Source organism: Danio rerio, chromosome 1, assembly GCF_049306965.1.
Source record: "Danio rerio strain Tuebingen ecotype United States chromosome 1, GRCz12tu, whole genome shotgun sequence".
Taxonomy (NCBI): Eukaryota; Metazoa; Chordata; class Actinopteri; order Cypriniformes; family Danionidae; genus Danio; species Danio rerio.
The window spans coordinates 9,021,501-9,157,500 of NC_133176.1; the positions used below are offsets into that span (position 1 = coordinate 9,021,501).

At 35.4% G+C, this 136,000-nt stretch overlaps 3 protein-coding genes and 1 long non-coding RNA gene across 5 annotated transcripts; 1 reads left to right on the forward strand and 3 right to left on the reverse strand.

Moving 5' to 3' along the window:
* Nucleotides 1–32,615: 32,615 nt before the first annotated feature.
* efnb2b (ephrin-B2b) lies at nt 32,616–57,797 on the reverse strand. The gene is made up of 5 exons (NM_131808.1): nt 57,685–57,797; nt 48,274–48,563; nt 35,424–35,516; nt 34,966–35,076; nt 32,616–33,013 (listed from the first exon to the last, which is right to left on the reverse strand). The coding sequence occupies exons 1-5, from the start codon at nt 57,795–57,797 to the stop codon at nt 32,616–32,618; spliced, it is 1,005 nt and encodes a 334-aa protein (NP_571883.1).
* A 2,520-nt stretch (nt 57,798–60,317) lies between these two features.
* arglu1b (arginine and glutamate rich 1b) lies at nt 60,318–73,965 on the reverse strand. Its single transcript, NM_200162.1, is given in 4 exon segments — nt 60,318–61,266; nt 68,549–68,632; nt 70,959–71,184; nt 73,363–73,965. Coding segments are annotated over 4 exon segments (810 nt in total). The 5' UTR covers nt 73,698–73,965; the 3' UTR covers nt 60,318–61,101.
* Nucleotides 73,966–79,791: 5,826 nt separating this feature from the next.
* On the forward strand, nt 79,792–83,835 carry en1b (engrailed homeobox 1b). Its single transcript, NM_001013498.2, is given in 2 exon segments — nt 79,792–80,572; nt 83,040–83,835. Coding segments are annotated over 2 exon segments (825 nt in total). The 5' UTR covers nt 79,792–80,067; the 3' UTR covers nt 83,360–83,835.
* A 12,563-nt stretch (nt 83,836–96,398) lies between these two features.
* Nucleotides 96,399–102,209, reverse strand: LOC141384475 (uncharacterized). 2 transcript variants are annotated; one of them, XR_012405419.1, is made up of 3 exons: nt 102,124–102,209; nt 100,505–100,637; nt 96,399–96,922 (listed from the first exon to the last, which is right to left on the reverse strand). It is a non-coding gene; the product is annotated as an uncharacterized lncRNA (long non-coding RNA). The 2 variants fall into 2 exon arrangements; XR_012405418.1 differs by having other exon boundaries at nt 96,399–97,739.
* Nucleotides 102,210–136,000: the final 33,791 nt, after the last annotated feature.

Below are 136,000 nucleotides of genomic sequence, written 5' to 3' on the forward strand. Positions count from 1 at the left end.
CATCCATAACGCATGTTTATTTTTAATTTAAAGTTATTTTAAATATTAAAGTAGGAAAAAAATCTTTAAAAAAATATATATACGACAAACCCAACCAGTGGGATACTTTAAAATAATTTTTGAAAAATGAAACCACGTGCTTTGCATGTGTTGAGTTAAAACAGCCTAGCATTTCTGAGCTTTGCATGTTTATAATTGCTTTTGTATATGTAATTTGATGTGGACAACAAAAGGAGATGCCTCATATTTGACCTATACATATATGTAATATATAACTTTGCTTATTTCTGCTCATATATAAATATTGTGATACTATTACATTTTTGTATTTTTATGTTAATTTTTAATTCAGTTTAACAATGTTAACATACTTTTACTACATTTTAATCATAATTTTTGTGTTGGGTTTATATTTTAAATTAAGGTAAATGTTATTCATTCCCGCCACGGCTACATTACAGCTTCTTTAATTTAAGGCAAATGTGATTGTTAAAAACAAAAAAGCTGAAAAAATTTTTCAAGTACATATAATTTTATGTAAAATAAAAGCCTAATATTCTATCATATTTTTGGTTATAAATAATCAGTTTCATAAAGTGTATTTACCTAATAATTTTGTTTTACAATTTCAAAATGTATATCTTTATAAGTAGCTTGGTGAAGTAGAGTTTACTAAGCGCTCTACAGTGATGTGAATGCTGTATGCTTACAGTAAGAGCTGCCATGCTATGGCATGATGTCAGTTTTGGTGCCGCTCCGCTCTTCCCTTCCCCCATGCTGGAAAAGCCCGTCACAGGAAATTATGTTTTTTTTTTTAAACAAAATATTTTCCAGGCTCTTTTTCTTTTCGCTCTTTCCCTTTTTCTTTACTTCTCTAATTTCACTCTCTCTCTCTCCATCGCTCACATTCATTCACAAATGACTTGTTTTTTGCCGTTTTCAGGTGTTCGCAGGACGCATGTGTTGCATCTTCTCGAGCAGCAGGCAGATGTTTGTTTCTTTTAGCTTTGGGCTGCAGGCAAGCTCCTTCAGCACTGTTGATACAAAGTCTCTCCAGGACCAGAACTACTGCTGGCTCTCCACACATTAACTGTGTGTTTTGGAGCCTCAGGCAAACCTAACAGGGGATCCTGGAGAAGAATCAGGCTCCAGAAATGTACCCATGCAACTCCACTGTTGCGTGGACACACCCTGCCAGCAATCGACCTTTGCCCCACTGCCTTCTGGGTAAGTTTAGGAAGACAAAGATTATGAGAACACACACACACTGAAAACAACAACAGCAAATGTTGGAGATTCAATAGAACTTGTGGATGGCCATATTTCAGGAAAGCCTAAACGCTAAAGGAAAAATAAATGAATGTACAGTCAGATTGTGTCTTTCATAATATATATTCCCTTTGACAGTGTACACAAACACAGGCGTTCCACACATGCTCCCCAAAAAGATTCATGGTCGTCCAGTGTCTGTACTTTTTCTCTTCAGAAGTTATGAGCAATAAAAATGTCATTGTATTCTTTTGAAATAGTCTTGCGTGTATCTTTTACACATGGGTCAAGGCCTCCATCTGTCGCCATCTTCATCCATCTGTTTGTACCCTTATTTGTTTGTTTGTTTTTTCAGACAATGCTCAGTATTGACATCTTGTGGACAAACCAAGTAGTGCAAAAACAGAGTTTGTAGAAAAAGTAGCTTGTTTTATATTTATAGGTTCTTAAAAATGTTTAGGTTTGATGTTGACTATATTATATTTAAACTTATAAAATAAAAAAAAAAAATTTTTTTACCCAATAATAACAATAAAACTGGCGCAACATTTGTTTATTAATTTAATGATTATATATTGGAAGTACTATGTACACAAACAAAAACGGTCTAATGATAATCCTAACATTTACTTGTTTAAAAATGATCTTAAGCATTACATGGAAACCCAAAAAGACATTAAAAATAAAAAGCTATAAGGATGTATGCAATTTTGGAATCATTTTCTTATGCGGATTTCTTGTAATTTATATATTCCCTGAATTTTTTCTCTATTGATTTGTTCAATTAAGGTGAAAAAATTGTAAGTACTGTGTTCTTCAATAATATATATATATATATATATATATATATATATATATATATATATATATATATATATATATATATATATATATATATATACATATATATGGGTGCTCCAGTTTCCCCCACAAGTCCAAAGACAAGCGGTACAGGTGAATTAGGTAAGCTAAAATTGTCCTTAGTGTGTGTATGTGTGTGAATGAAAATATATGGGTGGTTCCAAGTGATGGGTTGCAGCTGGAAGGGTATCTGCTGCATAAAACAATTGCTGAATAAGTTGGTGGTTCATTCCGCTGTGGTGGCCCCAGACTAATAAAGGGACTAAGCCAAAAAGCAAATGAAATATATATATATATATATATATATATATATATATATATATATATATATATATATATATATATATATATATATATATATATATATATATTCTTACACATACACAAGGGTATTTGTGCAGTTGCACTGGAGATTTTGTCAGCAGAACAGGATCCATTTATTGTAAACGTGCAGCACAATTTTTTGTCATCATACAGAAAGAAAAAGAAATATATGGGGAGGCACAAGGGCTCAGTGGTTAGCACTGTCGCCTCACAGCAGTTCACTGGTTCAAGTCCTGGCAAGGTCAGTTGGCATTTCTGTGTGGAGTTTGCATGCTCTCCCTGTGTTTCCCCCACAGTCATGCGCTATAAGTGAATTGGATGAACTAAATTGCCCTTAGGCGAAGCAGTGGCGCAGTAGGTAGTGCTGTCGCCTCACAGCAAGAAGGTCGCTGGTTCGATCCTCCGCTCAGTTGGCGTTGCTGTGTGGAGTTTGCATGTTCTCCCTGCGTTCGCATGGGTTTCCTCCGGGTGCTCCGGTTTCCCTCACAGTCCAAAGACATGCGGTACAGGTGAATTGGGTAAGCTAAATTGTCCGTAGTGTATGAGTGTGTGTGTATGGATGTTTCCCAGAGATGGGTTGCGGCTGGAAGGGTATTCACTGCGTAAAAACTTGCTGGATAAGTTGCCGGTTCATTTCGCTGTGGCGACCCCGGATTAATAAAGGGACTAAGGCGACAAGAAACTGAATTAATTGAAATTGGCCTTAGTGTTTGAGTGTGAATGTGAGTGTGTATGATTGTTTTTCAGTACTGGGTTGCGTTTCTTAGGGCATCCGTCTTGTAAAACATACGCTGGAATAGTTGGAATAGTAGCTCAATGAACTGCGGCTGAAATGAATGCATGAATATTCATTCTTCCATAGCCGGGCGCAACACCAAAATTCATTCCCGCCACGGCTACATTACAGCTTCTCATTTATAACCTTCAGTTGTTGCTGTTTATTTATTTTGTACTAATTAAGCAAAAGCAAACAGGAAAACCAAAACTAAATTAACATCCGTGGCTCCCTGCTTTAAATCCACAGCCTCTACAAACTGTCCTATGTGCTTCCTGTAGCATATAAAGGTATCATACTGTTAAAAGTCAGTCTTTCCCATTGAAATGACACATGGGAATGTAATCTCACTTTTTATATAGGTTGCAGCATCCAAGATAAGCACAAGAACTATTTTAATGAACAATGCAGCATATGCATCCTCCCTCTCCATTGTCTGGAGCACAAGCTTCCTGTTGTATATAATGATGTATGTGAGGGCACAAACTCACAGTATGTTTACTGCAGAGGCCGAGGACGCTTATATTGCATGACTTCATGTGTGAGGGGAACAAGATATCTGTTACCGTTTATCAAGTGTGTTCAATGACATTTTTATTGTACATCAATTTGGAAGAGAAAAAGTGCAGACACTGGACATGGATGAATATGTCTGATGTTTATGTCAAACATCTATACTGAAAAATAAATATTTATTGGATATGCTAAATTATTTTAAGTTACAACTAAGTCAGAATTATTAGCCCCCCTTTGAATTTTCTTCTTTTTTAAATATTTCCCAAATTATGTTTAACAGGGCAAGGAAATGTTCACAGCATGTCTGATAATCTTTTATTTGTTTTATTTCGGCTAGAATAAAAGCAGTTTTTAGTTTTTTAAACACCATTTTAAGGTCAAACTTATTAGCCCCTTTAAACTATATTTTTTCTGGTAGTCTACAGAACAAAGCATTGTTATACAATAACTTGCCTAATTACCCTAACCTGTCTAGTTAACCTAATTAACCTAGTTAAGTTGGGGGGGAAATAAACTGGGGTAACTGTAAGTGGTTGCAAACAGTTTATATGGGCTGAATATAAACATAAACTTAAAAAGTTAAATATTACTACATTTAACATTTTTGTTAAATTCAGCCCATATAAATTCTTTCTTTCAAAAACAAAATTGTAAATCCAATGAATAATTTTTTCAGTGTATGTTTTGGTGGTACAGTACGATATGGTATGGGTCGTTACAGTTCACCTTTACCAGGCTTGTGTTTTCACTGCTAAGAGGGTACCGATGGTACTGTTTTGGTGGGCGTGGTGTACGACAGAAAATTTCAGTCAACGTCATTCTTGCTCGAGAAAATGTCAAAGTAAAGCTGTACTGGTCGTTCACGTATCATATGAGAAGCATTTCTCACAAAACAGATGCTTTATACACATAAATACTTGTTTACAAATGTTCATTACTAACCTTTCTATGAACATGATTTGATTATAACTGCAGATCGACGAAATAGCCTACTGTAACGTCTGAAATTATATAAAATAAATTAATAAATAAATGCAACATATATGAACACATTTCTTTTTTTTTACATCAGTCTCGCGTTTGTTTGTTTCTGAAAAGATCAGATGTCAGAAGCACTTCAATAATCAAGTGCACGTTATTATCATCAGCTCAAAAAGTTTTTATTTCAAATGTAGAAGCGCAGCAAGCGCAAGCGAGAAAGTGAAACTGCTCGCACTTTAGATAGGCTTGTAAAAAACTACAAGGTGTAGGGTACATTCTGCTCTTCTTCTTGGCTTTGTGGCTGTTTATTAAGACCACAAGATTTATTTAAGCTCAAGGCGACCATGGCTAGTTATTATACGTATATATTATTACAGTGTAATGTCTCATCTCGGCTGTGTATTTAAAACATGGCGGTTCCTTTGATTTCATTCTGGCTTGTTGCACAAGCCGATACGAGCGTATCTCTGTAAACCAATAGCGTTCAGTTGCGTCTCTCGCTCCGCCTTTTGGTACCCTTTTGTTGTGCTAGGTACCATTTGCAAAGGATACTCAAAAAGTGGTACAGTGTGGTTTGCTTTTAGGTACCGTTAGACAGTGGAAACAGCCATAAAAGCGTACCGAACCCAACCGTACCGTACCACTCAGTGGAAACCATACCACTCAGTGGAAGCTATTAGTGTGTTCGTCAACTGGCTGTGCATTTGACTGTATATGCATTTATAATAAATGAAGTGTACTTTGGGCTTCACTCACACTCCATGTATAATTACTGGAGTATACTTTGAGCTTAAGAGCTATCATAGAGCAAAAAAAAAAAAAAAAAGCTTTTCCATATTCTGACGAGCTCAAAGAATAAAGCCATCATAATTACTAATTAGCAGCCTTGTACATGAGTATCTGAGTTTGTATCTCAGTAACTAAAGCAGGATGGGCATGTAAAGTGGGCTATATGTGGCATGACTGTGGTTTTCTGTGATTCATGGGTTTTTTAGACACAACACCAGTGGTCTCTTTTTCTAAACAAACACAGAAGCTGTAGATTTAAACAAAGTAAAGACGGTGGTTGTGGCTAAGCTGGAAAAATACTGTGGCTTTAAATGTTTTCCCAAGCTTGATGGATCGAAAGTGAAGAGGAGTATTGACATGGCCAGAGCATTGCTTATTTTAGCATTTTTTGCAATATTGGCTTTGATTAATAATTACTGTCAGAGACAAAAATGAAAACAGCTTCTTCTTTTTTTTTAAAGCTTTGGCTTGGTTTGATTTAATATCCAACCTGTTTGATTTACTTTTTCTATGTGAAATCAAAAATGACTTTGTTTACTTTTTTAATACACATTCATGGCCATATTGTGAATGATTCATCAGCACATTTTTCCTGGAGAAAAATTGTTTGTCTTTGTAATTCTTCATCCACCAGCAACCTGTCATATAAAGTCAACTTTTCACTATTTAATCATGTCTCTGTATATAGGGGGAAAAAAACCCAGTGCTATTTTTTTCCCTGAATTTCCTCCTTCACTTAAAAGTATGTCATGTTGACATAATAAGGGCCTTCCAGTGAATTGTAATGGTTTAATAATTACCTTGCAATTTTAATGTGGTTTCATTGTGGTCTAAAGTTGCGGCAGAGTTCAGGACAATTCATTTACATTTACTTATGATTGACTTTAAAGCTTGCAAATCTGTACTACTCTATTCTGTGTTATTTATTATGCATTTTTAAATAGGCCTAATGCTGTATATTTATGGTTCTGCCAAATTAAGATGCCATTAAATTAACCAAATGTAACTTTTTCCTTGAGATTATGATTCAACTTGAATCAATGAATCAATTTGCAAATGGTTCATTGGGAATTCATTTGCTAAAGTAAATCTGACTTTCCAAAGACTTATGAACTGATGGGGGGGTGGGGGGGTTTCGCGCGTGTACTGAAGAGCGGTGTTGTCGCCCGAGTTCTAATCAGCTGTGTTGTCACGCGCGTACTCAAGAGCGGTGTTGTCGCGCGCCTACAAGGGCGGGACCGAGGGTGTGTTGCGTCGCGGGGGCACTTTTGATCTTTTTGGAAGGGCACTTTCTATCCAAGACTAAAAAGTGCATGTGCACTGCACAGGTTGAGCCCTATGTGTGCACGTGCCTGCTCAACACCCACGCAACTAATTATAAATGATGGTGATTTGCATATGTTTATTATTCCTTTGAATTGCTGCATTCAAATCTGTTTGAAAAACACAAAAATCAAGAAAGAGATTCAGTCTTTAGCCGTTTAAGTTAGTTAAGAAGTTATAAACAGTCAAGTAACACAGAAGTACTGGGATAACAGTTTATAGATTAGATAAAACCACTAATGTTTATGGTAAAATCACCATCATATGCAGTTAACTTGACACTCAAAAAGGAAAGTTGCAGGCAGCAAATACATTATTTAACCAACAGCCAGCAATCAAAAATATGCCATTGAATAATTCTTAAAAAACGATCATCTAGCAATGAAACATGAAAAAATGTAATAATAAATATACAACAAATTTTCCAAAATAAAAAGAATAATGTTCCTAAGGGCAATTTTTACTGGGGATCCTTACTTGATCTAATAGACTGAAAAAAAGCCTAGATATTACTGCATAAGTACTGCGTTCCCAATAAAACAAAAGAGGTTCATTTTTAAATTCTTCATAAAAATATATTCAGTGAATAGTACTTTGGCAAAGTATATGGAGGTTGGAATATTATTTAGAATAGAATATTTTTTTCAGTGTGAAAACAAAAAGCTTTTGAAATTATGTCTTATATCTTCATATAGGTAATTACATTGCTTCTTCCAGCCCCTTTCAACTTCAAGTTTAAAGTTTTTGTTACTATAAAGGTAAAACCAATTTACCAGAGAACTACACTTTTTTATTTTGTATGGAAAATATTTTATTTACAAGCAAAAATTCTCAAATTCGCAGCCTTCTTTTTCAAAAGTTGTAATTAAAATTAATGTTTTGATGAAATCTTTTAGATTGGTTGAAAACAAGAAAGTGATAGATTCTTGGAGCATTATGATAATTATTTTGGAAATATCACAGATACATACTATTAGTTACTATTGTCTTTTTTTGCGTAAAATCAGATTTTGTATGTTTGTTATTGAGGTCAATAAAAATGCAATGAAACATGAAGTTTAATAAGTGAAAAACTGAATCATTTAATAAAAATGAGACAAAAAATTAACATGGGTTATACAAATTATAATGTTTGGTCTATACATTTAGTGTTATCAACAAGTTGAAACTGAATATTTCACAGTACTGAACATTATACTATTTATTTTATTCAGCTGATTATTTCAATAGCCTAGTGGTTAGCGTGCCGACTTTTGGTGCAGTAGCATGTCAGGGCATCCCGAGTTCGAATCCTGGCTAGAGGACATTTCCCAACCCTACCCCCTCTCTCTCTCTCCCACTTCGCTTCCTGTCTCATTATTGTCCTGTCTGATAAAGGCAAAAAGGCCAAAAATAAAAAAAATAAAAAAATAAAAAAGTTTCTTGCAGTGCAATTTTTTGTAATAAATGGAAAGCAAATTACATTAGTCTCCTCCCCTTTTTGGCTGATCCGTGACTAAAAAGCCATAATCCGAACCGTGAGATTTGTGATCCATCACACCACTAACCAAAATATTTTCAAATAATCATCGATCCTTACACGGTAGAATGTCAAAAACCAGCTTTACCAACCTACAGTAGAATTAGCCCCCAAAGCTGCATTTTGTATTTGTATCGTGCCTATAAAGCTAAATAATCCAGACTAGCTAAATCCTGCTGTGGTCCAAATCCGTCATATTCCTTCTGAAACCCTGTAATCCCCACACGCAGTCCTCCTTCGCCAACTCGGGATGGATTGTGTCATTTGCTTAAATTATTCATCGTCGTGTCTTGCCGTGTTGAATCTCTGGAGATGGCAGGAGCTGGAATGATCGCTCTGGTGTCAAGCAAATGTGGAGCGGATGCTCTGATGTTTCCTGGAAGCCGCGTGTGTATCGTAGCGTTAACGTTTTCTCCTCTCTTCTCCAGCCCGCTTCCCAGGGTGCACACAGAGACTTCTTCAGACTGGAGCGTGTGGCAGATTGGGTGGACTAATTCAGGATTAATTGCATGCTTGTTACAACAGGGCGCCCATATGGCCTCAAGCTCACTGGAGTGGCACTTTTGTGTCAAATCGCACATTTGCTTGAGGAAAGGGAGGATGGGGAGGTTGGTTTGCCGGTGAAGTGACTTGCAGTTCTGTCGATTCTGCAGAAACATCCAAAATCCTGCTGGCACGATCTTCCTGAATTGCCAGCGGCAGTTTCCGCGAAACTGAAAAGGACGTGATTGAACATTATCCCAAGGCGAAAAACGGCTCACAATGGAGAGTGATAGGTTACACTGTGTATTCAATCAGAAATCGAAGACGCTGGAGATGAGGGAATTCATGAGCACGTGAAAGGCACGGTGGAAGCCATTTAAGCCTGTTTAGAGTCAATGTCACACAGATGTTCGGGATGGGATCCGTTCCTCGGCGGTAGAAAGCTATTAGAATCAAAAGCCCCCTAAACGCTTGTTAACTCCGTGGCCATAAATCCATGATCCGATTCAAATTTGAAGGAAGAATGCCGTCATGATCTATATTTCACTCAAGAGGCCACTTTTGTTTCAGAATGCTGCAATGATGATTAGTTTTGGCTTTTAGCAAGCGCACAAAATGAGAAAATGTACTCTGGTGATTGCTGTACCATTGCAGATCCTCTTTGCTTAAAGAGACGGTTCACCTAAAAATGAAACTGTAGTCATTATTTTATCACCCTGCTGTTTTTCCGATGCCATATGACCTTCACTTTTTTCACAAAAGGAGGATTTCAGAAAATGTCTTGCTTGTACTTTATCCATAAAACTAAATGGCAAGCATGAGGCCTTTAAAAAAAAAAGATGCAAAATAACAGTCTCAACTATAAAGACGACCTTAAGTGTTTGTCTTTGTGCACAATTATGAGGCTTTCTCAGTGCACGTCATGATTTGCCAAATTCAATGCGATCCTGGATTAACATCTGTGTTGAACCTGGAACAGCATTTTTGTTTGAAAATGTAATCCATCCCTATTCCCTACCCCTAAACCCAACCATAACTGTAAATTATTTCCAAAATCAGAGGGGAATAATAGTTAGATAATACTCATGTAGAAGTACATAAACTTATAAGTAGGACCAGACAGAATCTGCAGACATTTTTTCCTATTTCTGCTGAGAATTTTGATAAAAATCTGCAGATTTCTGCGGAATTATTTTGGGAGTAGCATAACTAAAATTTTTATTTGCAAAATAAAAAAAATAATCCCTTTTTACCTTCTATTTAATGTTTAAAATGCAAATCCAATCAGATCCACTTTATTTGGTAAAAAAAGCAAGTCTCTAATATATATATATATATATATATATATATATATATATATATATATATATATATATATATATATATATATATATATATATATATATATATACTGAAGTCAGGAAATATTACTTTACACACTGCATTGTACATAAATCAGATGAGCATTTTCATATTAGTTAATCATATTACTGTAATTAATTTAAAAACTGAATAAATATAGATTTACACACATTTACTTAAGTAAATAAGCAGAATCAAAAATGGGCTAAAAATCTGCAGAAATCTGTGGAAAATCTACGGAATTATGTGTGCGCAGATTCTGTGTGGGCCTACTTATAAGTCTAAACCTATTTGTAATAAACGTATTCTTAATTCTTATTGGCTGATTGGAATGTTGTTCCAGGATCAACATAGATGTCAATTCAGGAACATGTCCTACTTGGTAAAATCTGGTTAGGGTTAATCAGCACCAAAGTTCACTCCAATTTAAATCTTGATCAAGAGTAATAAAACATGACACGCAGTGCACCTACATACTTGAGTATCTCTAGAACAGGGGCCTGTTCTTCGTACCTCGTTTAAATGTTCTAAGATGATTTGGCAGATCCTAGATCTTTTATTCTTGATAACTGATCTCTGAAGTAAATTAATACAGTACAACTGGATTATGAGAACATATATCACTCCAGTCAGGGTAAATAAAATGAACCAAAGTATCCCAGACACATGCATCAAATGCTCAATTAAGAAAGGTAGACTTTGCACTATATCTGGGATTGTCCGAAGGTACAGGAATTTTGAAAAGAAGTGGCTATGTTCATTTTTAAAATAGTATCTATTATGAAACCAGAAATGTTTATAATGGGAATTACTTGTGAAAATATTGATTGCCACAGCATTATATCGATATAAGTATTCTCCATAATTCCCTAGAAATCATTCAGAACACACTTGGCAACAGAAAAGAACATTTCAGGGTTTTCTGTGCTACCTCTTCAGAATATGCTACCAGTAGCTTAATCTGTCATATTTCATCTAAAAAAACAGGGTTAGCACATCTTGTTAGCTTCAAATGTCCATGAGAATGAACTATCTTCTTAAAGAAGGGTGTAAAAACAGGGGTAGCACATTTTGTCAGCTTCAAATTTAAATCGGAATGAATTACCACTCTAATAAACACATTAAACTAATGAAATAAAAAAATGAAGGCAGTAGTTTACTCTGAGAGACATTTACATTTAGTCATTTAGCAGATGCTTTTATGCAAAGCGACTTACAAATGAGGAAAAGAAAACAACTTACACAACTATAAGAGCAACAATGAATAAGTGCTATAGGCAAGTTTCAGGTCTGTAAAGTCTAAGAAGGAAAGTATTAGTAGAATTAGTAAATTTTATTTAGTTTTATTTTTTTTTTTTTGGAGTACAAAAAAAAACATGAGACATTTGAAGCTGCTATGCCTTTTTCTACATTGTAAAAAAAAAAATCTGAAATTTTACGGTTTATTTTCGGGAGCTAGGGTGTTAAATTACAGAAATGTACTGTAAAATAAAGGATATTAAATAACAGAAATTTACTTAAATTGAAATTTCTGGTAAATTTTTGTAATTTAACCTCTGTTATTTTACAGTAAATTTCTGTAATTTAACGGTCGTTATTTTACGTTATATTATTTCCAGCAGCAGAGTAGTAGTTAATTTAGACATAGACATTTGAAGACATTTGAAGCTGACAAGATGTGCCAACCCTGTTTTTTTTTTTAGATGAAATATGACAAACTAAGCTACCGGTAGCACATTCTGATGAGGTAGCACAGATCGTCAGAACACCTGAAAATAATGCACTCCACTTTAAAAGCATGGCAGATAGCATATTCTGCACAAGAACGCATTAATTACACTCTTCACAAACAAAAACAAAAACCTTGATTAAATATAAACAGCCACAACACAAAGAACAACACCTCTAAATCAAACCTCAATAGAGAGACTAGCTTTGTATAGAAGTGTGAAATGTTTGCAGGGAAACAGGTGAGAGCCAAACACGCTGTGAGAGCCTTACGGCGCACCACAAACAGCCCGCCTGCCACCTCCAGCTCGGCCCTCACAGCCAACTGGTTTGTCTGCTGTCACTTGCTCGGTAAATCGCTCTTGCTAGCAGATTTCACACCCAGATATAAGCAGCTCTAATTGGAAGTGTGTGGACCACAAAAGAAGACGACACCTTTGAACATTTGCTCTTACAACACTGCAAACCTTTTGTTTGCCACTCTCTAATTGAATTAAGGCCGTCCCGCATGTTTTGATGATAAAAGTTAACAGATGGAAACCACTGTGCAAACATCTGCTGCCAATAATCGCCATTTCTTCAAGTGTTTTACCAGTTTCCATTCGAAGCTGATGGTGCTTCACTGTGACAGGTAAAGGATTGGAGGGGTTTTCTGGTGGAGCTCACTTACTCATATGTCACTGCCAAGTAAAGACTTGATTGTCTTTGTTGCGTGTGCCATTAACCAAGAAGGTTAAATGTCACATTTAATATTATCGGCCAAAATGTCAGCACGTAAATATAGAATTGTCAAAACAATGATTAAAATTAAACTTGGCAATTTTTTATGCTCATGATTTTTCATGCTTTGCAGATATATACGTAGGCATACCTGCCAATAGTCTCTCTCCTGTATTTCACACCCATCTTTAGCCACACCTCCGATTTGATATTTCTCCCAGGAAACTCTTGTAATTTTTATGGCCCAATCAATTTTTTTAACAATTCTTTTATTAAGTAATAAAAATATGACAATATAACATCGCAATCATATTTACATCTGTGTGAGATAAGTGTGAGTGGGCTGAATTGGGCCCAGGCATGGTTCCCTTGGCTGGCCCTGGACCGGTTGGAAGAGGTGTGGCTGAGTGTGGTTCACTTGGGCTTTGGCGCGGTACGCTTGTGTGTGAGTGCAAAATGCGCCAAAGCCCGAAACTGAAAGGGACTGTTTGATATGGATTTATTAATAATTCTTACTGTTCAGTGAATGCAAACTGCTGTAGTTTATTAAATACGCAAACCCCTAACTGCATGACAGCTTCAGCAAACCACCTAATTCCTGCAGCATGAGGGCTTTATGATTGTTTAAGAGTGTCAAAAGTGTCTGATTTGTTCAGCGAAATATCTGACTAAGTGTCACCGCATCCCTAAGTACTAAAGCGACATAAGAAATCTTGACTGTGCTGAGCCAGAGCGCTTACTAAACAGCGGCGCATAGATGATGTAAGTGTGCCCATGCACGATTGTAGTGTGAGTGCGGGCCGTCGGAGGATACGGGAGGGGGACAAGCGTGCTTCGGCCCGATTCGAGGCAACTGTACATAGTGTGAGTACACCCTTTGTTTTCAATTTAACATAAAGGGCCATGACACCCCCCACTTTTGGTTCAGGTCCACCTCAGAATTTTTTTCAAAACATGCATCATAATGGGCGTGGAGCTCTGCGAGCAAAAGGCAGGAGTGGGCGTGGCCAGCAGGGGAGAAGGAGGAGCGAAAACTTTTGTCAGTCGGCTCACAAAATGAGACACAAACCGTGAGGAGACGGATGAGTTTATTGTTTACAAAGTTAAAATGCAAAGAAATAAACAGTAATTTAATGCCCTGCAACATTTTTTATTCGTAGTTTCATACACACAGCCACAATTTATACAATTGTAAAGATAATTTATTTTATTAAATATTTTATTATTTTATTAAATTTGTTTATTTAAACACTAAAAAAGGACTTTTTTCTCAATCCCCGGGTCTGAATGCAGACTCTTGCCCTGTCTATTTTAACCATTAGCCCTGTTGGTTATCTAGAGGATTTAGGCAAACACAGCAACACGGCGATGTGTCAAAATAGGAACAGACTCCTGATCAAAGCCAACGTCCGCCATTCTCCAATTCTCGTACTGCAGGCCCGACAAAAATTTTTGCTACACAAACAGTTTTGCTGTATCGGCCCTGAAAACATCGTGGGGAAAACCATGCAACAAACCCCGTGGATCATGGAAACAAACACATACGATCCTTCATGAACGGCTAAATACTGTGTGCCATGGGTCAGTGTCTCACAGCTTGGCACTGGCAGGTCTGCCTCGCCTTCATGCTCTCTTGAATAATTAAGCAGCAGGCTCTACTCATAGGATAAGAAAACTCCGCTTTGAATAATAATGAGAAACCGACGCGTCATCTTTGCACTTGCCGTTCTGCGATACGTCGCCGATTTTGATCCCACCCTGAAATTTTGATCCCAAGCTGAAATGCTGTTAGCTGACAAAAGCTCAAAATTATCCAGTTTTCCCACAATTAAAGCTAACAGGTGCTAACATTGTCTTAGCTGATGCTTAACAGACACAAGTCTGTTAAAATCTCCAAAAAAAGTACTTGAGGGTTTTGTGAACCTTTACATGCAAATGAAAGCTTCTCCCCGCCCACCGTTCCGATGTGTGCGCCTGCTTCTCTTGTGTTATGTAAAATAAACAGACATCGGTAATTTATCTTTACAATCCCTCTCATTGGTTGGTGGTTGTTTCGCACACAGTGAGCAGCAAAAATAAATATTGCCATAGTGGTCTACCTAAATATAATTTGCATTTTAAAAATGGCAAAGACAGAGTCAAGTATATTTACATTTTTTAAAACCACGAGTAAATCTGATAATGAGCCTTGATCAAACGAGATCACGAGAAAATGAAACTGAGCAAGTGGATCAGGATAGCGGGAGACAGAAGCAAAGCAATCTCAAGTCAGCCAGAACACATGATAAAAGAGGTAGCTGTGGGCTCTTACCTTTTTATACTTGGCACATAATAATAAAGTGAATTGAATAGTGATCGTTCTTACGATTTATGTTCGTAGCTACATGTTTTCATTATCCATGGTTGACCTATAATGTTAGATGCCACCAAATAATTAAAGAACGTTCAGAAATGTGATGCTCTTTTTTGCTCTTTCACCGTTTAATAATGTCATGTTCCGGGAAAACTGAAATTTTTTGGTGGACGTCATTCATGGTAACTTTTATTTCTCGGTTTTCTTCCGGGAATTATTCATTTACGAGTAAACTCTATACACAATAAAATAACTTGTTAAAAAGTCGTTTTCCTCATTCAATCCACTTAAATTTGTAAAAAACTTAAAAGTTAACTTAATCAATTTGTGTTGGGACAACATGAAGGAACCCCGCATTATTTACAGTGTAGTAAGACAATTTTAAATGCGCTAAATTTTAGATATCGCCTATGTTGCACAAACAGTGTCATACAATATTCACAGCAAGTTTTGGGTAGCAAACTAGTAGCAAATTATGCAGCCGTCGCAGAAGCGGCAGCACTAAATTGTGGTGATGCTTGCTTTTGCATGCCCCACTAAACGTGGAACAAACCAGATTGATAGATTGATAGAGGAACAGATTGTCTCTTTGGCGATGTGATTAGATATTCATCCCCTCCCGCCTCTCATTCTCTATAACGATCTGTAACAAAATGCAATCAGATGGCTTTCTAATCCCTGTTTTGTGAAAGGCCTGAATGGGTTACGAGGTCAAGGTTCATCTGCGAGGGGTTGAACTCCTCTAATTGTTTCTCGAGAATGAGCTCTACGTCTCTTTCAGACCACATTCATTGAGTCACGTTTTGAATTCTGTGCTTTTCAAAGGCTAAATTACAGACACCGTGAATGAAAGCAGCAGATACTTAAAATGTAAAAAAAAGGGCCTCCAGACAGGGATGTCACATCACAGCTTTAACAGAAGGGGAACTCCACACCCTTGGGCCAAAGGCTTTCTAGCGCCAAATAAACGACAGACAGCACATCTGGCTGTCAATGTGCGTTCCTTTCAGCTGAATGTGGCTTTGCTTTTACTGGGTGGTGGAACAAATGTAGAAGCTTTGCAATTTTAACACTAGTTGCGGTGCAGTTGCATGCTGCGCTATAACCTGAACGCACAAGACTCCTTGAAGGAAAAACGATTTCTCATTCTCTTTATTCAACCAAATAAAAAACAGTTTAATTAAAAATAAATTAAAATCTCTTTTACGAGAGTGACCTGGCCAAGAAAGCAGCCATCAACAAACAACATAGTACAGCCGGGGATATAAGTATTGAACATGTCATGTTTTTTCCTGAGAATAATATTTCTAAAGAAGCTGTTGACATGGAATTGAACCTGATTTTGTTACAAACCCAAACAATACAATTTAAAACAAAACGAAAAAAGCTGAAATGTGTACTTACAATGAAATGACCCAAGGAGAAAGTGCTGAACTACTGAAACATATTCAATACTTTATATTAAAGGCTTTCTACAGCTTGACTTTCTTTCTCTGAAAGCATTTCCACACAATCTTTTCATGTCATCCCACAAAAAAAACTCAAGAATTGTGTTGTTTAAGCTCATTTTAGAAGAAGCAGCAAAAAATATTTTTGAGTGTTATTGTGGGAGGTGTCTAGCCGCATAAATAAAAATAAATTATAAAAAAGACTAACCAATGGATGAAGGCAGAGCAGAAACAAGACACATCCTGATAGTCCCGCCCCTTAAGGCCTTCCATGTGACCAGAAGTGCAGAAAAGTTGTTTCAAAGGGGGAGGGAAGGTTATGCTATTGGATTAATGATTCTGAGGGCAAATGATTTTTACTAAATAATCAAGTGCACAGATACACTGTATAAAATGCAGGCTTCCACACAAACTCTTCATGTCGTCCCAGTGCAAATTAACTTAATCGATTTTACAAATTTAAGTTTATGAACATTAAACAATTAAATAGTCCTAATTTTTTTTTCAATTTAAAGTTTCTTGAAGATAAAACACATCAGCTGTCCTACACACACACACACACAAAAAAAAAAATAAAAACTCAAGAATTGTGTTGTTAAAGCAAATTTTAAATCAGTAATTAGAACAAGCTACAAAAGTATATTTTTTCAGTATACATCTATTAAAAGATTACTTAAATTTCATTGGACTTTATGCAATACGCATTTCATTGTTTTACATCTTGTAAATAAAGTTAAAGTCTGAATTATTACCCCCCTTTGATTTTTTTTTTAATCTTTTTTTTTTTTTTTTTTCCAAATGATGTTTAACAGAGCAAGACATTTTTACAGTATGTCTGATAATATTTTTTTTCTTCTGGAGAAAGTCTTATTTGTTTTATTTTAGCTAGAATAAAAGCAGTTATTATTTTTTTAATAAACATTTTGAGGTCAAAATTATTAGCCCCCTTTAAGCTATAATTTGTTTTTGATAGTCTACAGAACAAACCATCATTATACAATAACTTGCCTAATTACCCTAACCTGCCTAGTTAACCTAATTAACCTAGTTAAGTCTTTAAATGTCACTTTAAGCTGTATAGAAGTATCTTGAAAAATATCTAGTCAAATATTATTTACTGTCATCATGACAAAGATAAAATAAATCAGTTATTAGAGATGAGTTATTAAAACTATTATGATTAGAAATGTGTTGAAAAATCTCTTCATTAAACAGAAACTGGGGGAAAAAAATAAACAGGGGGGCGAATAATTCTGACTTTAACTGTATCTCTTGTTAACCTTTTAAACCTAAGTGCTAATTTGTTTTCCGCCTGGTTTTTGCCCATCATTGAGTCTATTTATTTAGTTGTGTTTAAATGTGTATATATTTATATTTATTCAGTTTTTAAATTTATTTTAGTAATATTATTGACTAATATGAAAATGTTGATTTACTTACCATACAGTTTGTTACAATCTTGTCTTTTAGTAGATTTAGACTTGCTTTGTTTCCCAAATAAGTGGGTCTAATTGGATTTGCATTGTAAACATTAAATTAAAGTTAAAAGGTATTATTTTATTTTATTTTTTTATTTAATTTTTAGTTTATAAAAGAAGAAGAAATAAAAGAAATAGCTAAAAATGTCTGCAGATTCTGTCTGGCCCTACTCATCGCACATGTACATACAGTACTGTACATTGTGTATCTGTACACTAACAATAAAAGGCTTTCTATTCTATAACAAGGACTACTAAATACATACAAAAATCCTGATCATTTCATTCTGACTTTAAGTTTTCAGGTTAATTTATCAAAACATATCACTTTTCTGACCTTGAGTCTGATGGCGTGCTGATCCAAAACAGCGTTCAGATTTAATCAAGCTTTTAACCTTGAGCATTAAGTGTAGGTCTGCTTGTTAAATGGATGTATTACTAAATGTTTTTCTCACACTTTGTTAAAAACTTCTCATTGCGGGATGCGCCTAACCGTGCCAGAAATGACGCTAACACAAACAAGTGAGAAAAGAGATGAAGGCGCAGTCAGAAAAGGTGACAGTGGGGCTCGGTGGGACTGTTAGTCATCTGCTGGGTGAGGATGCTGGTGGTGGAGGGGGGGCGAAAGACAGAGGAGGCGTTCCTCTTTCTCCTTCTCCATTACTTTAATTGTTTCCAAACCATTTGGCCTTGAACGTGCGCTAGTCTATACTCAGCGCACATGCTTCAACCACACTTAACATTCCTCGGTGCGCAAGCCCTTAATCTTTCCTCCACTTTCCCTGTCACTTGAACGTAAGGAGGGTGATATATGGCGCTGAGAGACACACTGAAATTTGGGCGAACTTTGAAGGCTTCATCCGCAGGCACTTTGTCTGCGGGTCTGAGTGATTGCTTTTTGTCCTTTGTGTGCGCCGTTTTATTCGCGTCTTGCGTCGCACTTCATAAGTCTGCATGATTTTGTGTAGAATAAAAACATTGATTTGTGGTGGTGTTCTGTTCAGTTGTTTCCTCAGTTTTTAGGAAGTTTAACTGTGGCTGCACTTCTTTGTTTTTCAAATCAGTCGTGGCCTATTTGTGTTAGTTTGCTCCCTTTGTTGGTCACAATTGAATTAAGCATAAATTTCAAGAGTCTACAACTAGCTGGCATGCTGTTGCGGGAGAGAGCCCTGAGCTAATATGATCCTTGAGCCCAGGGCTCCCTCTCGTTTGCAAGGTGAGAGGGGAGTTTGAGCTCAGGTAGATCTTGAGAACTCCCCTGCTGTATTAGTTAATAAACAGATAGTGATTGCTCTTAAGAGATAACTACTTACTAGGAGCATGTCTATGGTGGCGGATTAGTCAATTAAACTTAAGTTGAATGTTTTTGGACGGTGGGAGGAAAACGGGGAACCCGGGGAAACCCACGTAAGCACAGGGAGAACATGTAAACTCCGCATAAAAACATCAGCTGGCTTGGTAAGGACTAGAACCAGTGATGTTCTTGCTGTGAGGCAACAGTGCTAACCACTGGGCCACCATGCCACCCATCTAGGAAAAGAGGAGGAGTAGGGGTGGAAGGGGGGATTCTTCAAATGTAGATGGAACTTAGGGTATTTATAGTGGCTTAGGAATCGTTTGATTGGTGAATCATGAATTGAATAATGCAGGACCGGCTGCAAGCAATCATAAGCACATGATCCTCTCGAAATTAGTTTATTAAAAAAACTTCACAAAGTAGTACAAAACTGAATTAAAGTTGTCCGAATTTTTTATGTTGGATGAGGATGTCTTCTTTTTCTGCTTTAATAACATTCTGTGCAGGAAGAATCTTGGTGTTATTCTGGAGTCAGATATGAGTTTCAGTAGTCATGTCAAAGCAGTTACTTAATCATCATACTATCATCTCGAAAAGATTGCAAGAATTAGATGCTTTGTTCCCAGTGAGAATCTTATTCATGCTTTTATCAGCAGCAGGGCAGATTACTGTAATGGACTTCTCACTGGCCTCCCCGAAAAGAAGGTCAGACAGTTGCAGCTCACCCAGAACGCTGCTTCCAGGATTCTGACCAGAAGCAGGAAACCAGAGCACATCACACCTGTCCTCAGGTCTTTACACTGGCTCCCAGTTACATTCAGAATAGATTTTAAAGTATTATTAATTTAAAATGGCCCAGGAACTCAATACATTGATATGCTCACTGAATACAAACCTAGCAGATCACTGTCTGGCTTGTGCGCTTCAACAACACATCTCATGATGTTTAAGAATGACATCAGTTTCATGCATTATGGCAATGTACAAAGATTCAACCCTTTTGGGAATCTGTGTGAAGACAGTTCGGTATATTTGGGATTTAATATCCCTCTCTCACCCAGGATATGCCTTTTAGGTGACAAAACTGAGGTTTCACATGTTACAAATGATGAGTTCACCTTTATAATTTTGGGCATTTCTACAGCAGCACATCAAATACTGAGGTTTTGGAAGGATATTCAATGCCCTACACTTAAATTATGGATGGAATCCATGATTGAGATGAGGCAGTGGCGCAGGAGGTAGTGCTGTTGCCTCACAGCAAGAAGGTCGCTGGTTCGAACCTCGGCTCAGTTGGTGTTTCTGTGTGGAGTTTGCATGTTCTCCCTGCCTTCGCGTGGGTTTCCTCCGGGTGCTCCGGTTTCCCCCACAGTCCAAAGACATGTGATACAGGTGAATTGGGTAAGCTAAATTGTCCGTAGTGTATGAGTGTGTGTGTGTGAATGAGTGTGTGGATGTTTCCCAGAGACGGGTTGCGGCTGGAAGGGCATCTGCTGCGTAAAAACTTGCTGGATAAGTTGGTGGTTTATTCTGCTGTGGTGACCCCGGATTAATAAAGGGACTAAGCCGACAAGAAAATTAATGAATGAATGAATCCATGATTGAGAATTCTTTACATGAGAAAATGTTGGCCAAAATGAATGGTGATTACAAGGAAATAGATATGTGGGAAATTTTCATGTCCTCACTTGAAATATAAATCTTTCCTGTTATGCTCTGTACTATTTTTTTTTGTATTTCTATACTTCTAAAACAAATTTCTAAAACAAAAGTTGGATCCAGGATGGCAGACTTCAAAATGGCCACCATGGTCACCACCCATCTTGAAAAGTTTGCTCCCTTGCATATACTAATGTGCCACAAACAGGACGTTAATACCACCAACCATTCCCATTTTATTAAGGTGTATCCATATAAATGGCCCACCCTGTATATTTATATTGTATGTTATATCAAGAAAAAAACATTAAAAAAAAGAATGACATCAGTAACAAAGTGTAGGTGCTGTTGTGTGGCAGTTCCAACACATTCAACTATATGACTGTTTACAGTATACGAAAGCAATCCAATCACATGCAATTTCATGAAAGTGTTCACATTTTAGACCTTGTTTACACTTGCATTAATCATCGTCCATTTGTGAGGAGATCAAAGAAAACACATCTTGATACCAGTTGTAACATAAGAGTATTTAACGTCTGCTCAGGCCTACTAAACATAGTATGATACAGGCTAAGCGACCTCATGCCGTTTAAGGAATTCAAACCTGTGTACAGTAGTGTATTCAAACAGGGCCTTTGTGACAGGTCTGAAATGATCTATGGCTCTCCTTCGGCGCAAAAACACACTTGAGGCCTTTTCCTCCCTTTTCTTTTCTCACCCTGCATGACAGATGTGTCTACCCTCCCCCTCCGACACCCCCATTTTTCCCTCACTGGCCTTTTATTTCATCCTACACGCCTTTGGTGGGGAGGAAATGTGCCTGCCACATGATGATATCTTGATTTTTTCCCTAAAACTTTCCCATTTCCTGCGAGTTCTGACTCATGGATGTTAACAAAAAAACGCGGCACAATCAACCACGTCTCCGAAAGTTATTCAACATGGCATAGAGCATTGTGGTCTCTGAGTAATTGTTCCCCATTTTTAAGCAGCTGTAAATGTTTGGGGCAACTAGAAAAAGGTCTTTTGTCATTTTCGAGTCCAGATGTGGGCTTTCTTCCGGACATGAGACTTCAGCTGTTCGCTCTGATTTAATGATCCATTGTGTGCTGCGGATGATGTATTTCAGTCATTGTAAGTCGTTTTTAGGTGAAGAGAGTGGAACAAAAACTCTCCCGAGTTATCCATACATTAGTCTAGGAGAGCACATGGCAGAGCGTTGGACTGTTCTGTGGAGTAAATTCAGGAAACTGTGTCTCAAATTAGGTCTTGATAAACGGATTTACCTTTACAAAAATCTCAAATACTCACTGTTGTGTTGCTCCAGAGCCATAAAACATTAGATTATTCGGTAACACTTTATGATAACTACACACTATAAATCATTTATTAAGCATAAGCAAAGAGTGAATTCATTATCTGTCAAGCATTAACTCTACATTAATAAGCGTTAGTCAGCAGTTCATCACTGCAGCTACAAATGCTGTATTCTTGACTTACAAACACATTTATACTGTGCTTAATAATTTTATTTTCATACTTTGTTAATGATTTATTTTTCATTACTAAATTAAGCATCGCATTATTTACAAACCATTTGTATTGAAGAGTAGTTGAGGGTTTTTAGGATCATTCAGAATGAGTTTGTAAACGATTATTAAACTATGGAAATCAACGTTTATATGTCCTATTATTCAGGCAATGGTTAATTTGTATGTTAATAAATGCTTTTTTAACTCAACTTTATGCAGTTTTGTGAACTGATCTAAAGTGAGGACTATTTATGCTTTATAAATCCCTTATAAATGACAAATAAAGGCTCAGTTAAATTCTAAACAGGAAAAATTACATAAACTATATTATTCAAATGAAACTGTACTTCAAATAAAAAATAAATCTTTGCAACCTTATCTAAAATCAGTGTAGAGTTTAAACATTGAATCTTATTATATTGTTAAATTATTATATTTTTGTTGTTGTTTTATCCAGTTGGATGTCGGATTTTGACACTCCTGTTATTCAGCAATGTTTAAACTTTACAGTAATTTTACTTTTTAGAAAGATTGCAAAGATTTTTGTTCGTTTGATTCTGAGCCTTTAATTGTCATTTATAAGGGATTTATAAAGCATAAATAGTCCTCACTTTAGATTAATCACAAAACTGCATGAAGTTGAGTTAATAAAGCATTAATTAACATATTAGTTAACTATTAATAAATGCCTGAATAATAAGATATATAAATGTTGATTTCAATAGTTTATTAATCATTTACTAACTCATTCCGAATTTTTTTCAAACCCCACTACTACTCTTAAATACAAATGGTTTGTAAATAATGCAATATTTAATTTAGTAATGAAAATAAATCACTAACATAGTATGAAAATACAACTAATAAGCATGTTATATAGGTGCTTATAAGTCAAGGATAGAGCATTTGTAGCTGCATTTATAAACTGCTTATTAACGTTTATTAAAGTAGAGTTTGCTTAACAAATAATGAATTCACTCGATGCTAATGCTTAGTAAATGATTTATAGTGTGTAGTTATTATAAAGTGTTACCGATTATTCTCTTATTAACTCTGCTGTCATGTTCCCATCTCACCCCTTACTTTAGTGTTGCCGGTCAAAATTGACCGGTCTGTTTTAACTGCTTTTAAATTAGCATGAAAACATTATTCTCCACCAAATTTCTAATCAACATTATTTAACTGTGAACTTAAAGTAACATTACTTAACATAAATTTATATAGTTAAACATAAAACTACTGCAGTAAAAATACAAATAGCCCATGAAAATGTATTATAAAAATGATGACAGTAATCAAAATACTTTGCTTCATTACCAATAAACAGCTCGCTAAAATAACTGTCACAGGGTCTGACCAAAGAAATTAACATTTTAATCTATTTGAATCATTTATCAACCGGCAAAGCACCAACAAACTGTATCCTTTGCTGTGTATTGAGTGCTCAAATTTTCATTCAGTCTTCAATTGCACTATATTAGCGGACTAATGTAGGGAATAGTGAATGAGGGTATAAACAGTGATTAAGGACTAGTTACACTTTGGCCATTTTTGAGCGAGATGCTAATGGTCTAATTTTTGACTTAAGCTAAGCTGAAAGTGCTCCTGCTAGACCCAGAGATTGGTATCAATTTGTACGGTCTGATGAGTGAATATAGTCTGGATACACCAGTCAGTTCCTATGGTGGTCATTTTTGACCGGGAACACCACAAGTGTAAGGTTTATTAAAACACTCAAAATTTAATGAAAGAGATGATCATCACTTCTATATGTTCAAGTGCATAGTGTGAAGGATATCATAAGGCCTTGAGGCAATCAGATATAAAACATTATATTTATGAGTGTTTTAACTTGTAAACTTAAATTTGACCCGAACACGACTGGAAGGTTAATGTAAATGTACTGATCAATCACGTCTCTTTGCTAAACGTTTTAACAGGATTACTTATACAAGCTCTATAACACTTTGAAACAGAAATCTCTCATGTTTTATTTATTCATTCCTTAACCTCTTAAGGCCCAAGCTGTTTTTTTTTTACATGCATTTTTATTTCTCTTTGCTATTTGGGCTTATTGGAACCTAATTAGAAAAAAATCTACGTATCATCTTTTAATATGATGTACTTTTAGAGAATAAATGATGTCCATATATGTGGACTTGTGGTCTGAATTTCCATAAAACACAATGAAGTGACCATTGTGTAATAGAATAAAAAACTCCTTATTTTCTGTCATGAATACAGCATTTATTTGCATTAATAACACATACACACATATTTTTTTGAACATGTTTTCAGTAAAAACAATTTTTCTTTTTTAATATTGTTTGGGACATTTCATATTCTGCAAAACAGTTGCAGGCTGATTGTATGTCTGTAACAAATGCATATTTATATATCGTAAATAATTATGATGTATTGGCATTGAACAAGTGAAGGTGCCGAGAAGGGGTGGGGACATTGACAGACTTTTATTACAGAGGGAAGCGTTTTACATTTACACACTAAACACTTTATCTCCGTATACTAAATATGTGTACACAATTGTTTTCCCCTAGCTCCACTGGCCTTGATTGATGTGATTATGTGCAGGTGTGATGCGCTATATTTATATATTGAATACTCTGTCTCCGAGGAAGTTAAAATTTTCGTAATGGTATGTATCCATCTCATATTGTCATATTTATATTATTGTATGTAAATGTTCTTGTATATTGGCTTGTTGGCTGATTGTGATGATTGACTGCCGGTGCAGCTGTTCCACTATTTCTTGAGTTCTCCCATTTGTAATGCTTTAACTGATGAAGACAATGTCGGTCGAAACATTGTGACATTAAAGACTTTTTGAGAGCTAAAGTGGCAGTGTGCTAATATTCTTTGGATCTTTTGTAACAAAATATAAAACATAAGAGCTAAAACATGCTGTCCACGTCTGTGGCCACTAAGCCCTAGGAGGATACGTGAAGTTTATTTATAAACTAATTTCGAGAGGATCACGTATTTATGATTGACACTGTTGGCCCCGCGTCAGCCAACGCATGATTTACCAATCAGATGATTCCTAACTTAGTATAAATAACCAAAGCATCTTACCTTAGTTATCTTCGTCCTGAAGAATCCCCCCTCCCCCATCCTCTCATTTCCTCTATAGGGAAGCACGGTGGCTCAGTGGCTAGCACTGTTGCCTCATAGCAAAAATGTCTCTGGTTCGGGTCTTTACCCGGCCAGTTGACATTTCTGTGCGGAGTTCTTGTTCTCTTCGTGTTCGTGTGGGCTTTCCCCGGGTTCTCTGGTTTCCTCCTACAGTCCAAAACATGAGACATAAGTAAATTGGCTGAACCAAATCAGCACCATAGATGAATTTCACCAGCAGCTCACCCTCATAGCAATCCTGAAGCAGCAGAAGGGGAGTTCTCGAAATCTACCTGAGCTCAAACTCCCTTCTCGCCCTGCAAATGGGAGGGAGCCCCGGGCTCAAAGATCTTCTGAGCTCAGGGCTCTTTCCCAGGACAGCATGCCAAACAAGCTTCATTATCAATCATTAGCTAAGTGTGAACTATTCCTCAGGTTTTTCCAAACGTTTAAATAAAAAACGTTCCTCCATTCCTACGGCTGTTGCAACTTCTAGCCAAGACCTCTTGATCATCTGGTTATCTATATGATCACGGATCATAAAGATGTCTGTATAGGGATACTGTTTCAGACAATATCTCTTCAGAGTGTTTCATATTCAACTCAAATCAGTTGCAGCGCCGAGCACTGTTTGCCCGAGTCTTAAAAAATAATCATGCGGTCTGCCAGCCCAAATCATGTCACAAACTCTGTGATGACGTCACATTCGCAGCACGCACTTAAACGAACTTGTGAACGCATCGAGTATAAACCAGGCTTTACTAGGAGCATGTCTATGGTGGTGATTTAAATTAGTCCATTAACTTGAGTTGCATATTTGTGGACAGTGGGAGGAAACCGGGGAACCCGAGGGAAACCCACGTGAGCATGAGGAGAACGTGTAAACTCCACACAGAAATGTCAGCTGGCTTGGTAAGGACTAGAATCAGTAATGTTCTTGCTGGCAGGCAACAGTGCTAACCACTGGGCCAACGTGAAAGGAGGAGGAGTTGGGATGGAAGGGGGGATTCTTCAAAACGAAGATGGCTGTTATATGGAACTTAGGCCCCCGTTTACACTAGTGGGTTTTAGTTTGAAAACGCATAAGTTGTGCTAAGGTTACGCCATCCATCCACACTACGCCGGAGTTCTCGAGCGCCGAAAACGGAGCTTTTTGAAAACGCTGGAGAGGCCGTTTTCATTCTAAAACGCTGCTGCTCCGTCTCAGTGTGGATGGGGAAAGACGGATACATCTGAAAACGGAGGCGGGGCTGCAAACGTTCGCCTATCTGATTGGGGCTTTTCCTGAATATTAAGTAGCCTACACACAGTTCAGTCTCGCATCCTCTTCTTGTAAGTTAAGACTACGCAAGTTTGATCAAGGCTGCAGTCTCCCCCTTCTCAGTTTGATATGGAAAACATACCGAGGACACGGGTAAATCTTCAAAGGGAACAGTGTACTTTATAACTTCATTCACATCACCTTGGCTACGTTGTTTCACTTTCTCAACAATAAAATGTAAACATGATTTAAGGAACTGCCTATTTTCTTTTTAATATTAGCAACTTAACAGACAGCAGAAATGTTGAGGCGCCATGCTGAATATATGCCTATAAGAACTGCCTCCTTTCAATTTCAGTGAAAATACGAAACGCACCTTCTCTTTTGCTGAATATCAGTATTAATAATCGATAATTATAAAAGTATAACATACAATAAGTTTATACATTGTAGGAAATAAAGGCAAGCGATCAGTCAATGTACCTGGATTAATCATTAACTTATCTTTGCGCTTAACCAAAACATGTTACCCGTGAACAAGTAACTTAATAAATTCCAATGATCAAAGTCAGGGAATTAGCCTATGTCGTTAGATAAAGACAACAACATGAATGAAATATCACGTTTAGCAAATATAGCGAGATCAGATCCAGCGGGAGATGCTTGATGAGCAGTCCGACAAGCAGAGCTCTCATCTGGGTAGAAATGCTGGAGCGCTTGCCCGAGAGTGTGTGTGTGGTCACGTGATGTGCGTTTTCAGCGTTTTGGTGTGGACGGAGAGCTGTTCAGAAACGCTGGGTAAAACGCGAGTGTGGACGCGGATCGTTTTCATTCTACGACGCCGTTTTAAAACTAAAACGCACTAGTGTAAACGGGGCCTTAGGGTGATTTATAGTGGCTTAGGAATCCTCTGATCAATGAACCATGAATTGAATGCAGCACCGGCTGCAAGCAATCATAAGCATGTGATCCTCTCGAAATTAGTTTATAAACACACTTCACATGTAAGCAGCAGAGAAACACACATAGGCACTAACATTTATAAGAGTAAGCAAATTGAGTTCATGGCTTCTAAGTGATTGTGGAAATGAGAAAAGTACATTTGACTTTTACGAAAAACACCAGAGATGAGCACATTCCAGGATGCAGGATTTAGCAAAAATGACAGAAGTGTTTCTTTTGGCCGTGTCTGACAGGCAGCTGGCTTGACTTGTAGATTTACCACCCCATTGTTCTGTCGCTCCATAACAAAAACACAGCGTTTCCTGCTCCGCTTTACCCATGCTTAGTATTAAGGGTGGAATATTGTTTGTGGCGTAAAAGGGGAGAGGAAGGGCCGCAGATAATGTGTTGTGGAAGGTTAGAGGTCTTTATCTGAGTCTGTAAGAAAAAGTGCAAACGCAGTGTGAGAGAACGCATGTGTGTGAGAGACAGTGGTGTGTGTGTGTGTGTGTGTGTGTGAGGTGTGAGTGCTTCTTTTGAAATGCATCACACACACTCCCCACCGTGGGAGAGGGCTGAGTGTCCTGTGACCCAATGCGTCATTTGGAAATCAAGCCAAATGGTATGTGCTTCCTACTCAGTCACCAGAGACGTGAAAAACCAAACGAGCGGACGAGACTTCTGAGCTCTTTTCGATTATTGCTCTCAGGTTGGAATTTGGGGATTATTGATGCATGCAGGAGTAAAGCTCAGAAAATATCATTGATTGTACAAATACCTACAGTTAAATTCAGAATTATTAAACCCCGGTTTATTTTTTTCCACAATTTTTGTTAAACGGAGAGCAGAGTTTTTCTGCAAATTTCGAAACATTATAGTTTTAAAACTCATTTCTAATAACTGATTTATTTTATCTTTGCCATGACGACTTCGTTTTTGACATGACATGATGTTTCAAGACACTTCTATACAGCTTAAAGTGACATTTAAAGGCTTAACTAGGTTAACTACACTACTAGGTTAGGGTAATTAGGCAAGTAATTGTATAAGGATGGTTTGTTCTATAGACAGTCAATAAAATCAATAAAATAATAAAGGTGCTAATAATTTTAACCATAAAATAGGGTTTACAAATAAAAAACTGCTTTTATTCAAGCCAAAATAAAACAAATAAAACTTTCTCCAGAAGAAAAAAATATTATCAGACGTACTGTGAAAATTTCCTTGCTCTGTTAAACATCATTTGGGAAATATTTTCATTCATTCATTCTTTTATTTTCTTGTCGGCTTAGTACCTTTATTAATCCGGGGCCGCCACAGCGGAATAAACCGCCAACTTATCCAGCAAGTTTTTACGCAGCAGATGCCCTTCCAGCTGCAACCCATCTCTGGGGGAGATCCACACACACATTCACACACACACTCATACACTATGGACAATTTAGCCTACCCAATTCACCTGTACCGCATGTCTTTGGAATGTGGGGGAAACCGGAGCACCCAGAAAAAACCCACGTGAAGGCAGGGAGAACATGCAAACTCCACACAGAAACGCCAACTGAGCCGAGGTTCGAACCAGCAACCTTCTTGCTGTGAGGCGAGAGCACTACCTACTGCGCCACTGCCTCGCCCAGAAATATTAAAAAAGAAAAAATAATCAAAAGGGGGCTAATACTGACATCAACTGTGTGTGTGTGTGTGTATGTGTGTGAGTGTTTGTGTGTGTGTGTGTGTATGTATATATATATATATATATATATATATATATATATATATATATATATATATGTATGTATGTATGTATGTATGTATGTATATATATTTAAAATAATGCATTACAATATTGAGTTACTTCCTAAAAAAAGTAACTAGCTTTGCATTACGTTACTTTTGAGTTACTTTTTCATCATCTGAAAAAAATATTCAAAGATGATTCCTTGGACTTACTAATTAGTTTTAAAGGTGCAGTAGATGATCTGACAAAACGCTTACCGGTTAGCATAATATCTTTGAAACAGTCCCACCCCTGTCGTCCAAAGCCACGTCTCTGGAAATTGTGAACGTGCGCACCTTAAAAATGGCAGCAGACAACCCACTAGATCATGTCATTCGCCAGTTGAAAAACTTTACAGTATTTAATAATACTACAATTCCGAATGAAAAACTGTATTATATCTAGCACGTTTTCAGTTGTGTAGCAAGCAAAACTTGTCATTATGTGCAATATGTCATGCTTAGTGGTTGGCCGGCGGGCTGCAGGAATCACACATGTTATTAAGCCATACTTACATGCTATTTCAGAGTGAATACTGGGCCCAAAGTGTGACCCTGTCATATTGTTACAGATTATTTCAAACCTATATCCCAATGATCTCTAAATGACACTTCATCAAGACTTTGTGTTTTGACAAGAGGCCGCTTATTTTATTGCAACAATACAAAACTTTTCATTCATTTATTCAAACATTAAAAAAATAAGAGAGCAGCACAGGCGTCTCGTTGAATCGATTCGTTTGACCTTGTCAGCCATCTGGAATGTGAAGTTTGCTCAACACACTATTGGCTAGAATCAACAAACAACTTTAACAAATGCAAGATTCTTAAAACCAAAATAAAGTCCTTTATGTCCAACATGCCGTTTCACGTCTGCTGAATAAAACTCGGGCTGGATTTCAACAAAACCCCACGATGAACAGACGAGCAATGTCCAGATCCATAACTTAAAGCACAATTGAAACGCTTGCTTATTGTATTTACATTTCCAAGTCAACGACGGATTGCTCTGCATGTTGATCTTTAGTTTTGTTTGTTTGCTGTTTGAATAAATGTTTGAGAAGTTATAAGCAAAATGGGGATAAAAGAACCACATGCGTTTTGGACCACACCGGCTCGCACGTCAACAGCATAAGGGCTACAAATGTCTGATATGCAATACGCATCCGTCAGGCCAGCTTTCGGGATGCAGATGTCCATATGATCAACCTGAAGTCACACGGTGCGGGAATCAAGGCCTCGTGCATAAACGTTCAATAATCAACAGACCTGGAAGTTGAGAAACGCAATAACACAAACAATAAATTAAAAAAACAGTCACTTGAGATGCTTATTCATCAAAACACTGCAGTTCTTCCCTGCAAGATTGCTCTCGGCTCCAGTTTTCACGTATTGACCTTATTCTTCATGTACGAGCGGGCGCAGACTGGAATCTTTTTAGGACTTCCACTCACATTCACTTCTTTTAATTTCTACACGTTAAAAACAGCTCAAAATGCTGCTTCAAGTCCCTTTTATCAGGGATCACCACAGCGGAATGCACCGACAACTATTCCAGCATGTGTTTTAGGCAGTGGATGCCCTTCCAGCTGCAATCCAGTACTGGGAAATCTGCTTCATTTTGCAAACTGATATTTTTATTCATTCATTCATTTTTTTTTCCGGCTTAGTTCAATTATTAATCAGGGGTCACCACCGCGGAATGAACCTCCAATTATTTCAGCGTAAGTTTTATGCAGTGGATATTCTTCCAGCCACAACCCAGTACTGGGAAAGCTGCTCCAATTTGCAAACTGATATTTTTATTCATCCATTCATTTTCTTTTCGGCTTAGTCTATTTATTAATCAGAGGTCACCACCACGGAATGAACCGTCAACTATTCCGGCATATGTTTTCATAGTGAATGCCCTTCCAGCCACAACCCAGTACTGGAAAAGCTGCTTCATGTTGCAAACTGATATTTTTATTCATTCATTAATTTTTTTTTTTTCGGCTTAGTCCAATTATTAATCAGGGGGTCACCACAGCGGAATGAGCCTCCAATTATTCCAGCGTAAGTTTTATGCAGTGGATATTCTTCCAGCCACAACCCAGTACTGGGAAAGCTGCTTCAATTTGCAAACTAACATTTTCATTTATTTATTAACTTTTTTTCGGCTCAGTCCCTTTATTAATTAGGGGTCGCCACAGCGGAATGAACCGACAACTAATCCAGAATATGTTTTACACAGTGGATGCCCTTCCAGCCGCAACCCAGTACTGGGAAAGTGGTTCATTTTGCAAACTCATATTTTCATTCATTTTCTTTTCGGCTTAGTCTCTTTATTTATCAGGGGTCCCCACTGCGGAAGGAACCCCTAACTATTCCAGCATAAGTTTTATAAAGTGGATGCCCTTCCAGCCGCAACCCAGTACTGGGAAAGCTGCGTCATTTTGCAAACTTGTATTTTCGTTCATTCATTTTCTTTTCGGCTTAGTCCCTTTATTAATCAAAGAGATCGCCACCGCGGAATGAACCGCCAACTAATCCAGCATGTTTTACGCAGTGGATGCCTCTCCAGCCACAACCCAGCACTGGGAAAGCTGCTTCATGTTGCAAACTCATATTTTCATTCATTCATTTTTTTTTCGGCTTAGTCCATTTATTAATCAGGGGTCGCCATCGCGGAATGAACCGACAACTAATCCGGCATATGTTTTACACAGTGGATGCCCTTCCAGCCGCAATCCAGTACTGGGAAAGTTGCTTCATGTTGCAAACTGATGTTTTCTTATTGTGTTATTTTACTTTTTTATGTATTGTCATGTTTTTAGAGGAAGTAGTTTGTCCGTTTATGCCATTTATTATTCCCAGTCATTTCTCCCATGGGCGACTAAATCGTAAAAACGATCTGCATCGCAGAATAAGGTCAATAAACACATGAGTAAACTCCCATGTGCGCCAACATCTAATCCAGAATCTGCTGTCAAGACCAACAGAGAACCAGACCAGACGCATCTCCAGCGGCATCAAAACACTGATGTCCATCATTTGGAGCAGCCTCTATTGGCTTTTCAGTGTCCGTGGTTTACTGTCCACGCTCCGTCAAACCTTGTAGTAAATATTTGCCGGATTCTGCGGTGGCATTTCTTGGACGATGTACACGGGGTGTCCGTAGTCTCCGCTAACCTTCTCGTAATGCGGGCAGTACATGCTTCCTGAGGTCCGGATAGGAAAGATGATGTCGCTGGGCTCGGAGCCGTTGTTGTTGCTGCCGCCGCTGGCGCCACTGCCACGTTTGGGCAGCGTGTTTAAGGGCAGCTGTCCGGAGCACTGCGCCGAGTGCTTCTGATGACGCCGATGCAGAAGTGCTACAAGTGCGATGATGATGAGGATGAAGATCACAGCCCCGGATGCGACGCCTGCAAACAGGGCCACATCAGACCCAGCAGATCCCACAGACTCGCCACTCTTCCCTCCGGATTCTCCGTTCTGCATGGAGTCTGAGGAACATGAAAGAGTTTAGGATCAGATGGAGTTTATACAGGAATTCATTCATTCATTATCATAGGTCGCCACAGCGGAATGAACCGCCAACTATCCCAGCATATGTTTTATGCAGCTGATGCTCTTCCAGCTGCAACCCAGTTCTGGGAAACACCTATAGACTCACATACGCACTTATACACTATGACCAATTTAGTTCAACCAATTCACCTATAGCGCATGTGTTTGGGCTGTGGGGGAAACCGGAGCACCCGGAGGAAACCGGAGCAAACACAGGAGGGCATGCCAACTCAGTACAGAAATGCCAACAGGACTCGAACCAGCGACCTTCTTGCTGTGAGGCGACAATGCTAACCACTGACCCACCATGCCAATCCAGACTTTAGATTACATTTTTTAATTACATGTTTATATTTCACCCCCAATTTTTGTTGTAATTTAGACATCTGGAATAAAACAGCATCATAATATATAATAGAGTCACAAAGTTGTTATACATATTCAATTTAGTAACGTTAATAAAAAGAAAATCAAAAGGTCACATTATTTTAAACCTCTTGCTATCAATAAACATTAATGTAGACTATTAGATCAATACATTACAAATGTTCAGCTTAGTAATTTAGTAAGGTAGTAGTTGGGTTGGTATTGGACCGGAATAAGGATGTAGAATAAGATTCTACTTTATACGTACTAGTACTACTACTAGCCAATATCTTACTATTGGACAGGTAATAATCCAGTAGTTAATGAAGGAATTTGGTGATTAGAGAAGTATAAAAAAGTGACTTTTATTAACTTTTTTAATAATATATATACACTCACTGGCCACTTTATTAGGTACACAGTACTAGTACCGGGTTGGCCCCCCTTTTGCCTTCAGAACTGCCTTAATCCTTCAAGGCATAGATTCAACAAGGTACTGGAAATATAACTCAGAGATTTTGGTTCATATTGACATGATAGTTGCTGCAGATTTGTTGGGTGCACATGCATGATGAGAATCTCCCGTTCCACCACATCCCAAAAGTGCTCTATTGGATTGAGATCTGATGACTGTGGAGGCCATTTGAGTACAGTGAACTCATTGTCATGTTCAAGAAACCAGTCTGAGATGATTCACGCTTTATGATGCGATATTCTGCTGGAAGTAGCCATCAGAAGACGGGTATGCTGTGGTCATAAAGGGATGGACATGATCAGCAACAATACTCAGGCTGTAGTCCATCCGCCTCAAGATTCGATGTGTTGAGCATTCAAAAATGCTCTTCTGCATACCCCAGTTTTAACGAGTGGCTATTTGAGTTACTGTTGCCTTTCTGTTAGCTCAAAACAGTCTGGCCATTCTCCTCTGACCTCTGGCATCAACAAGGCATTTGTGCCCACAGAACTGCAGCTCACTGGATATTTCCTTTTTTTTGGACCATTCTCTGTAAACCCTAGAGATAGTTGTGCGTGGAAATCCAAGTAGATCAGCAGTTTCTGAAAGACTCAGATCAGCCCGTCTGGCACAAAGAACCATTTAGTTCATGCTCAGTTTGAACTGCAATGGACCCTCTTGACCATGTCTACATGAATAAATGCATTGAGTTGCTGCCATGTGATTGGCTGATTAGAAATGAGCGATAACAAGCAGTTGGACAAGTGTACCTAATAAAGTGGCCGGTGAATATATATATATACATACATATATATATATATATATATATATATATATATATATATATATATATATATATATATATATATATATATATATATATACATATATATATATACATATATATATATATATATATATATATATATATATATATATATATATATATATATATATATATATATATATATATATACATACACACACACACACACACATTTATACACAATGTACTTGATGTGATTTATGATATTTAGTGTGATTTCCCCCATATGCAATAATACCTACCAATCTGACTGACATCATTTTCTTTGCTGAAGGTATTTTGGTCCTTATTTTCAGGGTATTTTGGAGGATTTCTTGTGGGATGGTTTTTCGCTGAGAATGAATCTGTAGGACCTAAACAAAAAAACAGAAGAGAGAGCTAACGTAACCTGTGGAGAAAAGCTGTACAAAATGTTCAGCGGACTGAAAAACTGATCTGAACACGATATCGGACCACCCTTACATCGTTCTGGCTCCTAGGCATTAAGCCCCAGGTTTTGAGAGAGAATTTAATGAATTGGCGTAAAGCTGCAAGTATCTCTCCATAAGCCCAAGGAAGGGACAGCTGGCATAGCCATAGGAAACAAGCTCACATGACATTTCAATTACACGCTGAGGCACACGAGCACGGACACCCACGACATGAAAGACTGATGGAGAGGCTGCTGTTCAGCGGTGCAGGTGGAGGTGTTGGTACTTACTCTGGCCAACCCGCAAAACCAGCTTCATGGATTTGCTCCTGCAAACGCCACCATGGTGGTTGTCCAGTCCTTCAAAAGTGCTGTTAGAGGTGGCTAAAAGATGGAAAGAAAAAATATTCAGCCATTTTCTTTACCGAAATAAAATGCAATAACATTTTTGAAAATATAAACATGCCTGCTCAATAAACACTTCAAAGCAAATTTATAAGAAATGGTAATTCTTTTTCCACATTTCTCCCCAGTGATGTTGAACAGAGCAGGGAGAATTTTAACAGTATTTCCTAAAACATTTTTTTTCTTCTGGAGAAAGTCTTATTTCTTTTAGTTTGGCTGGAATCAAAGTAGTTTATTTTTTTATATGTATATTTCAAGGTCAGTATTATTAGTTCCATTGAATATTCTTGATATACACTTGAATATAAAATATTGTCTAATAAACCAAACCTGCCTAATAGTTTTAAGTGTTTTTATTTAGTTCTCTTTGAAATGTCAATTTTGACTTAAATTTCCCGAATTTTGATTTTATAAACTTAATACGATAACAAGAATCTACTAAGAATTAACACAAACATGTGTATGTGTAACCAAAAACATGACAATTTTGTTAAAGAAACACTCCACTTTTTTTTTTTTTTTTTTTGGTATTAGGCTCATTTTACAACTCTATTAGGGTTAAACAGTTGATCTCCGGGTCTGGCGGGAACACTTTTAGCTTAGCTTAGCATAAATCATTAAATAAGATTAAACCATTAGCATCTTGCTCAGAAATTTCCAGAAAGAGTTTTGATAATTTTCCTATTTAAAGCCTGACTCTTGCATAGTTAAACTGTGTATTAAAACGGACAGAACATTTAAATTAGCTCATTTCTAGACCAATATCATTAGGAACTATACTCTCATTCCAGCTTAATAATCAAGAAACCTTTCTGCTGTACCATGGCTGCAGTAGGCACAATGCTATTACGCAGCGCAGTAACCAAGTTACCTAGCTAGGGACTGTTTTCAGGTGCTGCATAATTTCATATCAGATGCTAATGGTCTTATTTGGTAAAATGACTGATGCTAAGTTAAGCTAAAATGCTCCTGCCTAATTAGCCAAACCTGCCTAATTTCCTCAGTGCAGTTTATTTAGTTTTTTTTTAAATGCTGAACTTAATATTGCAAATTTGACTTTTATTTTCAGAATAGTGACTTTACATACTTGACAATACAACAACAAGAACTTGCTAAGAATCAACAGAAACATGTACATGCGTAACAGTAACAACATACCAATTTTGGGGGAGTAAATAATTTTGTTAAAGAAACACTGCACTTTTTTAATAGGCTCATTTTACAACTCCATTAAAGTTAAACAGTTGAGTTTTACAATTTTTGAATCCATTAAGTCAATCTCCAAGACTGACGAGAGCATTTGTAGCTTAGCTTAGCATAAATCACTGAATTAGATTAGACCAGGCATGTCCAAACTCAGTCCTGGAGGGCCGGTGTCCTGCAAAGTTTAGTTCCAACCCCAATCAGAAACACCTGGGCTAGCTAACCAAGCTTTTACTAGGCTTTCTAGAAACAACTTGCCTCAACACACCTGCAAGGATGAAGCTGAAATCTGCAGGACACTGGCCCTCCAGGACTGAGTTTGGACAAGGTTGATTAGCTAGCCCTGGTGTGCCTGACTGGGGTTGGAACTAAACTTTGCAAGACACCGGCCCTCCATGACTTAGTTTGGACATGCCTGGATTAGACCATCAGCATCTAGCTTAAAAAAAAAGTTATGATAATTTTCCTATTTAAAGCTTGACTCTTCTGTATATACATGTTAAACATTGGTATTTTCTAGATGTGAACTATACTCTTATTCCAGCATATTGAAGGAACTTTGCTGCTGTACCATGGCTGTAGTAGGCACAATGATTTTATGCAGTGCTGTAACTAATTTATCTAGCTGGGGACTTATTTCAGAAGCTGCATACTATCATATCAGATGCTAATGGTCTAATCTGATTCAATGATTTATGCTAAGCTAAGCTAAAAGTGATACGTCCAGACCTGATCGGATGAATGGATTAAAATTGTTAAACTCCACCACTAAACTCTTTCATTCATTCATTTATTCTCCTTGGGCTTAGTCCTTTATTTATCATGGGTCGCCACAGTGGAATGAACCGCCAACTATTCCAGCATATGTTTTACGCAGCGGATGCCCTTCCAGCTGCAACCCATCACTGGAAAACACCCATACACATCCACACAAACACACCAAGGCCAATTTAGTTTACCCAATTCACTTATACCACATCTTTGGATTGTGGAGGAAACAGGAGGACCCAGAGGAAACCCACGTGAACACGGGGAGAACATGCAAACTCCACAAAGAACTGCCAACTGGTCCAGCTGGGACTCAAACCAGCGATCTTCTTGCTGTGAGGTGACAGTGCTACCCACTAAGCCAGCATGCCGACCTCTCTGTTAAACTCTGTAGGACTTAATTTAGCCTATTTTTAAAAAGTGTAGTGTTCCTTTAAAAAAAGAAGAGCACATTTTAATTTTCTAATGAAATTTAAATTCTGGAGCTCATTTTTTTTGTATAAGATTCCTCCATCCAACATTTACTATCCCACATTTGTGATGCTGCATATTTAAAGGCCATCATCCATCTTCAAAACTCCTCCATGCCACCAAATTATTCTCCCCCCCTCGAGGCTCATTCCTCTTACAGTCGTCCTGATGTATTTGGCCATATAAGGTTTAGTAGCACCAAGTGAGCTCGTTTATGACCGGGTCAACTTTCCACATGTGCTCTCGCAGGTGCTTTAAAACCTCTAAAGTGTCCCTCGCGGACATTGGAGTCACATGTTCATCAGTCACTGCGTATGTGAATGCAGAAGGTGAAGGTTCAACTCGCTCACACAAAGAGAAAAATCTCACTTTTGCAGCACAGCAAAGCTCCTTAAAAGCTTGTGTTTGTTTGCTTGTAAATCCTTACGAAGAGAGAACACACACACATTCACGTGCGCGTTAATTTAGAAACCCCTCATACTGTGAGTAATAATCACACAGGTTTGAACTTTACAACATATTACCGAAGCCTTAGCACAGAATATCAAGGATTTGCTTTGGCTGTCAATCCCGGGTTAGTGGAGTGGCTTGCTGGAACAATTTAAATTCTATTGTGCTTTGGCACCCATGCTGTGTCCTCTGATAGCAGGGCTAAAGAATTCCATTGGGCCGTAATCTCTCTTTCACTGCGAGGATTAAGACCAATCCCACATGAACAAATGGACTTCCCATCCAAACTGCTTAGGGCACAGAAAGAGCCAATGACCAGCAAGTGAAAGGCAGAGAGATGTTGGGGGGTGGGCAGTAAAAAATGGATAAGACGCTAATTTTAGCTAGTACAAATGTAAATAAACTTTCATTAGAAATTTTAGGGTCACAAATTTTAGCTTACAATGTTTTAAAAGTTTTTTGCCTGTTTATTCAATGAAAAAGGTATACATTTAAAATATAATTTTATATCCGATTTTAAAAATACACTTAAAAAAATGGTAAATTGTTGCAAACAATTGATAAAGACTGATTTTAAGCAAACAAATAAACTTTAGTATGTTCAACTTTGTTTAAATTCAGCCCATATTTGCAACCACTTACCTAAAAAAAAAAAAAAAAAAAAAAAAATATATATATATATATATATATATATATATATATATATATATATATATATATATATATATATATATATATATATATATATAATTAAATAAATAAATAAATTAATTAATTAATTAATTAATTAAAAAATTTTAAATCATTTTATTCAGTGTACATAAAATTGTTTCCCGTTTTCCAGATGACATTGTTAGTTGTTGGACAATATCGCGCTCTTAGTAATGCGTTACCGGCATTACTATTGACAGTAACTAATACTGTAACACGTTACTTTTAAATATATTAACTATGTTATCCTTACAATATAATGTGTTTGTCCGTTACTTGGTAAATTAATTAATTTTGGCTGCAGTCTAGCCTACATCTTCCTGTTTACAACGGCAACACATTGTGGGATTGGTGGATGTCAACAAACTACCATAAAGAAGACACACTTATGAAGTGCCTTAGTCGTGTACGAGGCGCCAGACTGGAAAAAAAGTAAAGTGAAAGCAGAAAGACTGTGAGAGAGACCGAATGCAGGCGAGGTAGACCGATTTTGTGCGCGCGTGAGACCGAGACACTATTAACGTTACTATTATTAATTACTATTACTACTACTATGTTTGTTGTTTCACATAAATAAGCACACATTTGTTATCTGCATACAAAACTGATTAGTTTAGTAGACAGAACACACGTTATTTAAAATTTTTAGTGTTGTATTGCTCAGAAAAACGTTGTGATTTATGTTTTTATTGTTAAAATATTTGTATAGCTGTTATACAACTGCAGATTTTGCACTTTGAATATCCACAGCTTACTTTTTATAAGCTGCTGACATACCACGTTTAATTTGTGGTTAGTTTGAAAAGAAGCTAATTTAAAGCACATTTAATCAAGTTTTCATTCGAAATTTTAGGGTCGTACAATGTTTTTAAAGTTTCTGTTCACCTATTTCTTCTGTGAAAAAGTGATTTATCTAAATATTTTATTTTCTATTTTGAATATACACTGAAAAAAATGCTAAATTGTTACGGGCTAAAATTAAGCAAACAAATTAAATTTAGTAATGTTGAACTTAACTTGTTTGTTTAAATTCAGTCCATATTTACAACCTCTTACCTTAAAAAAAATAAAATAGAGAAATATTTGTAAATCCAATGAACAATTTTTTTAGAGTACATTGAAATGCTTCCCTTTCCCAGATTACATTGTTAGCAACAGTGTTAGGCAATAACGCATTACTAGTAATGCGTTACTGTAACAGCATTACTTCTAAATGTAACTAATGCTGTAACGCCTTACATTTTAAGTATATTAACTCTGTATTTGTTACAATATGATTGAGCCTAGCCAGACTGGACTAGGTAAAGCGAAAGCAGGAAGACTGCGAGAGAGGTCAAGTGTGCTCGCGAGAGAGACTGAATACGTGAGGTCGGTCAATTGTGCGTGCGAGAGAGACCAATAACGTTACTGTTAATAATTACTATTATTACTATGTTGGTTGTTTCAAATAAACAAGAACACATTTGTTATCTGTATAACAAAATTGATCAGTTTGGTAGACACAGACACATTTCTGTTATATTTCAGAACACGTTATTTAAATGTAAAGTGCTGTATTGATCAGATAAATGCTGTGATTTATTTTTAGTTGTTTTACATATTTTATAGCTGTTATGCAACAGCAGATTTTGCACTTTGAATATACACAGCTTACTTTCCATAAGCTGGTGATATACCATGTTTAATTTGTCTTTAGTTTGCAAATTGTTGATTGATTTCATATTTGAGCAGCTGTTATGTTTTTGTTTTGTTTAAAATGCATAACATTAATGGTTGTCTATAATAGCAGTTTATAGGTGCTGAGTTTCACCAAATTAATTGAAATTAATATGAAATCAATAAATAATAATACATTAATGGGAGCATTAAAAAAATGTTCTTTGGAAATTTACTTTAAAATTACTTTAAACTGTAATGCATTACTTTTTGGTGGAAGTAATTGATGAAGTAAATTAGTTACTTTTTGAATTAAGTAAGTTACTATTTTTCATCAACTACCACAACACTGTTTAGAAATCATTATACATGAGCCTTTGGCGTCTCGCAATCCTTCAGAAATCCTTCTAATAAGCACTTTAATATGCTGCTTAAACAACAACATGAAGAACAACAATGAAAAAACTCCTTAGAGCAGAGAAAGAACCGAGTGACCAGCGAGTCAAAGGCCAAGCGAGTGGGGGTGGGCAGAGAAAATGAACATGCCACTAAAAATTAATAAGGAGCTGATATTATCTAGTACAAAACACTTACTGACTCACTTTACTTTAGCTTATTCTCTTCTTGATCAGAGATAAAGCATTTGGGCATTTAAACCCACATAGGCGCATAACAAACGCGCTCTGCGCTGGACTTTAGTCCAGCTTTAAGTTGTCATTTCTGTTCTTTAAAATAGCAACGCTCCAACAATGCGCCTTAACACACCTCCTTTTTAGACCGGAATACCTATGAGTCCACAAAGTGTCGCAAATGGATTTGCTATTTAAACAACTTAAAGGAAAACGTGAAAATTAGGATTGCGCTGGTCTGAAATTAGCAAAAAAATAAATAAAAAATTGTCGCATACATGTCTTGCGCCTTATTGAGCTGGGTGTATGAGAGGGCCCATCTTGTTCATTTATGCTTGCAATTTCATCAATTCACTCTGCTATAATATTATTACAATCAATCTAAATTAATGATTTGATTCCAAATAGAGCTATTCAAGTTATTTGTTGAAATTGTATTTATATCACAATATACCCAGGTAGCAAAGAATTCTGGCCCAGATTTGGCATAAAGCTGGCACAGCAGGCATTCGTCCGGCACAGGCATACAACATGTATGCCAAACATAGCCCATGGCACAGAGGTGGCACCATCTTTAAGGTGGCACACAAGACTTTGGCCAAATAGCAAATATAGTATTTGGCTCAGATGATAAAAATTGTATATGTAGGCCACATAAGTTTGGCCAATCTTGACCCACTTTTATATTATTTTTGAGTAAAGAAAAAGATTCTACCAATCAGATTGCATAGAAAGAAAGTGTGGCCATAAAGCGAAATGCTTCATGGGTTTATCAAATTTGTTGCAATCGTGACACACCAACATATCTGGCCCAGTTCAGGCCCAGTTATGGGTTATTAACTTGGCTGAGACTTGGCCCAGATATGATCCATGTTTGGCCCTTGTGTGGAAGCCAGAATTGGTCCAATCAAGTACTGTAATTCACTGCAGCATTTGGGCCAAGCAAAAGCTGATTGTGTGGGCCAGATCTGGGCCAGAGACATTTTGCTATGTGGGTATTTCACAGAAAAATAAAATGTCAGATTTTTCCAATACTGTGCAGCCCTAATATATATATATATATATAGATTTTTTTGAGATATATTAAGAAATCTTTTTTTCAATTGGCTACAGAACAAACCAGTGAACCAATGACTTTAAACTGCACTTTAAGTTCAATACTAGTATCTTGCTAAATATTATGTACTGTCATCGTGACAAAATATATTTGTTATTAGAATATAATTATTGAAACTATTATGCAAACAACACTTGGGGAATATCTGAAAAACAATTTCAATTTCCCAGCAGGGCTAATAATTTTGCCTTTACCTTTTATATACAGATGACAGTTGTCTCCAATGTCACAATCCTTCAGAAATATTGATGTTTGGAATTTTTTTATTATAATCAGTACAGAAAATATTTGGGTAGCCATTTACTACTAGCTTATTGCTATCATTAAGATATTAACTGTTTATTAGCATTAATAAAGTATGGTCTGGCAGCAGAGTGCTCCGACTCGGCCCCCCCTGGTCCATAAAATATGATATTATTTTACAACCCAATACCCAAACTCAACTACTACCTAACTAACTATTAATAATCAGCCAATTAGTAGTTAATTGAGCTAAAAGTCTTAATTTATGGCTTGTTAATAGCGATTAAAAAATAGTGTGATCAACATCTGCGCTGCTTAGTATTTTCTAAGACCAATCCCACACGAGCAAATGGACTTCCCCTGCAAACTGCTTAAGGCAGAGAAAGGACTGAGTGACCAGCGAGTGAAAGGCCGAGAGATGTGGGGGTGGGCAGAGAAAACGAACAAGCCAACGAGAGAAAAAAAAAACAGAGGGGAAGAGAGAGAGAGTGATAGAGAGAGAGCTTTTACCCAACATGTCCCAGTTCCCTATAACCGTTCCCACATTCATCTAGATGTGACCCGACTCTTCGGCTTGAATGAAGGCCGCTCATTTCCTAACCACAACAAGCACATTCAGCGCCTCGGGCCAGCGCAGCTCAGCCAGTCGCGAAGTAAAGCCAGCAAAGACACAAAAAGTGGAGGTGGAAAAACTCAAGTTTGCGAGCACACAATAAAACAAGTGTATCTGAACAGATGTTGGCTATTTTTAGCAGACATTAAGAGATCCTGATATCCAAGTGATCGTACGTAACCACACGCTCGCTGTGATTACTACATATGATATATCCTGTCTGCATGTACGTCTGGAAGAAATGCTAATTATTTGTTGTAAACCGCTGAAGGCTGGGATATCTTGAATGGGTTGTGATGATATTAAAAATAAGTTTTAATGGGTTTGATTAGATATTATATAACTTGTATTCAAGTGCTATTCAACTGCCTGTAATATCCATAAATTAGCTTTTTTTGTGACTCATGATTTTATGTTTTTGATTTGCATTATGGGACTTTGATCTTTCTTCCAACAACAATTATTATTAAGTTAAAAAGTGACTTTTATTAACATTTTAAATTTTAATTTTAAAGTGGTATATTGAGTTGGTGTTGTATATTACACTACAAAAACCTTAATAAACTGTCAGTACATTTTCTGTTATTTAAAAGATGTATTTCTCTATAAATTTTATCATATACATTGTATTAGGGTTGCACAATATTGGAAAAATCTAACATTGCAATATTTTGTTTTTCTGCGATATACACTCACCGGCCACTTTATTAGGTACACCTTACTAGTACTGGGTTGGACCCCCCTTTTGCCTTCAGAACTGCCTTAATCCTTTGTGGCATAGATTCAACAAGATACTGGAAATATCCCTCAGAAATTTGGTCCATATTGACATGATTTGTCGGCTGCACATTTATGATCCAAATCTCCTGTTCCACCACATCCCAAAAGTGCTCTATTGGATTGAGCCCTGGTGACTGTGGAGGCCATTTGAGTACAGTGAACTCATTGTCATGTTCAAGAAGATGATGGGTACAACATGGTCCTAAAGAAATGGACATGGTCAGCAACAATACTCAGGTAGGCTGTGGCGTTGACACGATACTCAATTGGTACTTATGGGCCCAAAGTGTGCCAGGAAAATATCCCCCACTTACACCACCACCTCCAGCCTGAACCTTTGATACAAGGCAGGATGAATCCATGCTTTCATGTTGTTGATGCCAAATTCTGTCCCTACCAGCCGAATGTCGCAACCGAAATTCATCAGACTAGGCAACATTTTTCCAGTATTCTATTGTCAATTTTGGTGAGTCAGTGCCAATAGTAGTCTCAGTTTACTGTTCTTAGCTGACATGAGTGGCACCAGGTGTGGTCTTCTGCTGCTGTAGCCCATCCGCCTCAAGGTTAGACGTTGTTGTGCATGTGGAGATGCTCTTCTGCATACCTCTGTTGTATATTGCATATACTGTTATGTGACTATTACGAACACAGACATTGGTGGTGAAATTATATATTGTGCATTTTATAGTACTAAAATGTCATTAAAAGTCACTTTGTTAAACTGTAGAGTTAAATTTTCAACTTAAAAAATCCACAGATTAGAGATCAACATCCAATAATGCAATTCACAACCGGAAATAAAGCGAAAACACTTAGAAGATTTAACATTGAATGACTTTTACTAACTAACGTTATCAAAAAACAATATATACTGTAATAAATTTATTATTATTATTTTTTTAAATGTCTCAGCTTTGTTTCGAATCCTTTTTTATTTATTTAAAAATTTTTTGGCTACGTTGTTGTCGTGTTACAAATACAGAAACAGTTAATTAACAGATATTTTTACAGTGTGGTATATATTTCAGAACTGCAATTTGTAAATAATTTTAAGTAAAGAAGCATTTTCCTAGTTTTTTTTACAGTTATTTTAGAATGAATTGTTCTAAATGTTAAATTTAGAAGTAATTGTATCTATGACTCTCTCCATGTTATATAAACACGGCTAAATTACAATACTCGCATTGATTCATAGACATAAAATATACTCACGACTTGATAAAGAAATGATAAATTTGGAGAACATTAATATATATTAATTCTTTACTGTGGAAGTCATGGTATTTTATTTATTTTAGTGTCTTTACTGTCACTTTAGATCAAAATAATGGATCTTTACCGAATGAAAGTATTTATTTCTTTAAAAGTAAATCCAGACTTCTGAACAGTAAAGTACATCAAGACTTTCCAACAAGCCTAAAAAGAGGTTTTAAAAAAATGGTTCTGTTCCTCATTTTGTCAACTCTCCCACACATCACAGTTACATGCACACGTTCTGACATTTGCATGCGTACAAGACGAACACACGCACACATACACAGAGGTAAGTCTCTTTGCAATCATTTAGGTCAGATATCCGTGTGCCTCGGGCTACGGGCCAAGCTGCCTTAAAAAATCAAATCAAACCGATCCGTCTCATACCGGCAAAGGATTGAGGGATTTGGAGCGTGTAAATCTTAAAATCACATAAACGGCCATTAAGGAATGTGCCAGCTGAAAATGGGCTGAGATAAACACACGCTAAACTGAACAATAACCCCCTTTTTTTTAAGTGGTTCAATGATACTAATAACATCCATGTAAAGGGCCGTCAACAAGCCTTCCTTCACAGAAATGTTTCCCTTACTCACTGTAGAGGAAGAGTACAAATGTAGGCCTTGGAGAGACCACACTATGTGTTGAAAATGTATGTGCGCAGAATTATTAACTATTAAGGAGTATATTAACTAATATTTGTATATAGCATTTACTTATTTTTCCAGAGCTTTCTCGTTTACTGTTCCTAGGTGGTGGTTTAATGATTCAAACCCAATCTGAAGTACATAATCCTTAAATACTGTATTCAATAGAGTAATAGAGTACTCAGGAGTATTAAATAGAGTATTCAAGAGATGACTGAAAATTTTCTAAACTATGTCTGAGAATATATTTACATGACAAGAATTTAGCCCAAAAAATATTAAAGTTTTTCGCTTGCATTTTAAAAAAGGTTTTCTAAGACGCTATTCGTTTTCGGGTGTTTACAAAGACATGACAATGGCAGCATTTTCAAAGACATCCACTTTAAATAAAATTTTCAGATCTATGCATATACAGTCACTAAAAGGCTGTTGTCATGTAAACAAGCTGGCAAAACACAAAAAAGGTTCCCATTTTTGGCTAAAACAGTTGGCTCCTGGAACTTAGTTTATTCGCCAAACAACAAGAACGAGTATATAGCAATCAATAACTTTTCCAAAAACTTCTCGTTCACTGTTCCTTGGTGGTTGAAACCCACTCTGAAATGCATAATCCTTAAAAGTGTTCAAGAGATGGCAGAAAACTTTCTAAACAATGTCTGAGAATGGTTTTACAGGACAACAATATTGCCAAAAAAAAAAAGGAAAAATTTTTTTCTATTGCATTTAAAAAAGGTTTTCAAAGACGCCATCATTTTCAAACTTTCGGTTTTGGGTGTTTACACAGACATGGCAATGGCAGCATTTTCAACAACTGCCACTTTGAATCCTGTTTTCAGATCTATGCATTTACACTCACAAAAACACTGTTGTCATGTAAACGAACAGGCAAAACAAAGCTTGCAGTTTTTGACTGTAAATGTCATGTAAATGTCTCCTGAAACTTTGTTTTTTTTCGCATATCAACAAAAATGAATATATAGCGTTCAATTATTTTTCCAGAAACTCCTCATTCACTGTTTCTTGGTGGTTGAATGATTCAAACCCAATCTGAAATAAATAATCCTTGAAAGTTTTCAGGAAATGGCTGAAAACTTTCTAAACAACGTCTGAGGCTGTTTACACGTCAACCATGTTGGCAAAAACTGGCTTTCTCTTGTGTTTTAGAAAAAGCTCCTAAAGTTGCCATGGTTTTCAAAGACTTCCATTTTCGGGTGTTTACACACGAACTGGCAAAACACATCAAATTTTTTCCATTTTTGGCAGAAAATGTTGTCATGTAAATGGCCCCTGAAACAAGGTGTTTATTCGCCTAGCATCAAAAATTGGTATTTCAAGAGTTCACACTTAGCTGATGATTGATTATAAAGCGTGTATGGCATGCTGTCCCAGGAGAGAGCCCTGAGCTCATAAGATCCTTGAGCCTGGGGCTGGCTCCCGTTTGCAGCGTTTTGAGTTTGAGCTCAGGTAGGTCTGGGCTGTGTGTGTGTAAGATGCATATCTGCTGTTGGTAGTAATATGAAGTAAATCCACACTTTGATAATGAAACTTTAGCAATGACTTGAGGAACAACAACACTACCACATATTCTGCCGTTGTCGTGTATGTTGGTTCATGCTTGCCTTTAATCTAAACTTCCCTAAACACGTACTACACATGACGTCATCGCTTTCAAAGACTTTCGTTTTTTGGGTGTTTACATGGACATGACAACAGCATTTTAAATATCTTTATGCATTTTCAGTCATAAAAAATGTTGCTGTCAAGTAAAACGAATAGGCAAAACGCATAAAAAGTTTCCCGTTTTTGGCTGAAAATGTAGTATAAATGGCCCCTGTAACATTGTGTTTATTCGCCTCTTCATGACAAATCGATTTTATCGCTCATACGCGTCTGTTAAATGAGTAAGGACATCTTGTGTGGTAAACGCTCTTGCCAAAGCATTTAACACATTTCCATTCCCATCAACTTGATTTGTTCTTTATTTTTTGAGGGCTACATTATTCAGTCGCCTTCCCAGACGAAAACAAGGAAAAGATATCTTGGGAGACAATGCCGGAGGCTGCAATTCCCCCGGGTGGGATCAGTTGAGCATTTGGCTCCTTCTGCATAGTGTTACAGCTGGCAAGGGAGGTGAAAACTGATCATGAATCAGCACCTGAGGTAAATTCTTGAAAGAGAGTGGCAATAAACTTACAGATGATGTGATAGTCCTTCCCTCTTAAGAACTCCAGGCCCCACAGGTTGGGGCTGAACTCTTGAAACTTGAAGGTGAATTTGACGTCCTGGTCCGGCTTGTCACAGTTGAGCAGTAACATGTCGCTTTTAGTAACATGGCAGGTCTCGAGTTGTTCTTTGGGAACAAGATAGACCCGGAAGTATTCAATGTTCGTCTGCTCAGTGGAGCCTGGCTTGATTCTTGGACACACAATGTCCATTTTGTCTCCGATCTGAGGGTATAATACTACACCTCTTCCTGGGACAAACCTGTGGGGAACAAGGTGATGTTAAATATCTTATAGAGTTACAGAAATGGAATAAAACAAACTGATTAGCATGCATAATAATGAATTAACTCTCAATAGTGTATTCATGAGGCGTGAGAACTTTAAAGTTGTGTTTGGAGTAGTCGGTTTATCCCCACAGCAAAAGCGTTGGTGTCTGGAGGATCATTTTAAATAAGAAAACCAAGTTGTCGTTCTCTAAGAAACATAAAATATTTTAAATATTGCATCAATTTTGAAAATGTTGTCGTGTAAAAATTTTATTTTTAAATAAATAAAAAAGGATCCGAAGCAAAAAAAATAAAAAATAATATATTTATTACAGTATTCATTTTTGATGACGTTAGTTAGTAAACGTCATTCAATGTTAATTTGTCTGAACACACAATGAATAAGCTAAGGTTAACAAGCAAAACTTTGTGCTTTGTAAAGGCGCGTCATCAAGCCTTCCTTTACATAGATGTTTCCCTCACTCACTGTAGAGGAAGAGAACAAATGCAGGCCTCAGAGAGTCTTAATTAAAAAAAATTGTAAACATGTATGTGTGCAAGATCATTAATTAAATGTTTATAAACTAAACTTTGTATTTAGCATTCAATTGTTTTTCCAGAAACTTCTCGTTCACTGTTCCTTGGTGGTTGAATGATTCAAACCCAATCTGAAGTACATAATCCTTGACAGTATTCAAGAGATGGCTGAAAGCTTTCTAAACGGTGTCTGAGAATTTATTTACATGACAACAGTTTAGACAAAAAATTTCCCTTGAGTTTTAAAAAAAGTTTTCAAAGATGCTATTGTTTAAAGTGGTGTGTTTGGAGCAGTACGTTTATCCTCACAGCCAAAGCGTTGGTGTCTGGTGGTTTATTTAAATAAGAAAACCAAGTTGTTGTTTTTTTAAGAAACTATTATTTTTTATTTTAACTTTTCTATATATTATATTAGAAAAAATTATATTTTAAAGATCATATCAAATATCAATGTTGAAAATGTTGTCATGTAAATGGACCTGTTTTTATTCGCCTAACAACAAAAGAGTATTTAGCATTCAGTTATTTTTCCAGAAACTTCTCGTTCACTGTTCCACGGTGGTTGAATGATTCCAACCCAACCTGAAATACATAATCTTTAACAGTATTAAGAGATGGGTGAAAACTTTCTAAAACATGCCTGAGGCTATGTTTACACCAAAAAATGGAAAAGGTTTTTCTTTTTTTTAGGGGAATCTATAGTGGCCGAGAGAGCTAAACATGCTGCAATTTAAGAAAAGATGTGCAATTACAAAAAAAAAACACCAGCAAATTGAGAAAAGATCTTCATCAGTTTGACAGCACACATGCTGCAAATCGTCACAATGCAAACACATTTTTAAAAAACACGCTGCATTTTCACACCATGCAAACAATTAATAAAACGCTCTACATTTTCTCACAATGGAAATGTTTCAAGGAGACCCCAAAACGTGATTGACCATTTAGGTTAAGGTTATTTAGGCTTATAAATACTAAAAGACACAGGAATTGGAATATTAAAATAAATAAACAAAAACATCATGTTTCAAAGATCATCTACAACTTCACTAAGCAATAGGCTGTGTCCGAAATCACATACTTCCATACTATACAGTACGCTAAAAACAGTATGCGAGCTGAGTAGTAAGTCTAAATTCATAGAATTTGAAAAACAGTATGTGAGAAGTACCCGGATGACCTACTACTTCCGGCGAGATTCTGAAATGCGCATCAGATTGATGCTACACTATCCCATGATGCACTGTGAGAAATTCATGAATGGGAGTGAAGCAACTGAAGTGATCATGAAAAAATGGCAGATGTAGTTCATCCGAGTTCTATTCATACTGCTCACATTCATACTGTATAAAACGTACTTATCTAATGGCTGAGTAGTACATTTAAATTTAAATGCAGTACCTACTGAGTATTAGGCAATTTCAGACGCAACCATAGCCATAGCACAGCGGCGTCCGTCACATTTTTGGGTCTCCTTGAAACAATCCCTTGTGTTTCGTTCTTTTTGTTTTGTGAGAAAATGTAGCGCGTTTTATTAATGTTTGTGTTGTGGGAAAATGCAGCACTGTTTTTAATGTGTATGCATGTTGAGGATTTGCAGCATGTGTGCTGTCAAACGGATGAAAATCTTTTCTTAGTTCGTTGGTGTTTTTTGTAATTGCATGTTTTCTTTAATTGCAGCACGTTAAGCTCTCTCAACCACCGTAGCAATCCAAAACAGAGACATTTATTAATAATAATAATACATTTATTAAAGTATTTATTCATTTTTGTTAGCTAGTTCAATTTTCCAAGTAAAAGTTCAATATTCATTCTTCTTAACATTAGTCCATTAATGTCAACAGCACAACTTTGTGTTTTAATAACGCAGTAAATTATAACTAGGTGGAATCTGCGGACATTTTTTGCTATTTCTGTGCGGAATTTCGTTAAAAATCTGCAGATTTAGGCGGAATGATTTTAAGAGTACGATCACTAAAACCTTAATATTTATTATATGAAATAAAAAGTAATACCTTTATATATTTTATTTAATGTATACAATGCAAATCTAATTAGATCCACTTTATTTGATAAGCAAAAGCAAGTCTCTCATATAATATCTCTACTAAAAGACAGAAAATGTTACTTTACAAACTTTATTGTAAATATATCATATGAACATTTTCATATTAGTCAATAATATTACTGAAATTAATTTGAAAACTGAACAAAAATGAATTTACACAGGTAAATAAACAGAATCTGAAAATCTCAAAATGCTGTATGAGTATTGCTCATTCTTAGTTTGTGTTAGCAAATATATTAACTAAACTTAACTAATGGAAGCTCATTGTAACATGTGAGCACTATCTTTTAGTTAAACTACACAAAACAGCCACAATCGACCAGCCTCCATTTATTGCCACTTAAAGAAAAGTCTGTAAAAACAGCTTTAAAAAGTGAATTAATCAATTCATTAATTATGCATTGCATTGTGTTAAAGTTGTGTCAGTTAATGTCTGCCAATTCTCTGTCAGGACATTTTTCTACATTTTTTTTTCCTTTCCTTTACAGTGTAAAACAAGCAACGACTTAAATGAATTGAGACAAGCAATTTCCCTTTGGCTAATTTTCAGACTTCTGTCTCAAAGCAGAATGCAAATGCATCTAGAGCGCTTGGGGCTCACACACGCTTTTCTTTTTTCTTTGACTAATGTCTGCAACTTTGTAGTCTTCCTAATTTTTTTCCGCCATTACATACTTCCCTACTCTGTAATGCATTTGCGCAATTAACAATCACTCACTCCTGACCGCTCGCTGGCAGTCCTTTCGCTGCCCTCCATGTTTATTACAACCTCACCATGGCTTTTATTACGATGTAAAACAGCTCTGATATTGACCTTTGATTATTTGCAGATCCTCATTTTGAACTGACTACTCATTAAACACACTGATTCAATTGTAATCAGGCTTGTGGGCATTGGAATTACCCTTTTAAATCGTAAACCCACCATGACAAAGTTAGATGTGCTCTCATTCCCGCTCGCGCTTCCCTAAACGCCATAAGGCAGAATAAAAGAGTCACTTTCTAAGACCAGCTTCCATCCTCATAAAGTCATTAAGACCTGGAAAGAAAGGGACCCTCGAGGTTTTGCCAGGGGTCCTGAGAAGACAGGAAGCTTTAGTGCCCCTCCTTTCGCCCCCTGCCGCACCAACTTCTGTGTGGCTCTAGTGGAGAACAAACCCAGGATGGGGGTTGGATTGTGCCTTCATCCCTGTGCAGCTTTTGTCTGCGGAGCTCTGTGACAAAGATGACCCACTGAGCTACTGGAACTCATGAAAACCGATTACAACCTGCAGCAAAGCTCCACTACACTGCAGCTTAGCATCTTAAAAGAACGTTATCCTGCATCTAAACAAAACTGGGCTGATTTGAATACAGGTTCTCTACTGTGAAGCAACTGCCATGATGGTATTAAAGCAACCGGTTTCACTCGAGCGACCAAATTGAAGAATGTAAAAAAACATAAATAGACTTAACATTAAATGCACTTAATGACAGTACTGTAGTGTTTGGTAAAACTGTTAGCAAAGAAAATGTTTATCTATATAACTTATGCAAAACATTGCATTTTTTAGTTTAATCATAAAAAGTGTTCTCAAAAATGTCTAAATGCATTTTGTCTGAATAAGTTCAAACAGCCTCACAGCTGTGGGTTCACATGGGTTTCCTCTGGATGCTCCGGTTTCCCCCCACAGTCCAAAGACATGCGGTATATGTGAATTGGGAAAACAAAAACTGGTCTAAGTGTATGAGTGTGTGTGTGAATGTGAGATGTTATGGGTGTTTCCTGATCCTGGGTTGCAGCTGGAAGGGCATTCACTATATGCCGGAATAGTTGGCGGTTCATTCCTGATAAATTAGCAACTAAGTGCGTACTCACACTATGCTATATGAACCGTGCCAAAGGTAAACGCGTGTGTGTGTGTGTGTGTGTGTGTAAGACAAAGGAAAATGAATGAATAAATGAATGACTGAATGATGTTCAGTAAAATTGCTTGGCATAATCAAAAATTATGCAGTCAATAACGTTGAAATAAGTTTCGAAACATGCTTGGCGTAATAGAAATAGTGCTGTCACTAATGTTAAATAAAAGTGAAAATGCTGGCCTTATTCAGAAATAGTAATGTCAATAATGTCCAGATAAATTTGGTAAAAAAATCCTTGTCATAATCATGAATAGTGTTGTCAATAATGTTGAAATATTTTTTGTAAAACTTTTATTGATAATATTCAAATAAGTTCGGTGAAAATTCTTGTCATAATTATAAAAAGTAATGTCAATAGTGTCCAAATAAGCTTTGAAAAATGCTTAGCATAACAAAAAATAGTGCTGACAATAATGTTAAATAAAAGTGAACATGCTTGTCTTAATCATAAATAGTAATATTAATAATGTCCAAATAATCTTTGTAAAAATCTATGTAATTATGTAATTAATTTGTGTAATCATAATAACAATGAGAATGTCCAAATAATTTGGTCTGCCATCATAAATAGTCAAATAGTTTGGTGAAAATGTTCAACCATAATCATAAAATCGGTTGTCAATCTTTAGATACTTTTGGTGAAAATTCTTGCTATAATCATAAAAAATAATGTCAATAATGTCCAGACTTACTCAAAATGTTTGCCACAATCATAAACAGTGAATTAAATTTGTTGAAAATGATTTTCATAATCATAAATAGTGAAATTAATTTGCTGAAAATGATTGCAATAGTCATAATAAGCGATGAGATTGTCCAAATAATTTTGGTAAAAAATCAAGTGTGTCAAATAATTTGGCAAATATACTCGACCATAATCAAAAAATTAGTTTTCAATAATATTCAGATACTTTTGGTGAAAACTCTTGCCATAATCATTAAAAGCAAACTCAATAATGTCCAAATTTGGTCAAAATGTTTGTCGCAAATCATAAATTATAAATTTAATTTGTTGAAAATGGTTGTCATGATCATAGTGAAATTCATTTGATGGAAATGCTTTCCATAATCATAAATAGTAATGTCAATAGTAATGACAAATTTGTGCTGAACATGCAGTCTGTCTTCTTAAATAGTAGAAGTAATTTGCTAAAAATGCTCCACCATATTAAAAAAAAAAAAAACATGGTTGTCAATAATGTTCAGATACTTTTTTAGTGAAGATTCTTGCCATAATCATTAAAAGTCAATAATGTCCAGTTTTGGCCAAAATGTTAGCCGCAATCATAAACAGTAAATTCGATTTGTTGAAAATGGTTGTCAATCATAAATAGTGAAAATTATTTGTTGAAAATGATTGCCATAATCAAAAAGTGATAAGAATGTTCAAATAATTTTGGCAAAAATACAGTCTGTCATCATAAATAGTAAATTAATATGATAAAAAATGCTCCACCGTAATCTTAAAACAGATTGTTAGTAATGTTTAGATACTTTTGGTGAAAATTCTTGCCATAATCATAAAAAGTCAATAATGTCCAAATAAATTAGGTCAAATGTTTTCCGCAATCATAAACAGAAAATAAATTTGTTGAAAATGGTTGTCAAAAATCATAGTGAAATTAATTTGCTGAAAATGATTGCCATAGTCATAATTAGCGATGAGAATGTCCAAATAATTTTTACAAAAATGCAGTCTGTCTTCATAAATAGTCAAATAATTTAACGAAAATACTCGACCATAGTCAAAAATGGGTTGTCAATAATGTTCATATACTTTTGGTGAAAATTCTTGCCATAATAATAAAAAGTAAACTGAATAATATCCAAATTTGGTCAAAATGTTTGTCGGAAATCATAAATAGTGAATTAAATTTGTTGAAAATGATTGCCGTAATCATAAATAGCAACGAGAATGTGCAAATAGTTTTGCAGAAATACAGTAATGTAGTCATAAATATTAAAATAATTGGCTGAAAATGCTCGACCATAATTATAAATTGGGTTGTCAATAATGTTCAAATACTTTTGGTGAAAATTCTGTAATCAAAAATAGCATCGTCTCCAAACATGTTTGTTGAAAACGCAAGCCGTAATCATAAAGTTAATCACAGATGTTGTAAACATCCAAATTGTTGGTAAAAATGCTTGCCATACCCATACATAGTGGTTTCAATAATGTACAGTAAGTTTTGTTGAAACTGTTTGCCATCATCATAATGAAAAGTGACCAGTAGTATCCATAAAGCCCAAATAAGGTTTCCGTAAGTTCACCAAATAGCAGGAAGAGAGAATGTGGACCACTTTGGCAGCTGAGAAAACACTAGGATTTACGTTTTGGTCCCAGTTAAGAGCATTTCCCTTTCTTCCAGCATAGTACACTGAAACTATTTGTCCTGACCCTTGGGAACAGATGCATAATTGTCATAAGACTTTAGGAGACACACTTCACAGAGGAAAAAAAAGAAGCTCAGGCAAACGATCTCTCTATGGCAATCAGCGAGAGGCTGTAATCCACTCTTCAATTTAACATTTCTCAGCTTATAATCAGTCCTAAATTTAGGCTGTGGCTCAGCACTCTTACACGATATTAACCATGATGTAAGGTCTCCACAAGTTTGATTGCTCTAAGTGCAGATTCATCCTGCAGCTTTTCCTCAGAAAATACCAGGGTGCTTTGGGTTTGCAAGATATGACCGTATAATTTCTATAAATCATTGCGTTTACCTGCAATTTCTGACAGGGCGCGCACAGGATAATTAGCTAAATTGTGTAAATACACCTAAATTAACATTTACAAACGGTGGCAGTGTGGAAGCAAAGAATAAACCAACGGCTCTGTTTCGAGTTTGCATGGTGATCTTCTTGAAAATGAAATGATCTCACTGACTTGCATCTTAATGTTGCTGCCAATAAAGCATCATTGGAACTAATTCCCTGCTGTCTGAAAAGGTGGGTGGTCCTCCAACAAGATGCTACGGATTATGAATATATTTAGAGGGCTGAATTGTGTTTAGATGACTATGGCTTGGTATTAAAAATCAATGCAAGCATCAACAAAATAAAGGAAAAAGCAAATATACTTTTAAAATCAACAGTATTCTGTTGGTCTTTGCTACACGATAAGAACGCACAAGTAAGGTATTATTGGTTTTTGCTAATCTTGAGGGGTATTTCAGAGATCTTTTCTATCAATTGACATTATTTGAAGCTTCAATAGATATATTAATGAATATTAACTTATACAGGGTTGTTTGGTTAAGATGTTAAATGGAAAGTTCTCCCAAAACTGACAAATATGTCATCATTTTATCCCCCTTCACTTGATTGAGTTTCTTCTAAAACAAAACAAGTTATTCGGGAAAATGCTGGAAACCTGTACCCATTGACTTCCATAGTAGAACAAAAAAACAAATACTCTGGAAGTCAGTGGTTACAGGTTTCCTGCATTCTTCAAAATTCCTCCTTTAGCGCTCAACAGGAATAAAGAAACTCGTGAAGCTTTGGAACCACTTGAGAGTGAGCGCAATTTAATTTTTCATCACTCTGATTAAGTGGGAACTTATTTCCGTACATTTGAATTATTTCTCAGTTCTATCCCTGTTGAGTCTTAGAATCTTTTTAACAGCAGTGTGATGTACCAGCTACAATTTAATGGTAAAAAATATTTGAATTATTATAATTTAGCCATTTAAAGTCGTTAAAGCATATGACAAGAAAAAAGATACTGCGACTAGCAACAGCTGGATTACACACATCTGTCAAAAACAAGCATTAGTAAAGATTCCTATATTATTATTATTATTATTATTATTTTCATTAAGTTACGTGTCTCTATTGGGGCATTAATGAAACAGTATCTTGTGAAGAAACTGACCGGTTTAATAGTTATAGTTTAAAAGAAAAAGAAAATTTCTTTAAAAATTTAGCATTATTATCAGGCTCCTGTGTGCAGGTTCAGAAATTTCACTTTTACAGCAAAGGATAAGTCATTTTCATGGTCTATAAAGTGAAATAACTCAACATAAACAAAGGAGGCTGAGAAAAATGTTCATTAGAGGTTTTTGCATTTGAACGCTTTAAATATTTGCATAGAAACTAGTGTTAGATACTAATACTGTAATACTTTTAGAGTGTTTGAATAAAATAAATGCATTCTTTTTGTGTTAACTGTTTGATGCTTGTAGAAAAATCAAGATTAATGTTTGTACAAAAGTTTGTTTTTGAAGAATTTAAGAAACTTAATATAGGTACAACAATGTTAGCATTAAAACACAAGTTTCACTGAATAATTGTAACTTAAAATATTGTGTGGATTATTAGGATACGTAATTTTTTACTTAAAACAGGTTTGACGAACTGAAAACTACAAGTTGATCAAATTAAGTTGATGTTACTTGAAAGTGGCAGTCTATAGAACAAGCTAAAATGAGTTTGAAATACTGAACAGGCTGATGGAAATAGTTGCCTCAATTTTTCAAGTAAAACATACACAATATATTTTTAAAGTGTAGCAAGTAAAAAAACAGTACTGAGTAACATTGGTGTTGAAGAAATAATGTCAAAATTCTCCGTTTTCGGTTTACTCCTTTGAGTGTACTTACTTGGTGTTGGAAGTATTCCAATATATTGATTCTAAAACTGTTGATCGAGTCAGTTTTACCCGACAAGCGAACACGAAGAGACCAAATATATAACTCCAGACAGTCGCATCCATTGCGATGGAGAAACAGTTCAGCAGTCCGAATCTGATTAGAAGTGAGAGCTCCGCAGGCACTAAAACGAGCACAATCCGATGCTGTTAGTCGCTCTCATCTGCAGGATAAAACGTAATCATAAAATAAGAGCTCCTTCGCAACTGGCAATCTATAAAGTCAATTTAACACAACAGCCGGACAACGGGTGATAATCCATGTAAACAGGTTCTTTTGGCATTAATATGTCTCAACACGCATCCTTCATATGTAAACAGTTAAAAAGCGCAGGCTCCGCGGAATGGCAGCGTCGCTCTGAAACTCGGATGTTGAGGTCTAATCTAAAGGCAGGATCAGTGCTTCTCCTGTTCTTCGTCTTTGCATTCAACTCTGCCAGTCTTGGAGTGCCCTCAAGACGTGCTCGGAGACTTCTTAGGACAACCCCAGTGTTGGCTTTAGATCCCGCCCACCTTACTCACGATTGGATGACGGCAAATGATTGACATCTAGTCGAATCGTAACAGGAGTCTGGAAATAGTACGGCTACATTAAACAGACTACTACTACATGAGCACCAAGTTTACCTGAGCAGCAAAGGTCTAAATACAGTGTTTTATTTTAAACAGGAGACAGCATAGTGACACACTAGAGGGCATCCGAGAACTTAATAAACAAATATTAGGCTACAGTATTTTAGCAAATCGTCCCTTCAACAACTGTTAGTAGATCTATAAGGTTTGTATTCTATGGCTGGCCCGTAGCCAGCCTTTTTAAAAGGGTTGGACCTTTTTGCAGATATTCGAAGTCAATATTCTGCGTTTTAGCATTTACAACATTAATTTGTGCTGGATTAGTTTGTCGGATGGTTATCATCACACTTTTTTATGCTACAAAAATACTTTCTACAAGTGTTTATCATACTATTTATTTTGCTTACAAAACTTTTATTTACAAGATGTTACAATTTCATAAATGTAATCAGATTAGAATTTCAGAAATATGAAAAAAAATATTTATTTTTAAATGCTAATTTATTATCTTCAATCATAAAAAAATAAAACATGTTTTAAATTAAAAACTGCAACCTAAATATAGTCAAATAACAAACTGGCCAGCTCATTTCCTCTGTCAGAACTTGTCCATTTAAATAATATAAGCCTTCTTTTATTGGTTATTCTTCTTACAGCCTTATGATATTGGTTATTTTCACAATTTATGATGGCATACTGTCAAAAATGGAACAAATGAGCTCATATAGGGGCAAAGTCTTTCAAATGCCGGCTATGGGCCTGACAGTGTTTTTTTTTTTTTTTTTAATAACTAATTTAAGATGTTCAATAACGTTCCATTTACCTCCCTTTAAGAAAGAATAACCAAATGTTTGTTTAGTAAAAGTATAGTAACCATGAAAATTTATTATACCTTTTGTATAACCAGAGATTGACTAAAAATGCTGTGTTAAAAATAGGGTTATCATAAAAATGAGTTATTGCAGTTAAATCTGGGGCTTTACTATGCACCACTAACTTTATTCATAGTTTAGCCATGGTGTTTTGTATGAAAATATTAATAAATACGACAAAAACGGTTACTACAACAAAGCCATGGTTCGTTTTCGCAAACCATAATAATAAAGCAAACTTTTACGTTGATAATACAGTAGGAAAAGTTGCGATCTATTGCTAATATTTAGCCTGTAGTTAACTTTAATACTTTCCATTTCTGAAAGCATTGTTAATATCTTTGCTCGCTGTGATTTACACGAGCGCTAATTACAAATCAGAATTGCACTTAAACACTGTAAATAATCACGCGAATATGGTGGCGTGCGTTTGAAATGAATTAACTAATATTTTCTTTAATCTAAACCTGTATTAAAGCTTGTACTAAAGGCATTTCACACGAGCTTAATCCGCTTAGTCGTGTAAACCTCAAAAAGTCTTAATAATCTGTATTACTCATACGAGTGCGAGCCATTCCGTCATCCGTTTGATGCAGAGGGAAAAAAAAGCAAAAATAAAAGCCTGACATGAATATTTCGGGGAAGAAATCAATGAACCATTTGTTAGAACAACTTTTGTTTATTGTGCTTTGCGTGTTTGAACAGGAATCAATGGGGAAAACTAACAGGTAAGGGATAATTGAATGTCGAGGTGTAAAGGTGTGATGCGTTTGCACTTTCATCGTCTGGTCTGCGAAATCAATTGTGTATTGGTCAAAACAAGGGGTGTCAAACAAACTATTAATTAGGTTGAAGATTGAAAGAATTAGGTGATGGTGACATCCAAAAATCAAAATGTTAACACGCTTAGTTATTGTCGGTCACATGTCTTGCAGACTTCAGCTTTTGCTTGTCAGTTTTTGTGCCATTCATCGTCTCTAATTTCTATTTGTTTTAATACTTGAGCTTAATCAAACTAAAATTTGGTTTGTGTCAGGAAAAACACATTTTTCATTAATAATTAATTCCAATTTAATTTGGGTTTATCCAATCATGCAAACATATTTAATATTAAATATGCAAGCAAGTATCAGAAACAGGACACATTCATGGATTTATTGGAGATTCTTGACATATCCTTGATAACTGGGTCAAATATTTAACCACAAACACAAACTCCGGCCAATCAGCAATCTTTCACTCAATCGCCTCTATAAAAGCATTTCATCACTAACATAGAACGCAGCTCATTGACATGCAACAACCAGGTACCCTTTCTTACAGCATCTCTTTACCTCTCGAGTCTACATTACTTGAAAGTATGTATGAGTGTATTAAAGTGAAGGTAAAAATGGTAAAAGGAGGTTACTGTTGTTTTATGATGCTTCTTGCTCGGACTGGTTACCTTTAAATCAGATCTGTGCTAATCAAAATAGAGGGATGGACTTCAAGTTCAAGCTGTTTCCCTGCCAAATTCATTCTACTTCCATTATACTATGAATAAACTATTAAAAAAAATAAAAGTACTTCAAATTTTCGGTAAGGAAAATCAGTTGTGGTCTTAAATTAGTGAAACTGGAATTCATATTGTACACTTGGATGAAAGAACAGGCCAGGCCAGCTCTTTTTCACTCTACTCGTGTCGTGCACCAAACGTGGTTGCAGACGCTACATGGAGGACAAGTGGAGGTTATCTATACAAGAGTCAGCAATACAAAACAGACAGTTAAAACCTGGGAGAAAAAAACTTAAGGGTATTTGACAAAATGATTGTTCCCATTGTTCTGAGAATTTGAAATACCACATGAGACCTACGGAGAACTTATCGCCTCACACGGAGAGTGGTCTGGAGAAAGTCTGGAGAAATCCTGGCCACGTTGTTTTTGTCACTCAGAAGCCTTTAAAGAAAAAGAAAGTTTAGGCCTTGACTTCCCTTTCCCCAAAATCATCTTCTGTTCTTCTTTCTGCTGTTTCTGTCGCTCTTGCTCCAGCTTCATACGCTCCTCGTGTATTTTTCTTTGCTCTTCAACTATTCGTAGCTGGTCCTCTGCCTGTAAGACAGTGAAAAAAAGAGGAGTTTGTTAGTGTGGTAATCTAGAGGTACCGAAACCCAGTGTTGATACCTTTGCAAATAGAATGTACCCAATTATAATGCAGATTTCTGTGCGAATGAAATCAGAGGTCTGGGAAGTAGAAGATTGGAAACAAATCTTAATTAAAAAAAATAAATAGGCTACAAGCAGGGCACGACAGAATATGTGGACTTCTTTTTTGGGGGGGGAGGGATTATAGATTTAATCTGGATTTATGTGGAATGATTTTGAGAACATAGGAGCTGAAAACTTTAAAAGAAACAAAATACATCTTAGCTTTTATTTAAGGTATTACAATGTAAAGACAACCCTAAAGTAGGTCTCTCATACTGTATAATACTTCCACTAAAATAAAGAAAAACCCTACCTTAGCAAGGTATTATAATTATTTTAGTCAAAGAACATCTTTAGAAATGACAATTTCTTTATTTATTCCTTTTCTTTAGGAAGAAAATACATTTCATTTAACTCATGCTAAATATTGCAAACAAAAACTACAACCTACAACATTTCAACAAAACTGTATATATTTATATGATTTTTTTGCTATTTTTTAAAATTGTATTTAATATTTTTCATATAAATTAGAACATATAAATTTGGTCTACTAATTTTTGAACTATTAATATAAGTTATTTTGTTGGATTAGCTCCAGATTCGGCTTTAGTTCTGATTAATGTATATGCACAATTATAATATTGTAAAGCATCCAATAGAAAATATTAATTTAAATGAGAGATTGGTGGGGTGTGTACCTATATATGCTGAGCACTATATATATATATATATATATATATATATATATATACACACACACACTCAACAATCTGTTAAAATTAGCACATTTTTGCTGTTTTGGGCTTAAAACTATTCAGTCCTAATACATATTACAAATATTGCACTGTGTTCTCTATTTATTTCCTTTTTGACCAGTAATGTAAAAGCAAACAAAAATATATCTAAGGTCTCCAACAAATAATTTTACATCCATCCACAGTCTCTGAAATGGTTCTTTCAAGGATATGGTCTATCTAAACCCCACTTTTGTAAAATACTACACTGCTCTGATTGGTCTGAAAAGGTTAGGTTTGTTGTGACTGGTCCACCAATTACAGCATGTCGCCAATTACCATTTCTCAATTTCAGCAATGGCATCGGGTCGGTTTTACCAATATCACCTAAAGCCCAAGCCTTTATTCTATGCAAGAGCATTTAAGATGAAATTGCTTTAATAGCACAAAAGTGTGTTCTCATGTGAATGTCAATACCCCTAACAAGCAGACAGTTATGTACAGTAACTGTTTATAAAGCTTACAAGCATTGCAATGTTTTGGAATGCTAACAATTTTGCAGCAGAACAAATTAATACAAAAACCAAGACAATTTACGCAAGAATTCTCACAGGACATTGTCATAATATATTAAGAAATGCGTTTATAATCACTACTCCCACGCTTTGATTAAAAGCTTCAAGCTGTTCTCTGTGATGTTTAATATAACGTACATGAGCGTTTTACTTACAGTTCGTTTCATTTTGAATCTTGCATCATCTGTGATGTGTAGGACATTCATGACAAACCGAATTTTGTGAAAGCTGTCTAGAAGCGACCGCATCTGTCGGCTCACTTTCACATGTTGACAGGACAATCTTGACCTTTATAGCTCTGAATTGAGAAGATCTCCTATATAACGTCTGATTTGTAAGATTCATCAGGACCAGAAGTAAACACTGTTCTTCTTTTGGTTTAAAGTGCAATTGAGAAGGAAAAACTCCACAAAATAAAACATACTGGAAGTAGTCCATACAGTGCAGAGGCCATTCATTCTATATGAGAAGACTGTAAGATGCCAATGGAGTGCTAATTAAAAAGGCTTCAAGGTGCTTAAAACTTTTACAGTACTACTCACTTCATACAGGAATTCTTAAATCACATCCATGACACTAATTTGTGCTCAGTGCAGAGTAGATTATATGTAATCTGGATTACGTAGCCAGATTAACAAAAATAAATCTATACTTGTAATTAGATTATATTACATTTTAAAATAGATTTAATCAGATTAACTTTTTTGTGGAATAAATGATTACAAATTATATAATCGTGTAATATTGCAGATTTTTTGTTAAAATATCCACAATATTGAATGGTCCTTTAAAAGGATATGGAAAATTAACTCAATTCATTTCATGTCATGGTTTTATCTTATTTAACTTAAAAAAATTACATATACATACACAGAAACACATATATAATATATACAAACACTACACACTGTAAATGTCTATATATATATATATATATATATATATATATATATATATATATATATATATATATATATGTATATATATATACACGTATATATATACACGTATATACATGTATATATATATATATGTATATATATATATGTATATATATATATATATGTATATATATATATATATATATATATATATATATATATATATATATATATATATATGTATATATATATATATATATATATATATATATATATATATATATATATATATATATATATATATATATATAAATAAATATATAATATACTTTAAATGTAATAGAAGTATTATTATTTGCTAGTGGTTTTGATTATATTTGCTGCCATTTATCATTTTACAACTAAATTATTATCAAAAAATAAAATTAATTGTAATTGGAAAAATTTAATTAATGATTCAGTGGCCTATTTTTTTAATTATAAATTGCACTTATTTTATTATTAGATGTATAAACATGAATAAAGGAAGAAAAAATGTAGGATTAGGGGCAAATACATTTTAATGGTTGCTTGTCACCACCTACTGGGGATCTTTTGAATTAACAACTTACTCTTTTACTCCATTTTTGTATCACTATGGCAGACATTGGTGTTTAAATCTGAATTATAAACTTACACAGTTCAGTACAACACATCTGTGAACATGTCAAGGGTTTAATAAATATTTAGCAATAAGACAGTGTGGGTTTCTGAATCCAGTTTTTAATCAAATAAAGCAATGTGTTTAAATTCATTTTTCTATTAGTATTTAATTAAAACCTATAGATTTTTTAGCAACTCATGAACAGCTCCAAAATTTGTAGCGTGCAAAAATTTTCACTTATACTCACCAAGGCTAAAATTACAATGTAAAAAAAAAATGCATAATGCAAATAAAAAAAAAAAAGTAGTCAAATATAAAATACGATTTTCTATTTTACAGGGTTCATCCACATTTTTACTACAAACTTCCATGACTTTTCCAGGACTTGAATCAATTTTCATGACCTATTGTTTCATGTAATGTCTATGTATAGATGGCAAATCATAAGAAAAACAATGCACGTATAAATTTATTACAGCATATCATAAAATCTCTTTAGTTTCAATAATTTTTATCTATATAAAATAGATGACGCTTACACAGTAAAACTACTTCTATTGTAAAGCAGAGATTACACTGCACTTTTTGCTCCTTGGCCTTTATTCATAGGCATGCAAATGCAGCAGTCCAGAAACGCAAGCAAATTTCACTGCATTTGAAAGATCAAGCTTTGTGAATTCTTATCACGTGATTGCATTAGACCAATAGAAGATCATTTAAAATAAGAAATTTAAAATATGGAGCAATCGCTCACTATTATTAATGTCTAATCATATTGTTTAAAACCACCCCTTTTCACAGCGCCATACGACAGAATTCCGCAAGCACAAGCTGTAGTGTGACCGCAGCTCAAGTCGCTTAGGACAAAAAACGTCTGCTAAATGTCAATGTAAATGTAATTTTTATGATTTTTCCAAAATCTTGTGGGTTTTTCTGTTCCAAAAAAATGTCCAGGCCTGGAAAATGCCACGTCAAAGTTCCATGACTTTTCCAGGTTTTCCATGACTGTATGAACCCTGATTGTAAATAAAATTCAATCCAGTCACACCAAAGCAGAATTTCCAGCATCATTTTTAAGTTTCACATTCAGAAATCTTTCTATTATGATGATTTGGCACTTCATGTTATTGTGATTCTTAATAGTTTTGTGAAAATGATAACTTTTTTTTTAGGTGGTCAGTGTTTCCGCTAGGATTTTTTCTAGCTGTGGCGGCAGGTCTTTTTTTCACACAAATCTACCTGTAGCGTTATTTCAATGACAAATGTCGCGAGCGCATTATTAGAAGTCGAGATTGCATTATGTAATACAGGGCTGATAGTGGAAAAAATTCCTGAGCCTGAACTTTTTTTCCTTGCCCCTGAGGTGAGTAGGTGTGGGGGTACTATGTATGCAACGCACTTTTAACACATAACTTGTGGGCCCCTGGGCCCAAATATATTAACAGCCTATGTATAACCCTGATCATCATTATTGTCAAGTGGCTCTTTTTAGACATGCCAGTAATGTCAGTGACACATGCCAGTGTCAGTGATCTTGTGACATTTGCCAGTAGGTGTCAGTATAAGCACGTTATAAGCACATTAATCTTATAAGTCTCTTTGCTTTAATATTTAAAAATCATTAGGCAAATGACACCTGTTATCTTTCATGCATAAATGTTACGAGTTTTCAACATGCATTTTATTATAACTTTTTAAAGGATATTATTTAAAATACCTTAAAATGAAAATAAGTTAAACAATAAAATAAATGAATGAATTAAAAACATAGAGAAGTCCATATTGTAGGGAACAAAGGAACTGCCAGGATGCAATAATATACAGTACAACAGATAAGTGTAACCCCTCCCATACATAAGCATGCCACAATAAATTTGACTGACATGTACTGTCAAATGACTATATTACGTACGGAAGTATGACTACGAATACATCAAATAAATGCGTTTAAATTAAAACATCGTGGAGTAGCTCAGCAAATAAACTAACTTGCGACGCGATAAATTAGGTTAAAAGTCGCGTAATGATTAAATATAGTTTTGCTCGTGTTAATTAATGTCATAAGCTTCGCCGGGTGTCGATGTCACTGCAGTGACATGCAGCGCGACACTCTGAGTGACACAGGTCACTACACATGCCATTAGCGAGTGACACATGACAGTGGAAAACCTGACGTGCCACCGGAAGTGTCACTACACTCAGTGGCATGTGCCAGTGTCATCTGTACGTCAGATGTCGTGTCACTCCATGTTAAAACTGCTACTGTGAATCCGCGTTCAAGCGCACACAATAAGCTAAAACTCGCCCCAAGCACCGGCAAAAACAAATAACAATGAATGTGTCGAGGAAAGAGTAAGGACATATCTTAATTATTTATTAATAAACTTATTCTGAGTCAGTGTCGCAAAGATCCTGACTGGCAATCTCCTCTTGGACTCGCCTTTAGAAATTCATCTTTACGGATTACATGAAGGAGTTTTTTTGTTTTCGATTTGTTTTATTTCGTCAAGCAATAATTTAAAGCTTTCTATAAATATATTTATTATGTCTGTGAGGCATATACATTTTGCTTCATTTTGTTAAGCGCTCCTGTTCAAAAACCAGACGACAGAAAGCGCATAATTTTGGTTTTCTTTATTTTATAAAAACGCTGTAACGTTTTTTAATGTATTACTCGTACTTTGTGAGCAAAAATGACGGATAACTTTAAATTGCTCCCACTGAAAAAATGCAAGTTATTGCTCTGGTGCCTCGATGTCCAGCAAGCTTTTTATAAGCAAACTATGCGCCTAATAGCACACATTCTTTAACGTTTAAGCTACCATTGTTTTATACTTGAACTGTTTTATATCTTTTATTTTAGGCAAGTCGTGATGATCTGAGAAGGCAAACTGATCAAACAGACAATGATGGTCTTCCGCTGGGCGCTGTTCGTTAAAAAAAACAACTTATTTTTAAAATGCTCCAAACGTTTTTCTAAATAAGCTGAATAAAAAAACGAAACTAAATATAAACACTTTGACATTAGGCTACATACAAAACTGAACTATTTCATAGCTGAAACACTATTGTTTAAGGAGAAGGGGGAAATATATTTTTGTCCCGTCTATTAATTGCTTCACCGTTATTTCGAGAATAAACCCAGCGTAAATATGCAGATGTCATTCCCAAAACATATCAGCGTATATGTGCCGAAAACGAAAGTTTCATACAAATTCTGAATGGATTATAGCCTGGAAAGTGCAAAGCACGCTCCTCTTATTATCACTAAAAAGCGTCACTAATCTTAGTTCATAGAGATCTCACAAAGATCCGTTATAATTTATAAAGCTCTCTAAATTACACAATTAATCTTTTATTTACATGGCGTCTACACTCAAAAGATGATTCACGAGCACACAAAATGGCACTTAATAAAACCAATCCGGCGCTTTCAGCAGTGAGTGAATTCTGTGAATCTAGAGAAATGACAGATCAATATCCGTGAACCTGATTTTTTTCCCCCGCAGCCACAGTACGCCGGAAATCCGGCGTGGTGCCGGAACGCTATCACCCCTGGTAATAGTCTACAGCATGCAGATCTCTTTGCTTGCGTGCCAATTTCCTCTGCTCGTGCACAAAACTTCTTGCATGCCTCCTAAAATATAAGCCGCTTCAAGAGCATGCAGATCTTGTGCTCCTCTCAAATAATTGCTGCTGAAATGTGATTTAGTGCGTTTATGTAACGAGTATGTCTCCAGCATTTATTAGATTTGCTAGGAATATTTATGAATGTCTCCCTAATAAACCTACAGATCGATATTCATGCGTCGTGAAACGGCTATACATCGTGTTTGCTAGCCCCACGCATCACGCGCCTGTCAGCCAGTCAGCACGTCACCTTAAAGGGTTAAACAAATGACACACAGCACTACTACGTTTACAGAGAAGTTTGCGCTGTTACAATTCACTTAATCTTTAATACATTTTGGTGCGATCATTACCCGCTATATTAAAAATAAAATGTTTTGAATGAGAAGCTATAATGTATCCGTGGAGGGATGAATTTTGGCGTGATGCCGCGCCATGGAAGAATGAATGTAGCGGAAACCATGGTGTTGATTTTCCAAATAATAGCATTTACATGAAATATACATTGATTTCTTAATCTATACATTTTCACAGCCTCTTTAAATCATTCTACTAAGTAATAAATCTACTTTAACATCTTTAAAATGTATTGCTTCAACTATAATCTTTCTTTGGTTCAAACGAAAAATCTCACATGAATTTTACCAGTGATCATTTTCTCATTCTCTAGCACTACTCACAAATCTGACACCATTTGATCCTACTTTAAACAACACATACCAGTTTAGCTTGAGCGTCGGCTATCTTGCGATTGTTGTCCACCAGGATCTTCTCCAGTTCTTCGCGTTTGGATTTCTCTTCCTCCTGCAAACGCAAAACGCTTCAATGAAGTTGCAGTAACCGAAATACTAATCATCAACATGAGAAAACACATAAATGATAAAGAAGATACAATCAGCTCACCAGAAATGGGTAAACCTACAGTACACTTGTCCTTCACTCACCAATAAAATTCCTAGAGAAGTCAGTGTCAAATTGGGTATATGTTCTTGTTTTTTGTTGTTGTTTTATTGTGCAGTGTACCACCAATCAGCAATGGAGGGTCTTTAAAGCTACTGACCTGTGTTCTCGGTACTTCTCTACTTACATCTCACTCTCAGAAAAAAGGCCACACAGTGAAGTGCCGTCTGAGCAGCAGTCAGCTCAAATATAGGAGTATAGGAGGAACACAAGCGTGAACAACTTTCATCACTTATATTTAGAAGCAACTGAGACGAATAGTGAAGTTCAGGCGGATAGAAACAAAGACTTGTGGAACTCATGAGCTGTTTGTTAAAGAAAGCTGTCAAGGGTGAAAGATTCAATTTAGGGATACAATAGACAGTATATCTAATACAATATAAAGAGCAGGGCCTAAAATGAACACCATAAAAGCACCAAATATTCGTTTAAATTGTCATTAATTGTCAGTAATTGAATCAATTCAAACAATGATTGTGATATTATCGATATACAAATGATCAAACTGTTGTTGTTATACAAGTATGTAATCTGATACACTGTGTTTCACTGTAATGTTTTCACCACATTAAGTGTCTCTGAGCGGTTTGGATCACATTAAATGGAGAACCTCTTTCTTGCAGGTACTTTTGAGTCACTTACAACGAGTGTTGGAGAAAATTACTTGGAAAGTAATGCTTACAATATTGAGTTACTCCACAAAAAAAGTAACTAGTTTCGTAAATTTCTTTTTATGGAAAGTAATGCTTTACATTGCTTTTGAGTTGCTTTTTCTCAGGCTTGACCTCTTGCAGAACTTTTCCCTCTTAAATAAAGAAGCTCTGCATTCAACAACACACTTTATAACCTTCATTTACTTTTTTAAAATCACATAAAGTAATAAAAATTTATGATATTATCTTCTGAGAACTTCCAGACCCCAGAGCTACACAGACATAAATAAATAAATAAATAAATAAATAAATATATATATATATATATATATATATATATATATATATATATATATATATATATATATATATATATATACATATATATATATATATATATATATATATACATATATATATATATATATACATATATATATATATATACATATATATATATATATACATATATATATATATATATATATACATATATATATATATATATATATATATATATATATATATATATATTATTGAAGTTTAACACAGTGTTTTTGCTACATTTGCACTTTTTTTTTTAGTCAAGTAAAATCCCTGTCCACTGTCCATCCCTGTTTCATCAATGCATTTAAATTAATAAAAATACTTGCAGTATCTATCTTTGTTTCTGTCTTTTTCCAGGGAAGCACATTCTCTTATTGAGTGCATGATTCAATGTGATAACATCAATTTAAAGTTGCCGATTTATTTTTTAAAACCTAATTAATTAAACTAAAAACAAACTCACATTAAAAAACTCTAAATACTTTTTTTTTAAAGTGATGCATTATTTTACTCATTACTTAGAAAAGTAATATTAATATTGCTCTAATATTACTATTGCTCATAAAATGCATTTGAAAAAGCTGTAAATTGTACAAATAGTGACTAAAAATTACAACAAATGCAATAAAATCATTAAAAAAAAGTTTTTCATTTTAATTTTAACTTTATTTTAATAGAACAAGTAGTTCCTTTAAAAATAATAATATAAACATAATAAGAATAATTGTAACAATAATTAACAATATTAATTATTATAATGATATTTAATAACTTAAAATTTGTTGGCTTGATGAATCTTTTCAGTGAAAATGTAGGTTTATGAGCCATAAAGAAATTCTAAAAAAAAAAAAAAAAAAAAAAAAAGATATATATATATATATAATTTATTTTTATTATTGTGCATATACACCTACAGCATCATATGGGAACAAAATGTTAATTTTAGGCCCAGTTTAAAATTTAAAAATTATAGTAAAATAAAATCAGTTTCATGTTGAAAATGTCCTGTTTTACAACACGATTTCATGCAATGCATAAATTTAGAGTTTCCACTTGAACCACATATTTATAATGTTGAATACTTTCATGTTTGTGGTGTGAAACAGGAACAATTTTAACAAAACTCCAGCAAGACTGACCAATCGGATCACAACCAATAATTATGCATGTTTGCTGCCTTTTCACATTACCTCCCGAGCTTTCTGAGCTGCGAGCTCTGCGTGTCTCTGTCTCTCGAGCTCCTCCAGCAACTGCTTCTCCATGATGCGCTTGGCCTCCTCCACCCGTCGCAACACTTCTCTTTCAATCTCATCCTTTCGCTTTTCAAGTTCCTCCTCCACACGTTTGGCTACAAGTTCCTCAACACGCCGCGCTGTCTCCTCCTCAATCAGCCGCTCCTCGATCTCCTGCTGTCGACTAAGAATTAACACAGAGCTTTCACTCAGCATGCTATCAGAAACTGCCCACAGGATGGATCGCTTGTGTATAATTTTAGGGTATGTTCACACTTGGCAGTTTACATTTGATTAAAACAACTGCTCTGTTTGTATGGTTAATTTGAATAAGTATACACACTAATAACTGAATCCCAGTGCACAAAAAAAATCACATACTATCTTACAAGATTAAATCACATTTTTAATTATGCAAATTCTAATGCTTACCTTACAATGAACTTTATTGTATTTTATATACAGGCTTAATACACATTTTTACTTCTATAATTCGATGATTTTTTCAAGATTTTCAAGTAAATTTTCATGACCTAATGTTTCATGCAATGCCTTTATATATGTGGCAAAAGAAAAACAATGTGTGTTCAAATTTATTACAGCATATCGGAAAACACACAACAATCTATTTAGTTTAAATTTATATTTCACATATTTAATCGCTTTTCAGCTTAGTCTCTTTATTAATCTGGGGTCGCAAAAGTCGAATGAACCGCCAACTTATCCAGCATATGTTTTGCACAGCGGATGCCTTTCCAGCTGCAACCCATCACAGGGAAACATCCATACACATTCACTTACACAAAAACAAAACGGTCAGTTTATCTTACCAATGCACCCATAGCACATATCTTTGGACCGTGAGGGAAAACGAGCAACCAGAGGAAACCCACGCGAATATGGGGAGAACATGCAAAGTCCACACAGAAAAGCCAACTGACCCAGCCGAGGCTCGAACCAGCAACTTTCTTGTTGTGAGGCAATTATTCTACCCACTGCACTATATTCAAGTATACAGATATCTTTTTTACATTCATTTTCAAAAACTTTGTGGGGTTTGTTTTTTCATTTTTTCCAAAACTTTTCCAGGCCAGGAAAATGCCATGTCAAAATACCATGACTTGTCCAGGTTTCCCATGACTGTATGAGCCCTGTATATAGTTCTACAATCATAAATGCAAATAATTATATTGCAAACACATTTTTTTTGTATTTACATAAAATTATTAAAAAATATTTACTTTCAATTTCACATTCACTTATTAAAAAATAACTACTTGAAACAAAAATGAAGAAAGCAGAAGGAAATTATTTATTTGAATGGTTAAGCCTGACATGTTTACTCCTTCAAATCTTATACCGGTCCATGCCTATTTGACACGTGGACTGAAAATAGAGCCTCGTAAATATCCCTGTACTAAAATTCGTACATTAAAGGGACAATTCTCCCAAATTGTTATACTTATACATTATTCACTCCCAGTCAACAAAATAAAGATATTTTGGAAAAATCTAAAAAACACAGACATTTAAAGTAGGGTAAAACACTGAGGTTGGTTTTATATTCCCACACTCATAACTAATATAATTTCAAAAAAGTATTCTCTGCAAATGTTAAATAGAGAAATCATATTAGTAGCCAATGACTATCAAATTACAACCCTGTTTAAATAGTGCTAATGCTGACTTTATGTCATCCTTACACGCCATTTAGACCGAATATTCACAGTACAGTTATAGGGGCCACAAGTTGTCACTGTTCAGAATTTAACGAATGTCTGAATATAAAACCAAATTTACCTCAATTAAAAAACAAATACAATGGAAGCCAATGTTTAGTTTTACATCTTTCTTCAAAGTATCTTCTATTGTGTCCAACAGAAGTAAGAAACTCACAAAGGATTTGAAACGAGTGAAGGAGTAAATGATGACTGAATTTAGATCTTTGAGTGAACTATCTGACATGGATCGAAGAACAATTGATTAAGGTAAAGTTGGTTTTATATTCACACATTCATTCAGTGACAACTTTTAACATGCTCATATATTGTGTACTGTACTTTGAATATTTGGTCTGAAACCACATGCGTGTTCGACTTAAAAACATTAACACTATTGACTATGAACAATGTTACTTTGATAGCCATTAGCTGCTAATATGATTTCACTACTTGGAATTTGCAAAGCATACTTTTCTGAAATTATATTAAGGAAAACGTCCAAATGTTTGAATATGAAACGATTTTTACCCCAATGTGAAATGGTACTTAAACAGTAACTTTTAAAGGCTGTAAGACTGAGGTGTTGTTTACTGTACATTGGTAACAGATTTATTTGATGAGAGAGCAGGTCGGCTACTCACATTCTCCTCTGTCTTTCCATCTCGACTTTCTTCTCTTCCTCTTCTTTCTTCTGCTTTTCATCCACAGCGCTCCTCTTGCTCAGCGCCCTGCCGAAAATGTCGATCCTCTCTGGCGGAGATGCGGCTCTCTCTCGGTCCCGCCGAGACGTGGCCGTGTTTGATCTGGACCGGGAGCGCGACTCTCTCCTGCGGTTCCTTTTGGACTCTCGCGACTTGGAGCGCCTCTTCCTCTCCCTGTCCCGGGATCTCGATCGAGATCTGCTTCGCTTTTTGCTGTGCTTACTGGTTTTGGAGTGCTTGGAGCGGGAAGAGCTGCGGCTCCTCGAGCGACCCATTTCAGACGCCGGTTGAGTTGCAGAAGCCAGGAGACTGAACACCACTAAAGCATCGGACTGACGAACACACACACCTGCTAGACCTTCACGCTAACCCCAAATCGCACATTTAAGGAATCAGCGCAGACTGCATGACAATAATCTCGAAGGCGGAACTCTTATTTGGAAGTAAATGGTTTAATAACAATGGTATTTTATCTGCAGCATACAATTTATCTTGTATAGTTAAAAAGCAAGATGGAGGATGGCTGATCTCAGATCCCAGCATGCAATTCCTTGTTTTTCTTTTGTTGTGAGGATCGAGGCTTGGCCACATAGACGATTGCCATCATGTGGCGTGGAGAGCAAACGAGTGAATTGTTTGGAGTTCATTCAATGAACCGATTTGCAACCGAGTCATCACTCTTATTTCACTCTTGCATAACAAAGCTCTAATTTGAAAATGAAATGTAGCCACATTTTATCATTTTTGTAAATTAGCCTTTAATGTTTTTAGATTATTTTAAAATCTCATTAAAGTAACTGGTCATTAGCTAAAATGTACAAAAACATTTATGATGGATTTCTTATATTGTTCCCCTACATAATGTTAACGTTTACTATTAAATAGAATTAAAATGTGTCATATCATACAAAAATAACTTCATGTATTTTGAATATATATTCCCGAAAATGCACAAATCAAAAATCTGGAGCAAGTTGGCATCAATAGCCTAGTGGTTATAAGTGCGGCGACATATAGCACCATGGTGCTCATGGCAACCCTAGTTCGATTCCCAGCTTAAGGTCCTTTGCCAACCCTTCCCCTCTCTCTGCTCGAAATACTTTCCTGTCTGTAACCTCCACTGTCTTATATCAAATAAAGGTGAAAAACCTTTTTTTGGAGCAACCGCTTTTCCTGGGCTGGGTTGCAGGGGCAGCAGTTTTAGGAGAGAAACCCACACTTTCCTCTCCCCAGACAGCTCCTTCGGGGGGATCCCGAGGCGTTCCCAGGTCAGTCGAAATAGTCCCTCCAGCGTGTGCTGGGTCTTCCACGAGGCCTCTTCCCGGTGGGACATGCCTGGGACACTTCCCTAGGTAGGCGTCCAGGAGGCATCCGAAACAGATGCCCGAGCCACCTCAGCAGACTTCTCCCGATGTGGAGGAACAGTGGCTCTTCTCCGAGCTCCTCCTGGATGTCAGAGCTCCTGACCCTATCCATAAGATTGCACCATGCCACCCTTCGAAAGAAACTCATTTCGGCCACTTGTATCGAAGATCTTGTCCTTTTAGTCATGACCCAAAACTCATGGCCATAGGTGTCGTAGGAATGTATTGATCCGTAAATCGAGAGCCTTGCCTTCCGGCTCAGCTCCTTTAACACAACAGTCAGATGCAACGACCGCATTACTGCTGCTGCTATACCAGTCCGCCTGTCAATCTCACGTTCCATCCTTCCCTCACTCGTAAACAAAACCCCGAGATTCTTGAACTCATCCGCCTGGGGTAAGAACTTTCCTCCAACCTGGAGATGGCAAAGCACCTTTTTCCGGTGGAGCTCCATGGCCTCGGACTTGGAGATGCTGATTCTCATCCCAGCCGTGTCACACTCGGTAGCAAACCAATAATTACTGTTTCAAAGCAGCTTTACAAAAGGTGATGTCTATATGTACATATTTAATGAAGTGTATGAAATTAAGTGCAACATTGAAAAGCTTAGTCTTTGTCAATATTATATAAAACCACCACGACACCTGCTGGTAAAAAACATCTACAGCAACTCAATGCAAAATACTGCAAGGCCAGGTTTACGTCATCTAACTCCGCCTAAAAACTATACGTCAGCATGCGAAAATTTGTAAACTCAGCAGAAGTATAAGATTACTTCACAAAATTTACCCTTGCAAGGTAGCGTTATCTAAATTTATGGATGTTGACAATACTTGCGCATTTTGTAATATGTAGACTTATCTAATGTTTTCTTTTTTGTGATGGCTTTCTTAAATTTTGGTATGATGTTAGTGACATGTAATTCAGGCAAAAAAAAAAAAAAAAGAATTAATAACAGGCTCTCTTTAAAAGATGTCATTTGCTTTTTCAAACACACACACACACACACACACACACACACACACACACACACACACACACACACACACACACACACACACACACACATTCGAGTTTGTTTTACATCTTACAAGGTAAATATTTTATTTATAAACAGAAGTTCGCGAAGTGTATACCAAATTGCAATTTATTTTTTAGTAGAAATGGAAACTTTGAAAAAGTCTCTAATGCAAATTAATAACAAAAATAATGACATGATGTTACATTTCATGGAGGATTTGTTTCTGGTATAGGCCTACTGATCCTCTGCTGTAAAAAAAAATAAAAAACAGTAGTATAAGATGAAAGGATGGAGAAACCACGAAACCCAAACGTTAAGTTTCATCTGTAAAATACCAGTCCATGGTAAAAAAATAAAACTTGCAGCGACAAGTTTTGACAGCGTTAGAAATAGTAGGTATTGGCTTAATCTTTGGTTTAGTATGCTACTCTTATGTCTTATATGCCACTTTTTTCCCATTTCAATGTTGGCACGATGTGTAGTCTAGCCTACATGAAATATATATAAACAATTTCTAACGTTGTCAAAACTCGTGTGGACATAATTTATTTACCACAAGATGGCAGCCAAGGATCGCCAAATAGTTGAATGAGAGTTTTTGGTCATTTGGGAAATGGGTTGGAACCTTTCCACTGCTTTTTTTGTGTGTCCCAGCCTAAATTATTTTCTCATGATAATATTCATCGCCGTGGAGCGTTCACAAAAGCCGAAAACCATTTGCAGTAGCAAAAACGTCCGTTCTTGTATTAATATTCGCAAGTACGTTAAATACGTAGTTTTAATAGATTTCTCCTTGTTGTGCACAGAGCATCCACTGGGAGGCGTTCAGTAATCGATGAATATAAAAACCGCTTGATGGAAAAAAAAAAAAACTTTTAACTCACACAGCAGCCCTTCATGTGTTCAATGCGGTAGCTTTGGTTCACACCGGTTCACCCACACATAGTTTAAAAATTTATCTATTAGCACGTTACATATATAGCTAATAATAATAATAATAATAATAATAATAATTACAATAATAATAGGCTAATAATAATAACAACAATAGATTAAAAAGATGAAATTTAGCCCAAGGATGTAATGACTCTTTTTGTGACTAAGACAACACTATATTTAGTTTTTCAAATTTGCATTAATTCAATGTAATTTCACTGAAGTGCAACGTGTCAAAACTCGTTAATAGTAACATTAATAATAGCGACATATTTGCTGATGTGAGCTAAAAAGGCACAGTTAATATAGTTTACATTTATTTAGCTTTAAGTGAACCATTGCCAAATGCACATCTATAAACTACGCTTTTTACTTTAAAAATTAAAAGAACTGCAAAACTTGAAATTTAAATAAATGTATTATACAGTATAAATTATTAGCACCCATGCTGCGCAGAGATTGATGACGAAGGCTTAAAAAACAAGACGATCTTACAACTTTCAAGGAGCTCTCCTGAAGCTATTTCCATGAAAGTCTTATTATTAACCTATCCAGAACTGTTTACAAAGTTGCATGCAGTCAACATCTTATAACACACAGTTGTTTCCCCCAAATGAATAGGATAAGCTGTTTCGTTAAGGGGTGGTCTGATTTTGTTGCTTTGACTTGGCGGCAGGTGCAATGACCTTCTATGACTATTGTCTTCTGGCTTTAAAAAAATATGAGATAACGGGAAATGCTTCTCTTATTTTCTTCGAGAAATACACGTCCAAGTAGGCTACAGCATCCCCCTAAGTGGTTTCTACGCGTTAATTGAAATAGTAAATGCGACTGGCAGCGTTTCACATTGATTTATTTTTCACGACAAGGCTTAGTTATTCTTGTAGTTTCATACTTTAATGAAAGCAATTATGATATTAACTAATTGGCAGAAATAATTCTGAAAAGCACAACTAAGGCAATCCATAAAACACCTGGGACGAAAATTTGCTGACAAATTTTAAATATGAGCGTAATTTTAATAATAATTATTGATATTTTAACTTACCTGATATTGTGCTTTTTCATGTGCATTTTTATAATCAGTGTCGTAAGCGTTTCGTTTTTATACATTATCTAGCCTATTGTTTATGCACCAGCATCCAATTGTATTGTAAGATTAGTATGAGCGACTTTCATTGCAACAGAGCAATTCAAGACCAGACAATATTTCAACCTGTCCATAATGAAATTAAAATAGTTACAACTTCGATTTTTACATGATTTTTGAGACATTTAGAGAAGGGCGTGTGTATTACATTCAATAATACGAGGTACGGCCCGTTGGCACATTCATCATCCCATTACTGTACCCAATCCAGGTCCGATACGTGAAGGGTAAAATGAATTACCGACGTTAAGTCGTCAATAAAGTCATTTCAGTAAATGGTGTCTCAGATGACTCCGGCATTATTCAACGGGCTTTATCAGCACTGGGGAAATTACGTTGCCTCTACACCTCGTGTAATACGGCCCTGCTTACCTTGATAAAGCGCCCTGCCAGCGGGTAGTGACAGTGCTTTTGACCGGCTTTTATTCACTCGCTAGTGATGAACGCCAAGCTGATCAGGCGGAATGGGCGCTAATTAAAACCTATAAATTATCTTTTGCAGTCCCTCTCAAGACGTCGCATGCAGCCGAGATAAGAGCTGGAGTGCTAATTTACCGCCTGAAAAGGAGCGTGGCTCACAATGGCTACTTGGCTCAAATAGCATATTGATAGTGTCCTAATTAGAAATTTATTAAGTACCCACTCGAGCTTTTCGAATAAAGATTTCAACCCAACCTGTTTTATATGAATAAATGCTGCATGTACTAAAATTTCATGTTTGCACTAATTATTATTCTAAGTGTTTTGTGAGTGGTCCTTCTTCATTTTTGGCGTAACGTTAGAAAGTCTATTATTTTGCATAATTGGCGAAAAGGAGCTTGAATCCTTACTTAAGATTTCAAAGAATTTACTTGTTATTAACACGTCCCGCTTTGCTAATGGGATTTCTTTTGATGATGCCCATCCGTTTGTAAATCATTTTTCAGGTGTCCTTCCATGAAAGCATTCTGTTAAACGGTGTGTTGTCCTTTGTTTTACACATTGCACAAATGCAACCTGAATGAGGTTAAATTGATAACATCGAAATGCACATGCAATTAGCCTATATCCTTTCAAWWATATATATATATATATATATATATATATATATATATATATATATATATATATATATATATATATATATATATATATATTCAATGTGGATGAATGACCATCACCACATTAGGTTACTACGGCAAAATGGTGTTCAATTAATGACTATTTCAGGTAGAAATTTTTAATGTAACAAAGAAATACAAAAACAAGAAATACGCTCTTGTCTGTTGTTTTGCTGTTGTAATTTGAAGATATGAAACAATATAAAATTATTTCACTAAATCGGCTGCAAACATTATTAATTAAATGATAATAATAATAATAATAATAATAATAAAAATAATAATAATAAATATTCTAAATAATAATTTCGGTTTCTTAATAATTCCTTTCCTATGACAATAGAATAATAATTATTCTCACACAGAATAATAATCTTGCTCAGATGTGATGAAGCCTCACCCCTGTTTTCTTTAACTCCGTCAGCCGCCTATAAACCTACATTATAACGATCTCAGAAAAGAGCTATTTGCGATGTTATTAGGGTCTAGTTTTGGCAACACAAAATACAAAGGAGCACCTAAATACTGAATTATCTGTCTGCAATTTAGGATCTATCTGTCAAAGCCAGTGCCTATCCAGAAACATCCAGTCCTCATTAGAGTGGATTTAACATTCTCCGGCTTATTTGGTCTTGGAAATCCATCCATTCTTTATTTGCATAAGATCGTAAAATTCTATTGGACATTCTCTTCTTGTGACACCAAGGATGTTGGTACCCCATTGGTCCATCGCACGTGTGTCTCTCTCACGTGCTTCCGGTTAAGGAAAAAAAGTATGTGAGGGGCACAGTGATTTTAGAAAGAGTTTGTTAAGCGCGAGCTGTCACACGGGGCAGCGAGTCAGGGACTGCGGAGCATCGCGCGATGTATTGTCTGACATGAATAACGGGTGTGTTTTGACACTTGAAACGCCTTGATCGCGGAAAGCATTCCGATGCTATGACAGTCGCTTCTTTTAAGGTATTTCGTATACCTTTAATTTAACACTATAGACTGCATTCTTGTTTGTTGTTATCCGGATACTGTTCATTGCAACAAGTGGAATTTTGGTGTGCAGACCACGATCCAGCTGTCATGGACGAGCAAAAGGATCAAAATAGTCGTGATTCGACTGAGTCTGAGAGCGTCTCGCTCTCACCCAATATACCATCTCCTCCGATTTTACCTCACCAGGCTGCGCAGCAAGCCCACAGAACCACGAACTTTTTCATCGACAATATTTTAAGGCCAGATTTCGGCTGCAAGAAAGATCCTGGGAGTAGGGATCGGGCGCAAACGTCGGGTAGGGAGAATGTTAACCCAATGGTAATAAGGCCGTCGCATAATAGCAGTCTTTGCCAGGATTCAAACTGCAGTAGTGACAGCACTTCTTCGTCCTCGTCGTCTTCGCCATCCTCAAAGCAGTCCTCGGTAAAGCATTTCGAAGGAAATGGATCTACCGCAGCAAGGAACGGGGAGAATACGCCGTCGATAATGATGGTGAACGCCAACGGGGGAACTCCGCCAGCTAAAGAATCACAGCCTTTACTATGGCCTGCGTGGGTGTACTGCACCAGGTACTCGGACAGACCTTCATCTGGTAAGGCGCTAGTTTCTTAATTGCACAGTATGATTCACGAACAGCGATAGACTATGCACGCGTAAAACTTTGTTAATTTTTTTAGGCTCAGTGGATTGTGACTTTGTTCTATTTGTCGGACACTGTGTGTTATAGTAATTTCACTCGTTTTACGGAGAGTCCGAAGCTTTCACTTCTATTCAACACTCTTGTGTTGTTTTGCGGTATGAGCGAACAATTGCCACTTAGCCTAGGCCTTAAACCAAACTAGAAACACGTTTTGTTCACGTGTGTTGACGGCATAAACATGTAAAGCGAGTTGATGCATTCAAAACGTAAAAAAAACTATCTAATTTTGATTGCTGTACAACATTCTAGCATTTTCTAAACAAAATAGTGATACTTTAGGCTAAAACAAACAACCAAAATTAACAATAGCCGAGTAGTAGGGTATGCAGGCTGTAATAATTATAGGAATACAAATATTTGTTAATTTGTAAAATTATTGCTTAACACAATGTGCCTGCATATTATGGTCGTTATTGGTGCTATTATAAGTTATGATGAGTAACATCTTAAATAACATTTAATTATTCTTTGTCTGTGACCACATGGGTTTAATGTGTTAATGTGAAAGAATTTGAGTTTATTGTGTAAGTACATTATAGCCAAAAGAAAAAGCGGCAAAGTGCCAGGGCAAGTTTGTTTTGAAACGTTTGTTAAATCCACGATGACCTAATGCTGATAGCCTTATTTGTAGTTAACTTTTGATTTTAGGAAATTCGTTTACATGCACATAATAGTGTTCAAAGTGTGTTTAAAAAAACACTGGTTTTTGCCAAACCAGTTTAGGATCAGATAAAAAGATAAATTATCTGGTGTTTTGAATCTCCTTAATATGCTAGTCAGGCTGTACCTGAAACGTGTTCAGTTTCTATCTCTAGTTATTTTATTTCTACCTGCTCTTGACACTTAAGCCCAATGTAATAATTTGATATCAGAGATTTTAAATTATCTGTGTTATCTAAAAACCAGATCGTTTCGATGATAACACACGAATTAAAATTTGAGACTATCCGACGAAACATTTTACAGTGCATACCTGACACAAAGTCAACTGGGCTGTTGGAAAAGATGCTTTGATTGACTTCACTGATTGACTTACTGATTGAGCTATCAGACACTGGACTTTCACAGACGGCAAGCAGAATTTTGATCATCCCAGTGCAGTTTCCTGAAGGAAAGACTATGGGTTCTGTTCAGTAGTTGATTGCTAATGCAGGAAATTGTTTTCTTGACGTGCGTGTTATATCACATATGCGTGGTGATATTTACTTTGCATAATATCCTGTAAGCAGGTCTTTTATTTCTTTAAATTGCACTACTGTGCATGGATGAGCTTGCATATAGGCGCTGAATTTTTCATAAACATTAAAAGGAAATATGTAGAACAATAACACATCTTACAAATGCAATATTGTCTATGTAAAATATTTTTTTATAATACAAAAATACAATTATAATATAACTTCTTTTCAGTACATAGATATCTTATTTATTTTTAAGTATTATTTTGTGCATTATTGCATTATGTATCTTTCAAATCAAAACAAATAGTGGCTTGCATATTAAAACGTTTTATTTATTTAAAGCATAGAAATATGTTTATACCCAATAGTCAGTTTAAGAGAGGGACATCAGAACTTAAAAACTGATTACCTATCGATTAAATTTTCTGTGTGACCGACAATAACAACGCCATTTCGAATTCGATGTGCCATTGTTGTAATACACATGGAGAACTGCTAATGTGTCGACATGTTGTCGTTTAGTTTTATTAGGCTACAGTATTCCAAGAAAATAAGTAGTGTTATAAAAGAAAATTATGCTTAACGTTATTCTTTCTCCACTCCATTCATTTATTGCAACCTAAAAAATTATATGATGAATAGCTTTTGTAATAAGCAGACTTGCTCAAAGACTGCCTCGGCTTTACAGCTCTGATCTGCGGGTGAAAGCCTTTCTGACAACCGAGGACTGAGGCCTACATGCTAGCTTTATCGCATGCCTGCATATTGTTTATGATTAAATATCTGTTTAATTTACAACACATTTAAAGGTCACAAATAATGTAGTTTGCTGTTTAGAAACATGACTGACTCTATTAATTCAGCAACATTTTCCTTCCCCGCCTTTTTGGCAATTACACATGTACATGTCAGCCGAGGTCATTGCAAACACCTATTGTTTATTCAGCAATGAAATAGAGAGCGCTGCATAATGAACTGCAGTATGAATTTTTTATCGACGTTTCTAAAGAGAGTGCGGCTAAAATAGCTTGTCCTGAAATGTCAGGTAGGCCCTTATGTTAACACGGCATCAATCGTTTCACTCACCTACCGAGGTATTTTCTGTCAGGTATGGGTGTGTAGTGTTCATTCTGCTTTGTGATATTTATGTCTTCGTTTTATTGTTGTTTCTACACTAGGCCCAAGGACACGAAAATTGAAAAAGAAGAAAAGCGAAAAGGAAGACAAGCGACCGAGAACTGCTTTCACGGCTGAACAGCTGCAGAGACTTAAAGCCGAGTTTCAGGCGAATCGGTACATTACGGAGCAGCGAAGACAGTCTCTGGCCCAGGAACTCAACCTCAATGAGTCGCAAATAAAAATCTGGTTCCAGAATAAGAGGGCCAAAATCAAAAAGGCTTCTGGCTATAAGAACGGCCTTGCTCTTCAGCTCATGGCTCAAGGACTCTACAACCATTCCACAACCACAGTTCAAGACGAAAAAGAAGATAGCGAATAAAAATGGCCCGGCTCCTGTGTTTTAAGAAGGTCATGGACGCTGACCCCGACAGAAGTGATTTTTCATATTTTTTATGAATCAAATGAAAAGGAAATGTCTTCGAATTCTGCGAAACGAAGATGCGATATTTAAACAAATTTCTGTTTATCAAACACTATATGGACATGCATCTAAATACGAACACTATGAAAATTTATATATAGCCAAAACTGTAAGATGTGTATATTTAATTCCAGGTAAGGGGATGTCTATATTGCTCCTTACTTGCTGAATATTTCTAACGTTTCTTCTCCTTTCCCAATGTGGTTGCTCACCGTTCCAGTAGGCCTAAGTGTCAGGCTTGTTAGTTTTTGTGATAGCCCTGTCTCTTAAATCCCTTATCTCACAGTTCTTCAAATGCGTGACTGAACCAACGCTTCAAGCCAAAGATTTTAATATGTTCAGATTATGTTGTCTGAAATAAAAAGGTAGAATGTGCCATTGCTTTTTTTCTTTTTCTAGTCTACAGACCCACAATTACACAATCTGCAGCTTTTTAACATATAACAAATGACACATGACCGTAAGAGATTTTTTAAATAAATGCATCACAATTTATTACTTTTCTGCGCTACTCTATTTTTTTAAATAAGGTAGTGGAATACATTGCAACAATAATGTTTTACGTATAGTCCAATGTTAAGTAGTTTTATGATTTGAGATCCTTTCTAGGAGTCTATTTTAAGGCTAAGTTTGGCATTTAATATAAAGCAAGGGAAGTGTGCATTTTTTCCGAGTGTGTAACTTTTAAAAACGTTCTCATTATAATTGTTATCATTTCCAAAATGAATAAAGTAATATATAAATTCATGATGTATTAAGGACGAAAAGTTTAATTAACTATTTAATTAACAAATTTAATTGTAATATTTCCAAAATACTATCTTGGCCTGCAGTGTATTTTATTTTTCCACGCATGCACGCACACACGCGCGCACACACACACACACACACACACACACACACACACACACACACACACACACACACACTTTTAAAATGAAACTGTTTTGAAAAGTATTTTGTTGTCATAGGCAAGATGATCGGACACATTATGTATCTAAATTATGAAGCTAAATTCTGCGGTATTGCCAAACACATTGTGCTCTGCAAACATGCCAGGCTTATTGAAATATAAGACGATGCAATATCTACTAATTAAGATGAGTAATATTTAACCCTATGGAAAAACATCTTAGATAATATATTTTTCGCGCGCGTGTGTATGCGTGTTAAGGCCTAGTGTCACATGCATTAATCTCCATATTTGCAGGACTCGATTTTAGTCAACTATCAGAATTCGCATCGACGTATCTCATGTTTGACCGCAAATAATTTTTAATAAACTGTTTGGATGTCGATTGCAAACCATAAAAATATTTTTCTCATGTTGCCGTCACATATCTGAATTCTTGCGATCACATCAGCAGTGCAGCAAAGCAGCGCTCGATTGGCTGCGGATAGAAGTGTCTTTGCGTGGCGGTGTGCAGGAGTCTAGGGATCAAAGAACTGAATCGGGAAACTCGAGGTTAAAAGGTCAAGTTGAGCAGTCAAAACAAAATCATGCATGTTTCAAAACACTACATTCTCTCTGAACAATTTACGCATTGTGTTAACGCGAAGCAGCAGGGAAGCCATGCTTATCAAAATAGTAAACGTTTTGACAGCAATGAAGTATCTGTTGTGAAAATTTAGCGTAATAGAAGAAGCTGCCGGTCATTGAGCCGTCAATGCTGATATTTAATTATTTGCGTGAGTAATAATTATATATTTGTCTTTATGTAAAACATATGCGATTATTAAAATAAAGACCAATGCAAATCGTTAACAATTGCGGACAATCATTTAAACTAACAGAGGGAATAGAAAATATATATTACTGCAATGGTTTATAGCCTCTCTTATTTTTCGGATAATGCATTAAGTTCAATGTACACGCATTTTTATAAAGTTTAAAAATATATAAATAATTAGTCCTGACAGAAAATTGTTTTTAGGTTATTGTAACTTATTAAAGTAATTTAATCATGTTCTAACTTAATTTTATTTTAATTAAGTTACGCAAGCTGTTTTAAGTCAGTTTAACATGATATAAGTTCAATGGACTCATAAGGTTAATTTAATTCAGCTTAAAAATTAAAGGCAACCAGGATTTTTTTTACAGAATACAGCAATTTATCAAGGGACGAATTTCTACAAGCTTATCTTAAGATGTAATTCACAAAATCCTGAAGTAAAATTGACTAGTATACATGTATTATTGAGAAGAGACGTTAATGGGGCCCATTCCCTAGAATAAACAATAATACATTGTAAACGAAACAACTACAATAGGCCGTTTATAACGCTTTCTTCGCATTTATGAAAAAAACAACAACTATTTGCTAGTTCACCAGGCCTCGCAATTCTATAAAGACAATGTTTTGACTTAGAAATGTCTCTAAACAGGGCAAGTCAATTCAGATGCATCATTATTTATTGGTCAGAATAAATTATTTTAGAATGTTGTCAGTAGTTCGTAAAAGATGAATTGTTTTTGTCATATTTTTTTCGTTTGAGTTTATCTTTGTGTCATACCAAAAGCTTTTTGTACGCTTTTTGAACTGGTGTTCTGCTGGTGCTGCTTGGATTTAGTTTAGACGATGAGTCATTATGAGATGTTGCAGACGTACTGACACAAATCGTGTGGAATTCCCAATTTTCTGCATGAAATTGCTGGTCAATTGTTTTTGCACGACTGTAAACAGTTCTTTAATATGAAGCTGTTATTATAGGTCATTATAAAATACAAATGGAAACACACGCTTATTGACATTAATGTGTTTATGATGGTGACAAACTTAAAGGTCAGTGTGTGTGTGTGTTATAGCGGCATTAAAACTAAACTAAATTACAGAATATAAGGACGGATAAGTAGGCTAGTGTAAAGAAGCGCAATGACAGTAAATTTGCGTTGGTATTACATTTTAATTGTTATTACGCAGTGTTATTCCGTTTTAGGATACTACATTTTATAACTGCTATTATAACTATACAGAGAATAACAATAACTAAAAGACTTTCAATATAATAGACTACATAAAAATATCATCAAATCCTTATTTTAAGAAAGGAATTTGTTGATTTAATAAATATTTAGCCATCCACAGTGGAATACGAGGGGTTTTCCAAACACAGAAGCCCGCAGGCGGCTTATATTGGTTAATTATTCTGCTGTTAATGGAACTGCTGCATTTAGCGAATTTAATTAACGCACCCACAAATAACACAGAGAACCATTTCAAAAACACCTGTACATTAAATATTAATTGCCATAAACCGATTGACATTACTTATTAAACACAATAGAACGATGGAATTATTTCATTACATTTAGAGCAGCATTCATTATTTGAAATTAATTTGCTTCGTATGGACGAACCAATCCCTCGTGTTTTTTCTGTACATGTAGTAAGATGGTATGAAAGCGCTTTTATATTGAATTTAAAGAACAAACGAAGTCCATGTCTTTAAACGTAGGCTATGGCAAATGAAATCATAACATGCGAGATATTATGTGTAAAATTTGTTTTATTTCTCTCTCTCTCACACACACACACACACACACACACACAAAAACATGGCAAGGCCCAGCTACAGTCGCGTAGATATTACGCACAATAGACAGTTGTCTATTTTACTGTTAGGCTTTATTTTATTTATTTGTTTATTTACTTGTTTATTTTGAAGGCTTGGCATTTCATCAAATATTTTAAACGCATTAATTTGCTAAATGCTTTCGTATAATAAACTGGAGTTAAAGTCTTTGACACATCATTCAAATAGTATAATATTATGCAATTGTTTAAACAATAAACTTGCATCACTAGGTTTTTGTAAGAACTTTTAATGATATTTAAAATAAAGAGCCAATAGAGTAAAACGCATTTCAAGAGCAACAAAAGGCAGACTAAGCCATAAAAATAAATTGGTGTTCAAAATTTGTTATTATTACTAGTTATTAATAATAAAATTGTATTGCAATAAGTTATTATTTACAATCGTTTTTTTTTTTTTGTGGTTTAGGCGTCTAGGTTCGCAATGCTCATATTTTTTTCCCACATTTTGCTGATGTGGGCCAATTAGAAAAATTACCGTATATAACGAACCTACTCAATGTCGGTTTTTCATCACCTTGTAAATATATATAAATGCCGCATCAAAAAAGGGACAAAACCGCCGTGCTTCGTTCAGCAGGTGCTTAGCTAAAAACAAAAGGCAGCTGAGATCAGCGCGTGCTCAATAGCCCACACTCTGCCCTACAGCTAGCATGCACCATCATGTATTTAATATCTATGCAAATGAAAGCAATACAATATAAAACTACTGAGATTATTTAGCAGAGTAGTTGCAACTAGAAACTTAAGGTTCTCTAAGAGAACGACAGACTATTTTCAAAGTGAATTGAAAATGCGTTGCGAAATGGCAAGTGCACAGAGAAAGCAATAGAAAAGGCGAAGGCCATGGCACTAGGGTTGAAGACTGGAAAAGCTTGCTGCATCGCCGGCACAAATTTCACAGCCTCGCTTGGTTGTCTCGGTGTGTGCCCTCGCTGACCAGAGGCATCGTGCATCATTGATCAAAGAACAGCGGAAGAGGCCAGTGACCCTGAATAGGACTAAAGGATGCAAATATAGGAGCTAAGTGATTGGTAATCCTATTAGAACACGCTGTGGGTGGGGGCCAGCGGTTCAGGGGCTATTCGCGTCACAACACTACAGCCTCGACGCCACTGCAGTGTGCTTGTACACAGAGAACATGTGATTGTGTTGTGCGCACGCTGCAATCACAAACTGCGACTGCATCAATGCTTAACTTAAAAATAATCCCCCATGGAATTTAGCCATGCGTGAAGTAATCAGTTTGGTTTTCTGGGAAAGTATGATATCAGTGACACTTGCACTGGAAACTTATACAATTAAACACTTTAGAGATTGTACAATGCTTGAAGTTTTTTTTTTTTTTTTTTTAATGGGAAACTATTTCCCATTCAGTGTAAAAGGTGATTTAAGGTCAAGCAAATGCACAGTCCTATTCTAAACCTGTTCCCCCTTCCTTCAAGGTCCACATCACTTCAGTTTTTGCTGTTGAAATGTGTGACAAATGTATACAGAGGCAATACTGGTGGGGCGACTCAACAAAGAATGGTATTGAATGCTGAAACCTCCCAATGCGCCAGTGTAGGCATTAGGACCACTGGGAGAGCAGCCACAAATGTGGGAGCAGATAAATGAACATTACATGGTGGATACATCCAAGTACCTTCATTCCCCCCCACCCCAGTTGGTCAGCTGCACAAAGTCAGACATAAACGCACTGCTGGAGGCTTTGCAAAAGAGGAGTATGAGCATAAACCACAGCAATCGAAAAAGTTCTGGTTTTGGTACAACTTTGTATTTGTTGCATATGATTTTAAAGGGAGTTTTCACACGTCAATCATCAAGGATATCAAAACGATAAAATTTAGAAAAAATAATATTTGTACAAATAGCGGTCAAATTCACGTAGCTCGAGGCACAGCCAATCAGTCAAAAAAGTTTCAAAATTATTAGGCTTTTATTATTTTTTTTAAATTAGGCCTAATTGTTTAGTTATTAAAATGAATCAATTAAATAAATAATGTCTGACAAATACATGAAAGTAATTTAGGCCTAATCATAATGTTATTTCTTTAGTATACAGGCATTTTTAAACTTAAACAAATAAACAATACAAAACTTCAACAATCTGAGTTTAGCTAACTGCGTAGATTTGATGAAGTTACTAGACTCTAATTTCCAGTTTTCACACAGACAGACCCTTGAGTTATGAGGCAGTCACATTATGTTCTCAAAATTCGTATTGTTGTCTTGTTACATCGCTTTGCAATTAGAGGATTAAAACAGTTTTTAAAAAAATGATTTCTTAACACTCCATTGTTATTAGGATTAGTAGGTTAAAAAAATAATCAAATTAAAACAAGCAATGCTTAATGACAGTGCCAGTGTCATGTGACAATGACAAACTTAATTTTTTGCCATTGCAAATTAATATTGCTCGCCGGACAGTTATCTCTCCCCACAAAATCTTAATATAATCAATATCACCTGTAATTAATTGACTTTATTTCTTAGGCTATTTTTTAAGTAGCCTATTTTCGAAAGACTTAATATACTCGGACAAAGTGTCACGTCATTGACCCATATATGAAAAGAAGAAAAGTTGACGAGAATTCTAATTACAAACAGAAGGGGTCCTATCGTGGGACAACAGTGGGTGTTCACCCCGTTCACAATGGCATCTGCTGTGCAGATTTTCAGAGCCCATCCCTGTCAGGCCGCTTTTTTATATAACGAAGGTACACGCACAAAGAGAACAAAGCGCGGGACACCTGGTATCATCATATGCGATGGGTGGTCAAGAGGCTCTTCACTCCGCGTGCCTCTCACATGTGGTATTACTTTACCGTCTCCAGCAGACGCAGACAGACAGACAAGGCCTTCCACGATACGCGCTAGCATTAGCGGCTATGTTTTCACCGTCGGCCTTGCACTTCAAAAGGCGGAGAAATCGCGAAATCTCCTTCTCGGTCTCTCATCGCTGGCTCTGGAGTCCCGAGGTGGCGAGAGGTGAGCCGGAGAACAGTTCGTCATATTCAATTAGCACACGGCTGTCACAGCGGCTCTGCGCGGGCCGTGATGTCATTCCCCGCGAGAGAAAATGAACGATCGTCCCACCTTTGAGGAGACAGGATCCGAGAAGCGAGCATTACCGCAGAGCGTCAGTGAAGAAGCGGAATATTAGAACAAAACGCCTTTGAATAGGAGATTATACTAAAGGAGAATTTTTAAGATCAACTATTCTTAAAGAACAGATTATCAGAAATCGTATTGCTTTTATTACTTGAAAACATGTTTGGCCTAGTTAGCCAGGCCTATTCTTTACTCATTTAAGGTTATTTTAAACTTGTCTCTAACCCCAAAAACAAATGTCTTCTTTTTTTAGAACCAATGCGTTAAAAGTGTTAAAAATAGCAACTATATTGTTTATTAATCGAAAGCATGCCAAGGCCATGGTTAAACTATTTCCACGTTTTGATAAAAATAAATTGTTATAGAAAATCAAATTTTAATTCAATTAAACAAAGTTGTCAAAAGAAACAAATGGTTTAAGAATATAAATGCATGACTATTCTAATACTTTGATTGTATAATTTTATTGGTCATGTTTAAATTAAAAAGGAATCACTGATAATATTAATTCTACTTTACCCTGAGAATTAATCCGAAAAGGGCCTCCTTACAAAACTTATTTCACTAAACTAACCACAAATACAAGCCACAAAATTAAAACTGCTGTTTTCAGTTAAGAAGTATAACCCTTAAAACGATGTATGACTGAACAAATGTAATCAGATTGGTTTGTCATTAATTGTCATTTATGAATTGAATAATGGCAGTTTATAAGTGTTGCAACAAAAAGCATTTTTAGGATGATAAAATAAGACATTGCATCTCTGTTAATTTGAGCAATAAGAGCAAAACCACAACATTTTCCACTCTCTCTCTTCATACAGTATGTGATGGCTACAGATCAGTGACAAATTTGGCAGCCTATTGTTCTGTCTCAGCAAGGAAATTTCATTTCTATTCAAATAATGCAATTTAATAGTTGACATCATATAAAGGGTCATTTTAATTGCTTAAAAAAAGGATGTTTGCAATTTAAAATGGTAAAGTTTGTTATTTTTTTTTTAAACGGATATAAAGAGATAAGCCTGTTAATATATTATATATGTGTCAGTGCTGAAACATCCCTGTCAACGCATCTGCATGTGCCTGTATTATTACCAAATAAGGTCCAGTTCAGGAACTATACTTTAACCTCACCTAAAATCCATATGATAATCTGTTATGGCACCAGCCTGTTCCACAGCTCCATGATTTACGGTTTTGCGTCAGCCCCTAGCCCTCCTGCACTGCAAAGTTAAATGACCCGAAAATAACATTAATATGTACCAGGGACTGATGGAGTACTGTACAGGAGGGGTGGTCTGCAGCGTCGGCTTTCACCCGCAGGAATATAAACTGGAGGGTCGGTATGGGTCAGGGGGCGGCATCAACTTTACAGCTGAAGTGTAAAGCCGACAGAAGAGGAGAAAAGTGTGGAAATTCATCCTTAAGATGATTTCATTTAATTAGAACAAAAGTTTGAATTCTGAATGGTGATAACAATAAAATAACTTTTACAAACAGACCAACATGCAATTTTTGTTCATACAACTGTCTTATAAAAGTGATTTTACTTAGTAACAATGAAGTAACAATGTGTTACTTGATGTCTTTGCAAAACTACACAACCGGTCAAAAGTTTGGGGTCATTTTTTTTTTTTTTAAAGAAAATGATTTTGTTCATCAAGGCGGCATTTATTAAATTGAATGTTTATTAAATGTTTATTAAATTGTTAAATATTTATTACAATTTTAAACAACTGCTTTCTTATTGTATGTAGTTTCAAATTAAATTAATACTTTACTCCAGTCAGTCAATTTACTACTATTACCATTAATAATAATAATAATAATAATAATAATAATAATAATAATAATAGTAGTAGTAGTAGTAGTAGTAATATTAGAGTGATTTCTAAAGGATCAAGCCTGGACTAATGAAGCTGAAAATTCATCTTTAAAATCACTGGAATAAATTATTAAATTAAATTATAAACTACTTTTGAACATTACTTAAAAGTACAATAACATTTCACAATTTTACAATTTTTTACTGTATTTCTGATTAAATAAATGCAGCATTTGTAAGCAGGATGATCTTATTTTAAAACATTTAAAAATCCTACTGACCCCAAACTTTTGACCGGTACTGTGTGTTCATGTTATTTATTATGTATCAATGTATTTGTGTATAATTATTTTGAAAAGCATCCCTCCAGCATTAGAGCTGACAGATGTTTACTATTCACTGAATAAATGAATGAACGAACTAAAGGTAGACAAAGAGAAAAATAGCCAAATAATTAAATACATTAATGACACAAAATGAAGAGAACGCATTATGTGTATACGTTTCAAATATGCATGGCTACACTTTACCATATGGTTAATAATAGTTAGAAGTAATGCATTATGTATCAAAAGTTTGTAATTAGGGGCGACACTGTGGCTCAGTGGTTAGCACTGTCACCTCACAGCAAGAAGATCACTGGTTGAGTCCCAGCTGGGTTAATTTGCATTAATGTGGAGTTTGCATGTTCTCCCCGTATTTGTGTGGGTTTCCTCTGGGTGCTCCGGTTCCCCCCACAGAGTGTGTGAATGAGTATGTATGGGTGTTTCCCAGTACTGGGTTGCAGCTGGAAGGGCATCAGATGAGTAAAACATATGTTGGATAAGTTGGTGATTCATTCTGCTGTGGCGACCCCTGATTGTTTAAGGGACTAAGTCGAAGGAAAAGGAATGAATTAAATAATTTTTAAACCATTTTTGTTTATTTTGGAAGGAAATAAACTATTTTAATACAAAGATGCATCACATTCATTGGAAGTGAATGTAATTTTTTTTTTTTTAATATTAAAATATTTCAACTTTTAAAAAAGTCAAAGATTGTTCAACTGATTCGGCAATCTATTTCAGAACCAATAAACCACACCACCTCCACTTGACTCATTCACTTCCTCACACACACACACATACAACATAATAGATAACATTGTGTGGGGCTAACACGTACTTCGCAGCTAGTAAGGCTGCTGTCATATTCACCAATTATAAAGGACATCCTCTCAGTATCAGTAAAAGATGAGGAGGTTAGTGTTGCGAACGTGGGAACAAAAGCTTCACTCACTGAATCTCACATTCACTCACTAACTCACTCACTGACTCACTCACCGACTCTCACTCATTTATTCACTCATTGTCTCACTCTTTCAGACGTCAGGAGCAGCTCAAGACACTGAGTGATTTCTGCGGCAGCCGCACAGCATTGAGCATGAAGAAGGCCTTTTACACAGCCCCCGATATGTGTGGTCCGAAAGCTGCTCTCCCATTCCTCTTTTTTTGTCTTGTGTATAAGCTCTCTATGTGTCTGGCCAGAAAAACACACACACACTCACGCATTACAGCAACAACTGTTCCATGTGAGTAAATCATCTTATGGATGTTCAGGAAGTTTGTGTTGGGATCAGGGTGGGATGGCTGGACGAGCGTAAAGACGGTTAATGCGCTGGAATGCATCAGGGTTTATCGGAATCGCAGGCTGATCTGTCCCATGACAACAGGTGCTGCTGTTTGAGACACCTGTAGTCCTGACTAATTTTCAGAAGCGGATAAATTGTGCTGTGCTGGCAGTTTCTTCATTTGAAAGAGGCCTGTGGTTGATACTAGTTACAGACAATTTTCAGTCATGAAATTTTAGGAATGTTATCATATAATGGAAGTACACTCAAATATACACGGTAAGAAATATCATAGTAGTGTTCCGTATTTTCTGATTCATGTTTTTTTTGTTTTATTTATGCTTTTAAATTGTATTAATGGACCTTGACCTTTTCTCCAACAACTTTTAACCTTGAAAAGTTGTAAATAGTGACATTATGAACATTTTTTATAGTTAAGTGATGCATTGTCTGGGTTGTGTTGTGTATTACGTTACAAAAACCTTGTAATAAACTGCCAGTACATTTTCAGACATATTTCTTGAAATGCCAACTGTCCCAGCCAGGGCTCGAACCAGCGGCCTTCCTGTTGTGAGGCGATTTTGCTACCCACTGCGCCACCGTGACGCCACAATTTTTTCTCTATGCAATATTTCTTATTCATTAATTAATTTTCTTTTCAGCTAAGTCTCTTTATTAATCTGGGGTCGCCACAGCGGAATGAACTGCCAACTTATCCAGCATATGTTTTACGCAGTGGATGCCCTTCCAGCTGCAACCCATCACTGGGAAACACTCAAACACTCTCATTCAAACTCATACACTGCAGATACGTACAGTGCATGTCTTATGACTGTGGGCACCTAGAGGAAACACACACAAACACAGGGAAAAGACGCAAACTCCACAAAGAAATGCCAACTGACCCAGCCAACGCTTGAACCAGCGACCTTCTTTCTGTGAGGCGACAGCACTTCCTACTGCGCCATTGCGTCACCATTATTTCTTATAATTTCAAACTACTTACAAGTCACTGCTAAACTGTACAGTTAAATTTCAACATCAAAAGTCAATAGAGCAGAGATCAACATCCCATAATGCAATTCACAACCATAAATATATGGAAAACACCTGTGAATCACAAAATACTAAAACTGTTAATAAACAGATATTTTTGCTGTGTAATAAAAAGCTAGTGGCAGATACAAAACAGTTTTTATGTATATTGCATTTGTTTTCAGTTTTCAGTCACAAACCCATCTAAAATCAAATATTTCCTCAAATATTCATTTTGCCCTAATATAAAGTGCTCAGCATATATAAGTACACCCCTCACAATTCTATCTTTTAAATGAATAATCTAATAGAAAGACAATATTATATTTGTGCATATAAATTAGATCAGTCAGCGAAATCTGAAGCCAAATCTGGAGCTTATCTCTTATTTGCCAGCAGCTAGCTAGAGATCCCCCCTGTGCTTTTGAGTGTCTAGAAAAGCACTATATAAATGTAAGGAATTATTATTATTATTATTAATTATTATTATCTAACAAAATAACCTATGGTAACACCCAAATGTATGTTATAGAAAACTATTAATTACACATTTTAATAAGAGGAAAACTCAAGAAAAGCAAAAAAGAAATAAATAAATTTAGTTGAAATTTTGTAGGTTGTAATTTTTATTGCAACTCATTCTGCTGTGGCGACCCATGATTGATAAAGGGACTAAGCCGAAAAGAAATTGAATAAATGAATGCATTTTGCTTGAGTTCAATTGTGTTATCTTTCCATTTCTAAATTTTTTTGGTGACTAAAATATAATTTTGATAAATATATCTTTATTAAATCTGTGTTGTTTAAATGCACCAAAATACACTGCCTATATTTACTGAGAATTGGATCAAAATATTCATTTTCAAAATGGGGTGTACTCAATTATGATGTATTTGCATTTTTCCCCATTTCAAACGATGCATATTCTGCATTCTACTTACAAATAAAATATAAATACAAATCAATTTTAAGTTTACAAAAAAAAAAATAAAAAAATTCATTCTGTCCTGGTAAATAAACTGTCAAAACCTAAAAAAAAATTGTGCTGAATATTTAACATTATCTACAAATTCATTTTTAAATCACAAAGCAATGTCAAAATAAAGTAAACCAAATTTATTTTCATTCATTTACCTTTGGCTTAGTCACTTATTTATCAGGGGTCCCCACAGCGGAATGAACCGCCAACTATTCTGGCATATGTTTTACGCAGCGGATGCCCATCCAGCTGCAACCCATTACTGGGAAACACTCATACACTCTCACATTTAGACATAATCATACTCTCTGGCCAATTTAGTTCATCCAATTCGCCTACAGCGCATGTCTTTGGATTGTGGGTGAAAACTAGAGCACCCAGAGGAACTAACCCAGGCGGGACTCGAACCATGGACCTTCTTGCTGTGAGGTGACAGTGCTAACCACTGAGCCACGGTGCTGCCAAAATGATAGTTTATTTCTTTTTTAATCTTGTAAAATAGAAGTGAAAAAAGTGCTTGAATAATTTGTTTAATGAATAAACTGCCAATTTTTTGGTTCTTTTCACAATTAATTTTGTCACAGAGCAAGTGAAATGTTTTTAATGATTATCTGTAGTCCTGCGGATTTTAAGAAGTGGACATATTACGTTTTATCAGCAGTTACCTCCTATAAAAGAGGCCTGATAATATCATTTGATAATATTTACCATCAATTTTCTGTCATAAAGCAATGACTAAAATATTTACATTTTCTTTTTGTTTGTTTGGTTTTTTTTTTGCAATTGTATTTCCTGATTATTAATCAGAAGCTTGTGACACACTCATGGTGGTGAAGAATCAAGCGAAATCTACTGCGACGTGTTAAAGAAGCCGAGACGACTGGTTAAAAACACGTTTCCATCGAGCGGTCGCAGATGTCTATGAAAAAAAAGAGATCCTGACACACACAGCTGCTGCCCAAATCTGCCTTGAATCAACGGACGAACTGTGTCACACACTTCACACATTCCTTTCAAAGTCACTGTTATGCATGCAAACACTGTTTAATCATGACCAAATCCCCATTAGACAAGTACAATTTTTGCATAAAAAAAATGAATGAAAATATTTTATCTTATGATTTTGTAGCGTTGGAGGACATGGAAATACTTGTGCAGGAGGCCCGGATGTCAGTTCCCCCTTATGCCCTTCACTGAATGGACCTCCGAGTAGCGTGACATTACTCCATCAATCTGTGTTTAAAGAGCAGTGTGTCCAGTGCAGCATGTTAACAGGCATCTCTCTCTCTCTCTCTCTCGTTTCCTTCATGTTCAGGCACACACAAAAACACACTTTACATGCTCATCTACACTTACCGGCCACTTTATTAGGTACACCTTACTGGTACCGTGTTGGATCCCTTTTATCTTTAGAACAGCCTTAATCTTTCATGGCATAGATTCATCAAGGTACTAAAAATATTCATCAGAAATGTATTGATCATATTGACATGATAGCATCACACAGTTCCAGCAGATTTGTCGGCTGCACATCCATGATGCAAATCTCTCGTTCCACCACATTTCATAGGTGCTCTATTGGATTGAGCTCTGGTGACTGTGGAGGCTACTTGAGTACAGTGAACTCATGATCAAAAAACCATTGTGAGATGATTTGCACTTTATGACATGGTGCGTTATCATGTTGGAAGTAGCCATCAGAAGATGGGTACACTTTGGTCATAAAGGAATGGACATGGTCATCAACCATACTCAGGTAGGCTGTGGCGTTGGCATGAGGCTCAATTGGTACTAATGGGCCCAAAGTGTGCCAAGACAATCCCCCGCACTATTACACCACCAGCCTGAACTGTTGATACAAGGCAGGATGGATCCATGCTTTCATGTTGCTGATGCCAAGGTCTGACCATTCGTATGTTACAGCAGAAATCGAGACTCATCAGACCAGGCAAGGTTTTTCCAATCTTTTATTGTCCAATTCTGGTGAGCCTGTGCAAATTATGGCCTCAGTTTCCTGTTCTTAGTCGAAAGGAGAAGCACCCGGTGTGGTTTTCTGCTGCTGTAGCTCATCCGCCTCAAGGTTGGACATGTTGTGCATTCAGAGAAGCTCTTCTGCATACCTTGGTTGTAAGGAGTGGTTATTTTAGTTACTGTTGCCTTTCTATCAGCTCAAATCAGTCTGGCCATTCTCCTCTGACCTCAAATTAACCTCTGACCATAAACAAGGCATTTGCGCCCACAGAACTGCCACTCACTGGATGTTTTCTCCTTTTTCAGACAATTTTCTGTAATCCCTAGACATGGTTGTCCATGTAAATCCAAGTAGATCAGCAGTTTCTGAAATACTTAGACAAGGCCGTCTGGCACCAACAACCATGCTATGTTCAAAGTCACTTAAATCACCTTTATTCCCCATTCAGTTTCAACTGCAGCAGATCGTCTTTACCATGTCTACATGCCTAAATGCATAGAGTTGCTGCCATGTGATTGGCTGAAATTTGCATTAAAAAGCAGTTGGATCTAATAAACTAGCAGAATTTTGATGAATTGCAGTTTCAGTTACTTCCGCATTTGCTTCACGAGGGAGAGCGGGAGGTTGCCTCTTAGTTCGGACCAAAGCGATCAGTGTGGTGTGAAAAAAAAACCAAAATCGGCAGAAAAATGCTACAATGTATTATTTGTTTCCCTTGGTTCAGACCAAATGAATGGAACCACAGATGTGAAAGCACCCAACTTTCTTAACTTTCACCAGAAGCCTAATGAACCCAAGACCTCTTGCAAGATAGATTTTTCAGATTTTTTTGTTTTATTTTATTTTTATTTTTGGATGGTTTGGGTTTTTACAAATATCTGGTTCAATCCCATGTTACCAGCTCAATTTGGAATATTATTCCTAGCAAAAAGCATGAAGTATTTAATACTACACATACAGTGCGCTGATGAACTGAAACATCATTGTATATGCATAAAACGTGCACTCCTCCATTCTTCAAAAACTCGATATTTGTAAAAAGATCAATCAACAAAGTATTCCCTATTCCTCAGGTAATGAGCTGATCATATTAGGCTGCTCTTATTTATAAGCTCTAAATGCTTTAATGGGGTTGGCTGACCAACTGCTTTTCCATTAGTGTAAACATTAGGCAACAGGTCGATCCTCCACTCATTAGCCATTACCCTCAAGTCATTAACTCCAGCAGTCGATCACAATGGTGCAGAGTTCAAGTAAACACACACCATCTCACACTGAGGAATCTTAATTAGCGCACACCTACAGCGCACTAACAGGACAGTTACAGGATACTATTTCACACTCCTCGCAATAATCACATTGCATCCACAACAGATATTGTTTGTGAATGTGCAAAACATTTGATTTATTGTATATATAAGAGTGATAAAGTGTAACTATTTTTACTCCAAAGAGAGTATTTATGATTACAAATGAACAGTTTGTTTTAAACATGTTCAGGGTGCGAATTACAAGGGGGTTTAGGGGGGATTGACGCCTCTAAATAACACTTGATGCCCCTGATGGACATCAATACAAGATGTATGGAGAGTCAATAGTTTAATAGTGATAAATAGTTTTCTCTGATCAGTGTCTGTATCTTAAATAATAATATTAATAATTAAAATAATAGATAGTACAAATATGACCACTCCTATAATGGTTCATACCATTGTGAATGCATAATCTTGCCAATCAGTCTATGTGAGAAACAATTCATTAAACAGTCTGAAAGCCGCAGATCTAGAGCAGGGGTGGCCGACCTTGTTCCTGGAGAGCCACCTTCCTGCAGATTTCAGTTGCTACCCATATCAAACACACCTGAACCAATTAGTTAGGATCTGAAAACCACGTTATAATTACAGGCAGGTGTGTTTAATATGGGTTGCAACTGAAATCTGCAGGAAGGTAGCTCTCCAGGAACAGGGTTGGCCACCCCTGATCTAGAGCATCGACAGACATTGTAAATCACAGATAGAAAATGTAAAATAAACTTTTCTTGCAAACAGGTGTTTGTATCCACATATAGCCTACGAGTAAAGTAAAATTAGATGCAAAACGTTGAAATAGCTAATCAGTGGTCACTGAGGGTCAAAATACAATAAAAATCCCGTAAAACATTGAAAACTTAAATAAGTTTTACTAAGAAATGAGTTGTCATTTAAATAAATAACATACATTTGATTCACTGAAGCATGTATTACACAAACCAATGTTACCGCAATATTTTATCCCCATGATTACCAATGTATAATTCACACCCTGTACAAATTTATATAATTTTTTATATATATTGGCCACCAAATTAGATATATTCCACCAATTGTTGCTGGAATAACGTATATTTTCCATCAAACTAAATAAAAGCATTTGTTTGTTTTTTGACCTATTATTATTTTCTCCTTAAAAAAAGAAAAATAAAAGCTCTAAATTAGTTTTTTTATTTGAAATTTGGTAGAAATGATTAAATATTAGCATTCTACTCAAATCCACACATAATGAATCCAGAGAAACTGAGTGTTTTCAAGTGGTATCTTAGTTTTTTCTTTTCATAGCAGTGTGTAATTTGGATTATGAAAGTAATTAAGCACTAATAATTATACAATATTACATTACTTTAATTTAAAATGCTCATAATCAGATTACATATTCTTATAGAATAAAGGACTACATAATATTTACACAAACATAATTTACTGATTGTCCCTAATTATTTCCCCCCTTTCTAAAAATCCGGGGTGTCCTACTTGATTTGATCTGAATATTTCATTCTATATTATGGAACGGCTATGTAAATGTAATGTAAATAAGTGTGGAAAAAACACCTTAACCATGTGAGAAACAAATCATTATGCAAGTAAATATTACACTTACAGTACATGTTGATTTGTAGGTCAGGACAAAAAAAAAAGTCAAATCTGTAAGACTTTGGACATGCAACATCATTGATGCTCTCGTGTTTCTGAGTGCTGGTTCATGGAAATGATGTCAAACGTCAGCCAACCACCTGTGAAATATAAAAAAGTTAAACAAAAACGTCAGTTATTTTACAGCACTTTCAAATGTTGATTAATAGTCACTTACATTGACAAAACATTTCAAACATAAACTTAATACATTTTAAACATAATATTATTAGTTTTTCTTATATAATTTTTTTTTTTTTTTACATATGATTTATTTAATTACCATTTTTATCAACTCAAAAACCCTCCACACGTCATAGGTCAAAAAAATCAGACATTCTATATTTATGTGCTATAATCTATAATCTCCAAGAGTTGAACAATCTCCGGCTTGAAGAGTACATTTTGGGTTGACAAAACCAGACAAATCCAGAGTTTGCATGTTCTCCCCGTGTTGGCGCGGGTTTCCTTCAGGTGCTCCGGTTACCCCAACAGTCCAAAGACATGTGGTACAGATGAATTGGGTATGCTAAAATTGACCATAGTGTATGAATGTTTTCCAGGGATGGGTTGCAGCTGGAAGGGCATCCTCTGTGTAAAAACATGGATAAGTTGGCGGTTCATTCCGCAGTGGCAACCCCAGATTAAAAAAGGGACTAAGCTGAAAAGAAAATGAATGAGGCATTGCTGATGCAGCAAGTTTAAAAAAGTAACTTTAAGAAAATAAGTTATTATTATGTCTGCGCAATTCAATCAACTGATTTTATTAATGTGGGTTTACAAATAGCTCACAACAAAGTCATTTTAAAAGCAAATAGCTACTAATGTCTAAATTCTAAGATACTTGATTAATGTCAATTTTAAAATATTTGAATATATAAGTTAATATAATAAACTTTATTTAATTATTCATTCATTAACTTTTCGGCTTAGACCCTTTATTAATCTGGGGTCGCCACAGCCGAATGAATCGCAAACTTATCCAGCACGTTTTTACGTAGCAGATGCCCTTCCAGCCGCAACTCATCTCTGGGAAACATCCACACACAATCAATCACACTCATACAATACGAAAAATTTAGCCTACTTAATTTACCTGTACCGCAAGTCCTTGGACTGTGGTGTAAAAAAGAGCACCCGGAGAAAACCCACGTGAACGCAGGGAGAGCATGCAAAGTCCACACAGAAATGCCAACTGACCTAACCGAGGCCAAAAAGTCTATTTATATAAAATAAATATATTATTAACAAAAAAAAAACGACATTTTGCATCAGATATTGGTAAGTCACCATGGCAACAATGACAAACTAACACACATAACGTTACTAAACATAAACTTTACCAACTCAAACTCATTGCTCTGTTTATCGTTATTCAAAAACCCTCACACTGTGCATTATTCATGAACACATCTTTGTTATATAACCTTGTATCAATAGTTTATAAAAAGGGTGATGGCCTAACGCTGATTTGAAGAAGCAGCAAGTCTTTTACAACGGAGTAAAATTGTTAACATGCTAGCGTTTGTAAATAGCCAAATCAAACGTTACTCTCTACAACATCGCTAGCCCTGCTTATCCACTAACCGTAAACGTCATGGTTCAGAGTATAAGTTGTTAGTTCTTCCTCTCCATCATGATGTGACTCTAGTTTGAACGGCTAAGATACTGGTAACTACACTACTGACGGTTTTAGCTTTAAGAATTGTTTGTTGCTTCTGTCGATGATCGCCTAATGGCTCCGCCCAAGCCTGGAAAGCAGCAGCTCATTTCTGAAGACGTTACATTAAATTAATAACCTAGACTACATGTTATTAACTAAAATGTTCATAATGTAATCGGTAATTATTAGCAAACTACAGTTTCAGAAATAATTTACCCAGCACTGCAAACATCTGCACATGCAGTCAGTTTTCATTTTACACTTTTAAAAATGCTTGGTTGATGTTAACCTAACTATATTGGGTAAAAATCAGTTTAACGTCTATTAGACCTTTTTCACAGCGGAATTGAACACCGGAAGCGCCCTTCGAAGCAGTGTATCGATATTTCCGGGTTCGCTATGAGTCGCAGAGACATGACAGCCTCGGGACAGCGGATGACTTTCTCACGGTCAACTTTGCCATAATTTGGACAAGAAAATGTTGTTCGGTGAATGTGTAAAACTGCCTTAATAAAACAACTTTTAAAAGATGATACCGATTTGCAGAGTTTGTGCAGAAAACGTGTCTTACCGTTTGCGTTTGCAACGTCAGGTTCCAGTAAGGTGCACAGCCAACAGCATAAAATCTGCTCATTCAAGCCATTCGTAAACTAGATTAACCTGGCTATTTAACATCCAGCAGGATGAGTTTAATGTCAGTAGTCCCGTCTGTAAACTGTGCTAACCCCTTCCTTCCTTTTTATTCAGAGTCAGATATAGTGAATGGCGAGGTAAGTTAGCTATACAGGCGAGTTGCTATCGGTTAATACATTACAGGTTGTTTAATGCTCGTGAGGTTTTCTCAAGTCTGGAAACACATTAGCTCCTACTCGTGGATAATATTCATTTTTATTATTTATTTAAAGAACAGAAAATAACATTTTACAATACAAAAATGTACATACCAGGGGGTAATTATAAATAAAATACAAATAATCAAAATGTAATATAACATAATAATGAAATACATTGTAGAGGTCACACATTTTAAAGTGGGTCGAGTTTCTTGTTTAGAGAGTTGATACTGGTATTGTACAAGCATATTTCAGTCATCAATACCTTAAAATCTGGTTTCATATTAGTAAATTTATATTTATGAATGTACAATTTTGTTAACAACATAAGCAAATTAAATAAATAAAACTATTTTCCCTCTAGATTGGGATAATCAAGTAAAGCCCAAATGTACATTTATCCATAATGAAAGAGGTTTTGAACACAAAAGAATCGTTATTAATACATTTTGCAACTCACCCCATAAGCTGACTATGTACAATGCCAAAATAAGTGTAAAACTGTCTCCTCATATTCGTTACAAAAATACAATTTACATCAATCCCACTTTTAAATTTTTGCAAACAATGTTTTGCTGGATAAAACCTGTGGATGAGTTTATAGGATATTTTAATTCTATTTCTAACATGATATTTCTGTGGTAACAGCCACACTTTTCTTCAATTCACCCTTTAATAAAGACATATAATAAAATTTAATATAAGGTACAGTATTGATTTATTTTTGGAAAAGAGTATGAATAGCTCTATCATTACTCTTGGTATTTAGTGAAACAAAATTTGCCGACATAAGATTTAGTAATATCAAAAGACGATGCATCAGAAGGATGGTCTTATTAATACCTCTAAATAACATAAATGAATAACATGTCTCTGCAGGAATTGAACCAATAACAGTTGAAAACTTGCTGGGTTTTGTAATATTTTGATTTTGTAATAAAGGACTTCATTGTAAGAAAAGTTTACCATCTTTATTATATAACTGACTAAACAAATAATTTTACTGTCAAACCAATTAAAAAAAAAAGAGAGATTTGCATTTGTATGAACTGTCTATTATTCCAAAATAACAACAATGTAGGGATAAATCATGCTTATAGATTAATGACCATGATGAGCACTTGTTTGTGGAAGGCAGATAGCTTAACTGGAGTTTTGTCTATATTATAATTACTCATCAAAATAAACCATAGACCACCAGTCTTTAATGAAACATGATAATCTCCGCTTTGAAGTGCATACAGCATACGAGCGTACTCCCACATATAACTTGAAACGGCATTCAACCCCCTTTAATATTGTCATCCATGATTTTCCCTGTCCTTCGTCTTTCGGGAGATCGTGGTCATTAAAGTAAGAGTGTCGTTTTTGAGTTGGAGCAGCTGGGAACGCGGCAATCACAGCGATGAGATGACCCTGCCATTCTTTCTTGCTCCGTCGCATTGAAACCGGATGTTGTGGTACACTGCTTCGCTTACCGGAACCAGGAAGTGTGAAAAAGGCCTATATATCTGGCTCATTTACACTTAAAGAGACACACACTGTCTGAAGACGTTACATTAAATTAATAACCTAGACTACATGTTATTAACTAAAATGTTCATAATGTAATCGGTAATTATTAGCAAACTACAGTTTCAGAAATAATTTACCCAGCACTGCAAACATCTGCACATGCAGTCAGTTTCCATTTTACACTTTTAAAAATGCTTGGTTGATGTTAACCTAACCATATTGGGTAAAAATTAATGTAATTGTAAATGTAAAAAAAACATTTTTGAATCTGATTTACTCAAAATGTTATCAACTGAGTTATTTACGATAGTTATTTACAAAAACTGAAATTGATATAAAACTTTTTTTCCTTACAAATATTTAAACATAAAAATAATGCAAAATTTGTCAATTAAAAAAAAAAAAATCTGATTTTCTTATATCGTCACGTTGGAGTAAGCTTCTATCTGCATTCTAAATGATTTTGAGACATTGAGCTTTAAAATTCCAAGTAGCAAACAACATGTATGTAACAGTTCTCTCTTATTAACATGACAGAGACCCTAAATGTTCTCTAAACGTAAATTATCAAAGTTCTCTTATATTTGCAAATTGGAGTAAAAAAAAACACGGTAAACGCAAAAAGAACCTTCTGAAAAATAATTTTCCACTTAAAATTATAAGGTTCTATCTGGCAGATCATCCATTGAAGCATTACTTTACAGGAAATACTATCAAAAATATCAAATTTGGTGTTATAACAATATGTTGTTGCTTGAGAAAGTTACATTTTTCTTTTTTATAACATTTATTTCATGTTTTAGGATGATTTTTTTTTTGTTCAAATTAAACATACAAGACTGGGTTAAGTATTTTGTCCAGTACAGATGTTAATTTTGTCAAATTAATATCATATTTATAAGATTTTATGCTTTAAATGAATTATTGAATATTGTATTTATTGAATTATTTCCCCTTCAAGGCTTAATATGAAATTTAAAGATTTTGAAAGAAAACAGACAATGAGCAAATGAGTTTATTAAACTTATTGTGAAAAAAATGTTTCAGTGACTATATATATATATATATATATATATATATATATATATATATATATATATACAAATAAAATATTTTACACGTTCAAAGTCACTTAAATCCCCTTTCTTTCTCATTCTGATGCTCGGTTTGAACTGCAGCAGATTATCTTGATTATGTCTACATGCCTAAATGCGTTGAGTTGCTGCCACGTGATTGGCTGATTAAAAATATGTGTTAACAAGCAGTTGGACAGGTGTACCTAATAAAGTGGCCGGTGAGTGGGGCATATTTACTTTCTGCCCATGGCTCTCAATGATATTTGATTTTTGGTCCTTCATGAGAATAGGTTTGGGCACCCCTGCACTAATGGAAATATAATCAGCTATACAATAAAATAATGCAGATGATAATAATATTACAGTATATTAAGTTGATATACACTGCAGTTTTAAATTAGAAGTTGACTTTTGACAAAGTCACTTTGTGTGTACTTAGTCTCAGATCAGAGGCAGGAAAATAATGATGAAGTGTCAGTGTATATTTCATGTAACACTTATTTTGTCATTTACACCTTGTAGTGCACTGTTCTAACATCTGAAATGCCTGAACGCTTCAGCACATATTACGATCTGAAAAAACAAACAAACAAACACATAAATAGATTAAACAGAATCTGTCATACACCAGGGAACGTCCTGAGAGATGCTGGAAAGCTGCAAACCTGCTTGAGAATATTTGCAAAGGTAAACCCTGAGGAATAAGCGAGGCGACATGGGAGACGCTAGAAAAAAAGCAAAGTGAAGCAAAAAACAATGTGGGGTCTGGAAACACAGATGTTCGGAGACACTTATACAGACTCGAGGGCTGTGCAGAAACTCCCTGCCAGATGTGGATGCACACCACGTAATTTCACAAAAACTAACTCCACTCAGTCAACGTGAACCGATGAGTAGCCGCTCACTCATGTGCTTCAAACTACATAATATTCCCAAACAGTGGAACACACATTCAGGGATAATGTCACATCAGAAGCTGGTGACAGCGCCGAAGAGAAAAGCTATCATCTTATCTCAACTGCTTTCATGGTTTCTCTCATTTCATGTTTTCTCTAAAATATCCTGGAACATTATTCTTATGGTAAAAGGTCATTTACAAGTATGTGCACATATAGAAAGCTGATATATAAATGCAAATTACACATATATATTTTATTTACATTTTATGAACACATATTATACATATATAAACACACATATAACATAGCTGACATATAACTTTATTAGGTACACCTGTTCAACTGCTTGTTAAATTTCTACTCAGCCAATCACATGGCAGCAAATTAATGCATTTCGGCATGTAGACATGGTCAAGGCGATCTGCTGCAGTTCAAACTGAGCATCAGAATGGGGAAGAAAGGTCATTTAAGTGACTTGAATGTGGCATGGTTGTTAGTGCCAGATGAGCTGGTCTGAGTATTTCAGAAACTGCTGGGAGTTTCACGCACAACTATCTATCGAGTTTACAGAGAAAGGTCAGAATAAGGAAAAATATCCAGTGAGTGGCAGATCTGTGGGCGCAAATGCCTTGTTGATGCCCGAGGTCAGAGGAGAATAGTCAGACTGGTTTAAGCTGATAGAAAGGGAATAGTAACTCAAATAACTACTCGATACAACCGAGGTATGCAGAAGAGCATCTCTGAACGCACAACACGTCCAACCTTGAGTTGGATAGGCTAGAGCAGCAGAAAACCACTATGGGTGCCACTCCTGTCAGCCAAGAACAAGAAACTGAGGCTAAAATTCACACAGGCTCACCAAAATTGGACAATAAAAGATTGGAAAGTTCCCTGGTCTCATGTGTCTCGATTTCTGCTGCAATATTTGGATGGTAGTGTCTTGGTAGGGTCAGAATTTTAAGTAATGGCGAGGGAGATGTTTTCTTGGCACACTTTGGGCCCATTAGTACCAATTGAGGCTCATGTCAATGCCACAACCTATCTGAGTATTGTTGCTGACCATTTCCGTATCTTTATGACAACAGTGTACCCATCTTCTGATGGCTACCTCCAGCACGATAATGTGCAGCCAACAAATCTGCAGCAACTGCGTGATGCTATCATGTCAATATGAACCAAAATCTCTGAGGAATATTTCCAGTACCTTGTTCAATCTATACCATAAAGGATTAAGGCAGTTCTGTGGTCCAACCCGGTTCAAGTAAGGTGTACTTAATAAAATGGCCAGTGTACATATACATTATAGGAACACATATAAAACATTATAGCTAATACATTTGAACATATGCAGAAGATAAAATGAAAACAAACTTTTGTGATTTTCAGGGTAGAATCAAAAAATATTCAGGTACAGATTTTGAACATTAAAGTGTAAAATAACATTAAGCATTTACGTGGAGCGGAGTTGACTGTGATGACGGGTTCAAACCCAGCAAAAAAGTTTCCAGAAAGCAGGGTAGACAAAAGCAAAAAATAAAATAACACGTAAATAACGGTGAAAATGTGGTAGAATCTGAAAATGTGGTTAAAATTAAGCTGTCGTGATGGTGGGGGTGATCGGTCAGTCAGTCGATCAGTCAGTCAGTTAGTTGACAGCGGCTTCTGGTGGATTTATGCAAGAACAGCACACACAAATGGCACTCGCGAGAGAAATTTGAGATCTCATACACAGAAAAAAAAGCATACACAGCAGCTTCTGGCAGATTCGTGAAAACAAAAACTGCAAAAAACATATCTCCTGGGACGTATTTGGCGCTCTCCAGAAACATATATAGGGGTACATAATCAGAATTAGCCTGGGTTTCATAATCCTGCATATTTAGTGTATACCCATAATCTCATTAGTTTCCTTGCTTGTTTTAAATTTATGAGTCAATCAATCTATCTATCTATCTATCTATCTATCTATCTATCTATCTATCTATCTATCTATCTATCTATCTATCTATCTATCTATCTGTCTGTCTGTCTGTCTGTCTGTCTGTCTGTCTGTCTGTCTGTCTGTCTGTCTGTCTGTCTGTCTGTCTGTTTATCTATCTATCTATCTATCTATCTATCTATCTATCTATCTATCTATCTATCTATCTATCTATCTATCTATCTATCTATCTATCTATCTATCTATCTATCTATCTATCTATCTATCTATCTATCTATCTATCTATCTATCTATCTATCAATAAAGAAGATATTATGAAAATGCTGGTTGATTTCACCCATTGACCTCCATAGTAGGACAAAAAAATACAATGGGTACCATCAACCAGCATTCTTCAAAATATCTTCTTTTGTGTTTAACAGAAAAATAAGTTTTTAACAAGTGAAGGCTGAGTAAATGATGACAGATATATATTTTTAGGTGAACTATCGCTTGTAAAACAAATTAAACATCAATAACATATTATTAAATAAAAACAGCTGTCCGTAGGCCTGTGTCCTCTTCGATGACCACGTAAGATAAATATTTTCTTTGATAGGACTGATTGCTCCAGGAGCAGACAGCGTAATTATTCATCTGATGTGCACACATTCACCTGATGCAAAGTAATCGAGCGCTGTTTTCATGTCTAAGCCTGACTAAGTAAACAGGTCTTGATTGGATTGCTAAGGATTTGAACGGGCCGCAGAATCACTATTGATTTTTCTCTTAAACGATCAGCGAAGAGGTTTGATGAAAGTTGCCCAATTAAAAAAATAAATAAATAAAACATTTGATCACTTAGGAAGAAAGTTTGTCTGAAATGAGTCTGCACCATATATTGTTTCAGCATCAATATCTCATTGTGTGTATCCACAATAATCGCAGGATATGCAGTGTTAAGTTGAGATTATGGTTGACCAGAAGCCACAGTTTAAAACCTTTGAGGAGATACTGCAGAGTTTAAACATAATCATGTTAAAGTTTATCATTTGCACATGTTTTTAGGCATGAGAGAGAGTTTAAAGCATCCAGGAATTTGAAATGTTATCATTTGTAACTTTGATAATAATTAATTTAATTGAATCCTGTTATAGACTGTAAGAAACGCTGCGGTTTCACAAAATATTTTTCATGTTGTCCCAACACAAATCGATTAAGTTAACTGTTTTTACATATTTAAGTGGATTGAGCAAAGCAATTAAGTTGTCCCCAAAAAGATGTAAGAATTCCGTTGTTTCAACTCATTTTAAGTAGTTTGAACAAGCAACAAAAATATTTTTTTAGGTGTAGTAAATAATTTTTAGTGTTAGTGTTTCTGCGTGGAGTTTGCATGTTCTCCCCGCGTTCGTGTGGGTTTCCTTCAGGTGCTCCGGTTTCCCCCACAGTCCAAAGACATGCGGTACAGGTGAATTGGGTAAGCTAAATTGTCCGTAGTGTATGAGTGTGAATGAGTGTGTATGGATGTCTCCCAGTGATGGGTTGCAGCTAGAAGGGCACCCACTGCATAAAGAATATGCTGGATAAGTTGGCGGTTCATTCCGCTGTGGCGACCCCAGATTAATAAAGGGACTAAGCCGAAAAAAAATGTTTAAAGGAATGTTTTCAATTTCTGGGCGACACAGTGGCTCAGTTTTTAGCACTGTCACCTCACAGCATGAAGGTTACTGGTTGGTTCGAGCCTCCGCATTTCTGTGTGGAGTTTCTATATTATCCCTGTGTTGACATGGGTTTTCTCCGGGTACTCTGGTTTCCTCCTATGATCCAAAGACATGCGCTATAGGTGAACGGAATAAACTAAATTGGACGTAGTGTGTGTGTGTAAATTTGAGAGTGTATGGGTGTTTCCCAGTACTGGGTTGCGGCTGGAAGGGAGGTTTTTCCCTAAAAAGTCAATATTCAATCTCTCTACCTGTTAAATAATACTGTTTAAGTATAACGAAAACCAAAGCACAGATCTTTGCTTTACTTTTATCTTTCCTTTTTCAAATTTACATATGCTTGTCATTTTTTTAATAAAATTTTATGCATGATTCAAAATAATAAATTATTTTCAAAGAGCATTAATTTGTTTATTCTTTTTTAAAATATTTATTTCCCAAGTAATGTTTAACGAAGAAAGGACATTTTCACAATATTTCTATTATATATTTTTAATTTCTTAAAACAAATTGTTAAATTCTTGTAAAATTTTATTTCTTTTAATTTGGCTAAATGAAAGGCAGTTTTTAGTTTTTTTATATCAATTTTTTAAGGTCAATATAACTAGCCTCTCCTTTAAGGGCACATATTTTATCTCTTCTATAAGATGTAAAATAAGACTTTGGTGTCTCCAGAATGTGTCTGTAAAGTTGCAGCTCAAAACACCCATCAGATCATTTATTATATAATGCAAAATCTGCCCGTTTTGGTGTCTGAGTATAGTGTAACAGGGTTTTTTTAGCCAGTGGCTTTAAATGCAAATAAGCTGCTTCTTCCAGCCCACTGTTCCGACATGTGTGTCCACTTCTCATGCGTTATGTCAGATAAACAGCAGTCAGTTATAGACACAGACTCGGATGAAGCTGAAATCTATGCATATATTTATTACAAACATGCTCTGTTTTAAAAACGTTTTAAACTTAAATATGTCTTACGTCACATTGTGGTCAGCCTTAAAATCACTGGGATTTGGATCCTATTTTAAAGTAAAAAAAGGGGACTAATTGTGTTTATATCACTCCAATATGACCGTGGACACACTATACCTACACACAGAGATGTATAGTAACGAAGTAGAACTACTTCACTACTGTACTTAAGTACTAAAAGGCAGTATCTGTACTTTACTGGAGTATTATTTTTTTCTCCTACTTCCACTTTTACTTAAGTACATATTTTCCATGAGTTTAATACTTTTACTCCGATAGATTTTTTATGTGCTGCATCGTTACTCGTTACTAGGGGTGTCAAAATGATCGATATCAGTTCAGTAATAGATCATAAACGGTTATTACGTGATGACGTCATTTATCTCCTATGCGCGATGTCGCAATACTATGGCGGAGGACGGAGGCGCGGTGAGGCGGCACAGCACACAAGCCGCTATTTCACTATTATGGAGAAATGTTGTAAAACTTCGCCTCTGCCTCTCTCTTTCTCACTTTGGACATTTGACCCGCTGGCCTGTTTGTAAGGTAACTTTTCCTCTCTTCTCGGCTGTTAAAGCTGTGGATCCATCCAGACACGATGTGTCTGATGTGCAAGTTTTCTCCACTGTGTATATTACCTGTGATAATCGCGTATTCTTCCCGCCATGGCTGAGCAGCGCTTCATTTCTAAAGCCCTTTCTGTTGAGCAGGTGAAAAGTAACCAATCATAAGACCTCGCCTGTCAGTGCTCAAAAAGCAGGCGGGATAATATTGACATGAGTTTATTAGCTGTAAATGCTCATGCAGTCTTCTGTGCATGAGTTTTGTTTGGTCAAATTAAAGGTACGGTTCATATATCTGACTGCTGTATTAAAGAACGAAATTGTATTACAAAAAATCCTTTAACTGTCACACCAAGACAACAGCAATAGAATTTTTTTGATTGCATTTCTCCTAATGTCGCTAATTTAACACAATCAATGCATTTTTTTTCTCAACACATCCCATAATTTCTAAAATATCAGCCTCTACCAAATGGTTAAGATGTTGGTTTATGGTAAAAGTACCAGAATTAATAAATATACTACAGAAAATATTAAGTGTAAGACAAATTTAATTAAAAACAATAAAAAAAATTAAACTAAATCATAGCCATAAGCCATGAAATATTTCAGATTTTCATTAAACACAGTAATATACACACTTTCCTGTTGTTGTTTTTTTTTTTTTTTTTTTTACAAAAAAATCCAAATCAAGTGAATTAGTGCAACAGGATTTAGTTTGCTTGTTTAGTTTAGTTTCACGAGTGCTTCCAGAAGACAGAACTCCTGTTTATTGTGATATTAACCAATCAAACTTCAAAACTCTCAAAGTGTGAGTGTGTGTTTGTGTGTGTGTGAGTGTGAGTGAGAGTGAATAATGTGTGTAAGAGAGAAACTGTGTGATTGTACCTGTGTGTGTGTAAGAGAGAGTGTATGAGAGTGTAAAAGAGTGTATTTATATGTGTTTGTGTGTGCCCATGTATATGTATAACAACATCGGTATTACACGGATGTTATGAGGAGATGGTGAATTATGTGGATATTATTTATAAAATTTAATCACACTAAATGTTTTTTTTTTCAGAAAGTAAAACTACACATAATTTCCTGTAAGGTTTGGATTTAGAGGTTGGATTTGGGGTTAGAGCAATCGAAAGTACAGTTTGTAGAGTATAAAAACAATCGTAACCTATGTAATGTCCCCACAATTCACAAAAATGTGAGTGTGTGAGAGAGAGAGAGATAGCGAGAGAACTGTGTGTGTGTGTGTGTGTGTGTGTGTGTGAGAGTGTATGAATGTGTGAGAGTGTACATTTAGGTGTGTGCAGGGCAGTGTACGTGTGTGTGTGTGTGTGTGTGTATGAGAGAGAGAGAGAGAGAGAATGTATGTGAGTGAACATGCTGAATAATCTCATCAGTGAGAGGATTTTCTGGCAAAAGGGCCTGACGTTGTGAGTTCTTGTACCATATAAACTATTTACAAAGAAAAACAGTATCATAAGCCAAGTTTCTTTTCGTTCTGCTTAATCAAGTGTCCCCAAAAAAGATATTTAAAATAAACAAAATAATATGATGTCTTTTGACTTTGACTTTCTTTAATAACTACATTACACAATACTTGTACTTTTACTTTCAGTACTTGAGTAGTAAATTTTGAAATAAACTACTTGCAATACTTAAGTACTAAAAATGTTGAATACTTTAGTACTTCCACTTAAGTATGGTGCTTAAAGAGCACTTCTACTTCTACTCAAGTCAATTTTTGATAGAGCACTTGTACTTTTACTTAAGTATGGGTCTCTAGTACTTTATACATCTCTGCCTACACACAGTTCAGTCCAAACAGCTTACAAAAGTTGATTTTCGGCTTCAGTGTTCTCCAATGTCTGTTTAACCAATTAACCTTTACATTGCAGATTAAATGGAATGGTAACTTATAAAATAACTATTAAAATATTATGAACTATCATTACGGTAAAGACAAATAAAATTGGATATTAAACTATTATGTTTAAAAATATGTTGAAAAAAAAAACCCTCTGTTATTGAGCATTTTCAAAATCCATTAAACATTTGCATTTTAACAGGGGGGTGAATAATTTTGACTTCTGTATATCGTAGAAAGACAAAACGTTGCAGATTTCATCTGATTTTTCCAATATCATGCAGCTCTAGTCTGAAATAGGCCGGCGTGTTTGTTGTGCAGCCTCACATGTGATGTCTGAGGGCTGTGAGAGAGTGTGTGAATATCAGTTTGCCGCACAATGAGTGTGTGTCTGTGTGGCATTAAGATACATCTGCATCAGTTTAACCCATTGGGAGCGTTTCTCAGCAAGTAGCTGTGCTTTCAGCCTCGGGTCGGCACAAATCATCTGGACAGGCCGGAGCGTGAAATCTGTCCAGGCCTGTTTTCCAGCACTCTCTGCCCTCTGCAGGCCTACAGAAACGGCTCTGCTGTCTGATCGCCTCTGCATTCAGTCTGTGTTGTTGATGTTGTTTGTCTCGCAGGCATGTCTGATCAGAAAGATGTTCCTGTCATCTGCTCGAAAGGATATATAGAGGACTGGATTCAGCATTTGATGCAGTTTTAGGCTGGTACTGATGTTTATTGAGTTTTAAACTGTTAAAAATAAGGTGTTTTATAAAGGTAATGCCTTTTTTGGTTACCTAAAGAACCCAAAGCTTGTGAGTGTGTGTGCTTGTGTATGTGTGTGTGACATTTTATTAATTTGAAAAAGATTAAAACAAAAAAAAGTGCAAAAGATACCTGTTTTGCACACATTAAAAGTGTAATAGTGATTAACAGTTTTATTGATTCTCAGGCAGGTTTCAGCATGGAAATATAATAAAACTCTGAAAAGAATCAACATTTTTTTTTTTGCCCTATTACAAACCCACCCCAAACTAATCCCTAACTACTACTTTAAGGTTCAGGCTTGGCTATCATTAATTACAATTAATTACAATCTTATATAATGAAGAAAAAAATTCTGATAAAATACAATAAAAATTAAATAAAACATATGAATGGGTAAGTTCGGTCAATGACATATAAAATTTACACTGTCGACATCAGTATATTTCTCATACATTTATTACTGTTCCATTTGCAAACAGTTTAAGTACTTGGACCATTTTTTTAAAATATAGGTTTAGCTTGTCCATTTGCTTATAAGACATTTTTTTCAAATGCGGCCACTCTAGCAAGTTCTACTGCCCATTCTTGGAAGGAAGGGGCCTCCTCTGATTTCCAGCTCCTAAGAATTATTTGTCTGCCAATCAGTAAACTGGTTTGGACCCAAAATTTTATATTTTTATCTTTTATTTCGTTGTCTGTCCAACTACCTATAAACAGTCTAGGACATAGTGAAATGTGAAAGTCTAAAACTGAGCAAATGTGTTCATGAACTCTTTTCCAGAAATCCTGAATTTTTGTACAAGACCATAGAGCATGAACTAAATCACCATTCTCGATCTCACATCTCCAACAATAAGGTGTATTTTTTAACCCGAGCTTAAACAGTCTGAAAGGAGTCCAGTAGAAAGTGTAATTATAAAATACTTGACCTAAATATGTAAAATAGTTTGAACAGGTTGGTTTAATAATTAAAGTAATATTTATGAAAATATATAATTTCTACCGATATAAATATGTTTTAGTATTCATGCCATTTATTTTAAAATAAACATTTCAACATTTAATGTATTTATTGTAATAACATGTCATTAACAATAATTATTAAAATGTAAACTTTCTACCAGCGTAAAAATATTTGATAATTTATGCCACTTATTTTAAAATAAACCTTTCAATATTTAATACATGCATGTTATATTTAATACAAATAACACAAATTAATTAATAAATTGTATAGTTATATAAATTATGATAAAATTGCATTATTTAATGTAGTAAACATGCCATTTAATCTTAATCCAGAAACCAAATAATATATTCAATTACAGCTTTTAAATTAAACATCTTCACTGTTGTCTGGATTAAGTGTAAGTATCATGTTTAATAAATAAAATATATTTAAATTAAATCGGCTGGATGGGGTCGGGGATCACAGGATTTCATCTGTTATTTGCAGACGATGTTGTTCTGTTGTTCATCGAACATGGATCTTCAGCATGCACTAGAGTGGTTTGCTGATGAGTGATATGCAGCAGGGATGAGAATCAGCACCGGTGGTTTGGCATCTCCAGGTTGGAGGAAAGTCCTTAGGTGGAGAAGTTCAAGTATCTTGGGGTTTTGTTCACGAGTGAGGGAAGGATGGAACGTGAGATTGACAGGGGGATTGGTGCAGCGGCAGCAGTAATGCAGCCGATGTACCGGTCTGTTGTGGTGAAGAAGGAGCTAAGCCGAAAGGCAAAACTCTCAATTTACCGGTGGCAGGGAGCACTCTTATAAATAAGGTGAGGAGCTCTGTCACCTGCAGGAGGAGCTTGGAGTAGAGCTGCTGCTCCTCCACATCAGGAGATGTCAGCTGAGGTGGCTCAGGCATCTGTTTTGGATGCCTCTTGGATGCCTAGAGAGATGTTCCAGGCATGTACCACCGGGAGGAGGCCTCGGGGAAGACCCAGGACACGCCAGAGGGACTATGTCTCTCGGCTGGCCTAGGAATGCCTCGGGATTCCCCCGGAGGAGCTGGAGAAAGTGTCTGAGGAGAAGGAAGTATGGGGTTCTCTCCTATAGCTGTGACCCGGTCCCGGAAAAGCTGTAGACAATGCATGAATGAATGAAAAATGTCTAATCGATTTAATTTAATTATATATTTTCTTTCTATTCATTCGTTTTATTTTATTTTTGGCTTAGTCCCTTTATTAATCCGGGGTCACCACAGCGGAATTAACTGCCAACTTATCCAGCACATTTTTACACAGCGGATGCCCTTCTAGCCACAACTTATCTCTGGGAAACATCCACACACACTCATTCATACACACACTCATACACTACGGACAATTTAGCCTACCCAATTCACCTGTACCGCATGTCTTTGGACTGTGGGGGAAACCGGAGCACCCGGAGGAAACCTATGCAAACGCAGGGAGAACATGCAAACTCCACACAGATACGCCAAGCCGAGGCTCGAACAAGCGACCTAGCGACTACGTACTGCGCCACTGCGTCACCTAATTTCTTTCTAACTAAACAAACAAAAATAAAATCAATAAAGTGCATAAAATAAGCTATCTGAATCATTGATAATTGTAATTTTAAAATAATTATTTAAATGAGTGTAAAAAAATAATAAGTACTATTCTTTACTCTTCTTTTCTGGGAGTTAATAAATATATTTAATTCAATTATGTTTAAAGAAATAATTAAATAATTTGAACTAATCGGATGACAACAAAAAAATTAATGTAGAATTATACATTTAATGCCATTTATTAAAAAAAGGAACATGTTATTATTGTTTGTTTGCTTTAATTATAGAGCAAAAATAACAGATGTTGACCAAAGTGCTTTACAAAACAAACAACATACAAGATCTGTACTTATACAAAATCTGTATACTGTATATACAGTTGAAGTCAGAATTATTAGCGCCCGTTTATTCCCCCCCCCCCCCCCCCCAATTTCTGTTTAACGGAGAGCAGACTTTTTTCAACACATTTCTAAACATAATAGTTTTATTAAATCATCTCTAATAACTGATTGATTTTATCTTTGTCATGATCACAGTAAATAATATTTGACTAGAAATTTTTCAAGACACTTCTGTACAGCTTAAAGTGACATTTTAAAGGCTTAGGTTAATTAGGTTAACTAGGCAGGTTAGGGTAATTATTGTGTAATGATGGTTTGTTCTGTAGATTATCAAAATATAACTTAAAGGGGCAAATAATTTTGTCCTTAAAATCGTTTAAAAAAATGAAAACAGTTTTTATTCTATAACCGAAATAAAACAAATAAGACTTTCTCCAGAGGAAAAAATATTATCAGACATACTGAGAAAATTTCCTTGCTCTGTTAAACATCATTTGCGAAATATTTAAAAATGAAAACAATGTCAAAGGGGGGCTAATAATTCTGATTGCAACTGTATATATGTATAACAACATTTGTGAAACAGATTAAAATGAATTAATTACATACCGACTATTTAAAAAAGAAAACATTTGTTAACCCATTAATTATAAATATATAATTGTTATTAAATTGTTTAAAAAAAACAAATTCATAAATATAAACCATTTATCTACAACGCAACATGATTGAATAAATATGTAATTATTAAAATATTGATTACAAAATAAATAACGCTAACAAATATATTTAGAAAAATATTGCAATAAAAATAACTGTAACACATATTCTAAAATGTAAACAAACAGTACACTCCCAAAAGACAGGACTCCTAGCATTCCTATCAAACTCTGACACCTTGAGCTCCAACATGCAGTGCGCAACAGCAATCAATTACACACAAGCATTTAATCCTCTCATAATCCGTGGTGTTAGAGTGGTATTAGTTCCCACAGTAGAGACTAGACATGGCTGCTCCCCAGAGTCCCTTTCCATTGACAGCATCTACTTCAGCTTCCCTCGAATCCTCACTGGAGACCACAGAGAGACCCGACTGTGGGTCACTGGGTCAAAGGTTAAGCACGAGGACAAACCGAGGACCACATTATACCAGCATGACAGGGAAGTGTTGCTTTCGTTAGACACTAAATGTTATTTTTGTGCGTTTACCCATTCAACTACATGAGTCTACACTAAGGTCAGGGATCTCATTTATAAAACTTTCCGTAGAAACCTTTCTAAAAGCGAACATATGGGAGAATACATTATAATAAGTTGATTAATCAATGATTATGGCTCATGTGATGATTTAAAGTGGTTCAGTTAAGTCAATGTTTAAGTTAAATATGTTTACTTAGAGTTTAACTATCTGAGCACATTTGTGATTAACCAAACTGGCCGTAGTGTAGGTAGGTAGGTAGGTTACTTTATTTATACCTGAAGGTAGATTTGGTTTGCAGTCAACAGTCCTCATTTCATAACAGTACCACACAAAGGAGCTCAAATAGTAACAACAACAAATGAACATTAAGACATAAACTGTAAACATAAAGAGTAAATAAATAATCACTTTAAGTGTCCACGTATACAAGTCACCAAAACATCTCTGCTTTATGCCTTATTTAAATGTCTAATGGCTGCTGGTATGAAACTATTTTTGCATCGTTTTGTTCTACAGCTTATTAATAGAAACCTGCGACCAGAAGGAAGGAGCTGAAGCTCTGAGTGTAGGGGATGAGCCGTGTCACTTAAAATTGAATTTGTGATTCTCTTTAGCTGCCCGGTGTACACAGCTTCTAGATTGGCTAGTGACACCCCGGTCAGCTTACTGGACCACTCAACTATTAGGTTTAGTGAGTTTTTATTCTTGACAGAGAGATTCCCAAACCATGACACCAAAGCAAAGGATAAAACAGATTCAAGAAAAGCATGATAAAATAGAATCATCAAGTGTTTATCAATTTGGAAATGATTTAACTTGCTCCAGCAAAATAGTCACTGGTGCCCCTTTTTACACACCGCTGCACAATTCTCATCAAAGGAAATGTATGTATGAGGAGTGTATGAGTGAGTGTAAACATGTCAGAGTGTATGGGTGTTTCCCAGTGATGAGTTGTGGCTGGAAGGGTATCGGCTGCGTAAAACATATGCTGGAATAGTTGGTGGTTCATTCCCCTGTGGCGAGTCCTGATAAATAAGGTACTAAGCATGAATGAATGAATGAATGAATGAATGAATGAATGAATGAATGAACTTTTGCGTGAGACGTGAAATACACGTTTCCAACCCTGCTTTGTGCGAATATAAACATTTTTTGCAAGTAGAAATTTCATTTGTCATGGATTGTTTAAAGGTAAAAAAAAACCTTATATTTTATTTTGTGGTGTTGCATGATATATTGATAAATGAAATGGTATTGGCTACTGTATGTCCCAAACACCCATGTCTTCATCCTTAAATTGCAATTTAAGATCATTTATTAAAATGAGTCATGCTATTATAATGCAGTTAATTTGTTTTTATAATATATAGATAAATGAAATGCTGTTGTTTTTAAAGGGGAGGAGCTACTATATGTCCCACCTCGTCTTCATGTTTCACATATTCTATTCTATTCTATTCTATTCTATTCTATTCTATTCTATTCTATTCTATTCTATTCTATTCTATTCTATTACATTCATTCATTCATTTTCTTGTCAACTTAGTCCCTTCATTAATCTGGGTTCGCCACAGCGGAATGAACTGCCAACTTATCCGGCATATGTTTTCTGCAACAGATGCCATTCCAGCTGCAACTCATCACTGGGAAACACCCATACACTCTTATTCACACACATACACTTCGGACAATTTAGCCTACCCAATTCACCTGTACCGCACGTCTTTAGACTGTCAACAAGAAGGTTACTGGTTCGAGTCCCGACTGGAGGGGCATCCGCTGTGTGAAAAATACGCTGGATAAGCTGGTGGTTCATTCAACTGTGACGACCCCTGATTAATAAAGGGACTAAGCTGAAGGAAAATGAATGAATATTAGCTTGGTAAAGTCACAACTAAAATATCTACAGATATGAATCTTACAATACTGTACAGATGATAATTGTGTTTATATATATATATATATATATATATATATATATATATATATATATATATATATACACATATATACATATATATATATATATATATATATATATATATATATATATATATATATATATATATATATATATATATATATATAAACAAGGGAATTTTCACAATATGTCTGATAATATTTTTGTCTTCTGGAGAAAGTCTTATTCGTTTTATTTTGGCTAAATAAAAAAAAAAATATTTTAAGATTAATATTATTAGTCACTTTAAGCTATATATTTTTTGATAGTCTAAAGAACAAATCAAACAATAACTTGCCTAATTACCCTAACCTGCCTAGTCAACCTAATTAACCTAGTTAAGCCTTTGAATGTCACTTTAAGCTGTATAGAAGTGTCTTGAAAATATCTAGTTAAATATTATTTACTGTCATCATGGCAAAGATAAAATAAATCAGTTACAAGAAATGAGTTATTAAAACTATTATGATTAGAAATGTGTTGAAAAAAATGTCTCCCCAGTAAACAGAAATTGGTGAGAAAAATACATTTTGATATATATATATATATATATATATATATATATATATATATATATATATATATATATATATATATATATATATATAATACTGTTTAAAAAATCACAGTTTCTGTCTGTCATTTCTGTTAGTTTATTTTAGCTCCTGAATTATGTTTTTTTTTTCAATTGGCTACAGCAGAAACCACAGTTGTCAAATGCCTTGCCTAATTAACATACCTTGCCAAGTTAACCCAATTATCTTGTTCAAGTCTTTAAATTGCACTTTAAGCTAAATACTAGTATTTTGCAAAATAACCAGTAAATTATTATGCACTGTCATCATAGCAAAGACAAAACAAATTAGTTAATAAAACTATTAAGTACATTTTTTTTTTTTTGGAAAAAATCTTCTTTTCAATAACCTGGAAATTAAAAATAAATAAATAAATTAAAATAATAACCTTGCTTTGTTTGTCTGAGACTGCATGTGCAAGTCTGCAGCCAGATACTGTTGAATGTATCCAGTATAATGCAGTTCCTCTTAGTCTGTATGTACTATGCACCAAAACGTAAGGCGTTCAGAATAATGGAGTCTCTTCAGCAGCGAGTCAGTAAAGGCCGACGGCTAAAATATGCAGCCAATATGCTGGTGCTCCTGAAGCGCAGAAACAGGCAGTATGGTATTTCTCTTCCCGAATAGTCTGCAACATGACCCTCCCTTCAACCAGAGCTTCATATGTTTACTCACAGGGAATCTCTGCAGCTACCAGTGTTCCCACTGATTGAGATAGTGCTATCTTTGGCTATTGGGATGGATGGCTTGATGTCCTAATAGAAGGCAGGTGTGTGTTTGTGTTAGCGTTCGGGCCCCACTGAGAAGAGAAGGGTGAAAAGTTGAACCACATGGGCTCAGCTGATAATGAGGAGACTGTACGGCTTTGGCTTCTAGACCAAGAGAAACATGCAACGTACAACTACTTTGTCATCGTAATTTGCGTCGAGACAGTAAAATAAAGCGCATGCCGTTTTTCTGTCATTTTAGATTTGCAGTGAGCTCATGAATGCTAAACCGATGTCACACTTGCTCATTATCATTTAACCGCTAGCACATATGAATCAGCGCTGTTATTCAGTGTCAAATCAGCAATTTATTGTTTGTTTTTTTATTTATTAGATTACACGTGAAATGTTAGAGTCATTAAACTTGAGAACCTGGCAACATTTGTTGTATAAACTTAAACTTTTCCTTTCTCAAGCAAATTCACAGCTTAAGACTTTTAAGATTTTTTATGACACATTTAAGACTTATTTTCTACAATAAAAGGGTCTGCTTTAATTAATAAATAAGTAAACAAATGCATTTTGGCCAAAAAAATGTTTTTGTTTTTCAACAAATTTGTAGTTTTAATAACTGATTTCTTGTCTTTGACATGATTACATTCATTAGTTAATTTTCTTTTTGGCTTAGTCCCTAAAGACCAAAATATCTACTGAATAATCTACAGAATGACGCTCTGTGACAAAATTGGTGCAGAATTTGGGATTTGTCAGTACATCATCTGCTAACAAACAGGCCTGAGCATTTCTTGATGCGGAACGAAAGCTGCTGGCCAACTTTAAAATCAACCCAGTGACATTCCTGGCTTGTTAACCAATCTGTCTCCAATCGGTTAAAATAGCAGAACAGACACAACCATTTTACAGAGGCTTATAAACATAACATTTGGACTGGATGATGACGATGATGTCATAACCATTCGCAAATGCAAGCATGCGCATATGTGAACGCTCAAAGGCATTATGGAACATGCAGTGAATAGGCATATGCACCATCATCAGAGAATTAAACACAAAAAATAAATACAAAATTTTAATTTGACATTAATTAGATGTTGATTAGACATTTTATTCCACAAACATTTATTAATTTTTTATTCCTGAAAAAAAAAAAGTATATTTTTATCCCCTATTTCTGAATCATAGCCTGAAATAGAGAGATTTCCAAAATCTCCTCTGTAAAATCCTGTTAAAAAAAAAAAAAAAAAAAAAAAAAAAACTCACTTTTATTCATTGGACCAGAGAGATGATGTCTAGTCTTTACCTTGAAAAAATAGATGCTCTTTGACAGGATCAGGTAAACAATTCTATAAGATATGGCAGCCTTTTATTGATTATGTTGACCATATTAAAGGTGCAACTGGTGATTGCTGGTGACTGGTGATTTTTGTGCTGGTTGAAAGTCTCTTCACATTCCATTTGTAATGATTAAAGTAAATGATCTAAATGTATTTATATATTTTTTATATTCTGGCTAAGGCATTAGACTATAAAATGTTTATCCAATTAAACATTGTCGGGCTGACAATTCCCATTAGTCCAATAAGTAGCCCAATCTGTTCTTTTCTTGCATGCATGAAATATTACAAAATTATTACAAGTTTTGCTTGCTACACAACTGAAAACTTGCTAGATATAATACAGTTGTTTATTTGGAATTGTAGTATTATAAACATCCATAAGGTTTTTCAACTGGTGAATGACTTGATCTTGAGGGTCTCAGTAATCTTTAATGTGCACGTTCATGATATCAGGAGACATGGCTTTAGACAGCGGGGGTTCAAAGATATTTTGTGTTTAAAAGATCTCAAGCAATTCCCTACAAATGTATATGCATGTGTGTGTGTGTGTGTATAGTTGAAGTTGAATTATTATCCCCCTTGTTTATTTTTCCCCAATTTCTGTTTAATGGAGAGAAGAATTTTTTTTAACACATTTCTAAACATAAGAGTTTAATACATAAACATAACTCATCTCTAATAACGGGTTTATTTTATCTTTGACATGATGACAGTAAATAATATTTGACCAGATATTTTTTAAGACACTTCAATACAACTTAAAGTGCAAGGCAAGTTATTGTATAACGATGGTTTGTTCTCTAGTCTATCAATAAAATATAGCTTAAGGGGGCTAATAATTTTGTCCTTAAAAAGTAAAAAAAAAAAAAATGCTTTTGTTCAATCCGAAATAAAACACATATGACTTTTTCAGGAAGAAAAAACATTATCAGACATACTGTGAAAATGTCCTTGCTCTCTTAAACATCATTTGGGGAATTAAAAATTAAAAAAAAAAATAAATAAATATATATATATATATATATATATATATATATATATATATATATATATATATATATATATTAGGGATGGGAAGATTAACCGATATGTATCGATACGCGGTCATGTGCGTGCACGATGCGAGTGCATCGGTTGAGCAGCAGAGGATGAATGAAATTTTGGAAGCAAATCGAGATGCATCGATTTTTCCGAGATACAGCTTATATTTTTAATATAGAATGTATTTTTTATTTATTAACAAGTGTTGTCAACCTGTTTTTGGCGCATAATTTAATCGACCTACATAAAGTAAGCCTTAGCAACGGATTTGCGGATGTGCACACACTACATCTCAGTGTATCAGGTGTGCGGATGAAGCTAGTGGAGCGCCCTCAGAAAGCGCGAGAAGCAAAACAAACATTTTATTCCCCACTGAGTTTTAAATCTAAAGTATGGCAACATTATGGATTTAAGGATGGACGACATGACAGGACAGATGCAAAATGTGCCGCGCATCTGTAAAATACGCGGGCAGTACGACTAATCTAAAATCTCACTTGAAGCGGCGCCACGGTGTTGTTGTGAAAGCATCTTCCAGTGTTTCTGCATCCCCAGCTTTCGCACTGCTTCTTCAACCAGCTCCAAAAGTGGTGAGAAAAGCATTGCAAGTTTTTTTTCCATGCGCAACAGTTCTGCTCGCTCTACGCCAATAACGAATGCTATTGCATTGTTCATCTGCAAAGATATTCAGCCTAGTGTCACGGAGAACGAAGGTTTTAAACACCTCCTCCTGTTCATTTTTATTTAATTATAATAATAATAATATTAATAATAATAATGATAAAAATAATTGGGTGTCACGGTGGCACAGTGGGTAGTTTGACCACCTCACAGCAAGAAGATTGCTGGTTTGTTATATTTTTATTAGCCTGTTGTTTACAGTGACAGTGATGTTTCAAAGCAGCATAACACTGCTAGTTCACGACCTTAAGTTTTGAATAATAAGTGGCAAAATATATCTTTGTAAAACTTGTTTTCATAGTTGAAAAGTTAAATCACAATTCTTGTTGTGCAATGCTAAATTTATTTATGTTGAAAGAGTGCAAATATATATATATTTTTTAATATATATTGCACTTATACATTCTGTTTATCTTGAAAATACTTAAATAATATCTGCTATATGTTCTAAAATGGCCCTCTACTGTAAACTGACACTCTGGCTCTGAGAGAAGAGCCAGTTTGAAAAAAAAGTCTTGGTTTTGCTTGGTTAATAAATAATCAAACTCATTTAATGGCACAGCATCCTCTTTCACATCATCTCATAAACTTGATCTAATTAGTTAGTGCTGAAATATCGCATCGTATCGTGATATGGGTGTGAATCGTATCGTGTTGCATCGCAATATGTCACAAATGTATCACTAATATATCGGATCGTATTCTTTGTATCGAGATGCGTATCGGATCGGCATTATAGCTTAGATGCCCAACCCTAATATATATATATATATATATATATATATATATATATATATATATATATATATATATATATATATATATATATATATATATATATATATATATATATATTCAAAGGCGGGCTAATTTCTTCTGAAATAATTGACAGCTGTGTTTTGTTCTAGTCCTGTTAAGGACTATAGGTTTTGTGAATGGATATATTGATATATTTGAAAATTATTAAACAATATTCAAAAAAAAAAAAAAAAAAAACATATTGAACCTGACTTTATCCATTCATTCATTTTCCTTAGGCTTAGTCCTTTATTTACCAACTATTCCAGCATATGTTTTACTCAGCGGATGCCCTTCCAGCTGCAACCCATAACTGAGAAACACCCATAGACACTCATTCACACACACCTTCATACACTACGGCCAATTTAGTTTATTCAATTCACCTATAGCGCCTGTCTTTGGACTATGGGAGAAACCGGAGCACCCAGAGGAAACCCACAAGAACACGGGGAGAACATGCAAACTCCACACAGAAATGCCAACTTGTTATATTTGGATATTTGTTTTTGCTAACAATGTGTGCAAAATAGCAAACCTCACCTTTTTTAGCATAAAAAATAAACATTTTAGAAAACTTGAAATACCAAAGATGTTCACAGTTTTTAATATAATCAGTTAACAGAGATGACTAAGTAATAAATATTACTTAATATTTGTACTCTATTAACCTGCAGGGTTTCCCAGTGATGGGTTGCAGCTGGAAGGGCATCCACTGCGTAAAACATATGCTGAATAAGTTGCCGGTTCATTCCGCTGTGGCGACGCCAGATTAAAAAAGGGACTAAACCAAAAAGAAAACGAATAAATGAATAACCTGCAGGGTCTTGCAGTAATAAACAAAGTCTCCAATATTAAAGAGAGCCCATTGTTTGTTGTTCTCTTTGTTTTTGTCTCTTCCAGGCAGGAAGGCTTGAGACAGAGGAACTGTGAAGCGCATTACCACACTGCATTCATCAGGCCAACTTACCAGTCCACACACACACACACACACTGCTAATGAACTGGTGAGCGACGTTTATGAGGAATCAGTTACCAGGCGGGCAGATCAGTAACAGATGCCTGCTGGCACACAAGGCCTGGTGGAGCCGCAGCCGAGACTGCGTGTCAAAATCTGATCTCTTAGCCAGACACTATACCCATACACACCACACCTGACAGAAGCATCTTAAAGAGACAGTACACCATAAATGACCACATAAAAAAATGCAAAAACAAACAAACATGCAAACAAATAGAAATAAAATACATAAATAAAAATAATCAAATACATTTTAAACTTTAAACAAACAAACTAACTAACTAACAAAATAAAAAACAAAAAACAATCAAACAGATAAACAAACAAACAAACAAATAAATAAATAACAATAAATGCTGCAGCATTAAAAATAAAAACAAAAAAAAAATAAATAAATAAAATAAGAAATTAATCGTGAAAAATAAATAAAATAGGGCAATATAAACTGAATAAAATATGTAAACAAACAACCAAAATCTAAATAAATGAATGAATAAATAAATAAACAAATAAATAAATAAAATAGGGAAATATAAATTGAATTAAATCTATAAACCAACAACCAAAATGTAAATAAATAAACAAACAAACAAATAAATAAATAAAATATGGAAATATAAATTGAATAAAATATATATAAATAAATATAAATATAAATAGGATATAAATAAATAAAAGCATAAATAAACAAATAAATAGGGAATATAATTGAATAAAATATATAAACATGTAACCAAAACAGTAAATAAATAAATAAATAAATAAAATATGGAAATATAAATGGAGTAAAATATATAAACAAACAACCAAAATAAATAAATAAATAAATAAACATAAATTAAGAAAAAGAAATGCAAAAACTGCAGTGGGTAGCATCTTCGCCTCACAGCAAGAATGTCGCTGGTTCAAGCCCCGGCTGGGTCAGTTGGCATTTCTGTGTGGAGTTTGCATGTTTTCCCTGTGTTGGAGTGGGTTTCCTCCGGGTGCTCCGATATCCCCTACAAGTCCAAAGACATGCACTATAGGTGAATTGGGTAAGCTAAAATTGTCTGTAGTGTATGAGTGTATGTGAATGAGTGTGTGTGGATGTTTCCCAGAGATGGGTAGCAGCTGGAAGGACATCTGCTGTGCGTGATAAGTTGGCGGTTCATTCCGCTGACCCCTGATTAATAAAGAGACTAAGCCGAAAAGAAAATTAATGAATGATTGAAAATTAAGAAAATGTGTATTGAATAAAATATATAAACAAAAAAATAAAAATAAAAATAAAAATAAATATATAACACAAAATTAAACACGCACAAAAAATCCAGAGTAATAAGGACATATTTTTTAAATACGAAAACAAACAATCATATTTGTACATAAATAAAAATATTGGAATGCAATTAAATAAATGTAAACAATAAACAAACAAAAAACAATAAATGCTGCAGCATTAAAAATAAAATCAAAAAACAAAAAAATTTTTTTTTCAAAAAACAAAAAATATATTAGTTGTGGAAAAAAACTAATAAACATAAAATAAGGAAATATTAATTGAATAAAATATAGAAACAAAGAACCAATAAATAAAAACAAACAACCAACCAAAAAATAAATAATTAATTAATTAGTTAAATAAATAAATAAATAAATAATTAAATAAATAAATAATTAATGTTCATTCATTTTCTTTTCGGCATAGTGCCTTTATTAATCTGGGGTCAGTACAGCAAAATGAACCGCCAGCTTATCCAGCATATGTTTTATGCAGTGGAAAACAGGGAAATATAAATTTAATAAAATATATAATCAAACAACCAAAAAAGTAAATAAATAAATAAATAAAATATGAACTGAATAAAATATATAAACAAACAACCAAAAAGAAATAAATATATAACACAAAATTACACATGCACAAAAAAAAGCATATAGTAATAAGGATTTTTTTTAAATACAAAAACAAACAAGCATATTTGTACATAAATAAAAATAATGGAATATAAATAAATAAATGTAAACAATAAACAAATAATTAAATGCTGCAGCATTAAAAAAAAAATATATATATATTTTTTTTTAAAACAAAAAAAAATTATTGGAAAAAAATACAAAAATAAAAACAAATAAACATAAAATAAAGTAATATAAATGTAATAAAATATAGAAACAAACAAAAAAATGCATAAATAAACAAACATAAAACATATGATAAACATAAATAAAATATATAAAACAACAACCAAAAAATATATAAATAAACCAATAATAAGTAAATAAATAAAATGAGTCACACAAATGATCTCTCATCAGCTTATTCCCTTCTTTCAAAAATTAATAAAATGAAAGAATAATGAACTATCGAACCAACATCTCCTTTTTTTTTTTTTTTTTTTTTTTTACCAATAACAGATTGTCATGATTGTTGTAGTTTTTTTTAATAACACTATTTTATGCAATAATGCAATCATTCATACTATTAATGCATTATACTGCAAACTTGAACAAGGCGGCGGCTGTTAAAAAGTCTGCAATCTCTACACAAATGTAACGCTCAATATTGTTTGCATGTGGCCTCCGTATGCCATGTGTTTAGAGGAACTTCAGCGATGGAAGATGAGCATGAAAGGAACTGATGATGAGCTCAATCTTTATAACGTCACAATCTGCTTTGAATTACACTGGTGCTTCAGTCCATGCTGAATCTCCCTGCACCGGCCGGGTTCACGACTTCCTTCCAAAACACGGCAGAAATCATTAAAGTTCCTTTCTGAGGTATGAGACATGGCAGATATGCTAATGCGCAGTCCTGTGGCACAGTATTCTGCCCCTCTAGTCTCCTTTGAGGAATGATTGGTTAAGGGATATTTGAGAAATCTAATAGATTATTGAGGTACAGATTAAGTTTAGAAAAAAAATAAGTCCATGTGAAGCCGGAAGTTGACTTTTATTTCAGTGTAATATTTAGACATATTTTCTGAAACTGAAATTAAATATTGAATAGGGGCGGGGTTTACGTTTGTGTCAAACTGATGTCATCAGAAAAGAAGTGTTATTCCAGAGTGGAATCACATGGTCAGGTTTTCATTAAAGATGATCAAAACAAACATTTTTTTTTCAATTAACATGGATTAATTTAAAATTGACAATGTTAAAAGAAACTTTGAGGAAACAGTAGCTGTGTCTCATTTCAGAGGCTCAAAGATGAGTCCTATGAAGTCCACACAGGCTGAGGCGAGCCTTTTGAAATGACACGATCTAGACTACAGACGACAGATCTCGCCACCAGTCAATCGTAACAGCTGCTGTTAATATGCTGTTAGAACATTTGTAATGACTTTTTAAAAACTTATTTTAAGAATAAAACTAAAAATTAAATAAAAAAAATTTTTAAAATAAAATAAAAGTAAAATAGCAGCTGAGATTCAACTGAGATGTTCAAGCAATACACATGCAAAAAAAATATATAATTCAATTTCAATTTCAATTTATAAAATAATAATAAAAAAATAAGTAAAATAAAATAATACAATAAAATAAAGCAAAATAAAATAAAATAAGATTGCAACTGGGATTCAAATGAGATGTTCAAGCAATTCACAAATATTTTAAAAACACATACAAAGCTTAAATATTTTTGCAAAACGAATTTAATTCTTTTCAAATATTATCTGATATGAAATCAAATCAAATAAAATAAACAAAATAAAATGAAACATTATTAAAATATAATAAAAAACGAATAAAACAAAAAATAAAATAAAGTAAAATAAAATAATAAAACTAAATAAAATAAAACTAAATAAAAAATAAAAATATTATAATAAAACAAAATAAAACAATAAAACAAAATACAACAATAAAACAAAATTAAACAAAACAAAATAAACTAAAATAAACAAAAAAAACAAAAATAATTAAATAAAAAAATGTAATAATACATAATAAAACAAAATTAAGTTAAATTAAGTTAAATAATTAAACTAAACTAAAAATGTAAAGTAAAATAAAATCTTATTAAATTAAAAAATAAATAATGAAACAAATAAATAAATAAATAAAATAAAAAGAAATTAAACAAAAATAAAAAAATAAAAAATAAAATAATTTAAAATAAAATAAAAAATAAATAAAATAAACTAAACAAAAAATAAAAATAAATAATACAAAATAATAAAACAAAATTAAACAAAATTAAATTAAATGACAATAAAAACTAAACTAAACTAAATTAAGAATATAAAGTAAAATAAAAATTTAATTAAATAAAATAAAAAATTGTACAAAGTAATAAAACAAAATAAAACAAAGCAAAATAAAAATTAATTAAACTAAAAATAAAATAAAGCAAAATAAATAAATTAAAATAGCAACTGAGATGTTCACACAATACATTTACATTTACATTTAGTCATTTAGCAGACGGTTTTATTCAAAGCGACTTACAAATGAGGACACGGAAGCAATTTACACAACTATAAGAGCAACAATGAATAAGTGATATAGGCAAGTTTCAGGTATGTAAAGAAAGTGTAAGAAGCAAAACATTAGTATTTTTTATGTAGTCAATGGAGGAGTCAGCGAGGGAATTGCATATTAGTAAGGAAAGTGGAGGCTAAATAGTCGAGTTTTTAGTCAATTTACACAAACAATCCATTTTTCACATAAAAAGTTTAAATATTTTGACAAAATAAAAGGAAGCAAAGCAGATTAACGAAAATAAATACTATGATTAAGTGAGTATGTGTGTATGTGTGTGTATCCGCTGCTCTTTAAGCTGGGCAGTGATGCTACATCATAATCCTCCATTACTTTACACCACAGATGCAGCGAGACAAAATCCTTTCTGTGATTTCAAAAGCCATACAAATAAGTTATTAGGTGTGATGACAGTGGTTTCACCCTTTAGAACCCATAGAAAATTTATGCTCCCTCATTAAAAAAAGCCGGGTGCATCTTTGCAACACATGCAGAAAACGTGTGAATATGCTGGTTGAGATCACTGTCTTATCCTAATTCATTTGTCAGGACTCGACTGATGTAAATATTGTTATTGCAGCCCTCCACCCCATCTGTCTGTCTGCCCTCGATTTCTCCATCCCGTATTCACATATACTATCCACATGCCCCATATTTAAGATTGGCAGGCTCAATTGCATGCACATGCCTAAAAGTCAACTTTGCTTAATTTGATGACTTCTGAGTGTCGAGCTCTGCTGCAGGATCACGATCCCAAATCAGACTTAGTAAATGTCTTCATCCTCTTCCCCAAGACAAACAAATTGTCCACATAAAACTGGAAAAAGCACTTCGCGGGCACATCTGCTCATATGAGACGCTCTTTTATGGAGTGCAACTCTTTACAAAAAGAAAAACAGGCCTAAGAGAATAATAAGTGTGGTGGAATTTGTGTCAGGCCGGCTCAGGAAAATAAGATATCATGTCTTTCTGTCGGCCTGATGTCAGCTCTGCAGATTCAGACCCGAACGCTTCATCTGTGTGTGAGCTCCTGAAGCACAGTCTGCCAGAGTCATCGGTTCAGCCAAAGTTCAGACGTCTGCAAATAACCAGCCCTCGCTCACTTCACTCATGTCTATATGTCTATATATGTGTCTTTCTGTCTATCAGTCTATCTATCTGTCCATCCAGCCCTCTGTGTGTCCATCCATTAATCAATCCATCCCTAAATTCATCTATCTATCTATCTATCTATCTATCTATCTATCTATCTATCTATCTATCTATCTATCTATCTATCTATCTATCTATCTATCTATCTATCTATCTATCTCCATTCATCAGTCCGTCCATCTGTCCGTCCATCCATCCATCCATCCATCCATCCATCCATCCATATCTATCTGTCCTTCTGTCCACTCGTCCTTCCTTCTATCCATCCATCTATATCCACCCATCTGTCTATCCATTCATCCATCCATCCATCAATATCCATCCATTTATCTACATCCATACGTCATTCTGTCCATCCCTCCATCCAACCATCTCCATCCGTCCATCCATCCATCGATCTATCCCTCTGTCCGTCCGTTCATCCATCCGTTTATCCATCCATCTATATCCCCCCCTCTGTCCATTCGTCCATCCATCCATCCATCAATGTCCATCCATTTATCTATTTCTATCCATCCATCCGTCCAAACCTGTGTCCGTCCATTTATCCATCTACCTATATTCACCCATCCGTCTGTCCATCCATTCATCCATGCCTCCATCCATCTCTATCTGTCCGTCGGTCTGTACATCCATCTGTTCCATCCATCTATTCATTAATCTATCCGTCCGTCCGTCCGTCCGTCTTTCCATCCGACTCCATCCATCTATCTATCCCTCTGTCTGTCCATCCATTCCATCCATCCATCAATCTATCCATCTGTCCTTCTGTCCATCCGTCCATCCATCCATATATCCATCCATACATCTATCTATATCCATCAGTCTGTTCGTCCATCCATCCATCCATCCATCCTTCCATCCCTCTATAAGGTTTTTCCATCCATCCCTCTGTCCTTTCATTCATCCATCCCTCCATCTATCTATACCGTCTGTCCATCCATCCCTCTGTCCTTTCATTCATCCATCCCTCCATCTATCTATACCATCTGTCCATCCATCCCTCTGTCCTTTCATCCATCCATCCATCTATATCCATCTGTCTGTCTGTCCATCCATCCATCCAACATTGTATCTATCTATCTATCTATCTATCTATCTATCTATCTATCTATCTATCTATCTATCTATCTATCTATCTATCTATCTATCTATCTATCTATCTATCTATCTATCTATCTATCTATCCATCCATCCATCCAATTACCCATCCATCCATTCATCCATCCATCCAATCACTCATCCATCCATCCATCCGTCTACTGTATCTTCGTCTGTATGTCCAGACAAAGACTGATACCTTCGTGTGTTTCTTTCTTATTTTATTTTATATTTTGAAGAATGCTGGGACGCATCTACTTTGATTGTAGGAAAAATACTATGGAAAAGGTTTGGAACAAGTGGAAGGTGAATAAATGATGACAGAGTTTTCTTTTTGGGGCAAATTTTAAATAAAAAAAACAGCTAATTTACTTTATTTAATTTTTTTCTGAACTTTGCCTTTAACTACACTCCTTGTGGTGGTAACAGGAAGGAACGGTCCATAAAGTGTGGTTTCTGTAAGATTTAATCTCAAAGCACATGTCAAGTCATTGTTTTACTGTGCAAACCCACTGCTGAGAGAACTGGATGGATTCCTGTTGCCCAATCCCTCAAGCATGCTTTCAATTTTCTTAAATCAAATACGTCATTAAAAGCAACATATCAATGTCCATATTGATACCATTAAAAGCCAAAGACACGAGTGACTTTAATATATGCGGAGGTCTGTCAAAGGATAGATCAGGTCACTCTCTCCTCTCTGCTATACATTACCAAGATAGATACGCTATGTTCAGTGTCAGATCAAATAGAGCATGGTAATACCTTACCATGCAGTATCCCAACATCTGCACTCACAAATGTTTGTTCAAAGCTAGTTTGTTCAAAGTTGAGGCTGAATTCCAGAGCAGAGCTGGTTTTTATAGAAAGCTTGTTCAATTGTCTCAGGGCAAGTAGCAATGTGTATTTAAGAGACCTTTGGGGTTAAAACAGTCAAATGCAATCAATAATTGTAGGACTTCCTGTCATCCATGCATATGCAGCCAGACAGTGTAGATCACTTCACCAAATAAAATGTTGTGATTTAAGCCCGTTTTGAGATTTTACAGCTCCTTTTTGAGAGGTGTTTGATGGCTAGTAGCAGTCTGTCAAAGTATCCAAACTTTTCAAATGGATAATTCAAGACAAAAATGAAAATCTGTCATCATTTACTCACCCCTAAGTTGATTTTCTTAAGTTTCTGCTTTGATTTCCGCTGTGAGAAACAAAAAAAGATAGATGTTTTCTTTCAAAATAATTAATAAGATGTCTTTTTTGTGTCATTTAACACATTTCAGTGGAATTTCTCATGCACTCATAAAAATTAGTGGCTGATTTATGCAAATTTGTACAATATTTAAGGTTTGTCCCCTACAAAAACATACAAATGAGGAGCCGCAGCCATATGGGATCTATAGCTGATTATCTGTGTGAATGGATGATAACAACCCAGGCACGTGCACACATAGGGCTCAACCTGTGCAGTGCACATGCCCTTATTAGTCTTGGATAGAAAGTGCCCTTCCAAAATGATCAAAAGTGCCCCCGCGACGCAACACACCCTCGGTCCCGCCTTTCAGTAGGCGCGCAACAACACCATCCTTGAGTACGCGCGCGACAACACAGCTGATCAGAACGCGCGCGACAACCCCCCCGCTCTACAAAAAATTTATCCTGCACATGCCCTTTGGACGGTCTCTGCACGGGCCTGTAACAACCCAAGGGCAAAAGGCCCTTACTGGCCCATACTGTATCTATCAGCTGATATATAACGCCCATTCAGTTGAGCGATAACATTGGAATCAGCTGCAGAATCAACAAGGTGATTTTAGCCCACAATGATATGTCTGTTGTTATTTAGCCACAATACTAAATTTACAATGCCAATGCCAAGTTTGTACCCTACAATCCGAACATCGCAGCAGAAATCAGTCTTGTCAGACCATGTTTTTTTCCCCTGATCTTGCTAAATCTTAATTCTTCCCAAATTTTCACTTGAATTTTAGACTATCATCTCAAATATCTCTATTTTGTATGCATTGAGTTGCTTTAGTGTGATTGGCTGATTAGATATTAGCATTAATGAGCAGTCAAACAGGTGAACCTAATAAAACCTCCAGCCTGTGCATACTGATTGCATGAAGAGTTTTCCCCATACGTACCTCCTACATTTGTATCTGTCTGCGAGGCTTTGTTTTCTTAGGGACTGCGAGTCGGGGAAAAAGAAGTATACTCTTTCAATCCCAAAGCTTATATCTTCTGACTCATACAGCACAATGAGGAAGATCTGGCTTCTATAAAGACATTGTATAAGATTACGGCTAAATCAGTCTTGTGGCTTTTCCTGGGAAAAACTTATGAAGTTCTAAAACTCTCTGGGTTATGAGTGGGCACAGCAGGTTCGGGGGCAGAGAAACACAGACTGAAACATAATACAAGCATCAACCATCCTCCAAATAATAATGCACTGTCAGCAAAGAATGATAACATGATAACTCAAGGAGGCTTCACTAGAGCTTCCTGAGGAGCATGACCTGAACGTTGCCTAGAAATCACTCGGATGAATACGCAAGACTTTAACTCGCCGACTGCACGTCATTTAATAACAAAGAAATGAAACTTTGGGTACACTGTTGCACATCTGGTTTAGAATCTGTCAGATTCTGGCGTTCAGGGCATTCTTTTGTATTATACGGAAGATGGAAAGAATTATTGAACGTTTCATGTAATGAAGAACTTCGCTGCCACTGTTGGTTTAAGTGAAATCAATTTTGCAGCTAGTGGGGTTCC

Bases quoted from the DNA above. Each gene is read 5' to 3' on its own strand.
- efnb2b (NM_131808.1), bottom strand. From the start codon at position 57,797: ATGGATGCGACTGTCTGGAGTTATATATTTGGTCTCTTCGTGTTCGCT. The intron at 35,077-35,423 runs GTAAGTACCAAC...TTTTTTGTTTAG, and splicing joins GGTTTTGCGGGTTGGCCAGA to GTCCTACAGATTCATTCTCA. The intron at 33,014-34,965 runs GTAGGTATTATT...CATGTTCCTCAG, and splicing joins AAATGATGTCAGTCAGATTG to ACTCCATGCAGAACGGAGAA.